Consider the following 144,179-nt stretch of genomic DNA (forward strand, 5'->3'; position numbering starts at 1 on the left):
TTTAGAATGTCAAAATTTTTCGTTGTTAATGTGAATGGCCCTTTTTTGGTTCAGTTTTATTTGTTTTTGTAGCTTGCTGTTTTGAATGGTCTCTTTTCTTATGTACAAGATCATGTTCAGAAAATGTGATATCCAGTATCACAGGTGCTTTCAAGAGACTTTGAATTGCTTTCAGATATATTGCTTTAATCCTTTGGAGGTCTTGCTAATTGTTACCTGATCATTTTACAATTTCAGTTGTCCATCATTCTGTTGACCTTACAGCATCTGTTTATCCCATGGCCTGGTACCATTTTACCCTTCCTGTAGTGATTGTTTACTGTATGTTTTTATCCACGTGTGGTGTCATAAAACATCATTTACTTTGTAGGAGTACTCCTTCAGACAGACATCATGCAAATTTAATCAGAATTCCTAACCTTGCATCACAAAACTATGAACAAAGAGGTCTCAAGAGAAGACTGCAAAGTTTAGTAGGATTACCCACTCAGACAACACCCAAATTGAAAATGAACATTGTTGACCTAAGGCATAGTTTGAATTCTACAAGGAAAGTTGACCCATGCAACATTTTCATAATGATTCATAAGTTTGCACCACGAGATTTGCAAAAAGTCACTGGAGACAACTTTTTCTGTGTTGGCAAGATTTGGAAACGGAGCTTCCTAGCTTCAAAATGATTATATCTTTAAATATCCAAATTGGATGTTCTTTTAAAAAAAAAAAAAAAAAAAAACGTAGGGTCCACCTCGTGTGAAAATGGTCCAAATCCGCCTCCATTGCCGATTTCAGGGTGTAAAAAGAAAATGAAGCTGTGAAAAATGATGATCATAATGATATAAAGCCAGAAACATTTGTGGCATTAAATTTTTGCAAACGACAGCCGACGGCCTTTTTTGCAAATTGGAGACTGGCCTTCAGTGCATTGTGTAGATGAAAACTTTTTCATACATTTTTCTTTTGCAAATCTTGGCTCCTAGCAAAAGTTGTGAAAGTTTCATACATGCTGAATTGTCTGTTTTTGCAATATTTGATACTGTTAATATTTTTTGTCTGGTTATTTCTTTTTAACATAGGACCTAGTGAGTCTAAGGATGTACCAGACTCCACCTCAGACGCTTTTCAGAACATTTTGGAAGACTCGGCGGGCTCAGCCGAAGCGGACCAGCTGCGGCGAGAGTTTGAACGTTGCCTGGCGCTGGACGAGGAGTACGAGGAGCTGGTAAGACTGCGCGGCCTGAATGCCAGCGTGTGAGGGCGCTGTTTTTTCACGGGGGTTGGCCGACAAGCCCCAAGGGACGAGAGATGCTGAAGACGCTAGGTTTGACGCGCAGACTACGCTCACACTTGATGATGAAAGAAGTCGATTTGAGATGACAAGTGTTGTCGTCAATGTTCAGACGTTCAACGTTGTGACATCGCCCGACTGATGGATTCAGTTCTGAAAGACGCTAGGTCCCGTGCGAGCATCACAAGTTTTCTTTTTGTGCGATTGCTCATGTCTGTCTTTCCTTACCGTGTGCCCTCCATAGCATACATAGTCATCGGTGTGTGGGGATTTTTTCTAGTTTTAAATGAAGCAGAAAATATACGAGATCTATGAAAAGACAGTCATGTACATACAGAGGTCGTTAAATGTTTGCATTCTTCCCCCCAGTTGGAGTACAATCCACCATCTGGTGTATTACCGTACTCGTACTGATTGACTAGTCTGTATGCATATTCCTGTGTGTATTTAGGGCAAACCACTTCACCAGGGTTTGTGCAGTGGGATTCATGTGTCTTGTGCATATGTGTGAAGTGCTCTTGGCAATACAGGTGTTTGGAAATCATAATTTTACTCATCTCATATGGTAACCGGATGTGCCATGTATTAAATCTATACAGAATAACAATGTTTCATGGTCAATGGGTTAAAATTCTCGGTCACACATGAAAGTGAAGGTTATGCAATAATGGAAGTACTGTATCTTGCCAGACAGGTGGACTATTGTCTCTTTATCGTTATGGACAATTAAGTGTTATTAGAAAGTCATTTCTGATCAATATGAGAGAAATTATATCACGGCAGAGTCTTGTATGTAAAGCCATAGGCATTCACATTGTATATTATGCACACATATGTTTACGTAATTACGTATACTGGCACTTACATTTGTACATACATACAAGTATGTTCATGACATGTACACATTTGTATATGGATGGAATGGAATATGATGGACAATATAATGTTCGGAGTATGAGTAAGTTGCAATTGATGGGATTATGCAAGATGATGCCGTTGCTCAGTAGGTGTCTATGAACGCAGGCTGCAGTTCTCTAAATGTAAAGGATAGTGTCTTGGACCAAACACAGTTTTTTCATTGCCAGCATTGAAAGCAATAGGTGGTGGGTTTTTGTATCAACATTCCTATATGCTGTGTAGTACTTATTGATGTTGTTATTTGATAAAAATGAAAAAAAAAAAGTAATGACAAATTCCAGAGAGATGACAACATCTCCCTTTTCTTGTAGCCACCAAAGAGCCTAAAAAGTTTGATGTGGTGTGATACCAGACATCTTGACTAGAGTGTGCATGAGATATGCTGCATTTTGGTAATTTATGAAAATATGATAGATTGTATCAGAGGATGTGATGACGTTATGCAGTGTAAGAGCAAGCAGCTGCAAAGTAGAAGCACAATGAGCATCAACCATTGATTTTTTTTTTCCACCATTTTTTCCATCAACTCTTGTCATGGTTAAAAGGGACCTCGAGTCTACAAAAGACTAAAGACTATAAATATACCTGTCATCGAAGTGTTGCTTGCATAGGCATGATTTCGTGAAAAGGACACCAAGAAACTATTGGATTAAATGTCATTTACAGAATTTATAAAGTATGTAAATTTTTTAATTCTGTGTGAGACTTTTCCTGTGTGTGTTTTGGTGATACATACATGTACATTAGATGATTGTTGCTTCTAATTACTTGGTCCAGTGTGTCATAATTCTTACCTGAGGGTACATGTACCCAGGTAACCCCAGGTAAAAAGCAGGTTGTTTGCTTTTCATGGGATAAATGCACACATAATTCAAACTTGTCACTGAGTGACTATGTACAACACTGAGTGACTATGTACGCTGTACAAGTGAACTTCTAATCCGGCCAGTTGTGATTATGTGTCTTAACACTGCAACAGCACTTCAGAATTTTTATAAAACTAATAATGACTACATCAAAGCAGTTTCAGTGGGTTGTACAGTTCTTTATAATTCCACACACATATCTGCCTCAGTTTTGGAAGTACTTGTACGACAGTTCAACCGAGGGAGCAATAATATTGCAGTCCACCGGTGCCTTAGTAGTACACTGTTCTTTCAGCTATTGTATATTACATTATCCAACAATGACATTTATCTGAACTTTTGGAATTGCATCTATTCTATTGATTTTCTAAGCTCAGCCATCAGCGACGTTAGGATCCTTTTGTTGTAGCGGGTCACATATTACCACACACTCCTTGTCAGATGCATATGAAGGCATGCAATGTTTCTATGACAACTGTGCAAACGTAGATCTGTGGTTGATAACGTTTTGTTGGCTGCAGCTTTCATAGTATCATCACAATAGGTATGTTTGTGTGTTAATTATGTTGATACCAAAAGAAAGAGACAACAGAATGAATGAGACATTGTTGCCAATTTAATGGCAGATGAATGGGCAATATAGCTGTGGGGGTGGAGTTACAGATGCTAATTCTCATGTATGTGATGTGCTATTCCATCACTTTATCGTTGTGTCCTCGAAGTGCATCAAACATTCAACTGTTCCCTCTCAGAATGTTTTGATATTTGTTTGAACATTTTCTCTATTTATCTTTATGACTGTGTTGCATCTAGCTTTTACAAATTTGCTGTATTTTAAAAATTACATCAGTGTGTGCTATGCATGTCAAAATTAAAATGAAAAGGACTGGCATATGAGATGAATCATGGCAGTGCAGAAATGCAGCCATAACAGAAAAAAAAAATAGTGATAGAAAGTAAAGTCAAAACAAAACAATGAAAATTTGTTGATGACATGTGATTGAAACCATTATTTACTTTGTATTATCTGTGTTGTCATTTTGGCAGATTAAGGTAGCAAAATGGGCTCTAGAAATGCTGTGCTATTTATAACTTCATTTACTTATTTATTTAGGTGGGTAGGACATGTCCCTTGTACACACTGAAATCTCCTAGAATGTTGTGAGAGAGCATTATTGTATTTTGTTTTAATGCATCAGTTCTGGAATAGAACCAAACATTGCAGTGTCACCGTTATCACAAATTAGTGGAGGATGACAGTGGGTTTTATTGCCAAGATTCATCATACAGTTCTATAAGTCAGCGTGAAATGTTGTGACATGCTGACGTGATTGAATAAGAGTGGATATGCCTTTTTGATTTATTCTTTTTTTTTACAGTTCTTTGCTCTAGATATCATTTTGCATTGGTATTTGATAAAGAGCTCAAGGTATACATGTAGTACAGAGCACTCCAGTTATAACAAAATTTTGTGAGAGGCGGTTTATCAAAATTTTGTTATAGCCAAACAGTAATTGGATGGTAATTTTGAGACCTGAATATTTACTTCGCTGTGATGAGAATTTTGTTATAACCGTGTTCGTTATAACGGGAATGCACTGTATGTGTTGTTTTTTTTTTTTCTTGTTTTTTTTTTTTGTGTGTATGTGTTTTGTTACAATGCATCTATTGTAAGCCATTGGCTTGGACTGTAAAACACAATATTTTCATGGCATGAAATTTTTGCGCATTGGAGCCAACAGCCCTTTTTTGCGGTATGAAATTTTCGTGAGTTGCCTCTAATATTTAATGCATATAAGAACTTTCACATGCATTTTGATTTTGCAAATCTTGGCTCTCGTGAAATTAAAATGCATGTGAACATTCCTTGTTTTTCAGAAACTAGCAGAGGTAGTTCACTGTACATTGCTAATTTGTGTGCCACGTATACTGCATATATTAGAGGGCAGGTGGAAATGTGTGTATGTTTTTACATAAGCCTCTTGGTAACCTCTTGGTAGCTGGTTCTACTTTGAAGCAAGAAAAAAAAAAAGGTACTTAATTTATTGACAAGTTTCTGTGACATAGTTCCATGTACTGCTTAAAGTGTGTGCCATTATCTGCTAATGCCAGTCTTGAAATTTTGATTTTACAATGTTATTGACAAATTCCATTTGGCTAGCTGTGTGATGAATGTTCATATCTGATATTTGTGGAGTCAAATCTTAGATGATGCAGTATGGGAAGGCTGTAAAGAGTGTTCAAAAATCTAGGGATTTTTGTCTTTTCCTGTAGAGTATTTTGTCTCATAACCAGCAACTGTGTAATACATGAAATGGTGTGTAAGTTTTGGCATTGATCTCAAACATATATGTGAATGAATTTGGGCTTGATTTTTTTTAATGCAGTGTCTGTTTGTATTGGAAGGAAGGTAGCAGAATAAGGGGATATTTTGTCTAAAAAGAAATGACATTCTATTTTTGAGAGTAACTCCTTTTCCTACTTGAATGTTAAGGCAAGATTTGAGGATTGCTATCATAAGGTAGTAAGTGCCATTGTCGGGATGTTGAGGAATCAGAATCCAAAAGGCTGCATCCCGACAGTTGGTAGGACTGAAAATGTATTCAGGTCAAATTCCATTCCGTGTCCTGACTTTTTTCAACCAGAATTGATCCTGCTATTCCCACATGTCCATGTCTACTCTTGCACTGTCGACTAGTATTCCATGGGGCAGGTCATTTATAGCATTTTCCCCTTTTTTTGCTCAGGAAAGCAAAATACTTAGCAGCGCTCTTTCTGTGAGTTTCAATAGGCCACTGATGGGTGATTGTGGTTAAAATTGTCGTAAATAACCACTTTATTTTCACATTTTTCTTTAGATAGTAGAGTTCAGCAGGCATTTATGACTGGTAATAATTAATAGCTGTTTTTTTATATAGCACATTTCACACTTGTTAAGTATCTTGAAATCTTGAGTTGGACTTCCATTCCACAATGTTTATAAAGGGTGTATCTGTGCATGGTTTCGAAATTTGCTCATTCTAATGCTCTGTTAAAGAATAAAATAAAAACGACAAAATTCTACCAGAGGGTTTAGATATTCCAGCTGTGTTTTGAATGTGAAGGATTTTTTTTTTTTTTCATCTTTTGGAATTTTATTTTCAACAGTTGTGCGCATTTGCCTGCCGCTATTACTTATACAGATAGAGATGACCCAAAACCAAACTTGATTCACTACCATGTGACTAGCTGTATTATTGAAATTGATGGCTGCTTATCATAATATGCAATCTATGCTGGCATATTTATATAGACTTAATACAAAATACTGATGCAGTGCAGGTAGACAGTAAAGTGTAAGTCATGCTGGTTACAGTGTGGAAGAAGTATCGTTACATTCCTGGAGAAGCTGACAGTTGTTCCGCAACTTTCGCTGTATAATGATATTGTGATGATGGCTTTGATGTGTCGAAGTATGGACTTCTGCAATGTAGAGAAATTTGCTTATTTATGACATTGACTGTGTTTTGCTGTGGCAGATTCCTTTGTGAAGTCATTTGTTTGAAATGAAATAAACAAAAGTACAATGTTCTAAACATTGCCTCCATAAAGACCAGAAAACACTACGTGTCAAAGTGCTTGAATGATTCTACGTGGTATAAAAGTGTCTTGATTATCGAAGCTAGTTTACATTTTTCATTTACGATACTCTTACTGCTGCTATTATTGCTGTCATTATCGTCATACTTTTTACTGCTATTTTTATAGTCACTTTCTCATACACTTCTCAGCCTAATCATCATCATAATGATATGGTATTGATAATCGTATAATTACATTTGTGAAATCAGAAATGAAATTTTGTTGAGTGATTTATCAAACATAATATCATTGCTATGATGCTAATGGTGTTAAAAACAAAATGCCGATGGAGAAAAGGATGCCATACCATGACGTCATTCGTGATTATAACGCACTATGCCATGTTATCAATCTATAACTTTTCATCGACAGTGTGTTAAGTGCTATGAGTACAAGCATAATATGCTGTGACTTTTACGAAGGTATCAAAAAAATGTCGGCAGTGGCGAGGACTGCTGAAAAGCAGGACTGGTAATTTGCAGAGACCTGTCATGAACAAGAAGCACTTGCTGAATTGACAAAACTAAGGCAGATTACCTAAAAAGACCCCCAAAAAGAAGAAAGAAATAACACAGAGAGACGAGCGGCTCTGTTATAGAAGAGGATAAACATGGAAGGACTAACATGTAGAGACTGTAAAAAGGGGGGGGGGGGTGGCAAAAAAAGATGATATGAAATGTCATTATCACGCGAGGCACAAGATCTCACCCAGGTTTAGAGAGGAGATTGTGTTTTGATATAAATAAAATATTTTAACGGGAAGTTTGAGAATTAAAAGGATGAAAGACTTCTGCTATATATGAATTTATAATGAAAAGAAGAAAAAAAAATGTTCAGAGGTATAGGTATTAAAACTTTAAACGATTCTTTTATGTTATCGAGAGAAGAGGGGATGGCTTGGTATATAAACGGTCCTAGTCAACATGGTCAATGGCAAATGGAATATATTGGATTGGCGAGTAATTCATGAACGAACGATTTATTTTTAACGAACATGGAATCAAACACGAGAGGGGGGGGGGAGAATAAGTACATTTGAATATTGTCCCATAGGTACATCAAAACAAATCATTACTCTTTAAAATGGTATTTTCATGGGGGGAATCATTTTGCCACATCCATGATTCATTGCAAATAATACGAAGGTGTTTGTTTTTTTTCTGCAATGATAATGGTACACATATTTCTTTAACTATACATCGTATAAAGATATACGAGGGGAGAGAGAGGGGTGATGGTTGAGGTGTGAGTTTTCCTCAATTTGTCTCCCTCTACAAATGAAATCTGTAAGATCGCAACTGCTGATTTGTAACAAAATTTAACAAACATGTCGGGGGAAAAAAAAAAGGAAAAGCAGTAGCTGACAGGTTCGAGTCCCGTGGTTCTTATTTTGCGACATGTTTGTTAAAGAACAGATCATCAGTTGCGATCTTACAAATTTTATTTGTAGAGGGAGACGAATTGAAGAAAATTCAAACCTCGATATACCAGGACTATATGCCGAAATTATCTTATGGGCAATATGGGCAACCCTATAACTGTAAAGAGCCCGTAATCATTGGTATCCCTAGGGGCGTAAAGTTTAGAATTGCAGTTGTTACGACTTCCCGCGTGGCGGGCGTTTCGATTCCTGTCTTTTAGAGAAAGGAGGGGGGGGGGGGGGGGTAATGATATGCCGAGGTTGACGTGAGATCATAATGACAGCGCTTAATGCGAATGACCGACGTGAGAAATTGTACGAAACAATAGCACCACGCTAATCGAAACAAGCGTTTAGGATCACAAGAAAAAAAAAATGAGCCTATACTCTAGTCATGTGTGAAAATTATCCCACAACGTGAACGTGGCAAATGAAGAGGTGGTTAAATTTGATAATGAACTCGTGTAGCTCGTCCACAAGCATCGTTATATAGCTGTTGTAGTGTATGATTAATTATGTCAATAGTTCCGACATTTAAATTGTCTTTCTGTTTTCTTATTTTTTTGCTCAATGAGTTAATTAGTAATAAATGGATATAAATATACATATCACTCATTAAGTAGGCCCTACACGTTATGTAGGCGGGTAATGTAATGTTTTGACACTTTTTGATAACAGATCTCGTCATGGAATGGTCCAAAGCAAACTTGAATGATGAAAAAAAAAAAGACCATGATAAACAAGCTCTACTAATGTAAACATAGCATGATTAATGTATGCATACGATTCCATCGTTTATATTATTTCCTTATGCATTTCTTTGTTTTTCATTTCTTATTTAGTTCTTTGTTCTTTAATTTAAAGGGGATGGCTAGTAGCTTATCAGTGGGAATCAGTGGGAATGTTGGGGGATGATTGTTCCAATCCTTGTGGGATTCGTTTAAGAGTACATTATATATCTATTGTTGTGTGAAAATAATTTGATTCAGAATGGTCTCATATTGAAGCAATGTGCAGTTTAATGTTGCCAGGTTAGCATGCCTGTACAGTGATTGGGCGATCGTTAACATTAAACTGCACATTACTTTGAGGAGAGATTTATGACGGATATATAGGCCTGATTGTTAAGATCGCGAAGGCGATCCTGGAAAAACAAATATCGTATGTACATATCTAAAATAATACATGCATATTATATCTATCTACCTATATATCTATCTATCTATCCATCTATTCATTTATCTATCTATATCTATATCTATCTATCTATCTATCTATCTATCTATTTATCTATCTAATTATCCATATATAGATAATGAGATAGATAGATAGATAAATACTATAGATAGATACTATAGATACTATATTATACTATGGATACTATAGATAGATACAATAGTATCTATCTATCTATCTATCTATCTATCTATCTATCTAATTATCTATCTATATATCTATCTATATCTATTTATATATATATATCTATCTATCTATCTATCTATCTATCTATCTATCTAAATTTTATTTATCTAATCATCTATCTATCTAGCTATCTATCTATTCATCTATTCATTTATCTATCTATATCTATCAATCTGAATCTATCTATCTATCTCTCTATCTATGTTTGCATAGGGAGCGTCAGCATGGTAGTTTAAAGTAAAAGAAGACGAAGACTGTTCATTATGCCATCATAATGGAGTTCTAGTTCTGAGTAATTTGCAACCCTCCGTGCGTGGTCATAAATAATGATTTAATCAGACCTCCTTTGGTTTGCTGTGAGTATCAGCTCATTGGAAGCGAAAAATGAAAGCAGTAATTATTCAGATCGATTTCCGAGTGGCTTTGTCGTCTGCAGTGTGATCCGGTCGCGCGCGGCGGTCACGAATTTTCATAATAGCACTGGCGAATCGACTGATCGATGATCGATTGCTAGTGACTGTAGGACGATTGTCTGCGCTAGCTATGGAACAGTCGTATCGTACAGACGTGAAATCGCGTAGCGCCTAAGCAGGAGGGAACTTTACCATGAAAGTCTTACGGCGAGGGTGTAAACAGTGGTTGTTGATCGTCGTGTCTTCGATTTTACTGCTTTTCCTCCTTCATAAGACGCCATTTGTGACGCTACCACCGTTTCTTATTGCCGACGCCGTGCGAAACGCTCATCAGCAGTTACCTTGGCCTGGCCAGTGGAGGGACGATGTCGCGAAGGCGGACGTTCCCCGTCTTGCTCAACCCATCGGCCGCATCGCACCGGGTGATAATGACTCTCTCGTCGGGGCAAATGCCTCTGGAGATATTCTCCCTGTTAATCTTAGTCACTCTCTCGCAAGCCATGCACTCCAAGCAGTTAGAAATGACCAAACAATCGACCAAGTTCGCAAAGGTAAATCACTTTATTTGTATGATACATGTCGACACCATTGTACTAAATTAGACCAGGACTTACTCCTTCTGTTAATTTCTACCCATTTGTTTATTAGTAGGCCTTCTTCTCGCAGCAAAACAGATCTGTTCTAGGCCTATTTTGTCTGACAGTTGCATATTATCATTATTATCATTTTAGAGTTTTTGTTTTGTTTTGGTTTGTGTTTATCTAAAAAACATTGTCATCTCAAATATCATCGAAGGCCTTTTCTTTGAACAGTCTGTCTGCTCAATTAAATCATTATCCTCTTCGTCTTGCTTCCTTCTTGTTGTCGTGCAGTAGAGACCAACACTGTCTTTTAATGTTTTCGTCAAAAAATCTGCTTCCTCTAAATGGCGACGCAGGCCAATATCTTCAGCTCATCAGACATCATGTACCGTCTGCTTTGTAATCTACCTCACCGTCTGTCATCTCTCTATCATTACGATATGTTTCAAAATGGAAAGCCACGCCGTCGCTATGGAGTGTTGAAAGGTTGCATCTGGGGTAACTACTCGCCGAGTATACTAGTAATTATTGTAGTAGGCCTACCTTGGGTGAAAGGCCTGTGGTGCCGGATTAGAATCACTCTTGAAGACAGCGCGGAAGATTAATGCACACAATCGTGACAATAGTACAGTGAGGGTCGTGCTGCAGACGAGGGCATTGTCATGCCTAAACATCACGCATTGTCCTCTCAATCCCCCTGCGCAAATTTTACGTAACTAAATGCATTATTGGTGTTGTATAGCTTCACCCGCACAAACATTGCGATAGTGTGTTGCATTTTTCCATTTGCTTTGCATTGGCTTTGGTCAAAAAAAAAAAAAAAAAAAAACTGCTGTTAGACATGTTCAGCAGGTGTATTCGTAGGTTTTTATTAATGCACGTGAAGAAGGACCGCAGAGTTACTATCAGAATTATGCTAGTAGTTTCTTGTATGAGAATGACTTGTTTTTGTTACGAGCTATCGGTATAATTTTATGGAAGACCTCTACCTTTCTACTGGTGCGCGGTTGACAAAAAATGACGTGGCACATGGTTTGAATTAGCCATTTTTCTAGATTTTCTTGAGGGATATGGCATGAAATGGTTCATAAGAGCCCTCTATGGCAGTTAGTAATGTTACTTGACAATGGTATCGCAACCAAAAGTTGAATTACTGTACAACTTACAAAAACGGGGTAATATCTGTAGAATAAAATTGGATCTATTCTGCGGGAACATGATCTTTTACAAAATAAGTCATGGCAAAACGACTTTACATAGAAGTGTCGCCCGAATCGGCTGTTTTGTTTTGTTTTGTTTTGGTTTTTTTTCTTCATCGCACCAGCTGCTGCTGTGTACAGAGGCGATCTAAAGATATCTGATTTGGGATACTGAGTAAATTATTAGACGTACTGTTGACACATAAATCAATAAGTGAGTCTTAAGTATACAATCCATGTCACATCCTAATCTATACGTGTAAACGCGATATCACAATGGCGTACAGTGCACTCCTGCTATAACGGACTCGGTTATAACGAAAGCTAGGTTACAACGAACAATTCAGGCCGCAACATTATCTGCTCTATTATAATTTCTTTTACTGTTTATTTGTTCGATTACAACGGAATTTCAACATAGTGAAAGAAAAGTGCCAGTGCCGAGGACTTCGTGTATAATATGAACTTGAGTCCACTGTACATTGTTGATAATGAAAGAAACAGAAAAATGATATGTGCAATCGTTCTTCAATGGTAGATATTAAGTCAAATAAATAGTACAGCTGTACGATCAACGCCCGAAGATTGGGTTGCAGAAAAGAAAAAAAAAAAGATAATTGTCTTTGAGATCGTTCTGGTGAAACATTGACTGCATGGGGGGAAAAGTCGGATAAACGGCACAGGCCTCCACACACGTATTCAAAATGAGATGCCTCCGAGTCATTCATGGGGTACGTCTAACTTGACAAGAGAAAGAATGATGAAATAGGATGAAGGGGAATCTTTGTAATTTTAAGGGGATCCCAAACCCAAAGAGCAATGTGGATTGAGTGAAAGCAGCAACATTAGTAGAACACATCAGTGAAAGTTTGAGGAAAATCGGACTATCGATGCAAAAGCTATGACTTTTTTAAAGTTTTGGTGATGGAGCCGCTTGATGAGGAGACTACTAGAGATTATGACGTATGAGTGGACAATAATAAAGAAAATGTAAAGAAAATTCCACAAAATTTCTTTTTTTTTCATGAAAATTACAAATTCCATCAACATGATACTGACATATGTTATTGGTAGCAATCATTCCACCTGCTTTCTGAAAGCGGCTAGTCAAGTGCGCTTTAATTATGCTAGAAAAGTGAATTTTTGTGGAATTTTCTTTACATTTTCTTTATTGTTGGCCATTTATACGACATAACCCTAGTAGTCTCCTCATCCAGCGGTTCCAACACCAAAATTTTAAAAATTCTTAACTTTTGCATCGATTGCCCGATTTTCCTCAAACTTTCACTGATGTGTTCTACTAATGTTGCTGCTTTCACTCAATTCACATTGCTCTTTGGGTTTGGTTTCCCTTGAATAATGCACGCGTAGTTTGTATGCGCGCGTGGGGAGGGGTGACTGCAGTCTGGGAGGGCTCAAGAGTACATGATGATAGGGCCTACGTCCCCCCCCCCCCCCCCCCCCAACCGTCTGCCCGCTTCGACGGTTCGACGGGTAGAATCTCAGGATGAAACCCTCCGAAAGTTATGGGTCATATTGTAATAATAATAATAATATGAACACTTGTAATGCGCCGGTATCCATCATGAAAAGATGCTCATGGCGCAAGAAAGAGAGGCAGAGAGAAAAAAAAAAAACAGTGAAAAGGAGGTATGAGAAAAGGAATAAAGGAAATGTTTACGAAAAAGCTTGTCTAAATAACCAAGTTTTAAGTGAGCTCTTAAACTCACTTAGAGAGGACAGATTGCGAATGTTGTGTGGGAGTCTATTCCAAAGGAATGGGCCAGCATACAGAAATGATCGATCACCCCAAGAATTGTGAGCTTGTGGTACGGCAAGTAGAGATGAGTTTGAAGACCTAAGGCGCCTAGAAGGATTGTAAGGGGTAATCAAACTACAGTTGTAGTGAGGAGCAGTTCCATTTAATGAATGAAAAACAAATAGCAGTAACTTGAACATGATTCGATAATGAATGGGGAGCCAGTGTAGAGAGATAAGTAATCTTCCTTCTTTTTTATCATTTGTGCTTTCTCGATTTTTTCTTAATTTTTTATACGATACTTGCAGCCCAGCCACCCACCCGCCCCCCGTTCCGACGTCCATTGCAATATTATAAAAAAAACTCCACCTGAGAAGAAGTGTCCAAACGACGCCTATAATGGTTTGACCGTGATGTCCATTTGCCACATACTCTGGTAGACGACATCACCAGAAGATCTCCACCTAAATGGCCGCCCATTGTTAGAGAAATCAGTTACAAAAATGCTGGAATATGCCCGGGGAAGAAGCCAAATTTGTAGTCCAGGGAAGAACCGAGTGAAGGCGGCTGACTGCTCCGTAGTAGAGCAATGGACAGACAGTTCTATGCAATAGTCAGATATAATAGTATGCGTACTGATGGTTGGTGATGAATTCCCGTCCCCCCTTCTTCCCCCCCCCCCCTCAAGAGAACGTGATGTTTTGCCCCAAAATTTTCGCTCGAAATTAATTTCACTGGAGTGTAGCGAGAGATGGTGAAATTGAATTAAAGTGATTTCCCATTTGACGGGTTCGAATCAATGGGACTTTTCATAGAGTCAATCCGATAGACATGTCAAGGCATACCATTAACCGAAGGAGGCGGATGAGCAGAGTGCAAGATCCAATCTTTGTTATCCGGCCATGTCGGGACCAGCAGCAACGCCCGTCCGGATAAAAGATTTGGCACGATATAGCTTATGGGAGTAACTCGTCAGTTGAGAATGATAAGGGCGTTAAGTTGCTTCTAAACCCATAGTGTTCGGGACAACTTACCGTCCTTCTCATTCTCAACAGACGAACTATGTTTATACATGTACATGTAACTGCCGACCTAGTAGCAGCTTAGCGTGCCTGGCAACAGTGGTGTCATGCTAGCCTACGTGAGATTATGGTCGGCCTTTTCTGAAATTGAAACATTTTGATATAAAATTACGAACATTTTTTCCCCAATGGGATATTCATTATTCTACATCAGACATTATTATATTCATCTGAACACGTAATGCATCATAATATTTCAAATAACATCATAAAATTTCAAATACAATACTTTGAAAAACAAAACTGACTCAGGCCATCATAATAAATAATACATTTCAAGAAAACAGGTGTCTAAACAAAATTCCAAACATGTTTCAATTGGAAATTTTGAAGGTAAATTCTGTGAGTTTTGTAGGAGTTTTAATTGAGTTTGAAATTGTTTGTTATTGTTGTTGTAGTTGTTTTTGTTTTGCTTTGTTTTGCTTTGTTTTTGTTTGTTTGTTTTTTGTTTGTTTGTTTGTTTGTTTGTTTTATTTTGTTTTTTTTTTTTGTTTTTTTTTGTTTTTGTTTTTGTTTTTGTTTTGTTGTTGTTGTTTTCTTTTTGTTTTACTGCATGAATGCGTCCGGATGATAGAGACATCTGGAAAAACATACCGCCGGATAATCGAGACCGCACTGTAGATAACCCGGAGAAAAAATGAGATACCTTGGTTTATCTCACGCTCTCCTTTACATGGTACATCGTTCAGGCGCTCGGTTTAACACTGCGGCAATTGACAACAAACAAACCATGTTCTTTTCTCGACGCTGGATGCGACTGGCACGTCTCGACTAAACAAGGACCGCCATCAGCTAGGGAGTCCCCCCTATATACGCTTGGGAGCGTTTACCGTAGTGAAGGTCTCCCCTGATGCAGATTTTACCACCTGGTCCGACGCTGTACCTGTGCTGGAAGACAGGTTACAACCTTCCCCCTTCACTCCTAATCATCATCGATGACTGCTACAGTGTCACGCAGGACTGCCTTTGAGCACATTTAGAAAGTGTATACTATCATCATTATCGTTAAGTGCTACTTCATAATGTTTTGTCAGGGAGGTGAGTCTCACCTCCCTGGTTAAATTTGGTTCAGGTGCATGCCTATATAGGTTAGCACGTGCTCGGCGCATACTCAGGCACCTACATGAACGTGCTACTAGACTATTCATATTGACAAATTAATCATTAAACGATCGTTAAAGCATAATGTCATGCCGCACCATACAATTCACGTGTAAACAACAGTGTGGATTGAGATAGCGCAAAATACACATGATATGATATTGCGGAGGGAAAAAAAAAAGAAGAAAACGAACAAAACTAATTTCTATCAGTAATTTCAACCCTATTCTTGGAGAGAAGGCCCTTAATCAACATTTAAAATTCGTTTCATATATATTTTAAGAAAATGCTGACAAACTAATAAACTTGTAGAGCCAAAGTGCAACTTCGTAACACATTAAGATTCAATTTAAACGTACAGGGCAAATTGGACAAACAGATTTGGTGGAGATTTCATCAGAATCAAACCTAAAAGAAGTTGTGTAAGAGTCTCACAAGTTTTCTAGAAACAGTGGGTCAAGTTGCAACCTTGTATATTGACACCTGGAAAAGAGATGTCATCATCTTATAAGTCCCAATGGACCTCTAAAAACCCATCTATTTATTTATTCTTCTTTTTTTTTTGACATTTTGTGTTGCATCCTTCATAGGTGGTGATTTGGCTCAGTCGGTAGCGTGTCTACTTCAAGATCCAAAGGACCCGGGTTCGATTCCCGAGTCTGGACTGAGCAATGTTGTGTGTAATGATATCGTCCCCTATTAGAAGCAAAACACTCTGCCCCTCGGATAAAAATGGCGGTCCCGTACGTGAAAGAGACACAACTCATGCACGTAAAAGATTCCACTTAATTCATTCACCTCAAAGAGCAAGGTGTTTACCCCTGTTCAGTGGTCTCCCATTGCATCAAACTGGACCCCATGAAAGACAAGCTAGTAGAGCTGAATTGGGCTATCCAGCCATCTTCTCAGATGGAAAATAGATAAAACAGACAAACATTCTTCGCATCAACTTTGAATGGCAAACATGGCCTTTGCATATGTCTAATAATTTTATCTATGTGTTTGTACATTCTTGACTCTTGTTCGTAAGCTGAATCTCGTAGAATCGTCTCCAGTCAGCTTTCGTCATTGGCTGCTCCGCTTGATTGACCGGTTTCTCTGGCCCCCTTTGATTAGCTATAAGTCGCTTTGCATTAACCCTGTCTCAGGACTGTGTCTCCGTTTCATCTCCATCAGTCGTGTTTCTCTCGTTGCTATGGTTACTTATGGCCGTTTTTTTCCCCAGAAGCCGTTATTCGACCAGTCTTCCGATACGTCAATGTGCTCGAATCGAGACCCACTCCGTTAAAGGGAAATTTTACGCTCTGATAAAGCTGAACGCTGCAGAAGCCTGCAGACTAACTGAAGTGTGTGTGTGTGGGGGGGGGGGGATGATGATGATGATGATGATGATGATGATGATGTATAGCAATAGGTTGCGATTGATGATACAATGAGTATTCAAGGTTAGAAGTTATACCTATGTAGGTCGCAACAATACTTCGTCCTATGTCGGTTCAATTCTCGAGTTTTGAACTTATGTTGAAATGCACGCGTTTCCCTTACGTTTCTACCCTATCAACTGCCTATACATTGCATTTTTAGTATGCAACTCGCACTTTGGTTTCGTGGCCTCGAACAATGCATCCAGTACGATATCGATGCCGTCTCCATAGATATGTTGCCAAATCGAATTTCCCATGGGTTAACTTTTTTTTTCTTTTTTTTTTTGGCAATATCACTCCGATACGCAGCGGAAATTTGACAATTTGAATGTATCCAAACTTTTCAAGGTCCTTTGTGTTGTCGAACCATTTCCGCAAAAGGTATGCGAAACTCATGCAGAGTAAGTAGATAATCGATGTCACTTCGGATACGATGCAAATCAAATCGAAACGGAAACGCACCGGTTTAACACACTGGGATGGTGTAGTTTTGGTTCCATTGGAGATTAAGGCTTTAACCTTATGTGAGATAATTAGAAACCACTTTTATGAAATATTAAAGAGCGTACAGTTCTAAGAGGAACTCAACGTTTATTTGATGAAAATTGGTTTTGAAATGGCTGAGGTATACAAACACAGAGTAAAACAAAGTGGTCTTAATAAAAGGTTGGTCCCACATTTTATTAGGACCACTTTAGTTCTATATCTTAGCCATTTAAAAACCGATTTTCATCAAATACACTTTAAATTTCCTTTTAGAATTGTTAGCTCTGTAATATTTTATGTGAGTGGTTTAATTAAATTATTTAAATTAAATTTAAATTAAATTATTTGCTTCAGAACGGTCTCATATTCAAGTAATGTGCAGTTTAATGCCCCGTCACTGTACAGGCATGCTAACCTGAAAAACATTATACTGCACATTACTTGAATATGAGACCACCCATTCTGAAGCAAACAATTTTCACACAACAATAGATACATAATGTACTCTTAAATGAATCCCACAAGGATTGGAACAATCATCCCTCAGCATTCCCACTGATCGGTATACTTGCCATCCCCTCTAAGATCACTTTGTTCTACTTTATGTGTTTTTTTTTTATGTTTCAGTCATTTCAAAACCGATTTTCACCAAATATACTTGGAGTTCCTCTCATTTCATAAAAGATGATATGATGACATTTTTAATTGCTATAATGGCAACTCTTTGTAGCAACAGCCAATCTTGAAGCAGTATTCTTGTCATTACCAAAGCACTTGGCATTGCAGCAAGAGCTGCTATTGTAGCAACTCATGAAGCAGACCCTCTGTGCATTCACTGGTAGTATTGGAAATATTACTTATATTACACGATGATCCTTAATATGTTTAGGATGTACATCATAACTCAGTAACCACAAAAACTCAGTAACTCAGTAACCACCGTAACTCAGGGACCACAAAAACACACAAAGTAGATAAAAGAATTATAATACAATATGCTCTTTAATATTTCATAAATGGTTTCTAATTTGCGGCCTATCTCGCACAAAGTTAAAATCTGAATCCTCTCAACCAAAACTATACTATCCCTTTAACTGGTTCATCTGAACTGGTGTTACTAACTGGTTACTGAGTTATGATGTACATCCTAAACATATTAAGGATCATCGTGTAATATAAATAATATTTGCAATACTACCAGTGAATGCACAGAGGGTCTGCTTCATGAGTTGCTACAATAGCAGCTCTTGCTGCAATGCCAAGTGCTTTGGTAATGACAAGAATACTGCTTCAAGATTGGCTGTTGCTACAAAGAGTTGCCATTATAGCAATTAAAAGTGTCATCATATCATCTTTCAGTATGAAATGAGATCCAGATGGGGAAAAGGGGGAAACAAGCAATTTTCATGCGGACTAAACAATTACAATAAAAATGCATAAACCTTGTGAAAAAGAAGTATATCATTCCTGCATGTATTCCATATTTCAAATGAACATCCCCTCGGCTTCCTCCTATGAACTTGCCCCTCAGTCTCGAATCATGTCTAGAACCCCGGTCTGTCTTCCGCACGACACTCGCCAACGCTTGCCCGTCCGCCTCTCTTCACCAACGTTTCACGCTGACAGAATACATCCGTCCGCCTCTCGTCCGATCTCGCCGTATACCCGCAATATCATCAATTCGATGTTGCCTATCATGTAAATTGTGTTAGCTTTGCAGGCTAATTTAATGACACCATTCATGTCATTCGGTGTAGCAACCAAGCGCTCTGATCGCTTAGCCAGGCAGAAAGTGTCGGTGAGGGTGAGATAGGAGATGCCTCGGCCTTGTGAACATTATTGACCGTGTCAACCAGGAAGGAACAGAGCAAAGGGATCATACAGGTGTTTTTGTTGTTTTTCTCCCTTACGCGCCGAAGTTGAGCAGCAAAACGATGTTAACACGCTCACATTGAATTGAGTCAGTTGGATTGTGATAGAATCCAGACGTTAAAAAAGTCATTCTCACGACCTTTTAGAGCTACATCAAGTCGCATGGGGATTTGAATTTAACTGTGAAGATACATCAACGTGCATCATCAGAAACCGACATTTGAGAAGGGAAGGAAAAACGGTGATCGAAATCATCATTTTCCATTTCGTTTATCTAGTGCAGTTGATATAATCCATTGATATTCAAGGATATAGGCCTATGTGTTAATATGGGTAATTGTAAATTGATAAGTAAGTAACTGAATGAGAAGGTCGTTGGTTTGTGCAAAAATATACAAAAGATATTACACACTGTGTACAATATACAGTGTAAGTACGTGTATGTATATTTTAAAGTGATCGGTAATGCAACTCAAAGTTTTTTTTTTTCTTTTCCGTCCTTATCTTAACTGTTTTTTTTTTTCAGAATTAAGGTCAGCTTTACAAATAAAACAAAAGCTCTCGAAAAATGAAAGATGATGCCATTCCTAAAAAGGTACTGTTTACCGTTGAAAACAGTGATTTCCAAAGTATTCAAGGTAGATAGCATATTTGATGCATATGTGCTGGTCAGTTGTATCACAGAACACCCTAACATATAAAAATTTCGCAATAAAGCCTAAAATATAAGAAGATATCACTATTTTCCCCGCTAAACCATAAATGTAGACGGTTTATAGAAACATTCTTATTATAACTTTTATTCAAATTTTGTATGTTTAACAATACTTAACATTGGCTATGCTGATTTACATATTTACATTGGCTGTTTCTATCCCTAACTCGCCCTTAATTGTTTGAAGCAATAAAGTTAGATTTTTGTTTCTTCTGCAAATGGTAAATAATGTCTTTAAAAGGAAAGGAATGCAGACATGATCATTCCTCCGTCTTGGATGTGAAACATCTCGCGACAACCAGCCAACAGTGGTAATACGATATTTGGGTTAGGGTTAAGTTTATCATAGGATTTAGGTTTGTAGTTTGATGTGAGGATTAGGATTAGGGTTATTTCTGTGGGTAGAATTTATACTTGGCTAAGCATGCAGATATTTCATTGGAGCAATTGTCGCAGGAGCAAATGTCATGGAACTGCCGACAAAACACTGCGAATCCCTTGCGATGAAAGTTCGAACTCTCCCTTTAATCTCGCCACAATCCTCTTCGTGAAGTCTCCCAGTCTGATACTATTGCGACTTCCGGCTACCACGTATTGAAGGGAGCACGTCCATGTCGCGTTGTTATGGTAAGTACTGAAGACATCCTCGGCTCGCCGCGATCACTACCACTGACCCATCACTTGATGTCAGAGCTCTCCCCGCTACTACCTGTCGAACTCGATACACGTGAGCTGCCTTGTGAAGTGGATGTGACGATCAAAAACAAGAAAATAAGAAGGGTGCAGGAGAGAAAGAAAGAGAGGGTGGGATGGATGAAAAGAGAGGGAATGAAATGGGAAAAGGGGAGAGAAAGGGAGGAGGGTGAGAAGAGGGTAGAGTGAGTTGGATGAAGAAGAAGGTCAAAGGGACAAGGGGTGATCGGGAAACGAAGAATGCCGAGGCATTGGGAGACGGGTACTGACGGAGAAGGTATTGAAGATTAGTAGAAAATGAGAAGCAGAAGAAAGAGATTGTGATGAATAAAGATAAGAAGAAGACAGAATAGGAACTTACAGAAGTTAGGGCAAGAGAAGCAGTATAAGAAGGAGAAGGAGAAGAAGAAGAAGATGAACAAGATGAACAAGAAAAAGAAGGTGAAAGGGGAGGGAAAAAAAGAACCACAAAAAGTGGTCAGCAGACGATCGAAGGGCCAGAGGAAGGAAAAGATAATGACGAAAAAGATGACGACAATGAAGAAGAACTGAAGAAGAAGAAGAAGAAGAAGAAGAAGAAGAAGAAGAAGAAGAAGAAGAAGAAGAAGAAGAAGAAGAAAGCAAAGAATAAATGAGGGAGAGAGAGCAATTTGTATTTCTAGAGACTTTCTGATTGGAGTAAAACAATATGGCTGGTATATTTATGTTGTTTGTCTCAATATAGGTGCGTTAGATAAACAGAACATTTAATGGTACTTTGCTACTTTTAAAGGCGATGTGCGAATCAACAAAAGTGCAACCCGAACCCAGTAATGAAAGATTATACTGGTATAGCCATTATTATTACATAATTCAATGCAGAAGAGTACACGGTGCATGTAACTGAGATGCTTGTAATGATGTGTGTTTGTATTCTACAAAACTCCAGTGACATGACAATATGAGTGATTTCACCTTGCTATATCTTAAAGACGATTTCATTATTTTTTTAGTGCACGATCAAGCACGTGGCAGAATATGATTAACATACATGAGATAGAAGATTTTCCATACAACCAACAAATTTTCAGGATAGTGACGATAAAGTGGTGGTATAGCTGCAAAAGTGCTAGCAGACAAAAGTATAAGAAGTAGGATCTATAGTCAGACTAGAAGGAGAGGGAGAATTTGAAAGAAGAAGAAAAAGACAAGAAGAGAACGAAATGGTTAGAGGCAGGAGAAGAAGAAAATGAAGAACAAAGAAAAGAAGAAAAAAAAGGGAAATGAAGACAAGGAGGAGAAGAATATAACATAACGTAACATATAACATAACAGAACATAACGATAATTGTATATTACTACATAATCAGATTGGAGCTAAATCACCGAGAGAAAAGACTGAAAGTGTAACAGAAAATGGGACATGAATCTGAGCTATTGCGGTTATTTTCTCAATGTTTCTTGATTCGTGTCGACGTAGCCTTATATTTTCTCAATTCCGGTGATTTTCTTAATGTGTCTTTGTTTGATGTCGACGTAGCCTAGTAGGCAAGAACTGCTGAATTATCCCAGAATCGATATAGAGTTATCACTTCCTTCTTCAAGAAATTTTCCCACAAGTCTATCTCTATTTCACAACGGTATACAGTTCATTGTAGTAAGAATGAAACCGAAAAATAGGTGATCTAAATGGCAAGAAATCTTCATCCGGTTTCTATAGCAATTCTTTCTAAATCCCGCCTACTCGAGATTTAAAGCTTTAGCACGATCCCCCCCCCCCCCCCCCCACACACACACACATAGTTACAAACGCACAACGGAACCTCAAGTTTTGATGACATAAGCATCAAGGCTCCAGTGGAAATCATCATGACATTGTTAGCCAGATTATAGACATATTATTAATATTACAATTATTACCATCGTACATTTTTTTGAACACTGCCCCCCCCCCCCCATCCTTCCCCCCCCCCCCCTTCTTTTTCTCTCAACACAACTTAATTCAGCATAACGCAATTTCGGTGCGAAAGTCAGAATTTTTCGCTTTGATTTCGCGTCATCTTATCTACCTTATTTGCATAAGTGTGTAGTTGCTACTCATAACACTGCTTCGCAAAGACTTGTTGGATTTAGACACCATTCACATGAAGTTCTTACAACATCCGAGCTTGATACAACATGTCTACCGTATGGTCTGTTTGATGTTACTCTATTTCGGTTTTTAATCTTGTTTATTTTTATATCATTCAAAAAATAAACAATACTTTGGAGTATAACTAAAGCACACAACATGCACAAAACACATTTCATGAGCATAATCCAGGAAAACGTGTACATTAATTTTCGGTCATTTGCTGATATTTCAAATACAAAAAAAAAATAATAAACCAGACAGAGAGAGACAGAGATACATACATGTAGAGACTGTAGAGAAAAAAAAACATGAAAGAAACCTAAGAAAAGCTATAAAACTTGTAGGATTTGCATGTAGACCTATGAGTTCTGAACATTATGGAGGTCGGAAATGATTTGAAACAGACCAAATTGAAACAGATCAAAAAGTACGAGTACGTGGAAGATGATTATAGATAAAGACTGATAGTAATAATGATAAATAATAATGATAATGATAATAATGATGTAATAATAATAATAATAATAATAATAATAATAATAATAATAATAATAATAATAATAATAATAATAATAATAAAAATAATATAGCAAAGCAGACTTGAATATTTGGAGGAATTGCACTTTTACCCGAAGTCTTTCATCGCTTATAATATCATGCATGTCATAGAAATGTGCAACATCAAAAAAAAAAAAAAACTACACACAAAATGAATAGAGCAAGAGAGAGATTGTATTGCATTTATTTATTTATTCATTTATTTATTCAAGATTTCATGCGTGTTCACAAAATAGGAGTGCATACAAAATGTATGCAAGTACATCTCATATAGCCAAGACAGAATATAATACGATAAGTATACATTGATAAGAAGCAGTTACAGAAATAGTATACAACTCTAAGAGAGCTACATTATTCAAGGTAACGAACACGCAAAGGAATTGCAACATAAGCTTAAAGCTTGAAAATCGTTGCAACCCCCGTGCACACAATCTATATGCTTGCAAATAAATGATGAGTTGGGGGGGGGGTATTTACAAAGAGAGGAACATGAGGGGGGAAAGAAGAAATGCATGTGTGGTGCCTATTTGTCCTGTCGGACATTGACAAGAGAGAACACAAAAAAAAAGTTTAAAGTGTCAAATCATTATAAGCAAATTATACTGATTAGATTTCTTATAAATCCCATTCAAATGTCGATTTCAGGGGAAATATATGATCACAGGCAAAAGCGAACAAGACCCTTTTGCAATGCCTAGATTGTTACTGTAAAGCAAGGAATAGTAGAAAGTGAAACATGCAGACAGCGATATGAGTGAAACCATTATTTTGATGACCCGACATCTGAGATGGTGAGGGAAATTAATACGTACGTGATACATCAAGAAGATCGTGCCCTGGCAAACCTTGGGAAGAATAATTGGGAAACTTGATACACTTAATTATCAGCAAAATCATGATGAGTGATCTTCTGAGCACTGTGATCGGGCCATACAAACAGGTGGGGGAATGGGCAATCAGAATAAATAGAAAGTGTGCTATAAGGCACTCTGTGACTATACGTACTTTACAATAAAATGGCAATAGACGTGGTATAGGCGAAAGAGGTACTGTGGAAGTAGAATTATCTCTATACAGTGGACTCCCGTTGATATAACGCAGTCCTCGGGACTGGCAATTTCCAGTCTTTATATCGCAATTTCGTCATAACCGAACAAATAAACAATGAAAATACATAGACCGGACAATGTTACAGCCTGAATTATTACTTCGTTGTAACCGGAATTTCGTTTTAACCGTGTGCACTGTACCAACGACCATTCCCCCCCCCCCAAAAAAAAAAATAAATAAATAAATAAATAAATAATAATAATAAAAATAAACAAATAAATAAATAAATAAATAAATAAATAAATAAATAAATAAATAAATAAATAAAAAAATAGCCAAAGGTTAAAATAAAGATGTGGAATTAATCGCGATATCGGATAATAATTTTGATAGCGCTAACATTATGACCATGACAGATGAATGATAATGAATTGTTTACCTCGGCGTCTAGTGAAAAATGAGATGAGGTAAGATAATTGCATCGTGCTATATAAAAGTGCCATTTTTAAGTGATCAGCTTGTTTTACATAAATTAGATATATATAGTGAGGTATACGACAACAAAAGACGGTTTCGTCTGGCTGTGTAATCTTATGATTCGACTGTCTTGAAGAAAATATTATCTTCTCCTTCAGTAAGTTTTCTTCACATTCAAGCAATTAAGTCCACCTAACACAGAACACACTGTAGAGCCAAAGCGAATATTGACTATCAGCGGTCGTCCCTCCTTGTTCAGACTTTGGAATTTAGGGCAGCTTGTTTGATAAACTTATAGCAGATAATTTTTGGAGGTTTTTTTTTTTCATATGTGTAAACGCGAAGATTTTTTCTTTCTGTTTTCTGTCGACAAACATTGGCTAATAAGCTATGAGCGGTCGCATCATTATCAGTTGACATTATGTCCGCACTTTAATTCGCTCGACAGTGTAAAGTGCACTGGTCAAATTGAAATGACTATATATATATATGGACTTTGAGTGCGCTGGGCATGAAATATTGGAAAAATGAACCATCTGACAATAGTGCCCATATGTAAAGAAGAAATGGCACAAAAAAAGAAGAAAAAGAAATCAATGCTTAGCAGTTGAAAGGAAGAGATCGATGAGAATGCGGTGATGCCTTTGACGTGTGATGACGAGTTCATTTTAGTTTAATACACAAAATCCATGATTGTCTCCTTACGATACACAGTATTTGTGAATACTGCAGTGGACTGTTGAGGTATACAACCTGGATAGTGTTTCCAAAAATTGTAGGCCTATATGGTTTCAATATAAAAAAAAAATAAATAAAAGACACGCAAGGAAAGAAAAGTCAGCTTTTAAATCCAGCCTTTCCGGGAAAGGTAGATATTAGACATCATCTGAACTAAATGTATACAGCACTGTCGTTTAGTGCTGGTTTGCCCTGGCTTGTTGTGCGTACAATTTCTTGATCCATTGCCAGTATAACAGATTTATATCAATCTCAGAAATACGGACATTTTGTTTCCTTCAGTATAGATAAAAATCATGTGTCGGCAAGTTTGCTATGAAAGAAAGAGATTATTAAGTAAAGAGGTGAAATATGGGGTGTGAGTTTTAGTCATTTCGTCTCCCTCTGTACAAATGAAATTTGTATACATCGCAACTGCTAATCTACATTTGTACAGAGGGAGAAAAAAAAAACAAAAAACGAAAAAAAAAACACCCTTAGTTTGTCGTGTATTAACCAAACTCATTGATTATAATAAAATGTGATCGCATTTCTAGCGGAACGAGAATCGGGAATGCGTTACCCTGACTGTTGTCCACTTCCTCAGGGTTTATAAGTGAAAGGGTCAATAGGATCACCGGCTCCTGGACTCAAACACTTGACCCTTAATGGCGATTGTTTAGTGAAGAGATATACAAACAACGTGAAATGATTGTAAAGGTGTTAAAAGACATTGGGAAATAGAGCGTCTTGTCATCAAAGGATTTAACTCCATCCGGCATTTATCAGTAGTAGAGTTGAGGAAGTCCTATCCCCTACTGAAGAATTATACACGAACGTTGGTCAAAGTTACACCAAGGGCAACCATGGTATTATGGGTCCAAACATAGTTGTAGGTCCATGGGACAACCAATAGCGTTTGAATCACGAGCACTACTTCACATTTTCACTCAAGTTTTTAATGTACCAATTTAATTCAAGCGATCGTGGGTTGATCATTTCACTCTCTTTCTCTACCTCCCCCTCCCCCCCCCCCCCGTGTCCATAACATTATTTATAGTAATGCATCACTTACTACACAGCAGGCCTGGGTATCTTCGCATTGCAGTCCCAACTCCATAAGGACGTCACTTCTTGTGATTTAATAACGATAAACGTCCTTATGTAAAAAGTCGTCTATAAGCTTCAACGGAGTGAAAATTTTATCAGCACCTTTGATTAACATAGCTCAGATTCCCATTCATGATAATATGCAATAAAGTAAACAAGAATTGTCTACTCTATTCCCTTCATTCATTGTTTTGTCTATGTGTATGTGGGGTTTTTTTTTTCACCTCTATAGTGAAGAACGTGTCTTTTGACATCTGCCGGAACGCTGACTTCACGAAACGTATGTCTCGTCCAATGATCGCCCTGGCCAGCGTTCCCGGCTCCGGGAATACCTGGGTCCGATACCTGCTGGAGAGGGCGTCGGGAGTCCTGACGGGAAGCGTTTATCGGGACAAACATCTCCTCGCTGGAGGTAAGAGGGCTCATAAAATACCTGTTTAGAATAAGGTGTCATGATCGGAAAGATAACTAATTACAGGTACCAGTCTGCTTCTCTTCTTAAACTACACTTGACCTTCATCTTCAAACTGTAGTATTGATACCTTAGCATTGCAAAATGCACTTGTTTCCGAATAGGATTCTCGGCAAACGTTTCAAAATTTCAGCAACATGCCTCGGTAGCTATTGGAGAGTAGCTGTCAGACTTTGCAGCAGCCCCAATAATTTCAAAAACGGGATTTTCTGCAAACTTGGAGCGTATGTCTTGATTGTTCAGCCTTCTCCCTGTCACTATATAAACGTATAAGTGGCAAACTTATGTTAACGTATATGGTGATTTTATCATGGTAATGGCATAGTGTATGTAAAGGTATGTTGGGGACCCCATAGTCAAACTTTGCATTTATATGCTATCGGTCTGCTGTATTGCTGTTCCCCTTGTGTACGTATGATTATAATGTGCATTGCAATGTCGCAAGTTTATTGTTATGTTATCAGTGACAGTTTTATTCAAATCCTGGAAATCCTTGCACTGATTTTTTTTTCTTGCATACTTTGTGTCAATTTGTTATTGTACGTGGAGATAAAAAAGCACAGAAATTAACCCAGACGTATTTCAGTGAGCATTAATTCAGAAGCGATATAAACATCTTGACTATGAGCCGACAGACTTGATTATAATATGTTTCTTTCACCAACCAACTATCCTTATAAACATGTATTTTCCTCTCCATTGCCCCCCCCCCCCCACCTCCCCCTTTACCCAACCAGGGAGGTGTAAGAAAAGGAGAGACAACTCCTGCTCTCCTTTGAAGGATGCGCGGCACCGCCGAGAAGTTATGCGCTTAACTACAGGTGGAAATCAGGTGCTTTGACAAAAGAGAGCATCAATAATCGAGACTAGCGCTCTCACATCTAGAAATACTTACCCCTACTGCATTTCGCTCTCTCTCTTTCAATGTGATGGCAACAATGAATTTGCGTACCTTGAATTGGAGCAGCGAATCAAAATGCAGTGTAAAACTGACAATTTTAACAGCAAATAGTTTAAAAGCACGCTGGTGCACGCTTTAGCGGAGTACTTTATTTGAAAGATCAAAATATCCCAGATTAAAGGATAGAAAACTAACTTGCGGAAATGTGCGCACTATAGAAAAATATTAGGTTTTTAAGAGGGCCTAATTTTCATTTCATCTCGATTTGCGCATTACGAAGAAACTAGAAATACATGTTTATAACATTGAATTCTTTCTTAAACTACTCTTAATCAATTCGAGTATTTCATTTAAAATTTTACTGGGGAATAAAGCTTGTAATTCAACGAGAGGTAAAATGCGTTCTTCGTCTCCGAACTTCGCCTTGCAACTAGAGCGGTGCAGAGCATGACTTCAAAGCGTATAGTGGAATGCTAGACATCCCATTGTAACGCTTTGAAACCAAACATGTGCTTGCATGAATTACGAACGAGTTGTCTCTCCTTTTCTTACACCTCCCTGACCCAACCCAACTCATTCTCTTCTTTCAAGGTTTCAGAGGGGAGTTCGCTAATCCCGCCATGCGCAACACGCTGGTGATCAAAACGCACGATACGGGCTCAGCGAAATCCACGGCTCACTACCAGGGTGCCATTGTGATTGTAAGGAATCCCTACAACACGCTGCTCTCCTACGCGAACCTGATCAACGCAGGACACACGGGGTGGGCAACTGAGACCTACTTCAAGTCCGAAAGTACGTAAATATTTGACATTTACAAAGATATTACAAGAAGGGGACTTGTTTGAACGCACCGTGGCGCCTCGTTTCTAGAACGCGAAGGCGAAAAGACAGCTTCTTAAAATTCGCGAAGGTTTAGATTCCGGTCGTCTCGCCCTCCCATCATAAATAGTAACCTTGGTGAGTGTTAACAAGTCGCCTCCTTGCTGCAGTTTATGCTGCCGCAGAAGCAGAATTCACTGATTTGTGTAGGTACTCGGTGATAAGATGCGGCCTATAGAGGGGAATTTAACAAACAAAGAATTTCTTGGTACAGTAACATTGTTATGTAGCACCAATCATATGACATGTAACGAATTGTTGAAAGATCACGCAAATCTACAAGGTGTTCAGAGAGTTATGTCCACAATCATGCCCCTCTTGACAAAGGTGCATAGAAAAGTACCTGGCAGTGCTGGGGAACTTACAGTACTAAATGGCAGGGCCCTCTGGAAGAGCAGTCTTAACTGTGAAGAGACTACCCTGGGTAAATAACACCATTATCACCTTCATTCTTCCCGAATACCTCAACTTTAATGCACACTAGTTATGTCCGTATGTTTTACAGGGAAATATCAAAGCAGGCGGAATCATGCTGATAACGTTCAAACCCTAGACATCGTTCTTTGAAGCTTGCATCTTCTCTACTACGTTTACTTTCATTGTTCTCTTCCAGAATGGGACAGATTTATTCAGAGTGCTTCCATATCTTGGGAAGACCGGATCACATCATGGCTCCCGCGCAACAACGTCCGCGTGCTGTTTTACGAGGACCTCAAGTCTGACCTCCGCAATCAGATCATTCAGCTGCTCCGCTTCCTCGACTTCCCCGTCGACCACGATCGCCTGGACTGCATGGAGGCCCATCCGGAGGGTGACTTCCATCGCAAAGCCAGATACCCCGGTGGTAACGATCCGACAACCTTCGACCCATTCTCGGACAGACATAGGGAAATCATCGATGAACACGTGAAAAGGGCTTCTGATGCTCTACGAAAATATGGCTTCATCGACCATGACCTGTCCTACGCGGGGTTAGAGAGGTGACCTTCGACCTCGTGACCCTCTGGATGGACAACCACAACTCGCATCCATTCCTGTCACCAGTAGCAACGGCTAAGGCAATGTGGAGCGGTAGGCGGACCAACAGGTATACTTGGGCAATCTACGTTGGTGGATAATTCGGACCAATCATCGGTTCGATTCCATGGACCATAGATTCGTGAGGAAAAAGAAGCTGACTTATTTTCCCTCACTATAGACGCACTGCTTCGTCATCTTTAAGTTAAGTAATTATACTGCATCATCGTGGGTGCGTAATTGTTCGAATCTATTGTCTTGAAAACTTGACCAACTCGGTTTGCTTGTGGCAAATCCGGAATGTCAGGTTTGATGAAAATTATTGACATGGATGAATGCGACGTTGCAAGGTACTAGGTGAACAGCAGCGATAAATCGCCTTTTTCTTCATCGACTCTCAGTGGCTTCCAGTATGATGAGCGAATGTTACGTTGACAGACTATACTAGGGCACATGGGCTATTCCCTATTGATCTTCGTCTTCCTCTTTACGACCATGTCAGAAGGTCAAAAAATCACTGATGTGATGTTTTCGTTTGCTTCTTGGCATACACACAACAGGATGGTCTCTCACACACCTCCCTGCACACACGAAAGTGATGCGTTGAGGGTGTTTTATGGGTGTGTATACTTAGGCATCGTCAACACATAGAATGTGTCAGTCTGTCAGTAGACGCCTGTAGCCATGGCAACGGATGATCGCTCATTTTGTGTTCCATATCACAGAGTCCACCGGGGACACGCCCTTTCAAAAAGATTTGACAGGTATCCTACGCAAATTCGCGGATAATTTGCTAAATCATCTGAAGCGCACAGGTGTCTACAGTGGAGTGGACAGAGCTTCATTGACCATTGCTTTTAATCTCGAAAAGCCATGAGAAGGCTCTGGACCATATTTGAACTGCAATTATGGCTGCCTAACAATGCGTCGTGACAATCAATGTGCAATGGAATGATAGTGTTAAAACGACTGCTGCATACTTTTATGACACTGGAAGTGTTTAGTCTTTTTGATATTAAGCAAAATACAGTAAGCCCCGTCATTACTGTTGGTAACAATACTGCCCTATAACAGATGTGTAAGTTAATTTAGAGTGGTGGTCCTCAATAAATTATGTTCTGAAGATATCTACGCTAATTAGCTGACAGGGAATGACCAATGATTTGAAAATGAAATAAAAATGCACTTTGTTGTCTTATTGTTTAGATAATTTTATGCAATTAAATGTGTACATGTAATTTAGACGTAACTTGTCAATCCATTATGAATGTGAAGACAATGTTTGTCCTTTTTTTTAATCCACATGGTGTATTGATCAGTTTACTTCTACTTGCATTGTTACGTCATCCGTACAAAGCTAGAAATTGGCGCAGCACACGGAAGTTATGAATTTTCAGTTGGATTATCAGAGTTATTATTTCATCAGAGTTATTATTATTGTTATCAGAGTTGCTATCGCAGTCTGTTGATATGAAGTAGTCTTCAATAGTTTTGTAGAATATTATTCAGAAACCTTTCACAGGGTATGTCTACTTCTCACCTCCAATGTTATGTGTTTGTCAGAGTTTGTTTTACTTTCTGATTATATAAAATTATATTCTTTTGTAAATTGTTGTTTTCTAGACCCAAATCACTCTTCTCATTGCTTATAAAGTTTGGAATTTATGCATAGTCACGGAATCTAATTTCTGTATCCTCGAAGTTTTAGCAAACACTGTTATGTCTAGACTCGATCAAGAACAACTCTCGCAATATTTCTTTTTCTTTATTCAATTCCTATTTGGGTTTATTATTTCATGTTCTTATTTCTAAATCTGTGGCAAATAGCATCTGTCAACCTCTCTTTCTAATACTAGCCCACCCTTTCATCTTTGTGATGATTTCAAAGAATTAGCAGTGTTACATCTAAGTTTTCCACATGCAGACGGTGACAGGTTCTTGGTAACATTTCTGCTATTCCAACTTAGATGGCGCTATATCACCACTCATCTTCGCTCACTGAGATGTTCCCATATTCCATTTCTGAACGTCGGGTGGCGGTGCCCTCAACGTGCTCAATAAAATGTGAAAATTTGAAGTTTGTTCGTTTGTTCACTTGTTTGTTTGTTTGTCTGTTTTGTTGTTTGTTTGTTTTATTTTTCTATCAGACAAAATGGCGGGATATTCAGCTGCATAAGCCCGTCTTTCATGGGGTCGTAGTTGTGAGTTAATTATTTGGGGCAGGCCACTTCGCCCAGGTTATACACCCTGCTCTTGATTTGCGATAAATTAGTGAAGCGGACAATAAGATTTAAAGAGGAAATCCACCTCCAAAATCGATAAACTCCGGAAAAAAAAAGAGGAAAAATAATCCTTACAGAACGTTTCAAAAATGTCAAAAAAAAAAAACACGATAAGTAATAAAAAAGATAATTGTGACATTTTGAAATTTCACATTTTTTCGAAAAACATTTATTGACCAGTCCTTATGAATATTCGAATGATCGAGTTGATGATGTCATGCCCTTACATTTTTTCCCATACCAAATATATCAGAGGTAGCATTCGTTCGTTTTTATGTTGGGTGGTTTTAAGGCAAGTTTATTAATACAGCAATGCTGAAACATGAGATTTTTGTCATTTCTGCGTATGACATGAATAAGGCATTTGAGAACATGACATCATCAACTTCGTGATTTGAATACTCATAACCACTGGTCAAGAAGTGTTTTCCGAAAATCGTGAAATTTCAGAATCTCATAATTTCATTTTTATCCAATTTTACTCTTTCTTTTGAAATTGATTAATTTTTAGTGTGGATTTCTTCTCTAACGTACGTTGGTTGTGACTCTCTCACATATTGGACCTCCACTATGGTATGTCCTATCCAAGGGAAAGTGTGTTTTGCTTCTACTGGAGGGGACGGCATGGTTACACAAAAGACTCGATCGCTGGGTTCGAACCAGCGTCCGAACCCAAGCCATGCGATCGAAAGACAGGCAAATTCGCTTCCGACTGAGCCACCTTGCCGAATGGACCTCGAAGTGTCCTGAAAGTGAGATGTTTATGTAGTACTTTTTGGTTCTCATCCTGTCTCTTGTTCCGATAAAAAATTAGTTACAATAAAGTCTAATTGCAATACGATCATGGCTCCTACTTAAACACTAATAGTGTTTATTTACGGCGATTAGGAAAATTGCTGCAGTAAAAGTAACTCGGCACAAGAATTCATCGATTTGAACAAATTTTACATGCAATACTTTCTGCTACAAGGGATAAACACCATTACTGGCTATCGGGCGAAAGCTCAGTAGTCTATAATGGATATGACGCCTGTCTAGCAATTTGGAGATCCTTGGTTTGAGTCCAATCTTAGTATGTGTATGCCCATGATTTCTGTTATCCTGTCTACTGATAAAACACTGAATAACTGATGCTGATTTACGTCGATGAAGGGCAATTTGTCAATCAGGTACTAACAGTAAAAACGACGACGATAGAGTTCATTGATTTGAAATGACGACCTCTGGTGTTTGAGGGCAGGCCTTATCTTTAATGTTTTCCTTTTTTTACCCTGTAGCCTTATGTGGTATCGTTTTTCTTTCCTGTATTGTTGGGATGGTATTTTGATACTTTGTTAACATGCCCACTGCAGCATTATCAAAACAAGAAAAAACTCTCTGTTGTATTTGATAGTCAATATGCGTGATTTTCTGCAAAGTGGAAAAAAAAAATCTGACCGATATCACTCCTGTCTACTTGACGTAAGGACCTCGTTCAATTCACCAACGACCACAATCAGGAACCTAAGACCTACGTATCCATGCTTACTATAAAGGCTATGAAACCTTATCTTCTTCTTGCCTTTTTCTCCTCTTTTCTTTTTCTTCCTCTTTTGTCTCTGGATATTTACTATCAAAACAAGGATGTAATATTTCCTCTCAACTATGATCATGTTTCTAATTAAGCCCTTCACGTTATCAAGTGTGAGGCCATTATTCTCTGCCCCACGACAGAACAAAACAGTTTAAAGTATTTCTTTTTTTTTTGTCGCCGTACCCAGTACACTGAATGTATGTGTATATCCTGCATTTATGTATGATGTACATGTATAAGTACGCCCTATGTGTGTAATTATGTGTATTATAACGTATATATACATATATATATATATATATATATATATATATATATATATATATATATATATATATATATGTACATGTATAAGTACGCCCTATGTGTGTAATTATCTGTATTATAACGTATATATATATATATATATATATATATATATATATATACGTAATATTCCCCGTCGAGACTCCTGAAGAAGGTGGAGGCCACCGAAAATTTGAGTTGTTCAATAAACTCATTCTTATTGGCGAAATAATGCATTACTAGTTTATTTCTTGATTCTTCGTTATGTATGTATATATATATATATATATATATATATATATATATATATATATATAAAGATATATATATAGATATATATATATAGATATATAATATATATATATTATATAATAAGTCTGTCAAAATACAAGGTATTTACCAGTAAATAAAACATAATACGTTAAATACAAAAACATACAGCAAAGTAAAAACTAATTATGATACATTTTCGAAATGGGAAATTGGATAGGCATAGCATAAACAAGTAGTTGAATTAAAAGCACAGGAGGCACACCATAACTCATAAAAATCGAGAAGTAATTAATAAATAAAATGAAGTAATATCAAATACTTACTACTGTAATTTGGTATATTGTATTTTGAAAATTTGCTAGAGCATTTCTAAGAACATTATTAGATAGTTTGGTACATGTATAAATTATTGTACTGCTGCTTGTGTAATTTATTCGAGGCATCTATAATTCTGAAATATACATGTTTGTTTGTTTCATAAATGATAACATGAATGAAAACTTCGTGGACTCCTACAGTATAAAGTGATCGAGACATATAGATACAGTGTGTGTTTATTATAATGGGGGCATATATACACATTTTTTTTTCTATTTTACCCTTATGCTTTCATCTTCGAGTAAGTCTTTAAAGCATTTCATGTAATGGACTTGGCTCAGTATAAGTTGTAAATACATGTATCATAATACTTTATATATAATACTTTATATATATATATATATATATATATATATATATATATATATATACATACATATACATACATAGACATATTATGTTCATTTATATTATATTATATTATATTATATTATATTATATTATATTATATCATATTATATTATACTATACTATACTATATTATATTATTTTAAAAAAGCATTTTTTATTTAAAAAAATCACGTAGCTAGTTGACTAGAAGTTTATATAGGTGCTTTATTACTACTCTGTTTCACGCAACCAACAACAGGTTTTATAGGCATTTTTTTTTCAATAGGTGTCCATCACTGACCACTGATTGGGCAGCTGACAACTGAGAAATGATGGCGTATGATCACGAGTTTGTCTAGTGATATAAAAGGTCTTCGAAATGGATAATGCTTGCCTGTCTTATATGACACTTTATGGGGCATTTGATCTTACCAAATGGCCGAACACCCAATGTGCTTCGGGGTCATCCCACAAGAACGACGCCAACGAGTCAAAAAGCCCACGAGTTCGATATTGAAAACAGATCAATGAGTCATACAGCCCACGAGTCATACAGCCCATGAGTTCGACACTCAGCTAACAAGGCCCACGAGACCGACACATTAAGCCCCGTGTTTTGCCTGTCGAACTCGTAGGCTGTTTTTACCTAGTGTAAAACTCATGGGCTGTATGACTGACTCGTGAGCTGTATGACTCGTGGGCTGTATAACTCGTGAGTGTCGGTCTCGTGACACGCAACCTGTGCTTCCCCAGTCAGTCAGTCACTGAATGGTATTTGATTGATGGCAGTAATATTAGAGGAATTGTTATTTTAGGATTACTTCCCTATTTGCGTTTCCGCGTGGTTATCAACCAAGAGAATAAATATCTTAACCCGTTCTTTACAAGATTATCTGCTTCCCACAGGATAAACACAGGGACCATCAGGTTCCCGTAGGCAACGGGTTAAGACCGATTGGTGAAATCAAAACCAGCTTCATTGCTGAAAGTTGTTGTGGTTTTTTTCCCCTAATGGATTAACAGGAGGTTTTCTCTGCTGTCCAATAGATTGATGATGTAAATAGATGTTAATGATTAAGAGTAAATTATTACCCTTTCAGTATGGGAAACCAACACATAAGTACAAACAGGATGATAAAAAATTTTGTTGATAAGAAACTCTTTATTGACCATAATTATATTAAGCTCACAAAGATCACTTAGTTTCCTGGTCTGTAGTCTCTGCGTAAAAGGAAGGCATAACTAGTATCAGAACAGATAATCTCTGATTAATTTTGTTTAAAGAAGATAGGTGCCAAGTAAAGTAAGAGAGGGGGAGGGAAATCGGGGAAAGAGAACGAAATAGAAGGAAAATTGGAGAGGTGGAGTAGAGAAGGAATATATATATATATATATATATATATATATATATTTTTTTTTTTTTTTTTTTTTTTTTTTTTTTTGCTTATTACCACGATCAATAGCAAGAACCTGCAGGCTTCGATTATCTGATGGTTCATGGTTAAAAAAAAGAAGGAAACAGACAAAGAAGATGGGCATATCTGTTTGACGTACTGTATACAATATTGTCGGCATGTTTGGTTTGAATTACATGCAATATTTTAACAATTAAGTAAAAACAGATAGAGCAGCTTAGATGTAGGTTCCAAACTGAAATACCAATGGACGTGTGCCTGCAGGAAATCAACATTAATTTTGTTTCCATGCTATGCATTAGCTCAAGCTGCATGCATGAAAAGGGAAACTCATTTGTCAACGGTTTATTCATTGCATAATAAGTGACAAAAATATCATATTTCAGCTGTGATGTAGATATAAAACTAAACACACACACACATACACACACACACACACACACACACACACACACACACACACACAGATATTAACTCTTATATATCTTGGTATTAAGTAGACATGCTTCTACTTGTCATGCATGTATCAGCTAAAGATAATTTTTTTTTCCGAATTTCATATGTTTCCGAGTTTCATATGTATGAAAAATTGTGAGGATATATCATCAACTAGCTCATTTGAATATTCATAAGGACTGGTCAAGATATGTTTCCGAAAAAAATGTGAAATTTCAAAATGTCATATCTTCCTTATTTCCTATGCGATTTCTGTCATTTTTATATCGTTCTGCAGGGAATAATTTTTTCCTTTTCTTTTGAAATTTATTTATTCTTTGGTGAATTTCTTCTTTAAAGAAAGTCACACTTTACGGTCATAGTCTTTTTATGTACCAGAAAACATAATTATGTAATAATCATAACAATTCCCGATTTATCATGACCAATCGTTTACCAAGCCCCAGTAGGGACACACCAAAATCCTGACATTCACTGGGTAAAACAGGGTCGTCATGTACTTTTATCCACATCGGGGGCTATTTCATAAAGAGTGCATTCTTATCTCTTTTTGAGCAATTTATACAAAGTTGTTATGATTATAGATGATACGATAGAAACTCGGCAAGAACATAATCTATCTGTGAGCTTGCAAGTAATTTAAGTGGTATCTCTGAGTAATGACACGTTGACCTACAACTTAGTGCAAATGGAGTGGTCTATGATGTACTTCAAGTGGTCTTTGTCTATTAAAGGGGGAATCCAGTCCAAATATAAGTTGGTCTGATAAGAAAGAGTTAAATATTTCGAGTTCAACGGTAAAAGTTTGATCAAAATCGGGTGAAAAATAAAGGAGTTATGACATTTTGAAGATTCGCTCATTTTTTCAGGAAACGGTTCTTGAAAGGTTGATATGGATATGCATATAACACAGTAAGCATGTCATACCCTCACAACTTGGCATTTATAGTTTGTACATAAAATGTTGACATTTCCAGTTTTTCATTCAAACGCAATTATGCTCGAGGCTCAAATCCTGGTATATCCACAACCATGACAACTGTTCACTATTCTGAAGTTATCAAATCAGGAATAACATCATGTTTCAGATTTCAATGACTGAAACATTGCATTTTCGTCATTTTTTTGTACAGGTTCAATGGAAAATTATGAGATTATGACATAGTTAGCTCACTCATTTGCATATTCATATCCACTGTACAAGAACTATTTTGCAGAAATCAGCAAAACTTCAAAATGTCATAACTTCCTTATTTTTCATCCATTTTTCACAGTTGAACTTGTAAGATTTTACTCTTTTTTATCAGAATAACTTATATCTGGATTGGATTTCTCCTTTAAACACAATAATCTCTGATCGCATTTTGAGTTTTGGATTTTCCTCTGTGTACTGGCTTGCGGTGAATTGCGGATTTGACTCATGCTCGTTGGATTCACTCAATTGACTTCGCTAGACGAAGTACCGAAAACCTTGTTTCTTCCCCAAGAAGGCCAGAATTGAAAGGACCACGGAGAGAATGATCACGAGGATGCACAAAGTGGTGGTGGTCGATAATCGTGTGAGAAATCCCTTTGTCTGCCAAAAGAGATCTGTCTTGCCTGTGAGATTTTGATATAAAAAAAAACACCCAATAAACATGAAACCATGCTTGAAATAGAGCAACAACCAGCTCTCTACGACATAATATTATTGAAACGATTTATTATACGGTAGACAAAATTACCATCACAGTTTGGGATGTGGAAATTACCCTGCCAAAGAAAAATCTTGTCAAAATTGTAACACCTGTCAAAGACTCTGAAGGAGGAACCTAACTGATGGAACAATCAGAGGGAAACATTATCCATTTCTAGGTTAATTGGCTAAAAGAATAGACTTTGGTAGGAAGTGTTTCCTAATGGGTTTCATGAGATAGATATTGGCATCATTGAAGCACATTTAATACATTGTACATACTCGTGGTTATTGTAAGAAGCACTTTTTTCCTGATCTGCTATAATTTCTAGCAAGTAACACCCCCACCGCATGTGAGTTATATCCAGCAAAGAGGTACTATTTGAGTGGCAAAATCCAGCCCGAGAAATATAAAAACAGGGGGCGTACTTTATTATTGTTATTATTATTATTATTTTTTGCCGACAGATTTATGTTAAACCGTAGGCGTGATTTTTCTCTCTATCTCTTTATCTCTTACTCTTTGGATTCCTGAAATACTTAAGAAGGGATTGTGAAAAAATGATCAAATCCCAGGATCAAAGACCCGAAATCCTTGCCTGATTTGAAAGCTTATTCCTCATTCGGGATCATTCGGGATTATATGTTGAAAATAGAATCATTGGCCCATAGCAGGAAATGAGAATATTGGGGCGACAATACATTTTCACTAATCTATACATGGTGTAAATATCGATATAATATTATGCAGGTGGATTACTACAGGAATGTTAAATCACATAAATCGTCTGGAATGTCCCTTTCACATTTTGCATAAAGAGACATTCTATGGAACGTGGCGTTACAGCATCAATCTGAGCTACATGTATGCTTCTCTTGACTTGGGTCTTTACCTTGTGGACAAAAGGTTCGTGACGCGGCGGTTGATCCGAACTCATTTTGACCTGTACACGTCACGTTTGTGCAGCTGGCAGGAGAGGGGTCAAAGGTCACTGTAGAGGAGTTTGAGGCAGACAGTTGGACTCTATCACTAGCTGTGATGAAGAAGGTATTGATTGGTGGGCGTGGCTGGTACCGCGCGTCAATGTGGCAAGATACAGTGAGGATGATCCGGTAGTCTTCACCAACCAACTCCTCAAATTCGATATCTAGGACATCATCTGCACAATGGAGAAAGAGCAGGTGAATGACAGGGGAGGGGTAGGAGGTAAGAATTAAAGAGAATGAGACAGGAAAGAGAGAGGAAAGAGAAATGAGACACATCTGAGAGAAGGAGTTCGAGAGACAGATAAACCAAAGAGGAAGGGAGAAAGGGATGGATAGGGAGAGGAAGAGGATACTTGTAATAGAAAAAAAAAAGAAGAAAGGGAGAGAGGAACAGGAAGAGTGGAGGTAACAGAGAAAGACAAAAGAACTCAAATAGTCAATGCGACAATGATGATATTATCTTTATTTTCAACCTGATTATCGTCTTTGATCATCAGTTGATATAGAAATATGATCATGAATGTTCTTCGTTTCTGTTTCAAGTAAGACTGCAAGAAAAAAAAATGCTCTCGAATGTTGTAAATCACCTCTTAGGCAAAACATATCGGCTGCAGTCGTTACACCTATTTCGTTGCTCCCTGTACACATCACGTTCATGCACTTGTCCGAGTGTGACGTCAGTACTACCGAAGGATCTCGTGATGACGACACGATGACATCATCAACCTCGATAGCAAAACTATCGACGGGGAGTTGTGATGGTTGGTCGTTTGGATGGATATAGCAAGTGATCGTCATGTTATAAGTTTGGTTTCCTTCTCTCTGGAATTCGTACTGGATGGCGGTGATGTTATCTGCTGGCGGATCTGTGGAGTACATGGCTTGCTTCATAAATATTATCCTTCAAGCATAATTCGCTTTAAAACTTTATGGAGCAGTTAAGGATGATGGATAGAAATTTTACAGAGTTACCTGTCCGTTATGTTAAAGGAATATTCATGGTATGATGTACCATCGAAATTATGTAACGGTAATGATAAGTGCGGTTATCGCAATGATGATGACGCAAGACGCTAACGATAGCATTTTGAACAGGTTCAAAATTTCTTCCCGATCTGAAATAATGCCCGCTCCAACCCCGTCCTCCAAACGCTGTCAGCGACTGGGCTGTGTATAGACTCTAACAATGTTAGTTACTAAACATCAGACGTCTAACAGTAAGTGAGGTACCTGCACCTTGCCAGGGTCTCGAATACTGCCACCCTGTTTGAAATAATGTTACAAGCGCACTGAATAAAAACTTATGCCCAGGACTGTGTTCAGTATCATACTTTCCATCGTCGGAGCGTCTTGCAATTTTATTTCGAGAGTGCACAGTTACTAGGTAGTACTACGGGACTAACAGTTACAACTTACTTCGGGAGTCTGTGCATAAACGCTGGGCCGGTCCACTGCATGCAGGCTATTATATTAAGCAAATAATCAAAGTTGGTGAAGGTGATGGGACAAACTATCACTTCCGAGTTCCGAGGCGATCTGGATGTAGCTATCTTTCCGAAGCGCAGCTGAGGAAAGATAGCGTACACATTCAGATCGCCGAGGAAGTGATAGTTTGTCTTATGCCTGAAACTGAAGTTGATTATTTGTCTTATATTCCACATCTAGGGTCCTATAAATTCCCATTTTATTCCACATCTGAAACCGTTTTAGCTGTCTTTAGGTGTCCTTAGGGCTTAGGTTACGTACGTGTGCGCGTAGATGACGAAACAATGAATTTACTGCGCGCACCGCGCGGCACTGAAGTGAAAGTTCGTCGCACTGTGTACTATCAACCCACATAGCAGACTGACGTCGAAAAGACGTCTTAATTTGGTCGAAATTGGTCAAACTGGTCGCACGTCATAAAATGACCAGAAAATGATGTGATTTTTATGTCTTTTTGAAATGTATTTATCACGTCATGTTAAGAACCTCATAATGACGTAAAGTTTACTTTAGTTTTACAATATATTTTTCACGTCATATTAACGACGGAGTAATGACTTAAGATCTATGTTGCTTTGCGACGCATTTATCACGTCACGTAAAAGAGGTATTAATGACGTCAAATTTACTCTTTTTTGTGACAAATTCCTGACGTCATTTGAGCGACGTATTAATAATGTGAAATCTACATTAGTTTTGCGACATATTTATGACGTAATATAAGCAACGTACAGGAGACGTAAAATTTACGTCAGTGTTGAAATGTATTTTTCACGTCATTTTAACGACTTATTAATGACGTAAGATCTATGTTGCTTTGCGACGTATTTATCATGTCAAGTAAAAGAGGTTTTAATAACGACAAATTTACTCTGTTTTGTGACGAATTCCTGACGTCATCTGAGCGACATAGTAATAACGTGAAATCTACGTTAGTTTTGCGACGTATTTATGACGTAAATTAAAGCGACGTACAAAGGACGTCAAATTTAGCTCAGTTTGCAAGTATTCTTTACGTCATATTAACATAATATTAACATATAACTGCCGTAAAATTCACGTCGCTTTGCAGCGTACTTATGACATTGTATTAGCGACTAATTGATAATGCAAAGTTTACGTCAGTTTTGCGACGTACTTATGACGTCATGTAATTAACGTATTACTAGACGTAAAATTCACGTCGATTCGGGACATATTTATGACGTCATATTAACACACGGCATAAATGACGTCAAATTTACGTTGCTTTTTGAGGTGTTTATCACGTCATCCTAGCGACGTATTCCCTTATACTAGAGACAGGTCAGAATTACGTCAATTTGACGTCATTACAGCCGTCTTTTCGGCCTAAATAATCAAAGAAGATCGACGCCATTTAGACGTCTGGGCAAAACCCACTGGCAAAACCCAAAGGCCCGAATTCACAAAGGTGGTTTCGCTCGAAACCATGGTTTCAAACCTCAGATTTGAAACCGGCATGGTTTGAACCTGCGATTCGCAAAGGTAGTTTCGGCAGAAACCACCTTTGTGAATTCGGGCCAAAGAGTCTGAGATTTTCCCGAGAAAAATCTCATTGGCAAAACCCAAAACCACGCTTTATCAGGTGATCAGCTCTTGACCAATCCTATAGCAAGATTCCTAGTATGTGGAATATAAACTAGTATAAATGCCGCACGGTTGCACCGGCCTCTCACGCGCTGGTTCTCTCTCGAGCCGGATATGCATCCGCATGAGTTGATGCTGCCGCGACTGATGCTGCCACGCCTGGTGGCCCGGCGCGGTGGCGTGGCGCGGCAGCATCAACCTAGCTGCGTACCTTACGGTCGTGAACATTGGCGTGCGTTTGTGTGTTTTGAGAGCACTATCGTAGTACACTGATCGTACAAAAATTATCGAACTACGCAATCGAATGCAGTCGACTACTCTTTGATCAAGGCGCATGTAATTTTTGGCATTTTAGAGATTGCTCTGATTCTCTTTATATATTGCTACATCTCTGTATGTGAGTAACTTTGCACTCGTATATTTGGTAGGGATATTACCAGTACAACAACCTACAATGTCAGAAAAATTAATTTCAGGGTGCAGATACACTTTAACTATACCTCCTGGACAATAGCTTGCGAATGATGACGTTGAGCCGTACTGGTTTCTACCTATGCACGTGATATTGGTGCACATGTTTCGTCGTGCCTCTATCGTAACAACAGGGTGATCGCGTGGCGCCTGTAACGTCAGTTCATCCGCCTTCACTTCGTAATCAACGATACGAGGATGTGGTTGGTCAGAAGGATCCACATGACAGGTAACAGATATGTTGATCGTAGAGTCTACTTGCTGCAGCTCTTCTCCGATCTCGACTGATATTATACCGGATGCCGGTGGTTCACCTGAAATATTTGTATTTTTTCTAAATATATACTCGTGGCAGGTGTTTCGTTCTTTCTAGATTTGTTTTAAAGCAACAAGTATAAGGGAGTTTAAGATTTTCGCGACTCGGACCTTCAAAGGGGAAAAGACTGTTCTGCGCATGCGCAAAATCGCTTATCGAAATCGATCTACAGTGCACTCCCGTTATTACGAACACTAACTATAACGAAGTACCAAAAAAAAAAAAAGAGAAATATAGGCCGCACTATTATCCGCTCTATGTCTTTAATTGTTTTTTGTTAGGTTATAACGAAATTTCGATATAGACCTAAATAAAAGAAAACTGCGGATCCCGAAAACTTCGTTATAACGGGAGTCCACTGTAATTATTTCTCGCGTCGTCTAAGTTTTCAACTTTTTTTAAACTCAGTACAACTGGATCCTGGCTCCTAACCTGTCTAAATCATGGCAAGAAAGCACACACTCTGGAAAAGTTATAACTGAAGAGGGGTTTTGACGTTTAGAGTCTATTCAAGTTTGTTGGTTTGTTTGCTTGATTTATTATTGTTTCACAACAATTTCATGCATAAATCAAGATTCAAGTGCTTAAACTAAGTGGTGCATGCTAACTGCGTAATGAATGTGAAAAAAAAAAGGATGTAAAACGACATGGAAACAATGATGAACGGATTACTTCTTTAAAATGTCTAACACGTTCTGTTCATGATAATTACCAACTTTCAAAGCAGTAGCACGATCCTTTCAAAAGTTGAAAGAGTTGAGAAAGACGAACGAGTAAAGGATTTTTAAGAAACGAAAGGGGAACTTTAAGGCATACCTAATTACACTATTCTACCCCCCCCCCCCCAAAAAAAAAAAGTCCTAGAAATGCGCCAAAAAACACAACTTCCCATTCGCTTTAATTCCAGTGCGCGATTTGAGAATGATATCAGTAAGGAACAAGGGAACGTGTATACGAGTATGTGTGTGTGTGTGTGTGTGTGTGTGTGTGTGTGTGTGTGTGTGTGTGTGTGTGTGTGTGTGTGTGTGTGTGGTTGTGGGCGTGTTACGTTATCAGCATACCTCGTGGACAAAAAGTCCTGTGTGTAGTTGTCGTTCCAATGCCGTTAGTCCCAGAACAGCTAACATCTACGCATCGGTTTGGAACCCGAGGAAGAATTGCTGCCGATCTCGGTGATGACGTCAGTACAGCGCCTTCAACGGCAATCACGTATGAGTCGATCTGGGGATTGGGCTGGTCGCTGGAGTTCACGCTGCATGAGATAAGAAGACTTTTCTGCAGATCTGCGTCGTCGCCGAGCTCAGAAAATTCTATTGATATCACGCCCTCACGCGGAGCATCTGCGGGGCGTATAAGGATATTATGTCATGAAGAGGGATCTGGCCCAAAGACCAAAGTCACTTTGCAGACAGAGAACGTTCTTTTGGTTTGAGTCAATTAACGATGTCATCACGTCATAATGCTTCTCATTATTTTGCCTAATAAAAACTATTCATAAGTTCAGTGGTTATCAGCAGAGTAATAACCAAGTGTAACACGCCAATATTATGATTCGTTTTCGGAAATTTCATGAGGTAATTCACTTAAACAGAAAGAATAAAGCCTATAATTTATTTGAGTCGTATAACAGATGTCGCTGTTTCATGAAAACTTTTTTTTTCTTTACTTGTAGTGATGATGATAGTAGTAGTAGTAGTAGTAGTAGTAGTAGTAATAGTAGTAGTAGTAGTAGTAGTAGTAGTAGTAGTAGTGTTAATACTACTACTACTACTACTACTACTACTACTACTACTAATAATAATAATAATGATAATGATAACAATTATAATATTAATAAATTATTAATCTTTATCCATGCAGGGTTGCCTTTTCAGTGTTGCCACTGCAGCTCTACCAGAGGGCCCTGCCATTACAATTATTACCCTATATAGCGTTGCCAGGTACCCATTTATACACCTGAGTCGAGAGGGACGTGGTGAGTAAAACATCTTGTCCAAGGACGGAGTGCACTGGACTGGACTCGGGTCATCTCATTGGGAGTCAAGTCTATCCACTATGCCATAGTGCCAAAAACTACGCCTATTTAAAGGGGAAATCTAGTCCCAAAATAAGTTGGTCTAATAAGAATGAGTTCAAAGGTAAAAATTTGTCTGAAATCGGGTGAAAAATAAGGAAGTTATGTAATTTTGAAGTTTTGCTAATTTCTGCAAAACAGTTCTTGTACAGTGGATATGAATATGCAAATGATTGAACTGACCATGTCACAACCTCACAATTTTCCATTGATCGTGTACAAAAAAAAAAAAAAAAAAAAATGACGAAAATTCAATGTTGCTGTCATTGAAGTCTTAAACATGATGTTATTCCAGGTTAGATAACTTCAGAATAGTGATCAGTGAGATATATCAGAATAAAATTTATTTTAGTCTTGGGCATAATTGCGTTTGAATGAAAAACTGAAAAAAAAAAAAAACTCTTTTATGTACAAACTATATGGCAAGTTGTGAGGGAATCACATTGCCATTTACATATTCATATTGACCGTTCAAGAACTGTTTCCTCAGAAATTAGCAAAACTTCATAATGTCAAAACTTCCTTTTGTTTATCCGATTTCGATCAAAATTTTACCGTTGAACTCGTAATATTTTACCCTTTTTTTATCAGACTAACTTATATTTGGACTGGATTTTCCCTTTAAGATTATATTGTTGTGAATGTCCTTTGAGATCCAATTTGAGTACACTGGAGTGCTGAATTTTCTCCCCCATAAATACAGTTCTTCCCCTTCGACTTTGTGAAAATGAGAGCAAATCCCAATTTGGAACTGAGAAAACTTCATCTGCGAATGGAAACCAGGAACTTGCATAACAAGCATTGAAATCCCAAAGTAGTCTGTATGGCATTAAGGGGCCGATAGAAACTTACATTGCACGTCAATTTTCTTATCGGCATGACCGCCGTGGACAGAGCATCTAAGAAGCTGTTGATTGTATACCGAGGATGGCGAAAAGGAGAGCTCGCTTCGAACATCGTACTTATGAGAGTGGCAGTTTTTGTACGTCACATTCATGTTGTTGTTTGCTGCGGCTACTGACGGGGCTGAATAGGGGGAAAAATGAAGGGAACATTGACGTTGTTAATATTTAGATGGTTGGTGTTATACCAGTATCGCTTGCATACTGGCTTTGGCCTTGGGGACTTTGGGGTCAGTTTAAACGGCTAACTCATTGCCGCTGTCACTGCCTTTTCGACTAAATCATTGTTATGAGATGGCGGTCTTTAGCGAGCGTTTAGATGTATTGTGTGTACATAATAAAGTGTGTGTGTGTATGTGTGTGTGCATGTGTGTGCGCCAACGGCGTAAATCCGTACTGAGGAGTGGGGGGGGGGATGACTGGCGATAGTCACCATCACCACGATTACAAGCCCATAACCGGACCGGCGCAGCCCTGGGGGGGGGGGGGGGGAAGCTTGCCCCCCCCCCCCACACACACACACACACTTTACAGGGAATGTCCCACTCTTTTCCGTGCAACGTGGGAGGGAAGTGGCAGCAAAAATATGACGACTTTTTGTTCTTGTTTTTGTTTTTTTTTCCTTGTCAGTCAGACCTTAAAAGTATGAAGACTTTTTTGTTGTTGTTTCTCTTGTCTTTTGATGTTCTTTCTTCTTGACTGACAGGCGATTTTGCCCCCCCCCCCTTTCAAAAACGTAGCGCAGCCCTGAATAATACCCAAATAAATTCAATAAAATGATAATAAGGATATCCATTTCTTGAATAACGTAGTAGATATTTTCCTGTAGCTATTAATAAATTGTAATCTTCAATTTTCTTGATTTAAGTCAGTAAAGCAATCATCACAGAGGCATCGTTCCGTTTTAATGATGGGGGTAGGGGAGGGACTTTGAGTTTGAATATCTGTGTGAGGGAGCGGAGCGGCCTAGCGGGGGGAGGGTGTGGGAGGGGGGTATCCCTCTCCCACACGAGGAAAATTTGGCATTTTCAGACCTCAAATTCAGCGATCTGGTGCACACTTTTGGTGAAATTTGGGATTTTTTCCAATAAAAAACAAGTAAGAAAAAGAAATATTCATAGATAATTGAATGACTACATCGTGGTATTTCAGCTCTTGCTCCGCCTGTGCGACATCACTGTGAAGGCCTAAATAGTGGGGCCTATCACCGGCGTAGCCAGGATTTGATGTTAGGGGGAGCGATTAGATGCGAAGGAGCGATGCGAGCGACGGGGGAGGTTTCCCCCTCCCACAGTGAGAACTTTTTGCATATTGATGTTGTAAATGGTGCAATTTGATTCATTTTCTTCTTTTTTGCGTGTTCTATCGACTTGAAACAGTCCAACATGTTTAAGGTAGCAGTACATTTTATGTAGATTATTATTGAACAATTTTGCCTATAAAATGGTATCATTTAGAGAAACTGCTTGTCTTAATTCTTACACTGAAGACCATGAACGCGATCATGAATTTTGACATTGTACAGTCCAAAAGCGGCCCGTTTGTAGCTTTTTTTTTCCGCTTTGGAAATTAAGGGGGCGCACCGGGCGCATTTTCTGGCAATTTAATACTGGCAGCAACATCAGAAGAATGACATAACGATTAAATGCGAGCGAGCGAAGCGAGCGAGCTTGAAAATTTTGACATTTTACAGTCCGAAAACTGCCGTTTGTAGCTACATTTTTTTCACTTTGAAAATTAAGGGGGGGTGGGGGCACCGGGCGCAACTGCTGGCAATTACCCGGCAGCAACATCAGGAGAATAGCATAGCGATTAAAATGCGAGCGAGCGAAGCAAGCTGAGCTTGAAAATTTTGACATTGTACAGTCCCAAAACGGCAGTTTGTAGCTATATTTTTCGCTTAGGAAATTAAGCGGGGGGGGGGGGGGGGCGCACCGGGCGGAACTGCTGACAATTACTGGCAGCAACATCAGGAGAATGACCTAACGATTAAATGCGAGCGAGCTTGAAAATTTTGACATTTCACAGTCCAAAAACTGCCGTTTATAGCTATATCTTTTTCGCTTTGAAAAATAAGGGGGGGGGAGCGCACCGAGTGCAACTGCTGGTAATTACCCGGCAGCAACATCAGGAGAATGGCATGACGATTAAGTGCGAGCGAGCGAAGCGAGCGAGCCTGAAAATTTTGACATTTTACAATCCAAAAACTGCCGTTTGTAGCTGTACTTTTTCGCTTAGGAAATTAAGCGGGGGGGGGGGGGGGCGCACCGGGCGGAACTGCTGACAATTACTGGCAGCAACATCAGGAGAATGACCTAACGATTAAATGCGAGCGAGCTTGAAAATTTTGACATTTCACAGTCCAAAAACTGCCGTTTATAGCTATATCTTTTTCGCTTTGAAAAATTAAGGGGGTGGGGGCGCACCGGGCGCAACTGCTGGCAATTACTGGCAGCAACATCAGGAGAATGACATAACGATTAAATGCGAGCAGGGAGGTGTTTCTCTTCCCACCTCCCTGATGCGAGCGAGCTTGACAATTTTGACATCTTACAGTCCCCAAACTGCCGTTTGTAGCTATATTTTTTTTTTTTTTCGCTTTGAAAAAATAAGGGGGGGGGGCGCACCGGGCGCAACTGCTGGCAATTACCCGGCAGCAACATCAGGAGAATGGCATGACGATTCAATGCGAGCGAGCGAGCTTGAAAATTTTGACATTTTACAGTCCAAAAACTGCCGTTTGGTTAATAGGTCTGAACCATTAATCTAAAGCAATGTTCATTAGATTAAAGGAGGTATACTTGCATAAATTATGGCAAAATATGGGAATCGACACCCGTTCCTTTTGTTGTTTTTTTTTTTCTGGAGGCAAACGAATTATACTAACTGAGCAAATTATGAGCCAATATGGAGAGGGTAAATGCGTTGCAATTCCTACGACTGAAACTCGTATAAGGCTGTTAACGAACTCGTTTGTTATCTAGATCTTAATTGGGTAACTCATGCGGAGCTCGACGTGAGTCGTATCGCGCTCGGCATGGTGCACTCGTTCACGCCTACGTCCATGGCCCTACAGACTGTGTTGCATCAAGGAGGTGGGAAGAGCACCTCCCTGGTTGAATGCAGCTGGTTGCCATCTGGTAGTGTGGCTACGATAGTAGTTCAACATCCGAAGCATGCATTACGGTCGATATTGCTTTACATGCATTCAGTGTCGTATCTAGGGAAAACGGCGCCCGGGCAAGCGAGAAAATTGCGCCCTTAATTTCTGAAAAAGTGTTCAACCCCAAACCCATCCCGGTAGGGACTTTAAAGAAAGTCCATATGATATGCTTTTTCAAGAACTTAAAAGGGGTCATTTTGAGGGTGATTTAAATGTAATGAATTTCGATAGATTTTGCCGAGCGAGCGCAGCGAGCGAGCCGAAAATTTTTGTATTACAGCTTACAAAAATGGAATTCTTATTTTTTGCCTATTAAATCTTACAATTCTAATCAAGATATAGTGACGGCCTTATAGATAACGATTTAAACAACAAGCTGAGGACTTTAAAAGATACCCTAAATTAGTACGCGCGAGTGAGCCGAAATTTGTATAGGCCTATTTCCGCATTATCATCACGTTTTGTTCTTATCTCTTTTTTTTTTTTCTTTGATAAATTTTGGCGAGCGAGCGCAGCGGGCGAGCCGAAAATTTTCGTATTTCAGCTTCCAAAACATGGAACTCTTGTCATTTTTTGCTTATTACATCTTACAGTTTTAATCAAGATAAAGTGACGGCCTTATAGATAACGATTTATACCAACAAACTGAGGACTTGGAAAAAATACTCTAAATTAGTACGAGCGATTGAGCCGAAATTGTATATTTCCGCGTCATCATTACGTTTTGTTCTTATCTTGTTTGATTTTTTTTTTCCGCCCCCCCCCCCGTATGTTCGAAACCGTTGGCGCCTTCTTTTAAACCAATTGGCGATCGCTTCAGAACGAAAGAAATTGCAGCCGCTGCTTCGTGAAATATTTTGCCTGCTAAATATAAAATGACAGGTGTGAACACAATAGACATTGTCAATTTGTCCGCGTCATCATCACGTTTTGTTCTTACCTTCTTTTTTTATATAAATTTTGGCGAGCGAGCGCAGCGAGCGAGCCGAAAATGTTTGTATTTCAGTTTACAGAACATGGAATTCTTGTGTGAACGCAATGAAAATTGTCATTTTGTCCGCGTCATCATCATGTTTTGTTTTTATCTTCTTTGATTTGGTTTTCTGCCCACCCCCCCCCCCCCCCCCCCACCATTCTCCCCCCCCCCCCCCCTTCCGGGCGAGTTTCTTCTTCTTCTTCTTCTTCTTCTGTTATTTTTTTTATTTTTTTCTTCTTCTTCTTCGTTGTTTTTTTTTTTTTTTGTGCCCCCAAGGAGTGGCGCCCGGGGCACGTGCCCCCCTTGCCCCCCCCCCCCCCAGATACGCCACTGCATGCATTGGTGTGCGAGAGAAGTACACGAGCGCTGCTAGCACTGCTCAGCAGTATATGTTCTCGTCACGGCTCATGCATTACAGTATGTAGCCTATAACCTAGGTGGCGATGCAGCTGGTCTGATGCGACGAGACTACGAACAGTGGATGCGCGCGAATACACCGCCTATGATCCTAGTTGTTTGTCGTTGTTTTGTTATTATTTTTTTAATCGGTGGCAGTCTTCTTATACGAAAAAAACAACAAAAAACTGCCACCGATCGTGGCGCCTAGCGGACGCGGTAGATGCGCCCACTGTTCGTAGTCTCGCCGCATCAGATGTATCGCTTGGCAAAGACAATTATCTCGCTGCATCATACGTTTAGCTTAACAGCAAATTACAAAAACAATAACTGCATTCTCCGCCTAGATTATAGGCTATGCAATAATCCATCCTGCTGAAATCAATATCAACACATTTCTTTTTGTTTGTTTGTTTTTTTTTTTTGTTCCTACATCTTTTTCTTGGGAGAATTTCAGGGGGGGATATTTGTACAGGCCATCCCCCCCCCCCTCCTTCAAAAGTGGGGGGGATATATTCCCCCCATCCCCCCCGGGATTTACGCCCATGGTGTGCGCGTGCGTGTGTGTGTGTGTGTGTGTGTGTGTGTGTGTGTGTGTGTGTTGCGGGCCGATTACCTTTGATGTGCATGTTGGCGTGTCTGTGTGGTGTGTGTGTGTGTGCGTGTGCGTGTGCGTATGTGTGTGTGTTCTCGCAAATGGCCTCGGGTTTTTTTGTTTTTTTTTTCAAGAAACAAGTAAGGGAATATGCCCAATTGCTTTGAGCAAACTATCATCATGTCCCCGTTTGGTGGGCATTCTGTGTTAAGAAAGAAAAAACGGATTTCCTTTCTTTGGTTTGAAACAAAAAAGAGTCACAATGTAAGAGTGTCATTATTTTGCACAATGTTTGTGTATACTGCATTTGTCTTTGTATATAATGGAAGATTGATGTTATTTTGTACAATGTTTGTGTATAATGCAGTTTTCTTTGTATAATGTTTTTTATTTTTGTGAACGTAAATTTTGTGATAGGAAATTGAACGAAATTCGAACAAAGAATTAAAAAAAAAGTGTCTTATACAGCTTTGCGAAAACTCTTTTTCAGCATGTTCAGGTTGTACATCACGACGTGCAAAACCTGTTTGTCATTTCGCTGGTGTGCCTTTATAGGGGGTTTTCTTTTTCGAGGACAGAAACAAAACAGACAACCTAACTTTACCATGGTTACACAAACAGATTTTTATTTTTTTTTAATAGACAACTCACATCGTCTTCCTGTACATCTCACTCCTACATCTTCATGATGATCGTCGTCGCTATGAAGTGCTCCCCAGGCCGCGTGACCGCAGTCCCCAAAGAAAGTTTCGTGCCCAAAGCAGTGCGGTCTGTCCAGCCATATCTTGCCCGTGCCCTCTCCGAAGTGCGCTCCACCAAAGAAGTGGGACGCGGATTCGAATCCTAGCTGTCTGCAGGCCACCTGAGCGTCGACAATGTCCCACCCATCGTCGGTCATTGTACCCCAGACATTGTTACACTGGATCTCAACTCGACCTTCATATTCACCAGAACCTCCGACAAGTCGCACTTTACACGTTCGGATCGATTCAAACACACGCCAACATACAAAATGAATAAGATATAGATAAATCATTTTTTGTTCCGTTATAACAGAAACATTGTTACACCTGCTCTCAAATCCGTCCTCGTGGTCACTTGTGGTCGTGGCCACCTGAACCATCAAAACTTCGCACTTTATACAATCATTCACACACACACACACACACACACACACACACACACACACACACATGGATAATGACTGTAGAATAAATCATGGGTGATCTCGAACCAGGGAGGTCATCTCCCTGCTCGAACGCACCATACTGGGATGTATGCAAGTCATAAATATTCGAATGGCAGTCTTACTTTAGCGAGGCAGAAAATAAAGTTGAATGGGGCCTACAACTTGGACTGATTTACAATACATGAGAGCTAATTCTACATTTAGATTGCGTAATAAGGAAACCAAAGCCCAAATAAGATATAAACGTAGATTTAGTGAAAGCAACAATATTAGTAGAACACATCAGTGAAAGTCTTAAGAATTTTTTTTCATTTTTTTTCATTCTTTCTTTTTCATTTTTATTTATCATACTTCTCGTTTATCAATAATACATAAAAAATAATAGCACAAGTTCTTTTTTTTTTTACTTTGTCAACAATATAAAAAAATACATACATGATAAACACAGTTAATGATAACTGGTCGAAATCAAAGTGGGGTTGTGTACAAGAAGAAGTGTGATGAGACCTACATGAAAGCAAGATTGTTTGGATGTAAGCCCCGGATAATCAGTGTTTGTGAATGAGAAACGGAGAACGGATAGAAGTTAAGACCAGGTGATTTAATGGTACCAAATAAGGGAACCGAGGTATGCCTATATGATTTAGAAAGTTATGCATAATTATGATTAAGAAGTAAAAGAAAAAGCAAACTATACTAAAATGCAAACCATAATTGTGACAAAACTACCATTTGTTTCCAAAATATAAAGGATATGATTTACGTAATATAATATATAAAAAAAGGGCCTGAATATACACTTAACTGTTAATCTGAAAATCGGATAATCGATTCAAAGTTTTGAAAGTTTCGTTGCCAATAAGGAGACTACTACACTTCATAACGTCATTATGTGATATACAACAATAATTTTTAAGAAAATATACAAGAAAATTTAATACTTTTCATTTTCCTGGCTTCACGAAAGAGGATTTGATTTACCTCTTTCTGAAAGCAGTTGAATAATATCACTCATAGCATTTGTCAGTATAAGTCAATAAAATACAATATTATGCTTTCATGATTTTTTTTTCTTCTGCACATTGTTGTTCATAATGAAATGGTAAAGTATATCAGTCTCCTTTATCCAGCAATGGCGGCACCAGAACTTTGAAAATTCTAAATTTTAGGGCGGATTGTCTGATTTCCCCAAAGCTTTTCCAGGTGTCTTCTACTAATATTGCTGCTTTCACTCAATGCACATTCTGTATCTGTGCTTTGTTTTTCTTTAAGTCGAGAATCTGGCACAACCGGGAAGGCACAATATTTTGCAGTAAATATAGCGTCTTACAATCCTATAGTGGTTTCGCGAGCAAGCTTTGATGAAAAAATTTATTGAAGATGTCACCGTAAAGAAAGGAGTAAATGTTAAGTGATGCCATCGCAAACAATCACAAAGACTGTCATATAAGTCTGGTTTTCACAGAGTGTTCACAATGGTAATGTTCTGTGTCACACTGTGAACTGATGATTCACAATGTGTTAAACGCTGGAATTTAACACTACGATTAGATTTCACACTGTGTTCACACTATGTTTCTCACACTGCTATGTGGGACACTGTTCTTTCCAGCAGTGCTGTTACTTGCATTTACACTGTTTGATAACATGGATTTCAACTCAATCGAATTCAATTCAAATGGTTTATTGGGAATTTTCTGCATTGAATAAATATTATTTATACAGTCATTTCTTTTTGTTTTCAAGACAATGAGTGTGTACATCAGAACATAAATGAGATATACGACTCGTGCACAGATTAAAGGGATCGTACAGTTTTGGTTGAGACCTAATTTCAGGTTTCTCACATTCTTTTTGTGAGATAATGAGAAACCTCTTATGAAATATGAAAGAGCATGCAATTCTATGAGGAATTCAACGTTTATTTGATGAAAATTGGTTTTGAAATGGCTGAGATATCCAAAAAAGAGCGATTCTAATAAAGTGTGGGACCCACACTTTATTACGATCGCTTTGTTTTACTTTGTTTTTGGATGTTTCAGTCATTCCAAACCCGATTTTCATCAAATAAACTTTGAATTCCTCTTAAAATGGTTTGCTCTGTACTATATCATAAGTGTTTTCTTGGTATCTCGCAAAAAGTTAAAAGCCCAATTCTCATCTTCACCAATACTGTACTATCCCTTTAAAGAAAAGAATAAGAGAACACATCACAACTTGGGAACCACCCGCGATAAAGTGAATCAAGTGATCTGACCAAATTATGGCGCATGTAATGGGGTAATCTTTACAACGGTACATCCTTTAACACCATGCAGTACTCTAAAAAGTCTCAATGTCTGTGAGTAAATGAAACAGACAAAGCTTGAATGAAACTTTCTTCTTTTCCACGATTAAAAATATCCGTGACACACAACTATATAACAATGACTGAGACCAAGAAACAAAGGTTCGCGAGTGAAAGCTGAGACTGCGTTTTCCTTTTCAATTCACATTTCATTCAATCCCCTTACGGTAAGGACTTTGCAGAATGAGGAAGTCAAGTGTTAACAGAATCAAAATAGCCCCCATCATCTGATCACGTTCTTTCTCAACTGGCAGTACGTATGCTTCACTGCTACTACCTTGTTATGATTATTGTTATTCATTTTTGGGTTTTTTTTTTTGATACTGCGGGATGGCCTTTTATGTTTTTGTAAGACTGCTTTCCATCGACAAAATCATTTCCATAAGTGCTGTTTTCCACAGTATCGGTTTTGATTGATAAGGAAGGAACAACTCACATTTGCCCCCTTGACAGTACTCGGTGCAGCTGCTCTAGGGTGGACGTTATGACATTCGCAAATTTCGTCCTTTTATTTCGGGCAACGAAATTAATCTCTTATTGACCAAACTAGCTTCCTTTTGAAATCATCCATCTAATTACCTGATCCAAGATTTAAACAAACTGTGTAGTTTGTTTTAATCTTGAGTGAAAAAGGAAATACTGCACGCTGAGTAATGACGAAATATTCGTATAGTTGATTTTTTTCGACAACCACGCCTTCTTTTAATAGCAACAATGAACTTCAGTTACAGATGTATACAAATGGGATTTCATTAATCCAAGGTTCTTAATAAGTAGAACTTAAGTATCTTGTAAGTGTTGGCTTAAAACAGCAATGCAGGTGCTAATAAAAACCTTGAATTTATCTAGATGATTAGGATGTAGTGCAAATGACTAGTGACAAATTTTAGCGTTCATTTTTGTCATTACATTTCCTCATGAGAGTGCTTTGAAGATGATTTTATATTAGATAATCATGCAAGTCCGTATTTTCGTGCAGTGTTTATGAATTCTTTCATCAATATTATTGAGTATTTGTGTAGATTTTAAACATGTCGGCCGTGCTAAGCTGCACGCAGCCTTTCCAATACGAGCAGATTTCCGTCGCGTCCACAATCGCTGTAGTTTTCCCACTTGTGATTTCGATGCCGTTCAAGTACCAGGTAACTTCCGTCGAAGCGAAGACATCAGAGGCAGTGCAAACAGCTCTCACTGGGCGATCTGCTAATAATGGCGTTTGCACCTCTAGCCTCACTGACGCTGTTGTCATGATAGCTGGAGAGAAATAAATATTGATAATGATCATTAATTGAGAAAATACCTAAGGTCTAGACGAAAAATCATGACGCTCTCACGGAAAATACCAAATGTTATGCACAAATTTGTGTTTCTTTTTAATCTTGACACAGCTTTTTTCTCTGGCTCACTTTTGCCACACGTTGATCTATCGAGTATCAATCGATGAACACAACGAGAAACGTAAAAACAATGTTACTGGAGCTAAAGGTTGTTGAACTCTATATACAGTCTTTTATGATCACACTCACCATAAGTTTCAGCGAACAGTAGTAACTTGATAAAAATCAGATGCATTGGATGCGCCATTTTCTCTGCCAATCTTCGCCTGCTGTACAACGAGGGTTTAGGCAAGATGTCTACCAACACGGAAGGATGAGGAATGTTTATGTAGTACATTTTAGTTTCTGACACTTGTTTCAGGCACGCGACCCTATAACATGCAGAATATTGAGGCGCGTAACAATTGGCCAATCAGAGTTAATGGTGATGTCATTCTAGAAAGTAATGCGATCTCCTTTTCTAGTCACTCTTTATTCTGGAGCAGTGTCCAATTTCGACGATCATTTCTGTGGTTTTCAAAACGAAGTAGGCACATCCTATACAATTTTGTCCGCCCACTTTCCCAACGAGATTGGCCTATGGATCGATTATTAAATACATTTCAGGCTTTCAAAGGGGGAAAAAAGTTGTGAATTGCTCTGAAGGATGTTTCATGACAGTAAGCTACAACTGTAAAGCAAAACACGAAGCGAATTACCATTAGGGCCTATAAGTGCATATTTTATATGACACATACAATAAGTGTGCGTTATAAACGCTAAAAAGTTCATGTTAGTAGGCCTACCCTACACTTCTCGGAACAATGTACTAAGTCTGTCACTTTTCACGAATTGTTGGAAAGATGTTAGAGAGGGACATTATTTTATAAGAAACTTGTAGATCACGCTAAATTTACGTCCGACCTTAGAAGTTACTAGTCGATCCCTGATGACAAACCATCAAATTGTAGGGGTTGTTTTGACTTCGTGGTTGTGTTCTGATGAGTTGGGTTGTATTTTGTTTTGTTTTGTTTAGTTTCAGTTTTAGTTTTTTCTTTTGTTTTGGGATGGGTGGCGCGTGGGGAGAGGGGGGTTAAGGCTCAATATCAATGTAGGCCTACTGTCTGTAACCCACCTGCCTCTCACACAGCTGGCCTGGCAGCCCTGATGGTTGGGTCTCTCGCGGTTGCTGTGTGTTTATAATTATGTGCTGTGTAGGCCTATCAAAGAGATTTTTCTCCTCCCCATTGGGGAAAATCTCTTTGAGGCCTATTCATATTGCACTATTATATGGCTATGCCTTCTGCCAATGCACGTATGCACCAGGGAGGTGGAACCTCCCTGTATGCACATGCCTGTTGCCGTACGGATACCGCCCACTGACCCACCCCACCCCACAGCAGTGCCCCCACCCTGGCCGCGCCCCACCCCCACTGCTATATAATTATGATCGAGCTGAGCTGAGCCGAGAAATCCTAGCGTTGTGTGGGTCAGTGGCATTTCCATCAACCCTCGACGCAGAAAAGGGCCGAGATTTGGAACGTATCACGATGGCAACTCCTCAGAAGGTCCAGAGTTACATCGAGAAGCACAGAATAAATGCATTATTTGAGGTAAGATGGTGTTCATATCGTGTAGAAATACACTGCACTCGTCTACAAGTGTAGATTTCTAGTATACTAGGCAAACGAGTTCGAGTTGTGTGGTCCCGCACCTTATAATCGGTGTTGTTCATCCGGTCAGCGCAGCCCACACTTGCCTATACACACTGGCACAGTGATGTTGAAAAATTAGACGTATTTTACTGTCTGTGCTGTGTATAATAACACCTCATGTTACATGTACATGTTCTGTATGTAGGCCTACTGAAGAATTCTTAGACCAGATAGGCCTACTTGTGTATTTCAGCTCAGGGGGGTGTTGGATAAATAAAATAAAATTAAACTTAAATTTACTGGGATGGAGACCGGTTCACCAGTGCACTGGTTGATTATTGACATTGTTGATACCCTTCTCACAAAACGGGTGTAAAGTTTAGATCTAATCCTTTTATAGGAGAGAAAGAGAGAAGAATTCAGCGCCGATGTCAGGCTGACACATGCAAAAATCTCCTCTCAGACTACAATTAGGCCTATATTTGGTATATGGTAAATACAAATGGAATCTTCTTGGATTTTTACAACAGTACGAGCACATCTAAACAGTGGATGTACTGAATAAAGGCAGGCCAGCTCATATACAGGTCCTTTTAGGAGCACATGCACATACAACGTACATTGTAACCTGTACTGTAGCTTTACATTATTTATAGAATGAAAACATGTCAAGCGTTTGGGCGCAAAGAAAGTACCTGTGAATATGTAGCAAAATGTATTGCATGCACTAAGTCTCATGAATTCTATTCACACAAAAATGATTACGTGAGTGTGTGTGTGTATGTGAGAGAGAGAGACACACACACACACACACACACACATTCATAAATATTGTGGATGTTTTGTTTGCCTTCTGTTAACGATTGCAAATGCTGTGTAGAGATTTCATTTACTTATTTACCAACAACAAACTGCTCTTGTATGGTACTTGTACATTGTATCTTTATTCTGTGTCTGTATTATTGTTTGCAGGACTTAATGAGCAGACTGGTTCACAACTTGCCAGCAGAACCAGTCCCCTACCTCATCAAAATACTGCAAAAATTTGATGAAAAGGCAAAGAAACAGGTAAGGAGACTCAGCAGTAAATGATTGTAACTCTCCCCTTCTCCCAGTCAGCGTATGATTGCTAGCAATACACATATCATTTGGATTTTGTGAGTATCGATAATGCATCATATCATTTAAGCTTGTGCAGCATGTAGTGTCATGGAAATATTGTGATGGGGTGCTCTATTATTATTTGTATTGATTATTAGTTGTTTTTTTAAATGATACTGGGCTAAAACATGAAAATTGGACAGATGATACCATAATGTCCCCTGAGCTACATCACAACCGTTTTGCAATATTGCATTTCACTTCCATACATGTGTTATTTGAAAGGTAGAGTGCCTATTCTGTGTAAGGCGGGTTAAAAGGCTGGCATACTTATAATGTATCTATTCAAATTTATGAATAGTATGTTTTGTGTGAGGACAGAGTAGTTGTGAGCTATTTCATCCCTCTGTTTGCAATCGATGAAGTTTGATTCTGGTACCTGATATCCAGTTTACATGAAATTTTATTTTGAAAGTCAGGCAAGCTTCAGGCTGATATATAGCTCTCTTCTTTATGGGTACTACCTTTTTTAAACCTTTACTTGGCTGTAACTTGCCACCTTTTTTTTTAATCTGTTGAGGACGGACTGATTTTGCTACAACACGCATTTCCCATAGACACCTGTGCGAGTATACTCGGGACTCGTCCTCAACAGGTTACATAAATCAGCATTCTGTCAATCCTTTCAAACTTGACCTAACTTGACGGTAAAGTTAGCAAGCCCACTCGGGTTTAGCAATGTGCTTCCAGACCAACAGGAAGGCTATGGTTACACAATGCGGATTAGAGGGATTAGGAAATCTCTGTTCATTGACAATTAACTTCCAGACACCTCCGAGCCATTTGGCCTAGAAAGCACTCCCGTGATGTGCCAATCAGTGAACAAAATACAGTATAGGGTTAAAGAGGATACGCATGATTTGGATATGTTATGGTATGTTATTCTATGTTATTCTGTGTCAATGTGTAATTTTGTATGATGAGATGTACATCTGTGCAATTTAACCTTTGGTCACCACTCTGATTTTTAATAAAGACCTTTTCAATCAATCAATCAATCAATTATTATGTGTATACTGGCCCATTGTTGTTTGAAGACCAGATATGGTACTTTCAATGAAGAATTTCATTTAAAAGCTTAATATGGTTAGATGAATGTATTTTTGCTTAATATGCATGTAGCATTCAGGAAAACATGTATTGTAATCCTGCATTGTTCGTCTATACTTGAGCTTAATGTTTCGAGCAATTCCTCCCAGTGTTGTTGGGGGTGGGGGGGGGGGGGGGAGGAATGACTTAAATTTACCAGTGGAATGCTACAATAATAGCTAATATCTGATTATAAAAATAGAAATAATGAAACCCCCAAATTTTTTATCCTTTCATTATCAATGGTGCGTGGAATGATGAAAATGGTGTTATGAAATTCTAGTTCAAGGAGAATCCCGTTGCACCCAAGATCAAGACACCCAGCCCGGGGCTGTCCCGCACGGGGCCCAAGGTGCGTCCGAAAGATCCCCAGTCAAGAAGCACCCCTACACTGAAAACCACGCACCTCAGTCGCAGCACCCCGCACCTGTCTAAAGAGACTACCAGCCCAGACAAGGGTGGGGCAGTGGGCGGGGCAGCAGCGGGCAAAGGTGCCTACTCCTGGCAAACTTCTTGTAAGTTACCTGCAGGTTTGATAATCAATCCATTACTTTCAGAAACCAGTTGTACCATATATTGATATCAAATCTACTGAGAGCTGCCATGTTTTGTAGGCAAGGAGTTAAATATTCTTTTGATTCCTTCAACATGAAATCCTTTTGTGATCATTGCATATGTGACCTTGCACCTCAAAACGAACATAAAGTCGCACACACTGATTTTGCGTGAGGACTGAAAATAAGTGAAATGGGTCAACCTAGCCGAACTTGACTTTTTCATATTTTCTTAAAGAGCGGGTCTTCTTTTACATAATGCTACAATTTGGGATCATAAAACGGGCTGGAAAGTGTGTTTTTTTAGCAGTTTATCTCGAACATTTTTGGTAGAAAAGTGTGATTAGGTGTGTCTGTAGAATCCCTTTTTCTTTTCTGAAAAACCTTGTCCACACTCTTCACTTTCAACTCTAATAACTTTTGAAAAGATAGTGCTACTGCTTTGAAAGTTAGCATTAATTATAGACAGAATGTGTTAATGAGGCATGCTTAATTTCAGTTTAATCTGATAATCCCTTCATTGTTGTTACTCTGGTGGTTTACTTCCTGTTTTTTGTCCCATTCGTCGCACAGCCAGCACAGATTGGTAAAGATTAAGCGCTTGAATAGACACTGTATACTTCAGAGCCTCTTTTCTCAGTTCACACTTTTCCTGAGTTTGTGCTTTCTTTCCAATATTTAGATAGGTTAGGAGAGTCCATTTGATTTGAGTTATACATCATTTTAAAGCTTAAAGTCTGCTCTTTCAGAATATGGTCTTAACTAAAAATTCATGTCTGGCGACTTTTTGTTTGTTTTGAGGTGCAGGGTCACATATAAGGGAGCTTTAGATTTTCACAGTGCAGATGTTCAGAGGAAAAAAAAAAACCCTGTTCAACGAATGTGCAATGTTGCTTTCAAAATCAATTTTGCATCGCCTGAGTTTTCTCATCGAGTTGTGGGCCATTTCTGCATCTGCTCAATTTACGACGCAGAGAGTTACTGATCAATGGGAGCGCCATTTTTTAGACTTTTTATAGGCTGCGTCTTCACGTAATCTATCAAAAGCTACTTTGCAGGGAGAGAGGAGAACGGCCAATGCAATTGTCGTCTAAACGTCCGTGTCGCAAATCTAAAGCTCCCTATTGTCATTTCTCTAGAACTTTACAAAGAGTTGTACAAGACTGTATGTGACCGTACATCTCTGCATCTTCAAGATTATAGCATTTTAACCCCACTTGAGTTTCAGTGACCTTTACTCTTCCAGACTTCAAAGGACCTAATGCTGGTATTGATGTGTGAGTCATCAGTTTCTAATACGGTGCCATGCAAATTTTCTCATGCCATTGTTCCGCTCTGTCAAATGGAAGCTTGAGCTCTTTTACCTCTGACATCACAGACAAATTGAGACGATTTAATCTGCACTTGAGTTAATAGATTTTCTGTCGCATACAGTAGGCCTGACAAGCTTATATGCCATGGCATGAAATTATTATGAGGATATATCTTCTATTGTCTGTCATTATTTCTCAATTCTTTTTTTCTCCCTTTATGTGATAGAGACAGGTTTTTGAGACTTGAGCACACAAATGCAACATTTCTACAATATGATAAGTCATTTACATGTAGATTTGTACATCAGTAGATTCCAATATTGCAGGAAGATTAAGCCTGTTTGGTAGAAGCATGTTTATTGTTATGCAAATTTTCTTTGTTGACTTCTTTAAATACCAGTTCATTACAGTGATGTAGTTTCATGTTATCAGTCAGATTTTCCAAATGCTTCTTTTTGGTTTTCTAGTAGTTTGAAATTTATATTATCATTATTATCATTTTGTTTAGTGTTAGCTCTAGATTGAACTTATAAGCTAGTTTACAGCATTTCTGTGATAACAGAAAAAAAATTGTAATCAAACGAGCATGTGTTGTCAGCTGTTTCAGATGAATGCATATGCAGAATAAACATCATCAAACTTGATGTGTTCCATAAGTCTGGATGATCTCTGTACAGTGTATGTTAGTAGTCAGGTAAATTGCACTGCAGTTTCCACTTTTATAGGTTAGAATTTGTAATTGTTTGAAAGGCTCCTGAAGTGGTATGCACTGTTGAGTTGGCATAAGCCAACCCTCTAGGGGCTCGACAGGGGAGATTTCATTATTACATAATAAGATAATAAGATTACATTACAGGCGTGGATCATATTTTCCCAGTTTGGAAAATTTTGCTGCATGGTCCTATACGCTCACAGAGTATCTGATATTAAATGCAAATATTAGGCTATGAGAAAAATTAGGGTTTAAGATTAATGCTAGATGCTAAAAAATATTGAAAATTTGTATTTGTGTGGATTTATTGTACTGTATTCATTTTTTTCAATAAATTGAATTGATGGATTAAACCCTTCCGCAAACGGTTTTCTCAACATGGATATATTTGTTTGTAGATGTCTCGATAGTTACAGTCTACAACATAATTCTCAGAACTTTTTTATGCGGACTTTTTTTTTTTATAGCATTTGAACAACATCGTACAGCTCAGTCAATCTCTGAAATTGAGCCGTTGCAATTATGATATACTGTTTCTAAGATTAGTTTCTATGATGAAGCCTCTTTTGAATGTAACTCTCAGCCCCTACTCCTTTTCTGCCTAATCACTAATGCCTAGATGATAATTTGGCATTGTTAACCAATCCTTGCTCCCCAAATGCCACTGCCTCTGTCTCATTATTCATTTTAGCTGTTCCCTCCAGGGGACTACAGAGAGGATATCAAAGGCCTTGGGCCTCAAACATGAAGAGGGACAAGCGTAAGTTTGTACCTAGCCTTTTGTCAAGGCCCTCTCACTGTATGGTGGCGACCGAATGGGGGCGAACGAAGTGAGCCCCGCCAAGCAGCACATCGCGAGAGCCTTTTAAGATCTGATTTGCATACTTATGTTTGAATAGCCCTTTGAATTATCAATTTTTGCTCTCCGAATTGAGGAGCAAATATCGACCAATCAACGTGTCTGTCTGTTCGAGCTTGATTTGCATATTGTGAATGTATGCTGCAGACCTCCACGGGAGGTCAGTGATGCATGCGATCAGGCCAGACAATGCCAAGATGGCAGCGTGCCATTCCATTGGTCCACCGGAACCCGTGAATATGATTATTCTCAAGGGTTCCTGTGGTCATGAATGATAATGTGTAAAGCAGATATCAAAAGGCCCTCGCGTGTCGTGCTTGGCTGGGCTCGCTTCACTTGCCCCCATTATAGCCATCTTACAGTGAAAGGGCCTTGATAAAAGGCTAGTTTGTATGCAGCTCTGTCCCAGCTCCCCACGTATGCATTTCTGTGCTCGCTTTTTTTCCCCTCTGCCATATATAGTGACTTTGCTTGCAAAAACTACTTAGAACAGAAAAACACACACATTCTTGTAAGATGCTTCAACCGGGGTTATATTTTGCTGAAGGTAACATATAGGCATATTCCATTCCATTGTATTTATTTTCCTCTTTTTTTCAATAAATTGACTAATTGAAATTGAAAACCATTAAAAAAAATGATATTGAAATTCAGTTTAGTAAGTATTGAAAAAAAAATCAGGTTTCATGTAGTGTATAGACACTGTGCATACATACTGTGTAGCAATCAAAGATACAATGTACGTGTAAATATTTTCAAATTTCCCCATTTGAATAATTTTCACATACATACAGGTCCTATGCCGGGTGTGAAATGTATCCCAGGTTGCCTGGAGTGCAACACTACAATATCCCAGATTGAAGCTGTTTGAAAGAACACACTTTATATACACACACAAAACACCCCCAAGCTCACTTAAAACAGCATCCAGGAAGCCAACAAAGTAACGGAAGGAAATTGGTCAGGAACGGTGTGAAGTATTTATCACTCATCAATAAACCCATAGCATGCAACATTCTCATGGGGCCTGTGTAAAATCTGTGGGGACTTTAGAATCTTGTAGGGAGAGGGTTAACATCAGTCTTCAGCCTGCCGCACAGAATGGCAAAATGAAATAAGTGTGAGCATTGCATGATTATTCCCAGCTGAGCTCTTGTTTATAAAGTACCATTGGCTGTCCCATCCAAGTCCCCTTGATGATTCTCATGAACAACAACCTGTACGTGTTTTAACCTGTCCCATACTGAATTTTGAAACCTCCATAGACTTAAAACAAAGGCCATCAGGTTCCTGTATGGAACGGATTAAGTCATTATGTGCCATGGTGGAAAATCCCCTTCGTGCCATATTTTTCTGAGACAGCAACATAGTCATGCTTTGAGAAAATATTCTGTTTTTCAGATCTGTGTAACTTTTATAGATTTTTGTTGATAAAGCTGGATGTGTAGTGAGCAAAGTTGTAGAGAAAATGCCAAGCTCTGCTTTGATGTAAATTGATTGATTGTTTTTCTTTCAAATGACCAGTAGCTGGATTACTTTAAAGGCATGAGTTTTGCACACAAAACAGTGACAGAAACTTAGAATTTACACGCAAATTCAGTAGGGAACACCGCCTGCTAGTCAATCACCACATAAGATACAAGCTATATGTGAGAGGAAAAGATTGTGAGAAATGATTTTATAGTGCTGTGGCATGTTTTGGCGATTTATTGATTGGTCTGGGCGGGTTTGTGTGTTTGAGCAGAATATGCAAAGTTGGCATTCCATCGACTGAGTAGGGTGTGCAAATGTGGCACGCGAATGTGGCTCATTTAAACACAACCCAAACTCCCCCCCCCCCCCCCCCCCCCGAATGAGGTCTGATAAGACTCTGTATTTACAGCATATAATACCAGCATTTGATGTGATGAAAAAGGGGTCTACTGCATTTGAGTTGCCTGTGAGTGTGTAGTTGTGTTCATGTAGTGTGCAGTTTCATCTTTCTCTCCCAGAAACTCTGTTAATAATACTCCTTCTTTTGGTTCTTTTTCTTGTGTGTGTGTCAGAGCAGTAGTTGTAAGAGTTTTCTGTAACTGATTTTCTTTTTTTTTTTTGTAAAAGCTGTCCTGCAAGTTCTACCTTATGCTACCCTGTGAGTGAATATAGTGTGTGCTAGACCAGGCAGGTGGAAAAGAGAACCAATTCAATTAAATTCAGTTCAGTTCAGTTCAGTTCAGTTCAATTCAATCCAATCCAATCCAATCCAATCCAATCCAATCCAATCCAATCCAATCCAATCCAATCCAATCCAATCCAATCCAATCCAATCCATCCAATCCAATCCAATCCAATCCAATCCAATCCAATCCAATTCAATTCAATCCAATCCAATTCAATTCAATTCAATTCAATTCAATTCAGTTCAATTCAATTCAATTCAATTCAATTCAATTGAATCATGGTGGAAACTCTGTTTTTGTTTTTGTTTTTGTTTTTAAATGACTGATTTCATAAGAAATAGGCCATGCAATACTTGGCGCCCCATACGTTTGTCCATGGTTTAAACCATGTACAAATATTGTACATGTACCACCTTTTCTTCATCCTTCTCTTTCGCTGTCAATGGCTTCAAGTATTTCTCTCTCTTTCCTTTCTTAAATTTTGCATGTGATTCCTGTAAGTGTCCATTGCAACTGCTCCAAACAATTCCTCTCAATTTCAACACTTTGTATACTGTATAGCAGACCGCAAAGTGTCCTCTTTGTTTCACCATGCTGCGTAGAAGAAAGACATCTCTAGTGCTGTTGTGAAAGTGTAGCTTGGTAGACATGGTTTTGAGACTGAAAGAGTTGGATTCGAATTTCTGTGGCATATGATTGTTCCCTCTGCTTCTGTAAATCTGTGCAATTATTGTGCTAGCTTACAAGCACATGGTGCTCAGGAAATTGTATATCAGTTGGTGTTTGTCAGTTTTCGAGCGTAATTAAAGAGCACTTGACTTTCCATATAGAAGGTCTGGAATATTTCCCTGAATGCATGGCATTAACAAGTTAAAGGGGTGGTATACACGATGTAGTTTTGGTTGAGATGGGGGATTTAAACTTTTTGCGAGATAATTAGAAACCACTTATGGAATATTATGTTAAGTACAGTGTGTTATTGCATGATAAACTGATTTACTTTCTTTAATTTTACATTCAGACACAGGATTCAAATCATGTTCAGGTTTTTGTATTTCTTTACAATGTATAATTTCCACTTTTGAATTGACCGTAAGTAGCAAAAATATGTGCAAATCATTTATTTACTTCATATTGTAAGTCAAGATATTGGTGTACAATTTGTTTGAATGTTAGTTTATGCAAGCTTTTGTCACCCTAGTTTGTTTTTGGTTTTTTTTTTGTCTTGTTTTCAGTATGTTTGGTTGGCAATTTGAAATAAACTTGAAATAAACTTGGACTTTTTGATGTTAACTGCGCTAAACAGCCCCAGTGAAAGCACTTCGATCCCCAAGTTGTTACACTTTTTTCATCAAAATACTAGGAAAATTATTAATGCGCTGTAGAAAATATTACAATTGAGCAATCTTTGCGGAGTAATTTAAGTTTTATTGAAAACTTATAGTTGCTCCATTTATCCATTTTGAAAATATCTGTGTATCTCTTTTATTCTGCTGTGATTAGTAGTGTGTATTCAAGCTTGCATGGCAAAAATGTGGCTCCATAAACATTTCCATATGTGTGATCACCTCATTATACTGACTTTCAATTTACTAGTGAGATACATGTATTACATTTTTCTATGTCTTTTTGAGTCCTGCAGTGAGCGTTGGTTGTCAGTTATTTCTATCTGTAGCAATTCAGCAGAAAACTTTTACTTGTTGTATTCTCCATGGATTGGTATTCACAATTTGATTTCTTATCCACCAAAGTTTATCATTCGAGATATTTATAATATGCCCCTGATCAATGCATGCATTTAACTCAGTGTTCATGGATGACTGAGTAAACTTGATAGGTTGTAATTAGTTAGAAATTTTGCATAACATTTTCATTCATGATAGTCATTATTGTAGTTGTACAAGTCCTAGGTTCAAAATCAAGTCAGTGCTTCTTTCTTCACTATCAGCTTCATGATTTTCCCTCCGAAATGTGTGTTCAGAAGTAGAATTATGTGTACTTGTTTACATCCTGATGTAATGATGATAATCTTAATGTTTATCATCATGAAATAAAAGAATAAATAAGATAAATGTCTGTAAAAGAAATTTATGTTTTTGAAGAGAGTCCCCGGAACCCTAACCAGTTCTTTTCCCTTTAAGCCTGTGAAGAGATTGCAGCCCAAAGGTAGGACCCTTCAAAGCCCTTCCCTGGCTTCCACCCCTCTCCAGAAGTGCTGAAATGTTGTACTGTAGTGTTGAAGACAGGTGGAGAAAAAAATCCAAGGATATTGAGAGTTTCCCCGTGTGAACAAGATATCAATGTTGAATTGTACTGTATGAGTGTGATGCTCCACATGTAGACCGAATGTACTACAATGCCAGTCATCTCTGCAGTAGGAGGTTGAAGTGTCTCATTCAGGTCAAATTTCTGCAAATATGAAGTAAATTTTTGGACCTTGAGTGACCTCTGGGTCATTTTTCTTGGAAGGTTGAAACTGACAGAAATGTATATCATGTAATCAACTGATGCATGGTAACCTTGTGACAAATTTTGGACTTGTAGGAATATGTTTTACCATTTTGCTGGTGTACCATTTTGCTGGTGTTTCTTTATAGAAAATATGGAATGCTGAGAAATGGTCTAGAAAAAAAAAATAGTTGCACATAGTATTAGAAAAATGTAGGATGGGCAGTTTTACTTGATGGTTGAGAAATGAAACATGAATATTTCGTGAGATAAAAAAAATATGATAGAATGTCAAGCTTGAACTTGATACAAAAAAAAAGATAATAAAAAAATCATTATATCTGCTCTACATCCAGTATGATGAGCTCTGATGTACCTATTATATATTTCAAATACCAAATCTTACCGTACTCAAAGCAGAACACATACGGGTGGAGGTGGGGGAGGAAGGGGAAGAAAAAGCTCAGAAGACTATTGACAAGATTTGAGTGTTGTAGAATGAAACAAAGCTAATGATATTATGTTGATTTCTGTGCCATTCCCTAATGGGTGTGTTCCCACCCAGCTGTCCCCGGAATCTACGGTGAAGACAGGGGCTATGAGAGACCGTGGATAGCAAACATGAAGAAGATCAAGTATGAACAGTCCCTACAGAAAGGTGAGTGTGCGGTTTGAATTCTATCTCCATGCAATCTCCTTGGGAGTTTGCCATGCAACATTTATTTTCCAGTTCATCATGATTGGCAACCAATTAATGTACATTTATGAAAGGGAGTACTTTTGTGCCCATTGGTAGACAATGTTTATTCTCATCTTGTGACACTCATAACACTCAATGGTGTCACCCCCATTACAGGTCTTATCCTATATTGGATCAATAATATTTTTTGTTTTTATCATTGCAAATGATATGAGCACATGACTTCTTTTCCACAATTCCTTTCTTCTTTTGTTTTTCCATTAGAATATTTTTTTTCTCTCTTTTTTTTCGTGTCATATCATATCTTGATCCACATTTTACATCTCTTAATTTTTCCCCCTAATTCCCCAACTCGTTCTTGCCTTACTCCCTTTCCTTTTGTCTCTTTTCCATTTATAACCTTCCCCATTTTCATTCATTTTTCTTTTGAGAGAGAGAGAAAAATACCCACATATTTTACAACTATTTTGCAATCACATATGGAGACTTTTGCATGTCTGCCATAAAAAAAAAAAAAAAAAAAAAAAAAAAATAGAAAAATCCATTTCATTTTCTGTTTGTTTAGATTTTCAATTTTGATATTTCAATCATTGATAGCGTCACGAGGGGCTTTAAACATGAGTGAAATGCCTTGTTCTATCATGACTACCAACAGCAACATTAATGCAGCACTCGCTTCCATTTACACCCAGAATTGTCATGTTTACCCTTTGAGGACTGCATGTTTTCTTTTGTCTTCTTTTCACATGTATGTGTGTGATCTATAGGCATTCTCCATAGACCACAACTAGAGATAATTTTGTTTCCTCCATGTACCATGAATGAGTTAACAAGGTGGCTGACATAGACTAGTCTACCCTCAAAACATAAGTATATAATATGCATGCCTTCTCACCCTTTCGCATTTGAATTTTCTAGACTTGACTTTATGTCCTTTGTCATAAGTCATCGCTCATGTGCCTATATCATGTGCCTATATCATTTGCAAAATTACAATACTTGCATGCATCAATAACACTGGAAAGTGCATCGCATCAGTATATTCAACTTCATATTGGAAATCTTGGTACATATGTGATATTTGAACCCCCCCCCCCCCAAATTTTTGGTTTCAGCTGACATTTAACTTGCATGCATGTTGTATGATGTTTTATGATTGTGAGGACTCTGTTAATATAGTTACTCTGTTTGATATATATTATTGAACAAACAACAGTATTTTATTTATCAATTATTTCAGTAGACTACACTTGGGCTTTTAGTGGATTAATCAATAATTTGGATTTCTTGGAGCAGTACACGTTAGTGGTCTTCCTTGAATAGTACAAATATGCTTTATATATTGATTATATACATATCGTGTAATGGTTGATATGCTATTTAATTCAATGACATTGTTTACCAGTGGACATGCATTTATTATCTCACCACATCACCATATAAGGTCACAGACAGTCAAGCAAGGGAAATTACAAAATTGGGTGATTTGTATTTTTTTTAAAGAAAATTTTAGTGGAGACTTGTTACATGTTCAAAAGTAGGTTGATATCATGTCTACATCATACCTCCCATCTGAATTGATGTTGAAAGGTCTGTGATGAATGTCTTTAAAGGACAAGTTCACCTTCATTTACATAAGAATTGAGAGAATGTAGCAATATTAGTAGAACACATCATAGAAAGTTTGAGGAAAATCGGACAATCTGTTCAAAAGTTAAGAATTTTTGAAGTTTTTGTGCAGTCACCGCTGGATGAGAAGACTACTGCAGTGTATGATGTCACATGCGTACAACAATATAAGGAAAATATAAAGAGAATTTCACAAAATTTCATCTTTTGAAAAAAGTACACAGTCCCTTGACTCGTTACTGACATATGTTATGGGTAATATTATTCCCATTGCCTTTAGAAAGAGACAAGTCAAGTGCTCTTTTATCATGCGAAAAAAGTGAAAATATGTTGAATTTTCCTTACATTTTCTTTATACTGTTGTACTCATATGACATCACGAGCCTTTAGTCTCCTCATCCAGCGGTTCCAACACAAAAATTTTAAAAATTCATAACTTTTGCATTGATTGTCCAATTTTCCTCAAACTTTCACTGCTGTGTTCTACTGATATTGTTGCATTCTCGCAATCCTTATGTTAATGAAGGTGAACTTGTCCTTTAAGATTTAGATCCTCTCAAACAAAGTATAATTCTATTATGTTTTGAATTAGATTTTTTTTCTCTTTTTTTTTAAATGTCCAATCTCTGTCATGATTGCCTATATCTAAATTTCATTCAAAGGTCATGTCTACTTTTCTATGAACTTTTTCATCTACTTGCTGGCTTTTTGTACCATTTTGCATTTTTTTTTTTAAAATCATTATTTGAAGCAGTGGAAGAGGAATTATTGGAAAGCTCTGAACCTTGCTAAAAAAAGAAAAAAAAATCTGAAAATACCAAATTTAAGATACAATGTTTGCTGACTTTATCAGGTGTTTGTGGTGGTGAGTCACATGTAATGGGTTGAACTTTTGGCCTGGAAGGCATGGTAATATACATATAGTCCCATGCATTGATATTTGTGAAGCATGAATGAGTTACTGTATGCTACCTTCTACCAATCCAGCTTGAATGATTTAACAATGTTCTGTTGTCATCTTACATAATGAATTGTTTCGGCATTATGCATATTTTTGAAGGCAAAATTTATGATGTTTTGCATTAATTTCCCCTTAATTTATCCATTTTTTATTCTCCCCTTGTTCTCTCACAAATGTGATGCTGTCCGTGTTTATTTTTGATGTGAATAACATTCATATTCAATTTGTCCTTTATGGTTTTGCTGTGTGATGCATGCATTTACTTGCACTTCTAACTTTGTGTGCCTTCTTTGTTTCTTGTCATCATAATTTGTGGTTAATTTTATTATTTTTATGTGTGCTTCTATGATGTGACTTTCTGTGGGATTTTTGATAATTTTATCATTACAATCAAATAGAAAAATACAGTTGACCAATATTAATTCAGGATATGAAATAAATAGAGGGGGAAAAAAAAACCGAAATGTCATACCAAACTCGTCTTCATCGACTTCTTCCAAAGCTACTCATGTAAGGTATTAGAGGCACCAGAAGCAGTACAGTCCTTCACAGTTTACTTGGTGATGCAGAAATTCCACATTTTCTAGTGATTTGAAAAGGCACCAAAACTCACCTGCATTTTCATTCATGGAGGTTAATCGTATTTGCATTCTGTTCTAACTTCATTCTATTATTTGGCCCCTTTGATTTTTCCTGTGTGTCGACACATTACAGAGTATTTAATAGGTGTGTTTATTTGATGATAGACCACCTCCATTTACGGTGTGAATATGTATAAGGTGGTAAAGTCAACTGAATTTTTCTTCTGTGCATGAGGTACAAAGCAGTGCCCCTTTTGTAGATGGAAATCATCAACCTTCCAAAATTGTTATATTGATATTAAAGCAGGATACAAGTTAAACAGTGGTTATCAGTGAATATTTTGCGGGGGGGGGGGGGGGGGGGGAGCCTTTCAGAGCAAAAGTAATGTGATATCAAATCTACTCTGTGGCCATCCATTTATATCAGATTAGTTCTGTCACTACAGTTCTTCTTTCTTTTTTTAATGTAGAAATTAAAGCACATTCCCCATGAAAGATTTTTTTTTTAAAAAAACGCTCCGGACTATAATTGTTTTTCTTGTCTTTTCTTCTTTTACTTCTAATACTATGCATGTTTGTAGGTCAGTGTTAAATTCAGACTCACATACTTGTACATTAGTATGACCGATACTGGTAAAATGATACTTTGTACCTGCTTGTTTTCATCATCATTTCAACTAATTGTCATGATGTATTCTGTTTTCCTGTAGGCATCATAACTTTTTATGGTTCATTCTCTGGTAGGGTTACATGAGTTTTCTTCATCTTGCTGCTTTTTTTTTTTTTTAGATTAATTTTTGACATACTTCTTGTAGAGAGAAGCAAATGAGATTTTTAGCTTTGTTATCTAGAGTAAATTCAATGGCTGTGGGATTTTGTCAATTTCTGGCTAGAGTTTTATAATTTGTGTAGAGCAGTGGAGTTGCTACTAACCACACTTTACTGTAGATTAAGTGCCTTGCAGTTTATTGCTTTTCCCCCAATTTCTTTCTGTTTCTGGCCTATTAGTATTGTCTTGGTGTTATCCTTGGAGTGTTTCCCGGTAATTTCATTAGAATTTGGATTGTATCGCTGACCAAAATGGCATTGGTGTTTTGCAATGTACAGTGTGTACAGTGTAGATCTCATTTTTTTTTTTCTCCAGTGTGAGGTGGGATAGGAGAGTTAAGAGTTTACCAATTAGAATGTTCAAAAATTTCACAAATGTTTGAAACTCATTCATATTTGGAAGGATAGCTTGTGTCTACTGAAATCAACATAAAGTTTTAAAATTCAATGTGCTGTCGTGGTACAAAGAACCAGGGAGATGAACAAGACAGGAAGCTGTTATTTTGTTTGTTTAACAAATTATATGCACAGTGCAAACTAAAAACCCAATGATACAGGAATCATTAAATTTATATATTTGAAGTAATAATTCATGTTTTGTGTACACTTCACCATGTAGAGCATGTCTTTGACCTTCAGTCATTGAAAGTGTCATATTTTCTACTTTCAGTACGCTGCACTTTAAATATTAAAGTTTCTTTTCTTTCTTTCTTTTTTTTTTTTGGGGGGGGGGGTCGGGTGGGAGTCATGTGTTTGTCCTTGTTGTCCTTTTTTGTTTGTTTGTTTCATGAGTTCTGCTGTGAAATCTTGAATTTTCAATTGATTATCGATCAAGGCTTTGCTGTGTAGCCCTTTCAAAGTGGGATATCTTTTTATGGTTTTCATTTGTCTGAGTGAATTTCAGTGTCTAACTTATCTTTAATCAACAGGGGGGGGGGGGGTCACACAGATAAAAACATGCTACATATATATGTGACCCGCTACAACAAAAGGATCCAAAAGTTGGGAGGACAATTTTCTGAAAATGACATGATATTATTCCCTTGCTCTTCCACTTTGATTTCATATATAACACGACTCATGAAAGTACTCTGTTGCGGAGATATTGATGATAAGGGGAGGCAAGGCAATTTTCACCGCCTGACAATAGAAGGTATGCTCTTAGCAACCTCCACGATATTCATTCAAGCTTACGCATGACCAATCAGTAACCAGGATGTCATGCACTGACCAATAAAACCACTCCCTCGTTGCTAGGAGTGGAGTCTAGCTGCGGCGTTAAATCTAAATCTTCGGACACTTTTCTGTTCCACTGAAAGTTGGAAAATCATGGTCCAGAAAAACGCTATTTTCTTGCCTTTCCTTTTGACCATTTAGCTTCGAAATTTTGGCAGATGATAGATGATACATTAGACTACAAAATTATGCAAAAAACAGAAAACAGATAGTTTTGACCGATTTTGATGATCTGACTTCAAACTTGATTTTCTCGGCTCAGCCATCAGCGACTTCAGGATCCTTTTGTTGTAGCGGATCACATATGTTTATTTCCAAAAAAACTTTATCTCACTGTAGAGTAGTCCCCATCTTTTTTTCTTTCTTTTTTTTTTCGGTGCATTGACAGCTTAGAATTAAAAGAACTTCTTCAAGTGCAAGGACCCAAATTTCTCTTGATTGGTTTAAATTACAATTTTACGATTAATTGTTAGTGCTTCATTGGATTGAAGAAAAAAAAAATCACCTTTATAGATGCTTTTTTGTAGCATATTTGATTGTGGGAGGTGCCATATTTTCAAAAGCCTTATAATTTCTAGATATAGTATTTTCAGTGTTATTCCAATTTCTAGATTGGGGAAAATCTCTTAAAAGATTAAAGCTCCTGTATTTTTCTCAAGTCGCCAAATTATTGCAGTTTTTATCTTATTTTTTGCACAATCAATATTAAAAATGATAAACTTGGTTGCTTCCATCAGATCTTTCTCTAAAAAAAGTTATGCACTGAATTTCAGCGTTGCCAATTTGATGAAATTCTACAGCACATTCCCCAAGGTCTTAGTGTGATATTACTGTACAAAATCATCAGAATTGGAAACCTTTTGGTTGGTTCTTAGCTCAGTTGGAGGTACATGTATGTAGTTGTATGCACCGGCTGTAACATTGGATTCCTAACCAATACCTAACTGTTCATGTATGTACAGTGTAACACTGGGTTGTAGAGTGTGTCAGTTTTAACAGGTGTTTTGTTGGGTAGTTGTGGGATTGTTTTATGGTTGGTTATTATGTGAAATAATCTTGCAGACTATATCTATTTCTGTGTTCCTATCTAGCATGAATTCCCTGCGCACGTCTGGTCTGTACCTTCTCCTTATCCCACTTTCTCATAATTTTTTCTGTCTGTCTTTCTGTCTGCACTAGAGGCTCCAACTCTCCCATTTTCAGAGGGAGATCTCCCGTCTTGAGGCCATTTTTTTCAAAATCTCCCTCTCTTCTGCTTGAGTTTGAATGTCTCCTATGCGAGCTGTATGTCTTTCACTTGGGATGTATTTTCTCCTGGTTAATATCCAGCTTTCTCTAGCTCATCCTTTATTTTAGTTTTGTCACATGTGTTCAAAAAAAAATAAGGCAAAGAAAGCACAAGGGAGCCTCTATAAATGTGGAGTTTCTAGAGCCCTTCAGTAAGTTCTGGACCCAGACTGTATTAAAGGGACAATGCACTTCAAGCTTATGATGTGCGCTACACGTGAATGATGTGATGCAATGGGCATCTTCTTGCAATATCTCCACCTTGCTGGGGAGGGGCTCGCTTGAGGCAGGAGAATCTCCCATTCAAGAGATGCTTGCGGTTTGGAGTCTCTGTATCTATTCATCTAGCTATCCATATATCTGTCTATCTGTCTTTCTATCTATCATCTTATTCTTATCTATATACCTCTAATCTATCCATCTATCCATATATCTATCTACATGTATCTGTCTATTTATTATCTATTTATGTACATAGATCTATCTGTCTATAATATCTACATATTTTGTATCTATCTGTCTACCTGTCTATCCATCCATCCATCTATCCATCTATGTATCTATCTATCAATCAATCCATCTATCTATCTATCCATATATCTTTCCATATATCTATCTTTCCATCTCTCTATCTATCTATCTATCTATCCATCTATCCATCTATTCATCTATCTATCTACATGTATCTGCCAATCTTTCATTCTCTGTCTGTTTGTCTCTAGTTAATACCCTTTCTCATTTTCTCCCACTTGTCCTGGCCTTTCTTCAGGCAGTAGAGCAAAGGGTCATACGTTTGTCTCTTGTGTGACAGACATTTTTAAACTTCTTTGATTGAACCATGCCCCACATGTTTCGGTTTCTAATCAGAATGCGAGTCATAGCCAAACAGATGGAAGAGTTTCAATTCTGGTAGCATTCATAAACTGGGTTTTGATGCATGGTCAGTAGGCAGATATTAATTATGAAGTGCTAGCCAATTTGCTGTAGGCAAGGCAGTTGATATCATTTATTAAACTGTCAGTGTAATAGCTGTGCTGAATTAACCCATTACTTCCCGGGAGCAGGTGTACAGATGTATAAAATCGTTGTGGAGTTGTTCCAGCTTGAAAGTAATGGCTTAATCCAATGCCATCAAACAGCATTCAATATGCACATTCACAGTCATAAACATCATAATTGTTCAACAGAACATGACAAAAAGACTTGCACAGGTACATACAAGTGTATGGTCGTGATTATCAAGTTAAATGTTATTCTTGAACAGCCCTTCAATTCACTCTTTGCATACTCATTCATTTAGTATCCATTTTCTTTTCTATTTTTAATTCTTAATTAGTTTGTTTACACATTTGTATATGCCCAGACTAATTGAGGGGGCTACCAAGTTAATTTTTTTTTCTGTGGAGAAGCTGCAACTCAAAGCAACCACTGTGAATACAGCTAGACTGATTCCAGGGTGTTTCATGTTATGGCGAGGGATAGATGGCAGTTAACACATGAGTTTGGCCACAAGACAGGACTTCTCTTTTTTTTTCTCTCTACCATAGCTTAGGGAATTTAATCTGTGAATACAGTATTGATTCCAGCCTGTTTCATGTATTACAGGGGTAGATGGCAGTCAACACACGAGTTTGGCCACAAGACAGGACCTCTCTTTTTTTTTTTCTCTCTCTACCATAGTTTGGGAAATAATGCTTCACTGTAGATCAAGACAAATTCATATTTTCTCGTATATCAATAAATATCAATGTTGTTCCTGCTTACTTGTTTAAAGCCAGGTTTGTATTTTGTTAATGCTGAACTGGAATCTTTGGTAGAGAACTGAAAGTGCTAGATTTTACCCCCCCCCCCCAAAAAAAAAAAAAAATAGAGAGAAATATTTGAATACATTGTTATACCCCAGCCACACATAGTGTAAAGGGGGTATATAGGAATCACTGTGATGTTGGGCGGTCGGTCGGTCTGTTGCAAAATCTTGCGTCGCGAACTCCTCCTACAGTTTTGAAGCAATTTAAATGAAACTTAGGGTAAATGATGATATTGAGGTATAGATGTGCAAGACATGTTTTTAGTGTTGGTCGGACAATGCGTTGGATTGAATAACTTCCATAGTATTTAAGCAATCAATTTCAAAATTGGTATCTGTGATGATCTATAGGTGTAGTTATGCAAGACACTCGTTGTGTTTGTACTTGACAAAGCGTTGCCATGGTAACCGCATGTTTTCTTCGAAATCTTTTGGAGTGAACAACTTCCACAGTTTTGAAGCAATTGAAATCAAATTCGGTAGGCATTATGGCCTTGAGGCATAGATGTGGAACACATAATTTTTGTGCTTGTTGGACAAAGTGTTGCCATGGTAACCATAATTTTACCAAAACCTTGTGGATTGAATAACTTCCACATGATTCAAGCAATTAAGGTCAAATTTAGTATGTATGATGATCGGGAGGTGTAGTTATGCAAGACACCAATGTGTTATATAAGAAAAATGTGTTGCCATGGTAACCATTCATTTTTGTATCAAATTGAACCATTTAATCTATGAAGGTGATATTTGGTGTGTATGATGCTCTTTAAGTGTAGTTTTGCAAAATGTCCTTTGTATTTGTATCGGACAATGCATTGCCATGGTAACCGCATTTTTTTTTTTTTAATCCTGTGGAGTGAACTTCTTCCACAGTTTTCAAGCAATTGAAACCAAATTTGGTAGGCATTATGGCCCTGAGGTATAGATGTAGAACACATAATTTTTGTGTTTGTCACATAAACCATTGCCATGGTAACCACGATTTTACCAAAACCTTGGGGATCAAATAACTTTTCCATCATTCAAGCAATTAAAGTCAAATTTAATATATATCATGATCTAGAAGTGTAGTTTTGCAAGACACCAATGTGTTAGTAAGAAAAATGTATTGCCATGGTAACCACTTATTTTTGTATCAACATAAACCAAGCTACGAAGGTCAAATTTGGAGTGTATGATAGATGCTGGGGAAAAGCATGCTTCCATTTGCTGTAAGTTTTATACTCAGTGTCAACTCTGTAATTGTACAGTAAACTAAAATTATTCTGTCTCCAATTCGACAAGTGCACAAACTTGGTATTAACGTCATTGCCCTCATGACATCACATACTATAAAGCAACACTAGGGGCGGGGGTATTAATCACCTTCAGTGACAATTCTAGTTTTATTTTCACTCACGCTCTGAGTGAGTACTAGTTTTCCTGTGCTTATTATTTTGCCATGTTGCAATTGTAGTGTAGCTTGTTCCTGTTTGTTGAGAATGTTTTTTGTACCCCACCAATTTCAATTTATAAAATTTATTTTTTATTGCCTCTTTTCAGTTTGTTTTGATTCATTTTACCATATTTTACTGCTTTTATTGATTTATTATTCAATGAATGCTGTTTTCTTTTATTGCATTCTTTTTTTGTTTGTTTCAAATTGTCTGTGTAGAGAAATGTGGTAATTAAAGGCACAATTTACCTTTTGCATATGAAACAAAAACCCAGCATTAGTGCTTTAAAATAGTTCTGAAATGTAATTTAGGGATAGAAACAACCACTGTAAAAATTTGAATCCGTGTAATCGATGTTAAGTGTTGTTAAATACACAAAATATAAACAATAGTTATAATAAAAATGTTTCCAGACTAAAGCGTATACAGTTACGGTTTATTGAGAAAAACACTGATATCTCCTTATATTTTAGGCTTTATTGCAAAAATTTTATATGGTAGGATGTTTTATGATACAACAGACCTACACATATGAATCAAATGTGATATCTTGAACATTTTTAAATCACTGCTCCCAAAGGTAAACTGGACCTTTAAAGGTACAAGGACCCAAAATTCCAGAGGGCACTTTTGGTTGATCTCTGCCATCGTTATTACAAAGATTGACAATATGAAGCTAGATATCAGTCAATCAAAGATGATGACATATTAACACACAAATTTGTGTGGCTAGCCAGTGAGCAAATTTTATTTTTAAAAGGACTGTGCACATTAATGAAGTACAGCTCTGTAGGCGGAACCTGCCAAACACAATGGCTGAATCAGAAGCTGGCATTAATTTCAAACATTCTTGACACACTCGTCACCTTATGAATGGATTTTATTTGAACATTCCAAACATATCAGATGTGTAGGTGCATGTCAATGCAACAGCGCCCTCTTGTGTCCAGGGTCCATTTTCCCTTTGAAAGTTCTTTGACAAATCTTGGCAGTAGTGCTCAGTATGGGGCTGTGTGGGGTTAAAGGTCAAGTACCCTTATACTGTAAAACATGATATATTCACGGCATGAAATTTCGCGAATTGGAGGAGACAACCTTTTTTGTGGTATTAAATTTTTGCGAACTGCCACTGGCGTTCAATGCATATAGTGTAGACAAGAACTTTCGCATGCATTTTAATTTCGCGAATCTTGGCGCGAGCGAAATGAAAATGCACACGAACATTCCTCGTTTTACAGTATGCTGCTCTATGTAACTGTGTCTGTGCAGCCCACTTCAACATCGACTCTCTGTCATTCTTCAAATGTGGGACTGGGCCTGGTGCCATCTCTAGTGCATATTAATCTGTGCTTTGGGTCTAGAAATATTATGTAAATGTTCCCCCTAACATTTCAACAGATGCTTTTAGCTAATACAAAATTGACATGGTGCACATGAAATGAAATTATCAGTGCATGTAGAATACCAGCAGTGCTTTTCAGTCAAATGCCTCATAGTTGAGTAGACAACGCATTATGCTAACTTCAGCTTTGAAATGCATTGAATTACAAAAGGAAATTTTGAGTGGATGATAATGCATGCAGCCATCACAAGCTTTGTTTTCAGCTGTTTTGTTGTTGTTTTTTATGTCAGTCTATACCCTCTGCCATTGTTCTGTGTCTTAAGATGATTGTGTAATGATGCATTGGATTATAGTCTTGTGATGAAATCATAGTATAGCATGCACTTCATTGCCTATTCAATGTACCAGGTGTTAACAAAAAACATTTCCCACTTTTGATGCTTAATAGCTTGAAAAGTATAATAATCAGATAAAAACTGTCATTGGTATGAGTAATAGCTGAATAGTGTACAATTTAGTTGGAAGTGATTTGAATATGAAAACCTATACCAGTTTCATGAAATCAATGATTAATTTCAAAGTTAGATTCCAGATTTTGGTCAAATGTTAACCCTCTGTACAAAACCTGAACTTTACAGAGGAACTACTGATGTGTATATGAGTGTGTACTTACAATGACCCTGAACAATGGACCTGGATACCACCTGTTCAGAGCTCTGCTCCAAGGCACATGAATGCTTTATTAATTACTCATGATGGATTGCCCTAGGCACTGTTAGTTTGAATTCCTAGCAAAGGGTGAAATGCATGCACATGAAAAAGTAACCACATGTTTCCATGTGCTTACATACACCACATTTCAGAATGAATAAAGACTAGCTGTGATAGTGGAATTCCTCGTGAATGAATAATGGAGCATTCAAATCCTGGTCATTGTCCAAGACCATTGTCTGGGTGTCAACTACACACTCTTATACACACCAATTGACTTCTGTCCAAACTTAAAGTTTTGTACAGAGGGTTGAAAATAGAGCAAAATCTGAAACCTAACTGAAGAATTAATGTTTAATTTGATGAAACTGAATCATGCTGTAATTTTAAAATTGCCTCCAACAAAATTGTACACTATTCAGCTATTGCTCATATCAATGTCAGTGTTATCTGATTTACAGTTTTTGAACTATTAAGGATCAAAAGTTGGAAATGTTTTTTGTAACACCTAGTACATTGATAATAGTGATATTCTATTACTAAAGAGCATGGTGTGTTCTGTCTGCAAAGATGTGATTCTCTTCCATTTGCCTTGAATATTATGCTCCATCCATGGCAAAAGAATTTTCGTACCATTTGAAAACTTAAAGGGGATGGCTAGTAACCGATCAGTGGGAATCAGTGGGAATCCTGAGGGATGATTGTTCCAGTCCTTGTGGGATTTATTGAAGAGTACATTATATATCTACTGTTGTGTGAAAATTATTTGCTTCAGAACGGTCTCATATTCAAGTAATGTGCAGATTAATGCCCCGTCACTGACCAGGGACACTTACCTGGAAACATTAAACTGCACATTACTTGAATATGAGACCATTCTGAAGCAAATAATTTTCACGCAAGAATAGATATATAGTGTACTCTTAAATGAATCCCACAAGGATTGAAACAATCACCCTCCAGCATTCCCACTGATTCCCACTGATCAGTTACTAGCCACCCCCTTTAATAGTACGAGAAGATTCAAGGCATAGAAGCCCTGTATCGCCCAAATGCAACTTCAGATTTTCCACAATAAGCATTCCGGCCTCACCAGTTTACTTTAAAGTAGTACATGTATATTGCCAAATATTCGCTGTATTTGCTCTCACAAACTCCAGCTTTATCAAATACAATTTGTACAGAACACTTTCATGTGATAGTCCAGGCCTTCAATGAAACCAGTGTGAAGTACTCACACAGTCATGTAGGATGGAATACAATGTGAGTATTCAGAGAAAGGCTGGGATTACAGAATTAAAGGACAAGTTCACCTTCATAGACATGTGGATTGAGTGAATGCAGCAATATTAATAGAACACATCAGCATGAATTTGAGGAAAATTGGATAATCTGTATAAAGGTTATGAATTTTTGAAGTTTCTGCTTAGTCACTGCTGGATGAGAAGACTACTTCAGCTTGTGATGTCATATGTGTACAACCATATAAAGAAAGTATAAGGAAAAATCAAGATATTTTTACTTTTCTCTCATAATAAAAGAACACTTGACTTCCCTCTTTCAGAAGGCAAGGGGAATGATATTACCATTAACATACATTAGTTATGAGTTGAGGAAATGTGCACTTTTTTTCAAAAAGTAACATTTTGTGAAATTCTCTTTATATTTTCTTTATAACGTTGTACGCATATGACATCATACACTCTCGTAGTCTTCTCATCCAGCAGTGACTGTGCAGATACTTTAAAATTTCATTACTTTTGAACGGATTGTTGATTTTCCCCAAACTTTCAATGATGAGTTCTACTAATATTGCTACATTCTCTCAATCCTTATGTTTATGAGGGTGAACCTGTCCTTTAAGTCTTCATAATGTAGCAAAACATTGAGGCAACAAGTCAAATTCATCTGTAGGAAATATACAATATCTTGCAAGGTTTTATGTGTTATATACATGTAAGAACAACAACCTGACTACTATTTGCAATGATTAATTGTTTGAGTCACCGACATCCTCTAAATGTATTTGGGCTATCTATCTGGTTTGTTGTTTTATTTTTGCTCATCGTTGATTTTGTTGTCTTGCTTCATGCATCTCACACTGTCGTCATCCAGCCCGCAAGCTGCGGAAGAGCTCCAGTGCCGGAGGGGCGGAGGAGGAGTCCAGTAAATCCACGCCGTCCAGCGAGGCGGACGTAGAGCAGATCTTTGTCCAGTCCCAGGAGAAGCCCCCTCAGAGGCCCAAAACCCTCTTCAGTCCAGGTGAGGCAGGCACTGCACTTTATACTTACTAACACTAACATGTACTTTTAAATACTATACTTAATTACTTACTTACTTACATACTTACATACTTACTTACTTTCTCACTTCCTTGATTACTTACTTTCTTACATACTTAGTTACTTATTATTATTATTATTATTATTATTATTATTGTTATTATTATTCATTCGTCATTTGCAAAACAATACAAGTGATAAAAGAGAAACAGAATAAACAAACAAAACACAAGAAAACAAAGTGTCAGGCTTTCCCTGTTGAGCTTCCCTAAGGAGCCGGGTTGGAAAAAAGCAATCAAAATCACTATGACCCTTGGGCCTCTCCAACCAACTTAAGGAAGCACATACTTACTTACATGCTTACCTAATTATAGATGTACTTTAATACCTACTTATTTACTTACTACCTACTTACTTTATTACTCAGATGGACAGTGATGGACAACAGGAGAAGAGACAAAAGAAAAAGAGAAAGAAAAGAAAGGGATGAGGATTTGCAACTCTGATCTCTGTACTTCTTCCTCTATTGTTAAAGGGATCGTTTAGTTTTGGTTGAGACCTAATTTCAGGTTTCTAACATTTTTTGGTGAGATAATGAGAAACCTCTTATGAAATATGAAAGAGCAAGAAATTCTTTGAGGAATTCAACGTTTATTTGATGAAAATTGGTTTTGGAATGGCTGAGATATCCCAAAAAAGAACGATTCTAATAAAGTGTGGGACCCACACTCTAGTACGATCGCTTTGTTTTACTTTGTTTTGGATGTTTCAGTCATTCCAAACCCGACTTTCATCAAATAAACTCTGAATTCCTCTTAAAATGGTATGCTCTGTACTATATCATAAGTGTTTTCTTGGTATCTTGCAAAAAGTTAAAAGCCCAATTCTCATCTCCACCAAAACTGTACCATCCCTTTAAATATGTTTGGCTAATTTTTGTGTGTGTATTACATGAGAAGGCGAAATGCACTTTTGCTAGTTCATATTTCTGCAAACTGCACTTTCCTAAGAAGTACATGTAGGGTGGAAAGATGATAGATGTGAGAAAGAGAGAAAGTAAGAATTAGAGTGAAAGAGAGAGAGAGAGAGAGAGAGCGAACAATTACAAGTGTATAATGGTTTTTAGATTTTCTCCATATTTCTGTATTCTCTTCAGCCTCATGCTATGAAAGAATAAGATGGAACAAATATTTGTATACAAATATGATTTATATAAGTGTATGTGTGTGTGAGTAGGCATGCATGTATGTACACGGGTGTACGTGTGTGCATTTTGTGCTCAGTTGTTGCTTTTTTCTATTGGCTAAGGGTAACGTGATGTGAAAAATATAGTTCATTTTTCCCTTTTCTCGATTATTCTTGTCTGTTTTGTTCGTTCCATCAGGTGCACAAGCGTGGGTCACAGAAATGGTACGTATCTTTATACAGACCTTGTAATCTTGTGATAACTTTTAACTATTGCCTGTAATGTGACAGCAGCAAATGTCTCGCGCTGATAGCAAACTGCAAAGTAGGGACAATGTTACGTTGCACCATGATGTTTTTGTATTTAAGGCAGAATGCCTCCAAGCAGGGCGGATCGGGGTTTTTTCTAAGGGGGTGGTAGTCTAGCTTCTGGACTCTTTTTACTCGTAGGGGTGATTCAGTGTACGCGACAAGCCGTATGAGGGCGTGACACCCGAGAATTGCGATACGCCGAGAACTGCGATACCCGAGAAAAAAGAGTCCAGTAAAATACTTTCGCCGGATCGAACAGGGTCAAGAGTTCACGCTTGAGTGGTCATGAATATTCATGACTCGCAGTCAATCAGACAGTTTTACTAGTTAATGCGAATACCAGCTGATCGCACTCCCGCTGGTAGTGTGTGGTAGTGCTGCCCACTTCCACTACACTACAGCATTGTCCACCAAAATAGGGGGTTTTGTTCTGAAGTTGAGCCCACTAACTAGTCTAGCAGCCAGAAAGGGTCCCCGTGCACCCCCCCCCCCCTAAAACAAAATTCTACGATATGTTCGAAGATCGTCAGAACCTGTATGTTCCGAATCCGGTTGTCGCCAGTGGAAAAAAAGGTTGCGCGCGCGTCTAATTTGCATATTTCTAAGATGGGCGCCGAATGTTGCTAGGAGACGGATTATTTTTGAATAACTTTAGTTAGGAATAACAAATTACCATAAAAATGGTATCATTTTGAAGAGAATTAAATTTCCTACAAGCTGATACCCCATTTGATGGGATAAATAGATGTTGTCATGAAATATTAAGGAAGGAATTATGTTTTTTAGCATTTTTCTAAAAAGATCCGGAATTTGGTTATAATGTTCTTTTCCATACATCTAATATGCATTTACAAATAACATTTGAATTTTCCTATAATTATCCCCCAAACATAGCTATTATCATGTGAAAACGGCTTTCCAATACATCAATTCCTTTAAAAGTTACACGACATTAAAGGGGATATGGTTCAATAGGTTTTACAGCAATATCTAAGGGTTATAATGTCTCCGCGCGCAATTGCGTAGGTTCTGTATGTGGGGTTTGTTGTAGATCACTGCTATCTATTGATCAAATCTCATCGAAATCGGCGAAGAAAGAAAGAAAAATTACACTTTCTATTCCTTATATGAAATAAAAATGTTTTTTTTTTTTTTTTTTTATTTATTCATTTCCATTCACAGGGTGGATAGCCCTTTCAGCACAAGACTGATTTTCAAAGGGGTCCACGTAAAAATACAATGATTTACAGGGTAAAACAATACATACAAATTACATAAATAATTGTATACAACAAACAAACAAGAATAAAAAAATAAAAATACTCAAAATAAAAAGTACAAGTATTCCTATTCACTTCAAAAGCATAAAAAATGTGCCTAGATGAATTGAATTTTCTGCCAGAGTATGCAAACAATCATTCGTGATATGTATGTATGTATAATAACAACAAAAAATATGTATATTTAAAACGCAGCCTCAAAACAAATCATATCTTCTTATATTCCGTTTAAAAATACAGATTGTATCACTCGAACGAATATCATACGGTAGACTATTAAACAATATTGCACTAGAATATAAAAAACTGTTCCGTTTAAAATTTGTATTTGGTTTTGGCAAGAATATTTTACATAAAGTATTACGGAGAGAATATTGCGAAGTTTGCATGCATATTCGATTGGCAAGGTATTCAGGAGCAGTATGATGGATACATTTAAACAGGAGAATAAGATTCATTTTTTTCCATCTCCTTTGAAGAGGTTCAATTCCTGACTGATTGTATAATTCATCACTTCGTGCAAACATATCAGCATTTAGAATAATTCTCAAAGCTCTTTTCTGTAAAATAAAAAGTATATTCAGATGTGACTTATTAGCACTGGTCCATACAGAAGAACAATAATTTTTTTTTTTCTATTCTGTGTTACCAAACTCAATCCATTCAGCTTCCCATATGAACAGTTTCTTGTCTTTTTGGATTCCCTCCAAGAACGTGAAATTAATCACAACTTATCTGATATTAAAAAGTTAAAGAAAAAACATTTACGTGACAGTTTCCTCTTATTGGAAGATTAAAGTGAAAAAAAAAAGAAGAATCTTATGCTAAAAGCCCTAAGAAATAAAGAACTTGTTAAATGGCCTTTCAGAGTTTAAAATGAAACATGGCTATCTTATTTTTTCATAACAAAATGAAGGGAAGTATCTGTGTAGTTCATGTCGGCCCATACTGGGTTACATCATAAATTCTTCAGAAATGGTCCCCGTGCACCCCCCCCCCCAAAAAAAATCTACGATAGGTCAAAGGTCAAAGATCAAGTGAAATACATGCTCTCCTATTCATCCAATTAAACCTAGGTCAAGAAAGGTGACCATTCAACACATTTGTGACAAACATGCCATTACAATATTTTGCCAGTTTTGTGAAAATGTAATCACACATTGTCCACATGTACTATAGACCTATTAGGAGAATCATGCATTATGGCGGAGGCATACCAGTCGTCATAGCGACATTTCTAGTTTAATATTACAACGAAGATTACGACTATTATTAGCAGTTGGTAATTAAGTGGTGTACGAAGACTAACTCAAACAATACATCATTATATGAGTGGCTATAATGTACAATTGATAAAAACCCAATAAATCTGTGTTGTTTTTTTTTCAGGTTATACAGTGCGTATCAAAAAAAAGGTAATCCAACTTTGGCGGGCTACTACTTTACAATTGTCAGCTATGGAGAGCTCAATGTTTTAATTCCAATGATATCACAAACCATCGAAAGCTATGCTGCCGGCTGAAAGCAATAACAAATTTACTTCTTGTATATTATAGAAAGAATGGCCACGCGAAAGTAACAAGATTAATGCTCTGTTACTGGGAATTTGAAAACAATAATGACATTGTTTCCATTCCTGTTGTGTCGTTTGTTGTTGGCGTGTTTCCTTTCAAAGAGTGAAAGTAGTAGTAGGTTAATATATGTCGGCGTTAAAGCTTGTACAATATAACAATATTGGTCACAGTTTATTATTCCGAAGGTTCATTTTTTTCCCCGAAAGGTTCGTTATTCCGGAGGTTCGTCATGATATAGATAAACGGGCCCAAATTAGTTATTGCTGAAAGCAATAACAAATTTACTTCTTGTATATTATAGAAAGAAAGGCCACGCGAAAGTAACAAGATTAAATGCCCTGTTACTGGGAATTTGAAAACGATAATGACATTGTTTCCATTCCTGTTGTGTCGTTGGTTGTTTCCTTTCAAAGAGTGAAAGTACTAATATAGTAGGTTAATAGATGTCGGCGTTAAAGCTTGTACAATATAACAATATTGGTCACAGTTTATTATTCCGAAGGTTCATTTTTTTCCCCAAAGGTTCGTTATTCCGGAGGTTCGTCATGATATAGATAAACGGGCCCAAATTTGTTATTGCTGAAAGCAATAACAAATTTACTTCTTGTATATTATAGAAAGAAAGGCCACGCGAAAGCAACAAGATTAAATGCCCTGTTACTGGGAATTTGAAAACGATAATGACATTGTTTCCATTCAAAATTCAAAATGGTCACCTTCCTTGACCTAGGTCTAATTGGATGAATAAGAGAGCATGTATTTGGGGATTTTAGGACTTAAACTTGACTTTGGCCCTTTCATAAGTTTATGCATTAAGTAATTTTCAAGGTATGGAGAAAAAGTGCAATTTTTGTATTGAGTAATAAATTGTTACCATTTTCATCTGGCCTTTGACCCTAAAATTCATAAGAGAATCACTGTCAGGCAGAACATGCATAAATATGTACTAAGTTTCAAGATGCCATGAGCCACTTCCGAGACATGGAGGAAGAAGCAAGTTCAGCACTTTCTCTTGATCTTTGATCTTTGACCTTTTTGGCAAAAAAAAAAAAAAAAAAAAAAGAAATTGCCAGAGAATCTCTATTTTGGGTTATACATGCATACACCAAGTTTAAAAAAAAAAGTCCTGCTGGCATTGCATAAATATGAGGGAAATAGTAAAATTTTGAAGTGTTGCCCTTGACCTTTGACCCTATGAACCCCAAATTCCCTAGATAATCACTTCCAGTCAGTACATGCATAATATATACTATGTTCCATGAAGATACCTTGAACAATATCCAAGATACAGAGAAAAAAAGTAAAATTTTAACATTTTCACTTGACCTTTTCACATTTGACCTTAACCTTATCACCCCAAACTTTTACCAGTGAATTTTAACTGGGTAATACCTGTATACACTAAGTTTCAAGAAAATATCTTTAGGCATTGCAGAGATATGAGGGAAATAGTGAAATTTTAAGCATTTGACCTCGACCTTTTGACTTTTGACCTTGAGCATGTGCACCCAAAAGTTGATAGGCAGAATTTCACCCCCAATACACATACATGCCAAATTTCAGGGTTTTTTTTTTTTTTTGTTACGCTGTCCGCAAAATTCATTACGGACGGAGAGAAGGACGGACGGAAGGACGGACAACCCGAAAACATAATGCCTCCGGCACCACTTCTTGGCGGAGGCATACAAAAGAATCTAGATTACATAGGTGAAGTAATCTTTGAAGATATGTAAATATTGATATAGTGTACGGTATTGAAACTGTCGTGTTGATTATCCTTATGGTACGTTACCACTCTCGTGGAATTCACTAAGCTGGGTCCACTTTCTCGATTCGCCCGAAATCGTGGTCTTACTCGGGGACTAATCGTGCTGATCATCAGATAATCAAATCTTGATGTCAGTCAAAGACATTGTGTTGATCGTAGTAATTTTTCGAACAGTCCAATAATTCTTCTACGATCAACACGATTACCACCATAGACCTCAAGATGTGATAAGCCATGATAAGATCACCACGGTCACTCGTAGACTAAGAATCGATTTGTGGTAGATAGTATACATGTATTAGCATATCGAGACTCGCGACAATGGCAACCTATAGTGAAAGTGTTTAACGTGCAATGTCAATAATCTTTTGGGTATCGATAATGCACATTTATAGTTACTCTATCTAAAAAGGACCGGCGGACGAGTAGGGCATGGATATCTGAAAACATTGGATGGTGTATTTAATTCATGCATGAGTTAAAATGTTATTCCAGCGGAACTTACATGCGCTCTAAAAGTGGATTGCACGTCAGATGCGCCTATAGCAGATACACTTCAAATCATTTTAGCAACTAATTTCTGTGGAAAACATGAAAATATTGTATTCGTTGTGGCTAAACATTTACACTCTGAATATGTCTAATGTTTAACACATTAGTCATACACATACATCCTTGAACACAAACACACACAACACAAAAGTATACAAACCTGCATAAATATAAACGTGATATATATATATATATATATATATATATAGATATAGATATATACAACTGTATACATACTTATAGTATATACATGCACACATACATACATACACGCATGCATAGTTAATGTTCCCTCAGACATTTCCCTCATGTTTTATAGATCCATGCATTAAGGTCTACTTAACCATAACATTTTTTTTCTCTCTCTCTCTCTCTCATTTTTGTATAATATTGATTATTAGTCACTCCTAACGGATTTAACAACCAAGTTTAAGTTGTATTGCATTTAAATCAACCCATGTAATAAAGTTAAGTGCATGAAATCATTTTTTATAAAAAAAAAAAACACAGAATTTGAAAGCGACTGGATTTGACTTGCAACTATTCGTTTTTATCAATGCCATTCCTTGGTATTTGTAATCTATCTATTAGTTTCTTGGCAATAATAAACGTATGAGCAATATGTTTAAAAACCATCAGGCGAACCACCAAAGAATGAGAACACGTATGTGCGATCTTATCTTAAAAAAATAAATTGATTTCATGCTAGAGCATGGTGAGAAATATTTCGCTTGTGCGGTATACATGTAACTCTTATTTCGACATCTAAATAAAGCATTCGAGTTTGATGTTCCATGAATGCATTAATGGCCTATTGAATAAATTCACGAAATTCATGACTGAGCTCATTTCCCCTGCATGAATGCCTGTGTGCGATACTGGAGGTGTGAGTATGTGTGCGAAGATGATCAGAAGAATAAGAGTTGATGAAGAGAAGTTTGATTAATATCGATATGTTGGAAACCCGTATCCAGGTAATCCCGTTTCGGCCGTCATGAAATTACACCTCTCGATAAGGCCTTCATTCTATTTGATGAAAAAAGACGTAAACTAAAAGTGAAGCTGAGTAGATCAAAGGTGATAGCGAATAAAAAATTTAATTTGTTTTCATATTCCACAAGATTTAATGATATTTAATCAATAATTTGGATGTAAGAAGTGATAGGGTCTCATACTTGCAATGATTATTACAGTACTACACGCGTTACGCAAGTGCGGCCGTCGACATTACCCTTAAATTTCTGTATAACCGTATTGAACCTTTTCCCTTTAATGTCGTGTAACTTTTAACGAAATTGGTGTATTGAATAGCCGCTTTCACAGAATAATACTTATTTATGGGGTTTAATTTAAGGAAAATTCCGATGTTATTTGTAAACAGAAATTAAATGTATGGAAAAAACATTACTGAAATCTGTATTTCTTGGGAAAAATGTAAAAAAAAAAATCCTTCCTTCCTTAGTATTTCATAACAACAACTATTTATTACATAAAACGGGGTATTAACTTGTAGGAAATCTAATTCTCTTTAATATGATACCATTTTTATGGTAATTTGATATTCTTAACTAAAGTTATTCAAAAATAATCCGTATCCTAGCAACGGGCGGCGGCCATCTTAGAAGTATGCAAATTAGACGCACGCGCAACCCTTTTTTCCGCTGGCGACAAGCAGATTCGCAAAATACAGGTTCTGACGATCTTCGAACACATCGTAGATTTTTTTTTTTTTTTTTGGGGGGGGGGTGCACGGGGACCATTTCTGAAGAATAGTAACCCAGTATGGGCCGACATGAACTACACAGATACTTCCCTTCATTTTGTTATGAAAAAATAAGATAGCCATGTTTCATTTTAAACTCTGAAAGGCCATTTAACAAGTTCTTTATTTCTTAGGGCTTTTAGCATAAGATTCTTCTTTTTTTCACTTTAATCTTCCAATAAGAGGAAACTGTCACGTCAAATTTTTTTCTTTAACTTTTTAATATCAGATAAGTTGTGATTTTGGAGGGAATCCAAAAAGACAAGAAACTGTTCATATGGGAAGCTGAATGGATTGAGTTTGATAACACAGAATAGAAAAAAAAAACATTTTTATTTCATATAAGGAATAGAAAGTGTAATTTTTCTTTCTTTCTTCGCCGATTTCGATGAGATTTGATCAATAGATAGCAGTGATCTACAACAAACCCCACATACAGAACCTACGCAATTGCGCGCGGAGACATTATAACCCTTAAATATTGCTGTAAAACCTATTGAACCTTATCCCCTTTAATGTCGTGTAACTTTTAAAGGAATTGGTGTATTGGAAAGCCGTTTTCACATGATAATAGCTATGTTTGGGGGATAATTTTAGGAAATTTCAAATGTTATTTGTAAATGCATATTAGATGTATGGAAAAGAACATTATAACCAAATTCCGTATCTTTTTAGAAAAATGCTAAAAAACATAATTCCTTCCTTAATATTTCATGACAACAACTATTTATCCCATCAAATGGGGTATCAGCTTGTAGGAAATTTAATTCTCTTCAAAATGATACCATTTTTATGGTAATTTGTTATTCCTAAATAAAGTTATTCAAAAATAATCCATCTCCTAGCAACGGGCGGCGGCCATCTTAGAAATATGCAAATAAGACGCGCGCGCAACCTTTTTTTCCGCTGGCGACAACCGGATTCGGAAAATACAGGTTCTGACGATCTTCGAACATATCGTAGAATTTTGTTTTAGGGGGGTGTACGGGGACCCTTTCTGGCTGCTAGACTAAACTTGTACTTCGACCGCCAGCTCATCATACTGCATTAATGTAGGCCTACGTGCTTTCTTTATGCATGATGAGAGACAAGCTGCCCATTCCATGATTTCATCATGGACCCTACCACTAGGGTCCATGATTTCATGAAGTCATCATATAAAAGTCTTTACATAAAATCAAGGAAATTCCAAAGATTCTCATAATTATGTAGCTATATTATGTATACAAGAGAAGTAAAGTCTGTGTGTCTTATGAGAGAGAAGTCTTTTCATGAAACGTAGCCTCCATCCAAATAGGGGAGATACCACGATTTTATAGTACGATGAAAAAATGTTTCATTGGACATTATAGGCTTATTGTAGATTACAGACTTTATTTTAGATTGATTCCTCCGAGCATAACAGAATGACATCCGTAAAAGGGTCAATCCCACTATATCCGCTAAAATATGTGATCTTCATATACATGACTTTTGATCAATATTCCAATAGATTTAAGGGATCCCGTGTCACAAAAGTCATATTTTTGGTAAAGCAACTCTAGCAAAGATATTAAAAACCAGACCCCCCCCCCAAAAAAAAAAAAAAAAAAAATACTATTATTATCATTACAAAATATCGAATGTAGGAACCAGATTCAAATAGTCGATCGTGCCAAAATAGATTTCTGTCTTTGAAAGCCTGATTGTAGATAGGAATAAAAAAATTGTCATGGTCAACAAAGGCAAGTGAAATTCATTGGATTGCGCCAGCGGGTAGGATAACGAAGAGGTTCGTGTTTTTGTTATTGTTTTTTTTTTATATAGATCGAGTCAAATACAGACGGATTTCACTGACGAATTCCATAAGGTATTTTAAGATTCAACGAAACATACGTGATACCCTGCTATGAGATTTCTCCTCAAGGATTATGACAGCCTTATATAGCTCACCTGCAAGGAACTACTCCCATATCTCACTATAGAACACATTAAAATAACTTTATTATCTCATTTCCATGGAAAAGCGCAGGTGGGAAACGTATACGTTACGAAAACTCACTCCCTGGCCAACATAACTCGCAGGATTCATCCAATTATAAACTTATACAAACGCTCTGAGGGAATTTATTCATAGTAACAACTTTCATAGTCAAACTACTTCAATCTAAACGTAAAAGCAACATTATTCCTTGCGTCTTTTTACCAAAACACTTGTGGCTTGCCTTTAAAACAGATTATGCTGATAGTGCTATGTTCGTGAGGAATATGGTGCTGGTTAAAAGCTATGTCTGTTATTCCGAAGGCTCGTTTATTCGAAAATAAACTATTGCTCACTATTTTTTTTTCTGATAATGAAATAATGTTCATTAGCCGAAACTTAAAAGAACGGTTTGTAGTTATGTACTTGTAAATAGCACACTTAACCATCACAACAATACCCGCTGTTATGTTCACACGGCATGTGCTGATACGTGACGATAACAATATGTCAATTCTTTTAATTTTATTAACTGAATGGATTTTGAAGTAACAGGAGGGTTATAACACACATCTATTTTCCCTGAAAAGGTGTTAGTGCTAACCTATAGCAGTAAAGCAAAACAAAGCAAAAGGAAACAAACTTGTAATGGTATACATTAAGCCGTGTTGATCGAAGGATGATAATACAACATGACATTGTAATGATGTATAGGAGAATGCTTCACAGACGCAGGTACACAGTGACTCAAATTGTCTTATGACTTTGAAAGCGAACACTTCTTTTTAATGGGTGCTCACCAATGTGAATGCAGGACGGAATACAGGTCATTCTAATTGATACTCACACAAAAAAAGGAGGGGGCAAAATTGAATAAGATACGACTAGCAAATTACCTCCCGCAAAACCATACTGTTGAAAAGACATGCATTTTACTTCTCTTTTTTAATGGGAGTGGACTTTCTCTTGTCTGTATGGTTAAAGATCACCTATTGGAAAGCAATACCCGGAAGTAAATAGTTTAGCAAATATTTACACATCACAGATGATATAACTTTCGAACCCAGCTATTAGTAAAATTGCATTTATATGCATTGAACATCTGTATAAAAATTGACGATGCGCAGTGTGGGGCACGACATATTGCAATTTGTCTTAACGGTAACGTACTATTATGTTTCATTGGAAATACCAGATATTTCTCCTTTAATCATGCTGTTAATGAACATCTTTAATTATCGTCCAACAATGAAGGATTAAAAATCTAGGGCATGCAGTTAGATAAACTTTATAGGAGTCCATACCATGTTGTTATCATGTAATATGTATTGTTCTGAGGAGTGAACCCCGGAGACTGTGGTATCATAAAGTTTAAATGAATAATTAATGAATTTATTTTGCACTACGATATTATTCATAAGCAAGTGTCTGATTTATATGCCCTTCAGCATGGTGTTGTGGAGTTTGCCTGTTATATCAAGGAGGCTCTCTCGCCTTCTCGATGATTATAGTTTACCTCCTGATTGTTACATGGCATCATCATTATAATTCAAGGTGAATATCAGAATTGTATGATATCCGCTGCCCTCTGGGATTGGTAAATGCTGAATAATTTTGGAGTCAGAAATTTCTTATTTCTGGTTACAGTTTGTTTTTCTGGAGGTTCATTTTCAGGGTTTATTATTACGATGGTTCGGTAATCCAAAACGAAATAAGGTTCGTTTAAAATACTAAAGGATTGGTCTTCCGAATGTTCGTTTGTATAGCCCCTAAAAGAAAAATAAAGAAAAAAAAGTTTGCAATACCGAAGGTTCGTTAATTTAAAACGATATTGGTTAGTAATTCCGAATGTTAGTTTAAAAGTATGCAATTTTTCCATTTGTGGATTTACGAACCTTGTTTCATTTGTTTGTTTGTTTGTTTGATGTTTGCTTTTTTTTGGGGGGGGGGGGTGGGGGAGCTATCAAACCTTCAAAATTATAAAGTTTCTCTTATTTTCAGATCAACGAACCTTCGGGAAAACAATGCCTATTCAATTTTTGGATACATAGCGTGTATAAGGTTTGCCACGTAAATTCTCCATCAAACATTGTGATATCTTTATCTTCCTTTGGTAAATTAGGTCTGAAGAAAATACCAGCTTATTTTTTTTTTAAATCAAAACTGATAAAACACTATTCCTTGTGAAGCTCAACGCGGTAAACCTTTGTATGCTCGCGTAATCAAAGCGTGTTTTTGTATTCTAACCTGTTATATTTCATAACACATAAAGCTTTGATGGCTATTCATCGATGAAATCACTTATTACTAATAATTTCATCGTCAGAGCCACACTCAGAAAGATTTGTGGATGTTTTTATTTGAAATTGCGTGGTATTTAGGCGCTATGCTGAAAGTATTGTGGTTGTGTTGTGAATTATTGTTCTCCAGACATAATATAGAAATCCAATTGTAAACCTACTTTACGTTTATAAAAAAAAGGGATTCCAGAAGTTCAAGGCTTCATCTTATGGGATTGGCCCTCAAGTACAACATACAGTCGACTGCAGTCGTAGTATACCCAGTCAATTTGCATATAATATCAATTTGATATTTAGAATCAGTGCCTCGATTTTCAAAGTGTTTATGGATTCACTCGGGCACAGTGCAGCCGACTGAAATACCTCTCTCTTACAAAATCCTGTTGCACAAACAAGATCGCAAAATCAAGAACATTTCTAATTATGATACGAGCAGTCATGGCTACTGTTGGGCCCTATTTTTTGTACAAAGTTGAAAAAAAAAAAAAACATTAGAGAGAAATCACTAGAGATAAACGATAGTAGATCGCCATTCGTTTTTAGCTCCATGGCCAAACTAAACACTTATACTGGGTAAGGTACATAATTATGCAATGCATGCATGCAGTACTCCATCCGCCCATGGTGAGACCAAGGACAGATCTGCAGGGTGTTGGGAGAAAGGTACTGAACTGTGTAATACCTAGAACAGTCGATGACTAGTCTAATCCAATTTCAGCAGTAAATTCAGCATTATGTGTTCGTATTAGGCCTACTATGAAGAAAAAGGTATTGTATCTTTTCTTCAGAAAAATTGAATACTCTGAAACCAATTTATGACCTATATGGATCTACATGTCATTAATATAGATCACATACGAAATCAGATAGATGCGAATTCCATTTACTGAGACTGGCTGAACAGACTACTACCATACTCGGTGGGCGGGACCTGTCAGAGCGAATGATTTATCGCGTTCGGTCAAAATCCGATCGGAACTGAAACTTTCTTCCCGGACCCTTATTCGTTGGGCGCGCAGTCTCTCGATTATCGCAATCAGAAAATTTGCGCCCTCTCTTGGTCGCACCAAGGAAAAGGGGACGGAGCCCAGACTAAGGGGGTGGGGGGTGTGGTTTTGACCGAATGACTGGGTCCCAACATCTTAGATAAACTGTGGTGCCTATTGTAGAGGGCTATCTTTTTTTTTTTTCTTCTTTTTTTTTTTTTTGGTAAAAATCATCATTGCTACACTGTAAAATTCACACGTCACCCATCACCACAATACCCTCATAAATTCAGGGCCACTCTCTGCTTCCATCATGCATCTTATGTTGTCATGGGAACCCCTCTGACTCTCCTCCCCCCCCCCCCCCCCCAACACCCCACTGTGCCCTGTGCAGGACACAGGACCATACCGACCCCCTCCTCCCAAGCCCTACCAGCCTCCGGACCAAGTGGAGGAGGCTTTCCTGAAGGAAGAACTCTCCACAGACAAGCTGACCAAACTTTACGACAAGGATTCATCCTCCAAACAGGAGTCAGAGCAGCAGAAAGTGTAAGAAAGATTTTTCCTTGAATTCGCCATCATGTACAGCATTGTGGTGATGTATGTTGATGTCATTTTCAAAAGTCCTTTGCTTCAGGAAACAATTGGTTCATCTTGGAATACTACTGTAGATTGAAATGAATTAAGTTATACGTCAGTTTTTTAATGTTTTTTATGTTTTTATTGAAGAAAAAGCATAACAAACAAACATGAACAAAACAATATATCGTCGCTGGGGTGACAAAACCTCGTATCTCAAAAATGTCAAATGTTCAGGAGAGCGAAAAAACATGGCGGCCAAAGCACTATAGTGAATGGGAAAGCCTTCTCTTTGACATGTCATGGTGGCTTCATTTTTGGAGTAAGACAGTTGGGATTTGGCCAGGACATCACTTGACCCATTATTTGACCATTAAGCTAAAAAAAAAAAATTGACATTTTTGAGATACGAGGTCTTGTCACCCCAGCGACGATATGTATTATAATTTGATGCAATCAAACAAGGCATTCCACATTAAACATGAACTTACTAAAAAGTAGATGCCAAGATTACAATTTTTGAAGGCAGTGTTATAGTTTTGTTTCACACGAATATAAGAGAGCAGTGAAAACATAGTTCTGTTAAGGGTTTGAGAACCTGCTTTGCATTATTTCATATTTGCTTGCTGCCCTTCACCCCAACCCCCCCCCTCCCCTTTACCTCCCCTGCAGTCAGGAGCGGCGGGCCAAGCCAGATCAGAAGGCCAAGAAGCACAAGGAGGCATTGGCAGCCCTGGTGGAGGCCCAGAGGAAAGTGGAGACCCTCGGTTACCTTGACAGCGGAGGAGATGCGGGGGATCCTGACCAGGGAGGGTACGAGGAGGCCACAGACATGCTTGGTAACGTCTCTTGCATCTTTAACTAAAATCCTAATGCTACGTTTACACCATGTTCCGGGCGACCACAGCAGCTCTGTTTGCCCAAAACATAGAGATGAGATATTCTTCTGTGTTTTTTTTTTTCCCCTCTGTATTCTTGTTGTCTTCATTCTAGCCCTCGCTGCGGTGAACATGTAACTTTTTAACTTTATTGTTACGGCGTCTGGTCAGGCTAGACTACACATATCCTCCTTCATGTCCCAGTACGGACTGCCTCCAAGTTTTGTCAAGCCCTATTACGTGCTGTTACGTTTTCTTGCGTGTACCCTGTTTTATTATGACACATGAGGCTTCTCAATAGTGATTGGACTGCTGTGGCAAATTTTTTGACAGTTCAAAAATCTGACATGGCATTCACAGCAATCACATGCTGTCACGTTTGCTCATCCTGTCTCTCCACGTTGTCTCACATCCATCCCGTTTTGTCAATGGTGGCTGAAACATGACTGCCGTGGCCACCCAGAACATGGTGAAAATGCAGCATATCTCTGCTTTGTCCGCTGATTGACACAGATATCTGGATATTAATTGTCAAAGGATGGAAATTTAATTCCCCCAATTCCTATTGTGTCACCATCACCTTCATGTTGGACTGAGTAACATTGATGCACCTGAGTTGGCTTGCTGATCTACAACTGAGTCAAGTCATAGATGGCTTTCCAAATATTCATAACAAAGCTTGTCTTATAAAGCTTAGTGCCAGGGCAGATAAAGGATTAATACAATTCAGAGTTTTGAGTTAGTAAGGGCTGTACAGGGCACACACACAAAAAGGAGTTTACATTGTTAAGATTCATAGGATCTCGTGCAAGATGTGATTTGTATTGGTGTAGTAACCCAATTATTGCTCTTCATCACCTAAAGGTCAGCATCATGCAACAGTGTGTTCTCTGACCTATATTAACCCTTTAAAGACGAGTCCTGAATATACTTGGACAGGTGTCTATGGGAAATGTGTGTTGTAGCAAAATCAATCTGTCATCAACGGGTTAACACAGGTCCAATGCATGGGAGTTTTCTCTCAGTAGGCGTTTTCACATCAGCCAGATGTTTTGAGACAGCGCGCTATTTTCTGACTTTGGAAATTTTCCCATTTTGATAATGTGAACACAGATTTACGCGCTAGTTGTATCGCTCTGATCGAGAAAATTTCTCGAGTCCAACTCGGGAGATTTCTGAAATAGCGGGATAGTAGCGCGCTATTTGATAATGTGAAAACGACTCGAGAAATTAGCGAGATGAATTCCATCATTCCTAGCGTGTGTTACCCGATCGACCGAGGCAAACTGCACATGAGGAATTTTTGAGAGGGCACACACATTACTGATGCTGTTTGCACATACTCAGCTGTCGAATGAGCTATTTTAAAATTTTCAACTATTCGGGCTACCCCCTCTTCGGGCTAATGTGAATAAGAAATGAAATAGCGCTCTAATTCACAATCTCTAAAAATTTCTCAAGCTTGCATTTTTATCGGGCTGATGTGAAAACGCCTACTATGGCAATGAACTGAATGTTTTGTTTGTTTTTCTCTTTACTTCATATAGAGGATGCTAGTGATCTGATGGATGAAGGCATCACAGATGTCAAAACAACCGGACAAAAGGTGAGCCTTTTCTTTTCCTGTCATTCATGGGGACGATGTCTTTAATATACATGTATGCACTCTATCAAGTTCACATTTTCATGAATGTCCTGTCTATGTGAAGGCTTCATTATTTATGTCCAAGGGTTCTTCCATTTCACACCAAATCAGCTTTTTTTTTTTCTATCATAATGTGCTAAACTCAGAATATACTCTTTATTATATATCTTGCACATTCCACCTGTGATTATAATATTTTTGTGTATAGAACAGAAGCACAGAAACTCAAACTGAAAGCAAGTCGGGGTTATAAGGACAATGAGCATGTGATTTATGCCTACTTTGCAGCCAGAGTCTGTGAAAAAAAATATAATATCAAATAACACAGAAATATACAACATTATAATACATGTTTTTTTTTTGTGTTTTTTTTTTAAGTTGTCTCAACTGGCCAATATGTAAGATCACTGAGGACTCATTAACCCATATCAGGCCAACGCACCTGTGTACACAAACACCCAAGTGGCCCAGCATCGTTCGCGCACACACGCCGACAAACAGACAACTCTCCAAACAATCGCTCTTCATTAGCAAGCAATGAAAAAAACATAGACAAGTTATATATCATTTGAAAGAGGAAAGAAATCTTGTTGATATGGTATGTAACATGTTGTTATACAATGCATAGTACAGTTGTAGTACTCAGCGGAAGTGAATGACGTCATTCATATGTCATTTTATCCACTACGGGATATTCCGTATGTGGCCCGTGCAGCGTTTGGACAAACTACGGAATATCCCGTAGATGGCCCGATATGGGTTAAAGAAAAATCACTTTTCTAGTCTTTCATGTAAAGTCTTGTTTTCTTATTTTCTGCTGTTTTATGCCTCCTTTGCCTCTAATTGGAACAGGTGCGGAAACGACCCCCAAAGCAGGTGACTGAGGTGAAGGTTGGTGTATGCAGCAAGTGTGCAAGGTGAGGGATAAGGGTGTGGTCTGGATTCATGAATAGATGTTGTCTCTCATCTCCTCTGCTCCACCTGTTCCTTCCTTCACCATCCTCCTCCATCACTCCCTTCTTTCTATAGCATTTATGTTGTCTTCTGCATTTTCTTCTTCTCTGCTTCTACTTTTATTTTATCTTTTGTGTGTTCTCCTCTATTCGTCTCGTTCTCTTTCCACTTCTAATTCTTTTCATACTTCCAAAAATCATCAGTCAAAATATCTGTTACCTTGATGAGAATGACTGATTTACAAATCAGGGTAATCTCTATTTTTGATCGGCAGTGAAAGGTCCTATTCATGTCTCAGAAAATTTAACTCGTTCAGAGAAAATTGTAAACAAACATACAGGAAATCTTTTTCTGACAATAATCTTCTGCATTATTGCCTTTGGCCAAAGCTTGACAAAGTCTTAACTCTTTATGTGCCATGGTGGAAACCCCCTGTGTGCCACATTGTTCTGAGACACCAACGTATCCATGCTTTGAGAAAACATTTTGTTTTTGAAATCTATGTAATTTATGTAGATATTTGTTAAGTTGGATTTGTAGCGAGTGAAGTAGTAGAGAAAATTCCAAGCTTTACTTTGATGTAAATTGTATGAAATATCCATGAGTCTTTTTCTTTCAAATGACAAGTAGCGACACTGCTGCAAAGGCATAACTTTTGCACACAAAATAGTTACAGAAACTTGTAATTTATACAGAAATCGAGTAGGGAGCATCGCTTGCTAGTCAATCACAACATAAAGTGCAAGCTATATATGAGAGGAATGGAATCGTGAGAAACGCTTTCATTATACTGTGGCATTTGGCGATTTATCGATCGGTTTGGGGGTTTGTGTGTTTGAACAGAATATGCCAAGTCGGCATGCCGTCGACCAAGTCGAGCGTGCAAACCGAACAACGTGGCACATAAAGAGTTAATACATAGATGTACATTGTGCCTAAGATCTGACTGAAAAGAAATACAAGTTGAGGTCAAAGGTCATTCTCTTATTGCATACTTCTTTTCTTATTTCTTGTTTTGTTTTGCTCTTTCTATTGTCCAATCCTGAATGCAGTGTGATCCCAGGTGGGGCTGGTATGGGGGCGGGACTCACCCAGGGCTATGGGGCCTACGCCAGCATCGACAGCTCCAGTGAAGTCTCCTTTAGCTCCAGCTCCGACTTCGAGAGCGCCTCGCAGGTTACCGGCCCCGTAAGTCATTGGAAGGTTTAGGCTATGCACTTACGTGTTGGCTCTACAACAGTTAAGCACTGTCAGAGACTCCAAACCCAAAGCTTCTCTTTAACTTGTTGAAGACTAGCCCTGAGTATACTCGGGCAGGTGTCAATGGGAAATGAAGTTGACGCTGTGTAAGGTTAGATATTAGCTGGGATAATGACTTTGTGAGTTAACACTTCAGTAGATTAACACTTTGGTGAGCAGACACTATGGCAGGTTGGTACATTGTCCAGTTAGCAATTTGTCATGACCTTTTGACCCTGTCAGGGTAACACTTTGGCAGGTTTACACTGTGTGAAGTAAACACTACTGAAAGATAATGCTGTGGTAGGTTAGAACACTTAAAGACACTGTTTCCCTTTGGGAGCAATGATTTAAAATGTTCGAGATATCACATTTAATGCATATGTGTGTGTCAGTTGTATCACGAAACAGCCTACCATGAAAAAATTTTGCAGTAAAGTCTAAAATATAACGAGATTTCCCTATTTTTCTCAATAAACCGTAACTGTAGATGGTTTAGTCTAGAAACTTTTTCATTATAACTATCATTCACATTTTGTATATTTAACAATATTTAATATCACTTATACGGATTCAGATTTTTACATTGGTTGTTTCCATCTCCAACTCACATTTTAGAACTATTTTGAAGCACTAAAGTTGGGTGTTTTTTTTTTTTTCATCTGCAAATGGTAAATTATGCCCTTTAAGTGTTTAACATTCATGAGGGTTGACACTTTAGCAATGTAGGAGTTTACACTCGATGCTGCTTTCTTATGGAGGAATGGTTAAAGACTACTTCCACCTGTCAATCATTAGATACATTATGAGAATGAAAATCATATTTCAGTTTTTTTCAAGCCATTCATACAATGTTTCAATATAAATTATATGTTTACCCTAGGATACCTTCCTCCTGCCCCCATTAGTTTTAAGACATGCCCCAGAAGTGCCCCATTATGGAGCCCAACTTTCACCTATGAACCCTGTGCTAGGTTCAAAAGTTGGCAGCCATAAATCATTCCCTCCCCCACATGAAATACAACAAGCCATGTCTTGATATTGTTTTAATTTCTCATCTTATTTACAGAGACCAATGGCATGGGAAAAGGCACAAGGTACATTAAGAAAAGAATACTTCTTGTGAATTTAGATGTTTGTTTTTTTTTCCTTTCTTTCTATCTGTCATTGAGTGTAGTAGACATTCATGTAATTGCCATAAAGGAAGAAGAGTGTGTTCTATATAGCATAGGAAAGAAAATAATGGAAAGACATTTTTATGTGCATTTTAATTTCACAAATTTTGCAAGAGCCAGATTAAAATGCTCATGAAAGTTCTAGTCTACACTATATGCATTGAATGCCTGCTGCAATTCGCAAATATTTATGGCTGGTCATCATGCCATTAATCTCATATGAGGATTGTAGTTACACATGTAATTATTTCTTTGTTTCGTGGTCAAAATTTTCATGAAAACTGAGGATGATCCGACACAGCCACATAATTACAGTAACTGTAGCTTGATATCGTCTTATGTACAATTTGTAATTTATGTTCATTTAGGTGAAGAGACAAGGCCCACAACATCCATGACTGCACGGAGTATGACACATGAGTGAGTCTCCCTCTCTCTCTTTTGTATGGCCAAATGTGCTGGGTTGATGCCGTATGCCAACAATTGCTAGTTACCCAGAACGACTTTCAAGGGTTTAGTATTACAGCAACAGCTGTTATTCTTGTAAGGGTTTGATTTTCGCTAATTTCAGGAATCACTGTTGGGTTTCGAATTTAAAGGGGAAGGCTAGTAACTGAACAGTGGGAATCAGTGGGAATGCTGGAGGATGATTGTTCCAATCCCTGTGGAATTCATTTAAGAGTACATTATATATCTATTGTTGTGTGAAAATTATTTGCTTCAGACTGGTCTCATATTCAAGTAATGTGCAGTTTAATGTTTCCAGGTTAGTGTGCCTGGTCAGTGACGGGGCATTAATCTGCACATTACTTGAATATGAGACCGTTCTGAAGCAAATAATTTTCACACAACAGTAGATATATAATATACTCTTAAATAAATCCCACAAGGATTTGAACAATCATCCCTCAGCATTCCTATTGATTCCCACTGATCGGTTACTAGCCATCCCCTTTAACAACATGTGAAAATATCACGACGTGCTAGGGTATTAGTGCACTTACAATAGTCTACATGTCAAATTGTTTCCCCCCCCCCCCCAACAACAACAAAAAAATATCTGTCAAAAATGTCTGTGACCTCCCCATGCACCAAAATATATGTAGAGAAAATGTCAGCTTTTACAGTATTTGCCTATTTTTCAGTGTGCACTGGTTTGTGTTTTCTATTTAGAAATGGTACTGCCTTTTTGTTTGTATTCTGATGGTTATACACACAAAACTTTCCAATTTTTCTGAATTTCGAGGAAACAATCTGATTTTGACCACTCCCAGCTCTTGTTTCAACAGGAGTTTTCCTATTTTTCTGGATAATTTTACTACACACTCCTATGGGAACTGCTGTTTCTTTCCTACTTTTGAGCCAAATCATCCCTACAGTATTTTTCAGTCAGAAAGATTTGGAGATCTGGTCATATAACATTTGTGTCATATGTCAATATTGTGTCCATGATATCATTGTGAGTACTTGTTTTTACAATTGTATTTCATCTCTTTTATTAATGAACTTCATGGAAGTGCAGAAGATGAAAAATGAAATTGAATGAAATGAACCTGTCATATGCACATGCACTAAGCTGTAACATGGCCAGACTTTTTTTTTTTAAGCTCATTAATTCCTCCAAACTTGAAAAATGATGTAGATTTAAGACCAGCCACTCAAGCACAAATATGCATACATATGTAAAATTCATTGTCATGTAAATAAGGATTGTAGGGATTAGACGATCCATATTCTTCCCAAAGGCTCAGGACATCTGTGTTGAGTAGCGAAAACAGAGCAAGCCGGGGAAGGGCCCCAAACAGAGCAGGAACAGTCTGAAAATGTTTGCTGTGTGTTGACTAAATGTTGAGATACATTTAGTTTCAGTATACTGAGAATTCCTTTGTATCCTAGTGCAATGATGATTCATTAACCCGCAACAGCTGAAGATTCTGTAAAAATGGCCTATTTTTCCCTGAAAGGTGCAGCAATATTGCTCTCATTTTGACAGTTTTCTGAATAATTATGTAAAATAGCTCACTGTATGTTTATTTTTATGCCTCCGCCACGAAGTGGTGCCGGAGGCATTATGTTTTCGGGTTGTCCGTCCGTCCGTACGTACGTCCGTACGTACGTCCGCTTTCGTTTACGCGATAACTTGAGTAATATCTACTGGAATTTTACCAAACTTGGTCCAAGTATGAAGTATGATGGGGCAACGATTTGATAAGATTTTGGGTGAAATCGGCTAAAGGTCAAAGGTCAAGGTCAAATCATGAAATTGTATCCGTTTACGCGATAACTCAAGACTGTATGGAGCAAATTTCACCAAACTTTGTTGGAGGATGATGTATGATGGGACAATTACTTGATTAGTTTTTCAGTGAAATCGGACAGAGGTCAAAGGTCAAAGATCAAGGTCAAATCCTAAAATGTATCTGTTTCAATGTGATAACTCAAAACTGGATGAAGCAGCTTTCACCAAACTTGGTCCAAGGATGATGTATGATGGGACAATTAGTTGAGTAGATTCTAGTGACATTGACAAGAGGTCAAAGGTCAAAAGGTCAAGGTCAAATGCTAAAAATGTTGCTATTTCCCCCATATCTATGCAGTGCCCGCAGTTATTTTCTTGAAACTTAGTGTAGACATGTACTACTGCGTAAGGATTCTCCAGAGAGAGTTTCATGTCATAAGGTCAAAGGTCAAAAGGTCAAAGGTTAGGTGAAAATGTTGCAATATCTCTTTTCTCGCAAATGGTTCAATGTATCTTCATGGAACATGGTACATATGCATGTACTGACTGGCAGGGATTATCTAGGGAATTTAGGGGTCATGGGTCAATAGTCAGGGGTTCAAAGGTCAAGGTCAACTCCTCAAAATGTTACTACTGTATTTCCCTCATACATGTATACTAGTATATGCAATGATTGCATTATTAGTTTTAAAAGTGTTTAATATATGTACATGTATTACTTGATGGAGATTCTCTTGGAAATTTCCAGCCAGAAGGTCAAAGGTCAAAGGTTAAGGGTCAAAGGTCAGGTTTAAATGAAAAAAAAAATTGTACTGTAATTACACTCTTTCTTCATACCATGTACCTTGAAAATTATACTCAATGCATAAACTTATAATAAGGTCGGTCAGAAGTCAAGTAATAATTTTCAATTCCCCAAATATGTGTACCTGCACTCTTTAATAGACAATTATAGCAAACCCAGTTCATGGAAAGTGAACATTCAAGATATTTCTGACAAACCTGTTATTTCAATACTTTGCCAGTTATGTGAAACTGTCATCACACATTGTCAAGACATTGTACTATACACCTATTGGGAGAATCATGCATTATGGCGGAGGCATCAGTCGCCGTAGCGACATTTCTAGTTGTGTATTATAAGTTATTATTTGAAAGCCTACTGACTTTACCAAGAGATTGGTGTGTCACAGAAATAATTCTGACAATCCTTTGGTTGACTTTTGATCTCTTTCAAATTTCATAATTGTACTGTAAAAGTGGATATTTTCACGCAAATAATTTTTTGCACTCAGCCTGGTAAGAAGAGTTTCGCATGTTTTAATTTGGCGGAATGAAGACATCAGCTACTGGAACATGTGGTGAGCAAAAATATTCATACGCTTTTATTTTTCGGCTTGTTTCTGGTTGCATGAAACATGCAACAATTTTAACACTACGAAAATTTCCACTTTTACGGTGTGTTCTATACGAAAACAAAGATTAATTTAGCATGAAGCGATAAAAAAAAAAAAGAAAACAGAGGCAGTTTTGGGCATTTTAGAGAGTAATAAGATGGGCGGTTTTGGGTGTTTCAGTTACTAATGGGTTAAAGTTCTATGTCTCCCACAGCCAAGCCAGTGAGCTCTTTAAGAGTTCGTCAGGGAAGACGGTGAGAATGCAAAGCAGTACAGAGGTCAGGACGTCACAGAGATGGGAGACGGGGTCGTACACGTCGGGGACGGAGGTTGGTTCCCCTCACACTATCCCCATTTCTTACTCTCAAAATCTTTATGATGTTGCTGTGGTGTTCAGTTGTTTTGGGGGGTGTGTTGTTTGATGGGATGGGTACTAGTTGTAGTCAAGTGAAAATATTATGCCAACAAACATTAGAATAATATGAGTCAGGAGACTGTTTATTCATTTTATTTATTCACATTTTATTCATGTTATGAAGTATAATTTAACATTGATGTATTCAAATTAACGTGCAGCTATTTGACACAAGAGTATATACGGGTTGATGCAAAGTGCATTGAGAATAATCTTGGATAGTTATTGTGTGCTACATAGATCACAGTTATCATTATCATTAATGTTGGAAGTTAGTTATGTTTCCATTAAAATGATTCCAGTGTACAGAGATGCTGCTTGGGTGTGTTTGCACAATAGTTACAGTCTTTTCCTTCTTTTGTTTTTTCCCTGCATCAACAGTTTAAAAAAAAAACATGTATTTGAAATTTTAAGAGTGTGCGTTTCTGTACTTTTGTTGTGTGTGCCCAGTGAGTTCAGTCATGTCAGTTTTATCTGATATTATTATTATTGTTATTTTACTGACAACAGTGGGTGTGCTCCTACATATATGTGTGGCACTTAAATCTCATAGTCTGTAGTACTTCGGTGAAGACTAAGAGCTTTCAGCCCTGTATATATGGTCGCTTGCAAAGAATTTGTTCCTTTTTTTTTTTTCAATAGCGGACACATAAAACAAGTCATTACACACTTCACCTGAGTGGCAACAGTAAAATTTTGATGTTTCTGTCAGAGGGTGTAGAGATATTTTGTGCAGAAGTCAGCAGTTTAATTTATGTTTACCAATGAAGATCTTGTGTCCGTCATCATCATTCCTCCTCATCTCTCATTTCCTTGCAGTTTGACCGGGGGGTGAGCCGGACAGAGGCACTTCTGCAGCAGAGCCGTTCTTGGCCCCAGCCGGACTCCGACGGGGACTCCAGCGTGTGAAAGACCGAAAAACTGCCCCCTTATCTTTGAGCAGCAGCGACAACTAGCCATTTTGGGTGGTGAAAGAAACCAAAACGTAAAACCAATAATCAGAACGAAATCACCGCCATCATACTTTGCTTTCTTTCAATGCCAAATTTGCTCATAACAAGAACATGCTGCCAAAATTCTGCTCTGGTTACTTATGATACTGTCATCGTACCTTGGTGCAGTCATATCAAGCACAATTAGGTGAAAAAACGATGCTTACCAAAGTTGAAAAATTTTATTGTGATGGCTAGTATTTTCCCTCATGTAGAATGGCTAAGTATATTATGCATGTACATCATTTCTCCATTCTATTTTGCACAAAGAAAAAAAAATTCCACCCTTCAGGATGGGTAATCTTGTGCAAAAACAATCGTGGGAAGTCTTTATGATATGAAGTTTTATCACGGAAAACTTTTGTAAGATAATGTTAGATTAATGAATACTCACATTCAGTTTCGTCAAGGTTGAACATAATCTTATTAGAGTGAAAGGATGAGAAAAACTTTAAATCGTTATGTGTGCCATAAATGTTATGCATTCCTTTTACTTTGCAATTTTTTAAGACACAGAATATCTCTCTTGATCCACTTCAGGATTAAAAATGGTAAGGTATCGAGTCATTAGCATTGTCCATTGACCGAAACTGGAGGTATTGAGGGGCTTAGTTACCTTGGGAGCTCTTGGTTTGCGTGTCCACTGTGATCTGCCACTCAAAGACTTTACTTTAATACATCGGCACGTCTCCTCACAAGTGCACAATGATCATTTCAATGTTGACTCTTCAACGACGTGGTACTTGTATTGAACTCATGATAGCTATCTCGCAACTTCCGCTTTTTTAGCCGCAGTTGCAGAATTATGAGTTGTTCCCCAAATGGTAGAAAGAGGCAAACTAGGTTGTTCATGATTGCTTGAAGCATGCTCGGATGAAGTACCATTTTCGTGCATCGGTGACGCAGATCCTGGAATCAAGAGTGTGCAGCTACGAATATGTTAGCGGAGGAATACTTCAGTGTATTAGCAAACATGTCACAGTACCCAGATATTACTGTGCTCTAATGTCAGATAAACGGTGATCAGCAAATTTATAGTCTTGATTCAAGACCGTGTGGCTTCAGAATGAAAATGGTAGAAATAAGCTTACTGAAGATGACTGTCTCACAGCTTTGAATTCTTTGAAGTCTTTATGGCTGAAGAGTATACGCATTAATCGGAGGTAAAGTATTGCCAACAAATCTATACAATTTGTAAAAATAAAAGAGGAAGCCTTGAAGCAGGACTGAGTGGCATGTGATAGATTGTGAAAACTTGCACGTGTTGTGCAAACCATATTCAAGAGTTGAAGGAAGGTCCTGGAAAGTCCAGGATTCAAGAGGGCGCTGTTACATTTACAAACAACAGTTTTACCTGAGAATGTTGAAATATGTGCCATTTGACACCTATATTATTCAATAATAATATTCAAAACGCTTATGCATCTGCTGTGTTCTGAATGTCCGAATGGAACCAATTGGTAATGCGAGTTTGTCAAAAATCGTCGGAATAATGTCAATCCGTTTGTCTCTGGATCAGGTATGTGAATGAATGTTAGCAAATCAAGAACAATTTAACCTGTACAAAAATGAGTGTACGCAATATGCACCCGCGATCTACTTTGACTAACATTTAACGAGCTTTACATTGTCAATCTTTGTAATAAAGATGGCAGCTATCATCTTGCCATCCATCAGCGCCCCTCATGAATCTCAGATCCGTGTGCCTTTGAGCATTTTCTTTATTGATAAGATGTTTTCAGGTGTACAACAAGGAGAATCATGCGACCAAAGGCATGTTCCAGGTGTGTCTGCCTGTACTTAGCAAAACATTGTATTAAAAGAGGTGGTGACCTGATATGGTATGTGTATGTTGAAATTACTGTGCAGTAACTCGTTAGACAATCCTCAATTCTTTTCCTTTCTGCTTGTTGTAACAATCATGACAAACCATTAAAGTTAGGAAGCAAATGACCTTAATAGGTAGAGTGAAGTCTGTGGGATTTACTAGTATATTATATTCCTTTTTCACATTTTATCCTAGTTTGATTTTGCAATACAAGTACAACCATTTGCATTTTTTGCTTCTTCTTTTCTTTTCTTTTTTTTTTTTTTGTGTGGAAAGAATGCTCCTACACGAGTAGATTCATGTTCTTATTATAATGAGGTCATAAAGCTTTCCCATGTATACAAAGAAATATTACTTTACATTTTTTTCTCTGTCATTTGTGAAATGTTTTATTGTATTTATCATCAGTGGCTGAAATATTTCTTACTGTAAATGTAGTACCAGGTACTTAAGATCTGCATGCTGTAATCCTTGGAGTATACACTTTGTGCATTCTTTGTTAAATGGTCAAAAGTATGCTCAGTCAACCTAGCCCAGATTTGACTTTTTCAATACAAAAAAAAAAAAAAGATAAATAAATAAAAAAGCTGTCATAATCAAATTTCAGGATTACATGGCATATGTATTGGATTCAGAAAGAAACAAACGATGTCAATCTCATACTGCAGTGGCTTTTGGTGGTAATCATAGCCAGTGGTCTCAAATTGTGTCATTTATACCGGATTCAAGTCATACATAGTGTGTGTTGTATTTTAGTTTCTTGGCAGGCTGTTAGGTTACAAGGGATGATGTTATGCCAAATAAAGACCAGCCGTGTTCATTTCCAACATGAAAGTAGAAGACTGCATAAGATGCATTTTTGTGTGTGTTGAGTGCTGCCGGTAGAATTAGGGTGAACATGTTGTACGTATGTATGTTTGTGTACCACTGTGTGCATATTTAGTGTGTGTGTGTGTATATACATTGTATATATGTTTGTGTACCACTGTGTGCATATTTAGTGTGTGTGTGTGTATATACATTGTATATATATATATATATGAAGAGTTTGTTTGCAAAAACCGATAAGTCCATTTTTGAAGATTTTGAAGTACGGTCTCTGTCATAAAGTACAAAATAATACCTTTTAAATGATACATTGGTCACTACATATAAAGGTATATTTTTGAAGTTATGGTCAAAAGAAGCAAAAATTTTTTTCTTTATTTTTCTTGACCTTTAATCGCAAATATCTCCATTTGACAAATATGGACTTATCGGCTTTTGCAAACAAACTCTTCATATATATATATATATATATATATATATATATACATATATATATAAATATATATATTGAGTAGGTTGTCCACCTGTTGGCAAGATAAAAAGATTAAAAAAAAAACTGGAACAAAGTTCATGCTGTATTCACCAACGGTTTATTTCTGTACACAAATTTTAGAGCGACTCATGAATACAGCATGAACTTTGTTCCAGTTTTGTTTTTTATCTTATATATATATATATATATATATATATGTATATATATACACAAATACATACAGTGTATGTATTATATATATAAAGTATGATTAAAATGTATATGTCAATATATATAATATATACATATAGATATATATTATAATTATCATACATTGCACTCTCGTTAGAATGAAGAACACAATTATAACAAAATTTCAATGTAAAGAAAGTTGACACCCCTTAGCAACCCTTCTCAGAATCGGCACCTCGAAAAAAAACACGTAAATACCCCCCCCCCCCCCCCAACCACGGACGTTTTGTACAACTACGTTGCCTCGGGGATTGGCAGACTAACTGTATGGGTTGGGCTTTATGTCAGTATTTTTGTAACCACCTTAAACGTTCGTATGAAATGCTTGGTCCATGACTTGGGACCATTAATACGCCTCGTGAAGCATCTTCTTTAGACTTTCATCATCCGCTTATGAAATAATGGAGCCGCCTTTGCTTCACTCGTGAAACTTTGATATTTGTGAATGCACGTCCATTTAGTTGAAAAAAAGTGCATATTATTATACTATATAGAGATAGATAGATAGATGTAGATGTATAATCGTATATTGCCTTTCGTGCGGACTTCCCATCTGCTTTGTTATTTACCTGTTATCTTAACCTCACGGCTTCCTTTCTCATATTTTCATAAGTTTTTTTTTTTTTCTGTGTTTCCTTTTTTTTTTTTTTGGGCAATCTCATTCAATGCACGACTTGATGAAATAGATTTCTGCCAAAACTCTTCTAGGTGTCATGTTCAATCAACCTCATATCATTTTCGTCGATGTATATAAATGTGACGTTAAGGTGTGCAGTTGAGTTTATGCTCAAAAATAGAGTCCGGGTAATTTTGATATCCCTTTAATTACCACATCCTGAGTACCGGACATGGCCTGGTTGACTTACTGACCCAGATTTATGTAGAGAGTGCTGACGTGTGCATAATTAATGTATACGTAAGCACTGCACAGACAAGGCGAAAGATGAGTGTGGAACTGCAGGCACAGAGTCAAAATCAATACCTGCATTGATTTTATGATGTATAACTGATAGAGAAAGTGTATGGTTACGTAATCATTATGGTGATTGTAGTCACGTGATTGATGATAATGTGTGGAGTGATGTATAATGTGCGTGGCCCATATTTTGCGCATGAGTGAATGATGGAAACATAATTACGCAGAGTATACTTGTTTCTTCCCGATGGCCGATGACATCACGTTCTCTACCCCACTTATCACGGGTCGAGTGTCATATGGCTCTTGATCATGAAAAAAAAAAAAAAAACACCCATCGTACTTTATTGATGGGTAGTAATTTTCCATTTGCAGACAGTAAACACGACTATGGTATATTGGCACTTTTGGGATTAGAACTGCATATTGAAAAACTAACAGATTATGATATATATGCATAAAGAATTCCGGTGCTAAATCCAGTTTTCATCAAGTGGGACTTTTTGACAGAAATATTTTATTTTTTGTAGTCCCATACAGCAAGCTCTTCTGAGAAATGAAAATGAAAATGTGTTTTATTCCAAAATGTGCTAAATCCAGCAGGATCCAATCAAAAACTCATGAGCATACTTGACCGCACTTTGACCCCAGGGTAAGGCCACGCTAACTAGATTTCCTGCCTGTGTAGTTTTCCAGATGACCCATACATTACTACTTGATTATTGGATGTGAAATGTTACACATCTATGCAAACAAATTCTTTAAAGAGGATGAGGAAACGAGGAAGAATGTGTAGAGACGAAAAAAAAATCCCAGAAAAATACACAAAGTCACAGAAACCGGTCACTCCAATATCATTTACATACTGTACATCACCGTGCTGAACTTTTATTGTGAATGGTGCTAATTCCCCCAAATCCCAAAGAATATTCTTTTTTTTCTTATACATTGTAGACACATAGACATTTCCGAGGCATATTTCTTTTTTTAATCCTTTTATAAGATACTCTAATACTGAGACATAAAGTCATTGCACGAAAGTACTTTATAGAAGCATGTGAAATAAAAATTTCTGCTTATTCTATTAAAAGTGCATACGCTTTTTGGAAAGGAACTGTATATGTAGATATGAATAATTTGAATAGCATAACTACAGGGTACCCAAGGTGTATGATATCATTTTAGTGTTGATTCCAATTGATCTTTGGTTTCTAGGTTGAGTTGTAAGGTACGACGGCAGCCATACCCCCATCAAAAGAAAGAAAAAATATATGTAAATATATGATTGCTATATGGCATTTACAACGATAATGATTACGAAAATCATACTGCTAACAATAACAACAATAATGGTTATTCTCATAAAATAACAATAATGATAATGATGATATGTGTGAAGTCATGTGGTACTAATTTAGCCAATCATTGACTATGCCATGGTACGCTGTATTGACCACATCGCTTTGTGGATGTGATTAAGGTCAACCGACAGATGTGCTAATGATTATCGCAGACGACGCAACAAAGCATGTAACACTCTTCAAAGCCAGCCTTCCCGCCCACTCACCATCAGGTTGCAATATTGGGATCGGTATACAACATGAATATTGTGCGTACTAAAAAGTGGACTCGCTATTTTCTTGGAATTGTTATTAACGTAGACCCTACAGTCATAAAGCATTCATAAATGTATATCTTGTATCATACACACGTATTTACACACTTCATCCACACTTAAAATGCCTATCAGTAGGCCTACATACACTCATATACACAAATGCATCCGAATCATACATTAAGTCATGCACACTAAAATACTCGTGAACATAATCTATGCGCCATATGGATATTATTTCTCTATATGGCTAAGCACACCAGTTTCACTGATATGAAGACGTCAGATATTTATGACGTCATTCATTCATCTATTCTCTCGTGGTTTACTGATCACGCATTGCCGAAAGGATGCAACAAAAATATGCAGCAAAAAAAAAGAAAAAAAAAAGTATGCTCGATATAACAAGATAAATATTTTTGAATAGAAATATAATTCAATTTATACATGAATCCGTTTACGGTATATGCATAGGCCCTATAATGTGTCAACGTTTCAAACTCTTTCACACGTGAATTTCAAGTCATGTTACACGTTATTCGCAATTGATGTTTCCATCATTATATTATAATAGACCTAGTATTAAACCTCAACAGCCGTAGTCAGGGAGTACAGAGAAAGCTAGAAAGATAGAGAAATAGGTGATTTTCCATGATTATTTGTGAAATTCAATCACCATGTTTTGAAAACATCCTGAATCATCAATCGGAAAATTTTCTTTTATTTTTAAACATTCCATGTCAATTCTGGCTCTGCATCCCTTCTTGTTTTATGTCAAAGTTGTCAAATGTCTTAACTGCTGTTTCTTTAAGGGATTCTTCAAGTATTTTTGATTCAAGAATTGTTTTTAAGACAATTCCTCCGTGTTCCCCTCCCCCCGAAACATGAAATATTTAACTGTGCTGCCAATATATGACAATGAGTCTGTGATCTGAGTGAAATACGTATGTTCTGTTGGAAAATGGATTGAAGTAGAATTGAACAGAATGAAGTAAACTAAACCGAATGCAATCTTATAAAATGATAGCATTAAAATTAGTCGAGTTCTGATCTGTCGCTTAACCTGGCGTGGAGACAGTTTGATCTGTTAATCCTTTCAGCACTTCTGCTTACAAGCAACATTAAAATCTTGCGTGGAGTAGTTCCAAGTGGCACTAGCAAGGTAAAATCACCTGTGTTTTACTATACTTGATTAGAATAGCAGACGATTAGAACCTCTGACCATCTAAGTTGGCCCCACTTTATACAGCGATCTGCATCGTTGTAGCCGTAAACCGTTCTAACCATGAATAGTTGCACGTATTCAGATTAATAAAGTCTTTCCCATTGCATGGAGACACGCCAGAGTATATACATGGCACAGATTTCCAGTTAAAGGGAAGGTACAGTATTGGTGGAGATGAGAATTAGGCTTTTAACTTTTTGCGAGATACCAAGAAAACACTTATGATATAGTACAGAGCATACCATTTTAAGAGGAATTCAAAGCTTATTTGATAAAAATCGGGTTTGGAATGACTGAAACATAAAAAACAAAGTAAAACAAAGCAATAGTAATAAAGTGTGGGTCCCACACTTTATTAGAATCGCTCTTTTTCGGATATCTCAGCCATTTCAAAACCAATTTTCATCAAATAAACGTTGAATTCCTCATAGAATTACATGCTCTTTCATATTTTATAAGACGTTTCTCATTATCTCACCAAATATGTTAGAAACCTGAAATTAGGTCTCAACCAAAACTGTACGATCCCTTTAACCCGTTCCTGTTTAGAACATTTCAGTGATTTTGATGCGTTTGCAAACATCAGCTGTCAGACAATGCTTGACACTCTTCGTGTGTTTTGAGAGCTGATTGACACAGAAAACTCCATAGCATCGTAAACACTGTCCAAAGTCACTGACGCAAAAGGGTTAACAAGCTGTCTTCCGATTTACATCTCTGCTTTGTATACATATATTTTTTATATATGCCAAATGGAATGAAATGCTTTTTATCATGGCTCCCTTTATCCAGTATTTTCGTATACTTTCCATAAATTATTTTGCAAACTTATATGTTTCTTTTATCATACATTGTGATGCGATTTACGCATTCAACTTCTGTAAGATATTATACTCTTCTTCTGGAAATGGGAAAGGAATGAATGAATGAATGAATGAATGAATGAATTAATTAATTAATTAATACTTTCACGTGACATTAATCACGTGATTTCAGAAAATGCAGATTAGTGGAAAACTCGGTGTAATGTTTTATTGTGACATCACGGATTGTTGAAGAGATTCCATTACCTGGAAAGGGCGGCACATTGAAGAAAAAGAAGAAAAGACATGCACAGAGAAAAGCACAAAGAAAACTTCAAAAACTTTTATACACATTTTAAAGAAAACTTGTTATTCAATCATTTACTAACCCTTTGTCACATAATAATCTTGGCGGAAACGTCCCCTCAAACCAATCAAGATACTCCTCTCCATCTATGCTGGCGTTGAACTAGTTTTAAATAAACCAACGCATTAAGTTTATGGCAACATTTTGAAACCACGTGAGAACCATGATGTTAGATCATCTATCCTCCAACATCAATCCACATCTATCTATCTATCTATCTATCTATCTATCTATCTATCTATCTATCTATCTATCTATCTATCTACTTATCTATCTATCCATATCAATCCATGTATCCACATCTATCCATCTATCTGTCATTCCATCTATCTTTCCATCTATCCAGTCATCTATCTCTCAATCTAGTATATGTCTATCTGCCTATCTGTATCTACTTATATATCCTGATATCTACTTATTCATTTAACTACCTATATATTTTTCCATAACCATAATAAGTGGGTACTGCTGTCATTCAAAGGTATTATATCGTATTTCTAGTTGTGAGATATCTTATTCCAATATCCCGTCTTTAACGGAAATATTCACAGAGCGTGGTCGGCGAACTATGACCTGTGTAATCTGTTTGGAGAGATTGTGGTACAAGTGTACATGTACTGTACTAGTATTCGAAAATTAGACTCACCCCGCCACGCAAGGGCGCTATGACAAGACACGAAAAGGCGCCTCGTAGTTAGCGAGGGGGGGGGGGGGGGTGGGGAGTGGGGAGAGAGAAAGGGAGAGAGTGAACGCATTATGGATGTACCGCGCTTATGCGAGGAAAAACCCAACGCTGCCTCCTCCACAGCTCATTTCGCAAGCTCTCCCCCTTCTGTACGTAGACAAGAGTTCCGGAGCTGTGGAATTACTGCGAACTGAGTCGGCATCGGGTTGCTCGTATACTGCTATCCACGTTGACAACACGTAAGTACTAACAAATGCCCGCCTGCATGCATACTAGTACTTGTTTCTCTTGTGAAACATACCCGTATGATTCTGTATCAGTCGCGATTTTTTGTCTCTAGGAAAAGATGACATCGCGCACCCCTATTGGAGATGCGTCGTGTCTCTATCAGAGATTGTATACATGTGACTACTTGTACTAGCTACATGCGAATCTGTTGTTTTATCTTTGAGTCACGGGTATGTTGCGAATATTGTGCCCCTCGGCAGAGAGACATCCGTACTGATTACTCGAAGCGAAGATATTCTTGTACTTCTCTCTCCGCATCGTGTTACATACAGGCAGTAACACAACTAAAGTTTCATAGCAGGCTATAATATCTGGAGCGCGTTCAACTATTAGAGCGGTATATGCTAGAGAGGTCAGTAATCAAAGGTTTTACATCTACTGAGATAGGCTGACAGGATCTAACATGGGTCACATGACAGTAATACCTTTCCCATTGCAACCTCAATACATGCTACACAGCTCAGCTCAGCGTGGGTCCGACCCACGCATCCTCGACTGTGCATGCCACGATGCTGCCAGTTGCTAGCTTCTATGAATGCCGACACTACACTCACTAGTTGGCCTACATGTACAGGTGTAGGAGTATATCTCGTGTGATGAAAGCAGGGAGGCGGGAGAATGAAATAAGCTCATGAACAGGGGATGCTTACAGGTGTACTCTGAAGAATCCATCATACTCACACCTTCCCCTCTTGGTACTATAAACCTGTATATTCCGCAGGTTAACACAGAGCATTATAATATTCCTATGCTAAATCTATCTCCCCTTCCTATATCCTCACCCACGTTGTGTGCATTGCGTTCCTATGCGTAAAGCTGAAATTATTGAAAGCGCTGCCCTTCCTATACAAGATCACGTCGATATATTCAGGGAGTTGGTACATTATGTATACGCCGCACGTATTGCATATTCGGTTTAATCAAGGAGGTATATAGCATATAGGGGCCTATACACCTTCCTGGTATTATATTCTCAGGGGACTATTATTCTTGACAAGCCTACAGAGGTCTCGATCAATGCTCCATACTTATGAACAAAAAAAAAAAAAATCCTTTTATGACCTGTAAATGATTACTTTTATGCATACTTGCACTATTATCCGACTGTTCCTGTTTCTGATTTGTCAACATGCACGCCATCATCTGTATCGAAGAACATGGCGACTCCAGGGAGGTTAGACGAAGAATATTGAAAGCAAGTCTCAAATCAATTTAAGTTACTTTGCGGAATCTTGGCTTAGTTACGGCACGATAACTTATACCTGCTGCCTTTGACATTATATTGATGTACATTTTTGATAATGATAATAAAACCATCCTTGTTTAAATATTTGACAAGATAGTTTACAAACAAAAAGTCGTCTTTGACTAAGATGTTCTGGTCGATGCATACAAAATTCAATAATGATGAGTGATATATAAATAAAATAAATCTTCTTTTAGAACGGAGCTTTGACAACAATGCTACCCTGGGTATAGACTTAGGGATCATGTTTGAAATACTCCACCATTTTTCATAAATAGTCGTCATTATTGATATTATGATCGTATTACAATGTATAATGATAATGATAATGAATAATTCTATGCTGCAACTGATTTGTCATCATTGCCGTTCTGTTATTGAACACTTTTAATTATTAATAGTTATAATTGTTGTAAGAAATAGCAGCTGTAACATTAAGTAGAAGCAAAAGCAAGTCCAGCAGAACATCGTACTAATAGTCGCAGTATAAGTAGCAGATATCATTATTACATTGTAAGGTGAATTCTGGAATAAAAAATATGCAGCGTTTGTGGTTGCAGGAGTTTTAGCGCTATTGCTATAAAGCAATGAAATTATTTAGTTTAAAGGAGTACATCCACTTGTGATGTCATTGTAGCTTCCCTGATATCGTCTGATAGTAGTAGACATCCTTCAATACATTGCAGACATGTTTTGAGGAAGATGACAGGAGATAGGAGCAAGAGGGGGAAGAGATGGAGGGGAGAGATGGAAGGAGAGAAAGAATTACTGAGGGGGGGGGGGGGGGGTGGTTGTTGATATTCGAGGGACGCGGAATTTAGCGTCCTCGAATCAAGAGACCATCCAGCTTTAGATAGCTAGCGGGCCGAGACTGTAGCGAGCTTATTATTAGTCCCCCTGCATGACATTAAAAATTTTGATTAATGTCATGCGGTGGACAAGTGCTTTTCATGCAGAGCGCATTTGGTTTCGTCTTCCAATCAGAACTAAGTTGTCATTTATTATGCTCCTCTTTATTCTGTCCATCCTAAACATACATTGTAAATTCACCAGGTATTTATTAACGTCTTATGTGTATAAACAGGGCTCGGGGCCACTAAAGATTATTGTCGGACCACCAAATTTCTAGGATATCTTTTGGAAGTTCGATCCCACAGATAAAATATAAAAAGAATAATGAATTTACATTCTCCCTTTTATTTCGAGCCACAAAAATTTCAAATTCAAAGATGTTATAGGGCTGAACGGGCCACTACAGGATATAAATTACAATTAAATGTTGTAATTATATACTTGATACTATAATAATCATAAATTCACAATGATTCTTTTGAGGAATCGTAAAATTTATGGTACACAGAGTATGTCCCGGGTTTGAAACAACTGACTTAAAAGTCATATAGATTGAAGTCTTTTACCAAATAGACCTAATTACATGATGACACGGCGTTTGATCATTATGATTATTTTGACTTACAAATAGTCGCACTCTCTCGAAACTAACAGTTTATTCCCTACCTTTAAGATGTAGCCTATTTATCCTTCACTGCATGGGTCAATTTTTGATGAGTGTCAGAAATATGTTGATGGCATTATGCCCATTCACAGATTCTCTGTAGCGAAAGGAGAAGAAAGGTGATCAAAAAGAAGGAGAACGCGTAAAGCACATACGTTGTCCTGATGATAGGAAGACCTAAAGTCTTGAAAAGAGGCTAAATTCATGGCCAAGCAATCTTCTGTGATGTCGATGGCGCGCGTTTCCATACACGGCGTTCCCATATGCATCTGCCGCTGCGGCTGTTCGCGGACACTTATCCAATGCGATGGGCGGAAAAACAATATTTTGGAATTGGATACTAGTAGGCGCGTCCTTATCCGAGCGGAGGTATGCCACCGATGCTACTTTAAGAAGGTGATGTCAGCAAATCTAGTCTACAAATTCAGACCAGTGTAAACAGAGCTTTTCAAATGCGCGGACCTTGAAGCGTTTGTAGCCCATGCATGAAGTTTGAATTATGTAGGGGCCTACTTCGCTCTTTATGCCCTCTCACAGAAATTGCGGTTAGCAGACGACGGAAGTACAGGGAATGTTCGATTTAAGAGCATTGTTGGAAATTTAATTAAGGAATGAGAAATTACATAACATAACCTGCCACTTCTGTCGTCGTTAGAGGGCGTTGATATTATATTCTTTGAAGCAAAATAGTATAATAACTGGCAGATGGTCTGGGAGCAGACTAACACTGTCGTGACCGTGATGTAAGAAATGTCACAAGGCCCACTGACACGCCAAACACATCAATACATCAAAGTAGTTTAATACATATAGAGAAATATCGGGGTATCAGTTATGAAATTTGCAATTACCAACAACGACAAAAAAAAAAAAAAAACCACAAAAACAAAAACAAAGAGAGAGAACAATTAAACGCCGAATTACATCATTCATAGGTTCAGTGCACTGTACCTCCATGCCCCTATGATAAACCAATCAGCTATTTCCACTGGTATTTGTCGGACGCTGTTGCTGCACCCAATTAAGGCAACATTCAGATGGTAGTTTCGAGTGATAGAAGAATCGAGATGAAGGAGCGACAAGTTTCTGCCAATGACGTAATGACAACCCCCAGCGAACAAACAAACAAACAGAAACTAGTGAAAATGTTAATGTTATACATTGTTTACTTTACTAGTGTAAGTGAAAATTATTAATCATATCCGTGAATTCAAATGAATTGGTAGCGATTGTGAACAGTAAAAAATGAATTCATGGACTTTATAGATAGCAGTACTGTTCATATATATAATATTCATGGCGCAAATGAAAAATCCCATTGTGCAGGTCGTATCAATTTACGAGGACACACCCTGAAACCGGACAATGAAATTTGATATTATGATAATTTTTGCCTTTTGGAGGAAGAATGCGAGAAGACTTTGGGCTGAGAACGTGATACCACATTACCTAGAAGCTGCATTGATTTGAGAGCCTTGAAATGGTTTCATTCCTATAGGAGAAGCGTGTCATTGAATTTCGATGGCTTTTGCCAATGATAATACTATACACTTTTGTGAGTTTCATGATTTCCGCGAACTCCCATCTAAAACCTCATAGCTTGACATCGGAATAACATCATAATGATAGTAATATGATGCAAAATTAATGACTGTGGCATTCTTGAGAAAACTATAACGTAAGGCGTATGCTCATTAGCGACCTTCTCAAAACATCAAGAGTAAACTTGAAATAATGATTTATCATCGAAACTTTGTTTCAATTTGTTTTATTTCTTCACTGTTATGAAAGAAATCAGTATGATAAATAAAACATTTTCACATGAAATATAAACAACTGTACTCATACGAGATATATATGAAGAGTTTGTTTGCAAAAACCGATAAGTCCATTTTTGAAGATTTTGAAGTATGATCTCTGTCATAAAGTACAAAATAATACCTTTTAAATGATATATTGGTCACTACATAAAAAGGTATATATTTTTCAAGTTATGGTCAAAAGAAGCAAAAATTTTCTTATTATTCTCTTTATTTTTCTTGACCTTTAATAGCAAATATCTCCATTTGGCAAATATGGACATATCGGTTTTTGCAAACAAAGTCTTAATATATTCATGTGAATAGTAAACTCGCATACTTTGTCACGGTGGGTGGAGGTTATCGATAAACAGTGCGTTTGGCTACGATAATGGCCTTTATGGATACTATGGTTTGCTACAATCCTAGCTTCTATAGAATGAAAAACCATTTTTCTCCCTCAAGAGAGTAAGCCAATTAATTATCATTTTGATGATTACGATGTTGATGATTGGAATCACTATTATTATAATCATCATCAACTTCATCATGAATACATCATCATCCTCATCACACCCTTGCATTTTTAAATAATACTTGTAGCTTGAAAATCGTTTTCTCCTTTTAGGAGAAGCTACTATGAAAATGTTGACCTATCAAAGATGAATTCACTCTTCAGTCAATGTACAGGTACATTCAGTGTAAGCCAAGGTCACTCGGGATGTTTGCTATAGCCGTCGGGGCAGTGTGGAGCACCCGTAACTCGTGGCCGAGCTATATAGTGCGATATGGTTTATCCGCAGAAAGCTTTCATTATCATAATCAATATCGACGAGGGCACGCTCGCTCCCGAACAATTTTCTTCTTCTTCTTCTTCTTCTTCTTCTTCTTAGTGTATGTCTTCAAGCTAAGTCCCTTCTTCTTTAATACGAGGTCGACAATTTTCGTCAAATTTTTCCTTGGGGTCTGGTTAACGTTCAATGATACCTTGGAATAGATACTCCGCCATTGCTATTATACGTAAACCTCGCCCTGAAGAAAGCTCGACCAATCAATTGGATTAATCCGACATGAGTAATAATTGTTTTTTTCATAGTTTATTTTCCAGACCACAGCCGTGTCTATGCGTTTCAAAATGAAAGTAAAATGCTATGCACCCTTCTTGTTACAAAATGCTGGCATGGGCGTAACTATACATAAATCAAGGAAAGAGTATCTTGCAGTGTGATTCAACCATACTGCTTATGAGGCAATATGAACAACTTTTGGGAATTCATCTTGGAAGAACAGCACAAACTGAAACAACAAAGTGACTACCTGCTCACAACTAACCCATGAAGTTCCAGTTCCTTCAAATTTCATTGGTATCATATTTACCATGGTAAGGAGTGGCCATGTAGTCAGATCTACATCCGCTTCGTGCTTTGGGCTGATTGATTCTAAATGTGAGAACGTCTTTGTGCAAGACTAAGATGCTTTCACACCCAGTAGCGCGCTACTGTGTTCATACGGTTGTGACGGCGGGAGAACTTACAGTGAATGCTCCTGACTTAATTTGAGTAAAAACGATTAAACAGAGCAAATAGAAGTTTCATGGAAGAACAGATTTTTCAATATAAATTTGTGTAGTTTTTGTTTCGTGTGTATTTTGTGAAGCAATTAGGCGGCATAGCATCATAACAATCATTAAAATTCACCATAAAATAGATAAAAAAGGACCTACAGGATCTCTCAACTTTGAGATGTGCACATGCTTTGACGAAAAGAAATGGGCGTTATGAAATCATATCAGTGATCGATAACTCAGCAGAGCACAACTTCCCTTAAAATTCACCACTGCGTAGTTATGGCAACCCTTCAAGATGTTAGAAGGAGGTCAAAATAATTGTTTTCATGTCATTATGTACAAGATGTAGTTTATATCAAAGGGTAATTCGTGCATTGGTCGATGGGGTAATCGTTAGTGGATGACATTGTTCCGTAATTTGCATTTGAAATATGGGATTGCTACAGTTTACATTTCACATATATGCTGCTTTTAATGAAACTTTTATTAGTGCTAATATTCCGTTCGTAAATGAAGGTCTTGCTACTCCTTTCTTTCATATTCTCTTACGGTTGATCAGATAACGTCAACTGCAACTATGACACAATAACATAAAGATACAAAATGTCAATTTCAATTCAATTTCAATTTCAATTTATTTTTGTAACTTTTTAAGGACACGATGTACAAACGAAAGTACAACAACAGATTTCGTTAAAATATTTTGTTTTTCAATCAAGGAAAATCAAGTTTGAAAACAAATCCAGTAAATCATCTTTAAACTGCATCAACATTATTGATGCAGTTTTCTCTTCCCTGACATGTTCCACGTTGCAGGGGCCATCATAATTAGCAAACGTAATGATGTTTGGTGAGATAGCAGCCCTTTCCTCGTGACAAAACGACTGGGAAATTATTTTAAATCTAATTCTATTCAATTAGGGATAGCCAGACAATAATTTAGCATGCAATGATTATGCTAAATCATAGTTTCTGTATCTATCAAAGCCAAATTGATCTTGGGGTAATATTTCGCTTTAAAGCCTGTCGTCTGACGAGCAGCAATCAGTGCTTGCCTTCCCGCTGGCTGGACAGTGAGCGAGACGATGCCGCCTCTTCCGCAAACAGCATGGCGGGAAAGAGTTTGCGATTGTCATAATTATTTGGCAGCTGTTCATTTGACTATTTGAAGATGGTTAAGTCCCTTCCGTCCATTCTCAGACAACTGATGACAACTTTCCAAGTTTGCCGCAGAACCAGAATATTGCTCCGTTGCAGGATATCGCTAAATTCCACAAATTATCATATTTTATGAAAGTACTCTTTTCTTCTACTTGTTGCTGACGTATGTTGAGGGTGATATTATTCCCTGTTCTTGTAAAAGAGGTATTAAATCCAACTGCTCTTGCCATTATGCAAGAAGAATACACACAACCTACATGGTGAGTTTTTCTTTATTTTTAGCTCACCTAAGCCAAAGGCTCAAGTGAGCTATTGCGATCGCCCTCCGTCCGGCGTCCGTCGTGCGTCGTGCGTCGTCCGTCGTGCGTCGTCCGTCGTCCGTCGTGCGTAAACTTTTTAAATTTTCATCTTCTTCTTGAAAATCCCGAGACCGATTTTCATCAAACTTGGCAGGTAGCATCCCTAGGGGGTTATGAACTCAATTTGTTAAAATGGGCACCATGGCCCACCCAGGAGGCCCCCAGGGGGCCAAAACCCCCAAAATTAAGGAATCTGTAAAAATATTCTTCTCTAGAACCAGAAGTGATAGAGCTAAGTTAAAACTATGAGTTAGTACATTGATGACTGTAGTTTCAAGTTTGTTCATGGCAGAATCAGGGGTGCCCCCCTTGGGACCCAGGGGACGGGGGTGGGGAGGGGTCTAAATTGGGCCCCCAGGGGGCCCAAACCTGAAAACCTCATGATGGATTTTCGTCAAACTTGGCAGGTAGCATCCCTAGGGGGTCAGGATCTCAATTTATAAAAATGGGCACCATGCCCCTCCCAGAGGGCCCCAGGGGGGCCCCAATCCCCCCAAATTAAGGAATCTTAAAAAATTGGACCCTTATTGTACATTTTCATCTTCTACTTGAGAATGCCTGGTCAAATTGTAGTAGAGCTGTGAATAATTTGGATTAGTAATTGTGTGAAAGGTGAACTTGCGATACTCAGGTGAGAGCTAGACCCGCGGGTCTCTTGTTACTTTACATTGTTGTCCATTTGTGACATCACGAGTCTGTTGCAGTCCTCTTATCCAGCGATGGTTGTACCAAAACTTTAAAGGGATTGTCCGATTTTCCTCAAATTTCACTGACGTGTTCCACTGATATTAGTGTGCATTCACTCAATCAGCTGCTATAAAGGGACCTATTCCCCTTTAAGAAAGACGAACGAAAAGAGCACATTCACTGGCTAGATACAGTGAATAGGGCCTGTATCTCTTGGGAGAAAAAAAAGGGTATATACGACAGATGGGAAATGAAGGATCAATAGAAGTTTTCCAGCATGTCCTTCAGAATTATATATATATATATATATATATATATATATATATATATATATATATATATATATATATATATATATATGTGTGTGTGTGTGTGTATATATATTTTTTTCAATATGCATTGCATTTGGTTTATGTAACCACTTTGCCATGCACAGAAATCTCTCAATTGCCGTCTCGGACGGTCCATCTTCGTAAACTTTAACCTGTTGTGAATTCTCGATTGTTATAGCCATATCAGGTTCATCCTTCCACATAGTCAGCATGGTCATGGTCATATGAATATCGATCGAGTTCCAGGGAAAAGAGAAGAAAATATGTGGGCTCGAGGTAAAGCCCAAACATCCCAACCATTAACCTTTACCTTATACCGTTGTCAAGAATTTCCATTGCTTTCGCACGCAGCAAACTTGACTGTGATTGTGAAAGTGTGAAAGGGTTAAGGTCTGTAAGCATCCACTCTGTGTCATGAGCTGAAGTGATTTCGGAGGTAATCATCGCTGTCCCATCTAAGAGCCATCTATGTAATTAGTGCTCCCTCGATCACTGCAAGCTCTAATCGAGCAGGGATAATTATAGCCACTGTCATCAGCGATAATGATATTTATACTTCCCGAAATGCAGAGGTAATCATTTTAATGCGGCGTATTTCACTCTCTAGAGTATCAACACTTATTTATGTTTTTACTGCACTGATGGTATAATGGGAAGGATACTATTATGAAATACACTGGACAGAATGTCCTTAATGCCGCACAAATCAGTCCAATTTGGAGAAAGATGAATGTTTTAGTGAGTGAAAGACTGAAATTTGGATGGAGAAACTTAACCACTGATGTTTTCATAATAAACGAATTATTATAATTTTGATAAAATGATCCATTCCCCCTATTTTTTCTCCTATTATAATTATACCCCCCCCCCCTTATGACTTATCACTAATTTATGATGTGAGCAACAATTTGGAAATCATTATCATTCTTGCCACTCCGTTATAGGCCCATGAAGATTTACAAATTCATGTTACGAATAACCAACATTATCATAATTATTAGGTATATTATTTTGTACAGGTGTATCACCAATTACATAAAATTTTCCACAAAGATTATTTTAGTACCCTAATATGACATTAAAACGATCCATCCCGCCGGGAAAGCGCAGGTTCGAGCGTTTTGATGCCACTTTAGGTTTTTATCACATACGATTTATAGTATAAGAATACACATTGTTTATCATTTAACAAGTTATATAGATTTTCCACGATCTTCGTAACGGGAGAAGTTGACTTCAACGAATTTTGACCTCTTCACTATATGGAGTGTATTCATGGTCGTGTGAGATATGCGGGTATAGTATCATTGGACTTCACGATTCCATCGTGTTCAGACTCAATGATCTATCATTAGATGTATTATTGTCCTCGACGGGAAGATTATTACTGTCTGCTAGGAGTCAGTTATTATAATGTTAGCTCTTGTTCTGTATTGGTAACTGGCCACATACCGCGCAGATCCGGCATGCCATGAGGTCCCTGCATGGGATCAAAGAGCTACTAGTAGCTCCATTATATTAGGTATTTTGTAAATTCTTCAATCACAAAACAATAAGATACAAGGGATTTGCTTTATTTCGACTTCACAAAAGAGTTTGATTTATCAGGCAGTTTCGTTATTTCAGCACTCCCTTTCTTCGTAAATTTTCGCAACACGTGATAATGATAACAACAATCATGATAGTGATGATGCTGATGATAATGATAATAATAATAATAATAATAATAATAATAATAATAATAATAATAATAATAATGATAATAATGATAATATTGATAATAATGATAATAATAATAATAATAATAATAATAATAATAATAATAATGATAATAATGATAATAATAATAATAATAATAATAATAATAATAATAATAATAATAATAATAATAACGATGATAGTGATGATAATAATAATAATGATAAGAAGAAGAAGAAAAGTGAAGATAACATGATTCATTTATGCAGGGTTTTGATCTTGCTAGCAGGCAAAAGTCATTTTGGCAAGGGAAAACTGCTATCATTATCATACATAGCAGGTTTTCATTTGTGATGGAAATCGATTTGAAGCAAGTGCATGTCTGTTGTTGATTCTGGACGTGAAATAAAACACAAACACAGACACACGCACACGCAGCCAAGACTAAACAATATTCTAACCGTACACACGCTCTCTATATTACCCTAATTAGGGGAAACTTCTGATGCTACACAGAAAGCCTCTTCAAATCTGTTACGGATTAAATTGTTGAGATGCCTTCACCAGACGATAGCGTTCTGCAATCGTTAATTATTATCTTTCCGCTGCATCTACGTTTGGCCGCGTCTATGTGGAGGTTATACGGCAGGTCTATTATAAGTGGGACAAACCGAAAGCAGCTATAGTAAAGCAGTGTACAAAAGACTCGGTAATTTCGACATGGCCAACAAATGACATTACTTTGAGCACTGATATCAAGAGAATTAAATGAAAATCTGAAGCACTTGCATCAAAAGATTTTAGAGAAAATCTCGAAAACTGAATGAACAAAAGTAGAAACAAAATGTTGAAGATTATAAGACAGAAGTGACTGGTAGTACAGATGTTGTATTGGCAATACACATGCAATCATAATAGTAGTATACAACACTGTAGTAAAAGTTGTAGTAGCAGTAGTAGTGGAAAGTACAGGCCTAGTGGTTGTAATGGTAGAAGCAGCAGCAGCAGTAGTAGTAGTAGTAGTAGTAGTAGAAGAAGAAGAAGAAGAAGAAGAAGAAGAAGAAGAAGAAGAAGAAGGAGAAGGAGAAGAAGGAGAAGAGGTAGATGTAGTAATTGTAATATAGTATAGTAGTAGTAGTAGTAGTAGTAGTAGTAGTAGTAGTAGTCACGATAGAGGGCTAGACAATAATAGGGGTAGCATTATTGAAGCAGTAGTACAGCGTAGTAGTAGTAGTAGTAGTTGTTGTTGTTTATCGTTGTTGCAATTGGTACATATTCCTGCAGTATTCAGCAATAGTTGTAAATAGAGAACATGTATATGACTAGAGAAGTGAAATGTGCAGAGATGGAAATTTCGCTATAAAAACAAACAAACAGACAAACAAACAAACAAATCTAAAAATAAAGCAAAGAAGAAAAGGTCCAAACGGTAAGAGAGTTCTCATATGTAAATTCGGATATTCACAAATGCATTACGTCAAAGGGTACTAATATAATTGTGTGTAGGGCCTATTTATTTTTGCTTTCATGGGTGTGTTCACATTTAGCCATATACATCGCGTAATTTCACTTCACGGTCATTCAAGATGTGTCTTCTCGGATTACACATACATGACATATGCATTTTTCGGCATTTACTGCGAAGGCATGTCCCATCGTGCAGAGGAGTTTTTATCATTTTTTGACAATTTTGTGTTTGTCGAGAACGAGGGCGAAGGAAGTCTCAAAAGTGGGCCGAATGAAGGACCCTTAACTATGAATAATGAGCACAACTGGTAATACTGACGCGGAGAGGGGATGGTTAAATCTCCGCTCGCTCAGAAAACTGCGCATTAACTCATCCATGATGGAAACCCATCATGCCCAGTGCAGAGTCTATTGAGGTAATATATAGGAGGGAACGGGTTAATACACAGTCGTCTGTTCAAGCAGCGTCTGCATGCGTAGCGGATAGCAACGTTTAAAGGGATCGTATAGTTTTGGTTGAGACCTAATTTCAGGTTTCTAACATTTTTTTCTTTTTTCTTTTTTTGGTGAGATAATGAGAAACCTCATATGAAATATGAAAGAGCATGTAATCCCATGAGGAATTCAACGTTTATTTGATGAAAATTGGTTTTGAAATGGCTGAGATATCCAAAACGGAGCGATTCTAATAAGTATGGGACTCACACTTTATTACAATTGCTCTGTTTTACTTTGTTTTTGGATGTTTCAGTCATTCCAAACCTGATTTTCATCAAATAAACTTTGAATTCTTCTTAAAATGGTATGCTCTGTACTATTTCATGAGTGTTTTCTTGGTATCTTGCAAAAAGTTAAAAGCCCAATTTTCATCTTCAGGGCCTGCCATCCCTTTAACGTTATGGGGCATGTGCCGCCACTGTAGGAGCTTGCATTCATGTTTGTAGGCACTGCTCGTCGACGACATTAACCACCCCCTCCAAAACAACAACAAAACAACAACAACAACAACAAACAAACAACCATACAAACACTAAAACAAACAAACAAACGCGACAAAACAAAAGCAAAACCCTTTCTTTCCTTATCACGCTAGTGAAAGCAATCATCATTTGTTATAAAAGAAGGTCCAGCAAGTTATTGGGCACCCGATGTGTTAAAGGAAACCCAAACCCAAAGAGAAATGTGGATTGAGTGAAAGCAGCAACATTAGTAGAACATATCAGTGAAAAAGTTTGAGGAAAATCGGACAATCGATGCAAAAATTATGAATTTTTAAAAATTGTGGTGTTGGAACCGCTGGATGAGGAGACTACTAGAGGTTATGACGTATGTGTGGACAACAATATAAAGAAAACATAAAAGGAATTCCACAAAAAATGCATTTTTCATGAAAATTACACATTCCATCAACTTGATGCTGACATATGTTAAGGGTAGCAATTATTCCCTGCTTTCTGAGTCAAGTCAAGTGCTCTTTCATTATGCTAGAAAAACTTTAACAATTCATAACTTTTGCACTGAAAGAGAGGAAGATCGCACGAGGGGGGGGGGGGGGATTTCGATAATGTCCTGGCATGATGATATAATATGTCCGCTCAATATCATTTCCGGGTTCATGTTCGTTGTCCTAGTTAAAGAACAAAACTTCATCCGAAATTCAGAGCAGCACCTGTGTAAGCACAATAAGGAACACGTCCCCGAGGGCTGCATGGAAAAGAGAAAATAGATAGATGTTGCAGATATTTTTCGCTTGTGGACGTTTTGGTCTTTGTCAGCCGTCTGCGTAAACGTTTTTGCTGCCAATGCTCATTTCAAGAGAAAGTGGCTATAAATTGGAGTAATCGCTAATGGTTTATTCTGCAAAACATTCATTACGTTCTCAAAGACGTGGATTATTATGAATTATAGCACAAAGTGCTGGGGTTTTCTGTTTGCGGAGATAGTTGCCATATTCACAAACAGAGCGATAAATCTTCCATGTTTGAAGTGAAATAATGGTTGCGTGGTGCAATATCAAAATGGATGAGTTTCGAATTGTACTTATCTAATATGTATACGATTAACTCTCATTGATAATACAGCAAATGTTCATTAGTATGCCACGTAGGACACTTGCTTGTAATTTTCTGGGTAACTGGCACACAAGCAGCAATATTATACTTTCTTTTTATGTAGGCCCCACACGAAAAATAAATGATCTCCCTGAAAGTTAGGGTTTTACTGTACATTTCACTTCCTTCTCCATTGTAAATCACACCACGCTCAACCACTTCGTGTATGTACATGTATATAATATTGCTCCCTTTTTCAAAGCTTCCACAACACCTCCGATTTGTTGTTTTTCACACTATTCTCGTCAGAAGTTATCGCCGTGAACATCGAGTCTCTACTCCCAGCATCCCCTCACCCTTCGCCCTCCGATTTAGGCTTTTCAGAAACGGAGCAAATCTCTCCCCCCCCCCCGGCTCTCTCTCTCTCTCTCTCTCTCTCTCTCTCTCTCTCTCTCTCTTTCCTTTTCTTTCAAACGGTATGACATGCGATCGTCTGTTCTGGACGACACAGATAAGGCTTTTCAATCGAACGATTTAGCATTCCTCCAGTGTGTAATATCATACTCGTTTAGTGCGATGAACTGGTTGAAGAAGAAAAACAATAACCCGCCGCGCACACGTATTGCCCAGCGCTGTGTTGAACGACAACAACTTTTCAATTCACTTTCCAGGCCTTCTCTTTCCGCCAAGTGTTTTTGTTTTTCCCTCGCTCCTATAGCGATAAAAGTGTATCAAACAGCAGAAAAGCAAGAATCCTGCTTCCTTCAACTTGAAGTTTTGTAACTATCCCTTGAAAAACTTGTTCCCCGACTCATTCCCATTCGTTTTATTTTGCTGAATAGTCGGGTCGTTTCCTACTAATGATCATTTGGAATAATGGATTTCATCAATAGTAAAGATATAATATAGTGATTTGTGATTGCACAAAGAATCTTGTTACACTTTCTACAGCTCATCAATGAGTTTCCTGTAAATAATTCAGCCTTCGCTACATACATTATGATTGTACTCCAACCTACAGAATCTCTCCCCCCCCCCACATGCCCTCCCCCCCCCCCCCCACCGCCACGCTAGGGCCGTCATGCGAATCATGATCACAGCGATTTACTTCATACAGAAGATAATGTTATAACGATAAATTGTCCCGCCCGTCCATGCTATTTGCAAAATGAAATTCATGCCTGAAAGCAGCCACAACCTCATTACTTATCAAAATCCTTCAATTTGTTCGCAGAAACAATCATGCTCGTGCTGGTTATTGTCATGGTATTAACTGTTCTTTCATCTCTTGCAGTAACATTAATATCCTTCTGCTCTGAATTGGATGATTTGATAAAAACAAATATGTACAGATCGAGTACTGTTCAGCAGGACTTTAATCTATAAAATGGTTCTGATTTTTTGGCACCTTTTAAATCTTTCGAACGTGTGTTCGATGAGAAAACGTTTCTTACTTGGCCATTTTTTTCAGTCTTTTCAAAGTAGAATTCTTATTATGAATGTTACTGTGAAACCCGTATAGGACAGGACAACTATTTGTAATGCCACTCACTATTATTGGTTTAGACATAATTGCACTTGAAAAAAAGGGGGAAGATAAAGGTTTGCAGTCAATTTTAAGCCAGAGCGTTGTCTTCAGTCCCAAACGTTTATGACCATGCAATGAAAGTATGATCCGCGTTATTGATTGTGGTTTGCTGCGTGTGTGTTTTTTTAACCATACGACAAATTGCCTGAATTGGGATATCGCCTATCAAACTTGCATTATGTTGCTGATGGCTTCCGTAATGTGATTTTGTTATAAACTTATAACTTTGTGTATTCTGAACCTGTAGTCAAATGCTGGTTGCTACGTTTTTCTACTTTTGTATAAGCAGGTGGGAATGCACAATGATTCATCACATGTAATTGTGCAATGGCAGCAAGTGAATTGCATCCATGACACTGGTTATACATAGAGAAAATTGATGAAAAATTGTGTATTCTCAGTCAGATTTAATTTATCTCCGAACTGCTGGATATTGCATTGTTTCCGTGGTATTGCGAGAAGGTTACAATCGCACATCAGGTGATATCGGTTACTTCTGGCGGTGTCGTGTTTAAAAGTTCATCATACGTTGAAGTCTTGAAGAAATTATTAGGATGTGAAGGAGAGTGCCATGAGCAAACTCTCGTTGTCGATCGCGATCACTCGCTGAGACCCAAGCGAAGACAGTGCACAAAGAATCTCGTTGATACTAGACAGCTCGGAGAAACCATGGAATTACATAATATATAGTTCCATGGAGACACGAATAGTTGGTGTACAGTCATGAGACCTTCGCTCAAACCATAGACCATGCTGCTCAAGCGGTTAAGCTTGGCAGGAAAAAGGAAAAGGGACGGGAACGTTTAGCTGGTGCGGAGTGGTCTTGTTTGATAACACAGGAAAGGGGGAAATGTCAATTTGCTCTGTAGCGTGGAGGAGAGATCGCTACCAATTAAGCAATTGTCTCAAGGTGACATTAAGTGAATTCGAGTACAGCCACATGCCAGTGTGGAAAAGTCTGCAGTGAAGTGAAATAGGAATCATGACCCCTTTCTTTCTTTCTTTCTTTCTTTCTTTTTCGGCGCCGCCATGTCATCTGAGCAGCTATTACCCTTGGCTATTTGCCACATCATAGTCTCTGTTCAAGTCTGTTTGACGATCATCATTTGTCACGCGACTGGATGGGAAGTCTAGCTGTAATCATCTCCGAACGTACATTTTTTTTTTTTTTTGCTACGCTACATGTATATATTGCTGCGCTATATTGCTGCGCTGTACATTCCGATATTTCAAGGCCTCACAGGAAGCTGAATGCGATGCCTTCTGTCAATGATAATTGCCCCCTGAGGGATTCCAAGCGATGTGATGCGGTATAGACTTGAATAGGGTGTGGCCACCGGTGACGTGCGCGACATGATCTTAATCTAGCTCCAACCTTCTTCGGTAGATTGGAACGTAGTATATTTTCTTCACCCCCCCCCCCCCCAACCAGATCAGGAGTGATTCTATACAATCTTAAATGGTGTACTTTGAGGAAGGCTTATGTGGTCATTTTGCAATTGTCATTCCTACACAAAGTTGAATTATATATTAAAAAAGAAAAGAAAAGTGTGTAGGGGACGAAACAAAGTGATAGTGTGTGTCATTGTGTCTGTGTGTCCTGATTTGTGTCAAATATCAGTATTGGAAAGTGTAAAATGAAAACGCGATCGTTTGTAATTATGATGAACAGGTGTGGACGTTTTAACGGCACCTTGGGCATTGGATGCAGGTCCTACATGAAGTTGGCCTGCCATACTGAAATATCTGAATTTATTTTTGAATGTGAACTCAGCTTTCAATTTCACGATTCGCTGGCCCCAGCAAGGTCAAAGTGAAATTGACTTTTAAAGGGTTGTTCTGGCGTGCATTATCATCTTTGAAGGTATGTAGGCTACTGAGTATCCGATGCAAATATATAACATAATATATAATATATAATATATGATATCATGATATATAATATATATATATATATATATATATATATATATATATATACATATTATATATATATATATCATTTTTTCTTTTTTAAAAGAAGTTGTACTGTTTCATGTGGGTGTTTAACCTTTCTTCCCTCTTACTTTGCTTATGCAAGGAAGTGCTTTCCGTTTATCACTTCAAGCAATATTTATCTAAATTAATGTTTATCTTTTTTTCTTCTTTTTTTAGAGGGAGTGAACAAACTTCCAAAATGATACTTTCACCGATAAACTGAGTACCTCTATAGCACACACACACACACTCTCTCTCTCTCTCACACACACACACACACACACACCTTCAGGTGGTTGAACTCATCGCACGAAACCACATCAGTGTCATTTGGGATGGTGAGCCGCAAAGTGTATTCAACTTTCTGTGTCTCAATACAATATTGTCTCTTATTTCTGAACTGATGTTAAAAAAGATAACATCTATTATATCACACCGTTCATAATCACACCGTTCATCAACGTGACTATGCATTCACACCTACCTTGCTTTGGACCTCTGCACTTGGCACATAGAACACCGTTCCCTTTTATGTGTAATTACCTTGGCAATCAACATTATTGCAACTCTTGCTGCGTTATATGAAGGTCGCGAGGTATAATCCCGTAATGGCCACGAGCGAAGGGGATGTACAATGTTACCTGTAATTATGGAAATGCACGGCTCGGTGTCTTCACGCCCGAGAGGAAAATCTCCCCCCCCCCCTCCCCCAAAAAAAGGCGCAAAAATAAACTAATCTCCCCCCCCCCGAAGACATTTGTCATTGACATTTGTCCATTATTTTTTTCGAGTCGCTGATTACCTGTCTATTTTCAGAGGAAATCCCACCTTTGTTCAAAGTGACTTTGTGAGACACAGACAAAGTCGAACAAAGTTACTTGTTAAAGTTTCATTAAAATTCAACAAAGACCTGCAAAGTTCTGAAATGTTTGCTTGTGTCCATCCATGTAAAGTTAGTTTGTACATAGAGATGATTATTTGAAAAAGGGTGATTAAACTTAGCAGCTATAATTTCTTTGAACAAAAGCGTTATAGGTGGAATCGTTTCATGCGAAATTGATATGACAGCATTGCTTCGGATTTTCGTTCTATTTTAAGATCAAAAAGAGAAGTCTGTGCTAGTGAAAATTTGTGCTTAGGTAGATGTGAGACTCTTTTATTGCTACCTATATTAGTTTTTATAAGAAAGAATGTGAGAGGTAAATATGTCAAAACGTTCATGTGTTCAAAATGTTAAGTTTGCTTCATTTTAATGTTTTAAGTTGAAGATTGAGTGGAGTATAACTTCAAAATGAAAGCACGCGTGATTCAATAGAGAAGATATTATGAGAGACGAACAGATGCTGTCTTATTAAAAAAACACAAACCTCTCCTTTTCCCCTTGTTCAGACTCTTGATGATCACAGCTATATAACTGCAGTGCGAGCGGCGCTCGACCACCTTGTTACACCGGGCAGCCTCAGTCACTTTCTATCGCGTGCCTTCCTCGACACAGGTGGCATGATTAATTGCAGGGCTAGGATTGCCAGACGTTGGCGATGTATTGTAATGGGACATAATTGAAACATTTGATTGGGAATACATGTTATGCTCGTCACAGTGCAGACCTTGATGGAAAATCGAAAAGGCAGAAGAAGTTGTCGGAGTGATTTGTCTGGATGTGAAATTGATTAACTTCCGGTATAATGGACGAATTCCGACTCAGTCTGTAGGCCTACTGATAGACAGAAGTCGAAGTTTTCGTGGATGTGTAATTGTGATGTTGAGTGCTTACAAAGTAATCTTGCTTTTCTCTTAAGGTTACGTTCTTTGTTTTCCTTACCTGTATATAGAGATGCACTCTGACTGTAATAACTTCAAGTCACGCATATATTCCTCACGCTAGTCGTCGTAAGATTAAAAATGTGTGCGTCCTGCGGGGTAGGATATGACGTCATACGATGAAGACCGTTAGTGAAACTTAAACGCTGTTTTGAGCTAACATTGAAGTATAATATTGTGCGCGAGATCGAGATTAAACTCCAAGCGGAAATCAAGTTATGTTAATGGCAAACAAATTTCGTAATGTGTATTACTGCTGTCAGATAGCCCAGTTTAAAATTCATATTGAATAAAAGGCAAATATATATGTATGTAGATTTTGGAAAGATAAATAAGATAAATAATCTTGTCTTCTTTTTTTACTCTTATAATATGTACTGTAGTTGCTCACTGTAATTGTACCGAAGTTGTGTTTCACTTTGCTGTTCTGCATCTGTGGTGTCAGTCGAGTCCATAATAGTAAATTCAAGCAGACGGCTACCAATCTAGTAAGCAATCCGCGGATCGATCGATTTGGCGATTAATTTGTTACTCTGCTGATCACAAGGTCGTTTAGATGTGGGCCTGATTTGTCCGCGAGAGGTGAGAGCGGCGGTAATTATTCAGCAACTTATATTTGGCCACTCCTGCAGTAGCTGCATATATAGTCAAAATTTCTACCGGTCTTTTCATCCGGAAGCGGTACCCTGGAACAACGCGCTCATGAAAGCTGAATGCATCACCCCTCGGCTATGAATTAAACATTGTACATTCCACTTGTTTATTCTCTTCGTTACCTTCACTTGAGCGTTTACGCTTATTGAGAAATTAACGTAATGAAGTTGGTAACATACGCGGCACGCATGCATTTTCTTTTACCGATACGCACTCGGATGAACTGAAGTGTACTCGCCACTTTTACCGTTGACATTTTGCGTCGACATCGATGAGAGTTCCCCCCCCCCAAAAAAAAAAAAAAAAAAAACCAAAAACAAAACAAAAACAAAACAAGAAAGTACAGCGACCTCGGGTACTTTCGTATTCATTTTCCATTATCGAAAGCGATACGAGTAAAGAGGCGATGCTTGTATGCCGGACAGTTTTGGATCAAGGAGTTCGGATTGGTTTCCGCCAAGAAGAAAACGGGTAGATGTCGCATCATGACATCATGGGGCCCTGTAACGAGACTACTTCCGACATTCTATCATCGACTGTGATGTCGGAGGCCACGCGTTGTCATGGCAACCAGACTTGAATCAGATCGCATATAACATCATCTAGCCCTGAAAAGTCTCTCCCCACGAAGAGCCCCTGTCTGAGGGACGTCAGAGTTTGACAAGGCGTAGTTATGATAAGGAACATCTTGAAGTGACAAAGGAATAAAGAAGAATAACATGGGGCGAAATCTTGGAGGAGAGTAAAAGAAGAAAACACAGGTGAATGGGAAGAAGAAAGTATTAAAGTCCATAGAAAGAGAAGAAGTAATAGGAAAAGAATACGAAACAGAAATATATTAGGAGAAGAGAGAGAGAGGGGGGATGTATATGACTATGCTTGGCCTACTTAAAGGAGAATTAAACCAGTGAAACGAATGGGTAAAATTTTACGACACAATTCTGAGGATTTGATGAAATTCGGAGTAAAAGTATAAGGGAGTTTGGAAATTCAAAAGATTTACTAAATTTAGCAATACATCTTGAACAGTTTATGACATTATTACTTTTTGCACATTCATAAACTATTCAAGAACTGGTTTTTTTTTTAAACTGGGAGAAATTTCGCAATTTCATAACTTTTGTAACTATTATCGGAGTTTGATCAGATTTGTACTGTTGTGCTTGTAAAATGTTTCTTTTTCCTATCCGCCTAACTTTTAACTGGTTTGGAACTTTTTCCTTTCATTACGCAGATTGACTGCTGCTACAAGAAGTCACTATTCTAGCATGAATTGTTATCATATAATATCTTTTATTAAAAAAAGAATAAAAATTTATGTAGACCACGTTGGCTTCCTTGCATGCTAAATTATTCGGTCACTTTTAAACCGTGGCATTCTGACTCGAGCTTCCAGCCTTGTTGGGCAAGCAGGTTTCTTGCAATGAATCTCAAGTCCTAAGCTAGACATGGTGTGGCTGGAGGGAAATAGCTCGGAGCCTTGAAGCCAGGCTACCTGGTCACGTCCATTGATTCAGAGCCAAGCCTCTATCAGGCCTAGCTCTATGGTCAGACTTTGAGCGAAGAGGGAGTCATTAATTGAGGGAGTCATATCACTAAAATAAACTCTTCTTCTGTCCGAACAAGTACCCCCTCAGTTAAGTCTTTAGTCAGCTAAGTGTTTAGTCGGTCACAAGCTTTGCTTTTGCGGTTCTTTCGTATTTCACATGTTACAGAGAATTATCTTTTATGTACGTACGCTGACACACTTTCTTGTCATGACCAAATTTATATCATATTTTGTATTGTGCTAATTGCTTGTGTGTATTTTTGTTTCTTTTTTGTTAAGTACGTGTACAGAATATGTGAAGTGAAATATGAAAATAAACAGCTGGAAATGTTCACTGTGTCTCGAGTGCAAGACCAGTGCACTTTCAGTAATTCAATTCAATGCAATCTGCCATAGATATTCCCGTTTTTTTCCACAATCCTCTAATCTTACCGCAGGCAGCTTTGATCAGTCAATGAGGGCACGACTTTGACATTTTCTTGAGAAGCAATGATTATTATCGACATTAATTCAAGGGATTTAATGTACGCAATCATCAACACGAATGATATAACAGAAGCTTATCAAAGTATTATTGCTTTACGTTTCATATCGCAAATATGTAATCTCGTTCGTATTAGACTCGGAAAGAAGGGATTATAATGTATTTTAATTTACTTTTATAATCCGTTTATCCTGAGGTCACTATAGTCGATCTAAGCGCTAACGGGAACTTTAAGAAGCTGCTGCTCTCTTGATTCTGTAAAGTCGTTCCATTCTTTGAATCGAGTCCACTTTATTTATGTCCTTTGTAGTGTATTAAGATCGCGCTTCCGAGGAGAACGCTGTGCTTGTTTGCTCACGCCTCTTTATCTATCAGCGACAAATTCACCCGCTTTGTGCCACTGGGTTCGTCAGCATTGGATATGTGTTGTTGAAGTGGAGGGTAATGTCAATCCAGACGAGGTATACGCTTTTATGGTATGTGATTTATTTCTCTCTTTTCTCATAAATAGCGTCGAGAATGAGAATTAACGAGGTTTTAAGGTCTTCACTCTCCCAGAACATGGACGACCATGAGGTTCTCCTGTCAAGAAAACCAGCCATCGACTTAAGGTAGACTGGCAGAAAATGTTTTCGCTTTTTCCGTAATGCAGACTCGCGTCAGAAAGAGGACTTCGCAACAGTAACTCATCGCATCTTCCCCTTTCATGCCGCAGGTGCAGAGAATAATCACTACCGACCGTGTACTGGTATTCTGTGAGGAGGAGGAAGAGGAGGAGGAGGAGGAGGAGGAGGAGGAGGAGGAGAAAGAGGAGGAGGAGGAAGAGGAGGGGAGGAGGAGAAGGAGTGGGAGGAGGAGGAGGAGGGGAGGATGAGGAGGAGTAGGGGGAAGAAGAAGAGGAGGAAAAATGGAGGAGGGGAGGAGGAGGAGGAGGAGAATGAGGAAGAAGAAGAAGAAGAGGAAGAGGGATGGAGGAGGAGGAAGAAGAATGGGAGGAGGGGAGAAGGAGAAGAAGAAGGGCAGTAAAGGAGAAGGGTGAGGAGGAAGAAGAAGAGAAGGGGAAGAAGGAGAAGAAGAGGAGGAGGAGGAGGAGGAGGGGAGGAGGAGGAGGAGGAGAGGGAGGAGAAGGAAGAAAAATGGGAGGAGGGGAGAAGAAGAAGAAGGGCAGTAGGAGAAGTTTGAGGAGGAGGAAGAAGAGAAGGGGAGGAAAAGGAGAAGAAGAGGAGGAGGGGAGGAGGAGGAGGAGGAGGAAGAGGAAGAGGAGGAGGGGAGGAGGAAGAAGAGGAGGAGGAGGGGGAGAGGGAAGCGGATGGTGAGAGAAAGAGAGAGGATCAGGATACAATTTATCATTGTCATTATTATAATTATTATTACTATCATTATTATTATTATTATCATTACTACTACTACTACTACTACTACTACTACTACTACTACTACTACTACTACTACTACTACTACTACCATCACTGTTTACATCATCATTGTCATCTGTGCCATAAACATGAATAATAGCTCTTCCCGCATTTTTGTTCTTATTTATTCTCTTTAAATTACGCTGCACGTGAAGTCATTTTGATTGGGTCTCGAGTTCACGCAGGCGGATTGCAGCTCTGGAGGAAATAATATTGTTCCGCTCCCGTTCAAGGTGCAGTGGTCATCGATGAGGCGAGGTGATTACTAAGTACGCCTTAAGTGAGGGTGGTATTGCTGCGTGTTTAAGCACCGAGATTTATATAATATGGTGCAGACCCTCAGACTGGCTCCATGCATGTCGGTTCAGCATCACCCGGAAATCGTTTTATGGGAGAAGTTAGGTGAAATGGGCCAACCAGCATCATCTAAGGAAGGAAGGAAACATTCGGCAGGGAAACCCCCATTGATATGACAATCGTCTTCTCTAATGAATTTTCTGTTGCTGTCAACGTAAAGGAGGACAAAATGTTAACGACTGTGAAAATGACTCATCGTCGCAGATACGCCTCATTGGGAACCACATGCCTCCATTCCGTTATTCCTTACATGTGCCGGTTGTTCCTAAACGATGCGACCAAGTCATGGCACGTTGTGCAAGATTACCACTGGGCTGTGCGACGGTGGTCTGGCCTAGTATAAGTTAACCAAAGTAAGCTGTAAGTCATGGCGGTGAAATGCCTCGTCAATTTGCTGATTGATAACCTAGCTTAAAACGCGCTTGCCTTCGATTCCCAAACGCGCAAATTTCCAAATCTGAAACTTTTAAAATTGTGATCACCTGCAAAAGGAAGCAACACGATTTACCTGTCCAGCCAGTTGTAGGATAGCGGAAAGTGTGACCTGAAAAATGTTGTTATTATTGTCAAACAGGTCGCGAAGAGTAGCCGGTCCTCCTTCGCGAGAGACTAATTAAACTGTTACCCTGTCTCCTTGTTGCGTCTGCTGGCATCATACTCGTGAACTTGGGTGCCCCAAAGTTCACAGTTATTTGGGGGATTTCCTGTTCCTTGATCGAAGATTAATGACGTCAGAGGGTAGTCGTGGCATAACTCTCTTCACGCAGCAATCTCTGCCAATATATTGTTACTCGCCTTAATTCGCCCGGATCAGACGGGTCTAATGCTTTAGGTGGAGCGATCAAGTAATTACCCACAATCCCTCATTAAATTTGTCCTCATATCCTTTCATCTTTTCTTCTCTATAATCTTTTCTCTACCCCCTCTCTCTTTCGCGGATAACATTCGCTGCTTTAATTGAGCAAGAAATAAACACATTATCTTCCTGTCAAGACGACAAAAATAATCTTTCAAGATGGACGAAGGAGGGTTGAAGTTCAGAGTAATTTGACATTCTGTGATTTGTTTTTCCTCATTTGTTTCCTTATTGGTTAGTCCATGGTGCAATACTGTGTTAATGATTTGATTCTCTTCTGATTTGTTCCAATCATATTTTGTATGTCGGCACCATCGACAGCATAGATTATATCGATTAGGGTTATCGGACATGATCGTTCTTTGTGGCGAATCGCCCCGTCCAAATTGACCTTCATCCGTAGGCCTAGTTTTACTTGTTGTACGTCCTCGTTCGGGTCGTCATCTTGGTTGTTTCCTGTGGTTGACGATCTCGTTCATAATTCGCAAAGTATCCCCAAAACAGAGCAGATACGCATCCCAGTTATTGACCGACCCCGTTCCCGATCGTGTATAGCCCCCTATCTTTCTTACCCTGACTGAACGCGTTTCATTTTGAATCTCATTCACACTATGGTTCACAATATGTAGCCCTTTGTCCCGTTTCATAAACTTGTTTTCAGTAACAACTGCCACATTTCTATGACAAATTTGCTCTCAGCCAATCAGATGCAAGGATTTCGGTAGCTTATAACAACTATCGTAACTTGTTATTGATTACAAGTTTTATGAAAGGGGCCCTGGTTTCCATTCACGTCTGGTCCCCATTCACACCACGCCGTCTGTCAAGTCTCTACTCCGTGTCCGTGTTCATATTCCATCACAAGTCAGTCTTGCTTGTGTTCTTGCAATTCTGCGAATGACGAACTATCTATAGAACAGTCAGTCCGAGCCATAGGCTTCTGTGTCATCGTGGGCTTAGGGCGCTCTCTCAGTGCAGTGGACTTCTACTGCTGTAGAGCAATAAGGTCCGTGGTATGTCCAGCATAACTGTGCCTTCTCTATACACAGTGTGCCTTCACCTTTTCCAGTGTGTGGAGTTGCGTCTTTGTGAATAAGTTTCTGTGTGTATTATGTATGTCCCTCCTCAAAAGTGAAGGGAAAGAAAAAACGGGAAAAGGGGGCCTCTTGTCTCTGAAGAGAAGGGATTTCTTGCCGATGTGAAGAATGCTGTTGACACACAAGATTGGCATAGTGTGTGATATGCACTCGCTTAGATTCAGACCATGCATGGAACTATCAAGACTACACCAAGTAACGATTTGTTCATTAAGTTGGCTTGGATCGTATTTCGAAGTTGGCAATAGCTCCTGAGTTGCGTCATAATATTCGTCCGAAGGCTTCCCGCAAGTTTTCAAGCTCTTTTGTATTAAATCTTCCACGCAAGTGCACTATATATGTATAGATGTGTGTGGTCAGAAAGAGATATGGATTCACCATATACGAGCTTTCCTCTGCATATTTGAATTAATGGCTCTGTGTATTGTGGATGAGGCTGAACCCGGATCGTGAATTTTGATAACCGGCGCCATTTTGTCCCTCAACTATGAGCTCTGGGAGTTTACGCTATTCATTATATGCAATGTACCCGGCGTTCTGTTCGCCCTTTCTTTGCGTAAACAAATATTTCACGTTGTGATTTCATGGCGTTGTGATGCACTGGTATCCATTATTATGTCCA

The 144,179-nt window shown here is 37.9% G+C and overlaps 4 protein-coding genes across 4 annotated transcripts in view; all 4 read left to right on the forward strand.

Moving 5' to 3' along the window:
• The window catches only part of LOC140239836 (PAS domain-containing serine/threonine-protein kinase-like), a 43,098-nt gene extending 40,991 nt beyond the window's left edge, over positions 1-2,107 (forward strand). The window contains 1 exon segment of the mRNA XM_072319658.1: positions 1,077-2,107. Coding sequence (XP_072175759.1) covers positions 1,077-1,255 — 179 coding nt within the window. The 3' untranslated portion in view covers positions 1,256-2,107.
• Positions 2,108-10,141: 8,034 nt separating this feature from the next.
• On the forward strand, positions 10,142-30,236 carry LOC140239837 (WSCD family member AAEL009094-like). Its single transcript, XM_072319659.1, has 4 exons — positions 10,142-10,499; positions 27,121-27,300; positions 28,853-29,056; positions 29,757-30,236. The coding sequence occupies exons 1-4, from the start codon at positions 10,142-10,144 to the stop codon at positions 30,125-30,127; spliced, it is 1,113 nt and encodes a 370-aa protein (XP_072175760.1). The 3' UTR covers positions 30,128-30,236.
• Positions 30,237-58,125: 27,889 nt separating this feature from the next.
• LOC140239425 (uncharacterized) lies at positions 58,126-111,247 on the forward strand. The gene is made up of 15 exons (XM_072319263.1): positions 58,126-58,265; positions 59,280-59,375; positions 60,841-61,072; positions 69,168-69,260; positions 83,239-83,385; positions 84,790-84,815; positions 97,479-97,633; positions 98,336-98,502; positions 100,089-100,147; positions 101,039-101,103; positions 102,193-102,328; positions 103,449-103,476; positions 103,923-103,974; positions 107,405-107,519; positions 108,425-111,247. The coding sequence occupies exons 1-15, from the start codon at positions 58,203-58,205 to the stop codon at positions 108,512-108,514; spliced, it is 1,524 nt and encodes a 507-aa protein (XP_072175364.1). The 5' UTR covers positions 58,126-58,202; the 3' UTR covers positions 108,515-111,247.
• Positions 111,248-117,773: 6,526 nt separating this feature from the next.
• The window catches only part of LOC140239494 (solute carrier organic anion transporter family member 4C1-like), an 85,514-nt gene continuing 59,108 nt past the window's right edge, over positions 117,774-144,179 (forward strand). Inside the window, exon 1 of the mRNA XM_072319326.1 lies at positions 117,774-117,827. The gene's annotated coding sequence lies outside the window, so the exon portion shown is untranslated. The remainder of the gene's footprint in view (positions 117,828-144,179) is intronic.

Source organism: Diadema setosum, chromosome 16, assembly GCF_964275005.1.
Source record: "Diadema setosum chromosome 16, eeDiaSeto1, whole genome shotgun sequence".
Classification (NCBI taxonomy): Eukaryota; Metazoa; Echinodermata; class Echinoidea; order Diadematoida; family Diadematidae; genus Diadema; species Diadema setosum.

Excerpts from the sequence above, each read along its gene's own strand:
- LOC140239837 (XM_072319659.1), top strand. The coding sequence starts at position 10,142 with ATGAAAGTCTTACGGCGAGGGTGTAAACAGTGGTTGTTGATCGTCGTG. Across the intron at positions 10,500-27,120 it reads AATCGACCAAGTTCGCAAAG|TGAAGAACGTGTCTTTTGAC; the intron begins GTAAATCACTTT and ends TCACCTCTATAG. Across the intron at positions 29,057-29,756 it reads GACCTACTTCAAGTCCGAAA|AATGGGACAGATTTATTCAG; the intron begins GTACGTAAATAT and ends GTTCTCTTCCAG.
- LOC140239425 (XM_072319263.1), top strand. The coding sequence starts at position 58,203 with ATGGCAACTCCTCAGAAGGTCCAGAGTTACATCGAGAAGCACAGAATA. Across the intron at positions 103,477-103,922 it reads GGCATGGGAAAAGGCACAAG|GTGAAGAGACAAGGCCCACA; the intron begins GTACATTAAGAA and ends ATGTTCATTTAG. Across the intron at positions 107,520-108,424 it reads CGTACACGTCGGGGACGGAG|TTTGACCGGGGGGTGAGCCG; the intron begins GTTGGTTCCCCT and ends ATTTCCTTGCAG.